Source organism: Salvelinus fontinalis, chromosome 5, assembly GCF_029448725.1.
Source record: "Salvelinus fontinalis isolate EN_2023a chromosome 5, ASM2944872v1, whole genome shotgun sequence".
Lineage (NCBI taxonomy): Eukaryota > Metazoa > Chordata > Actinopteri > Salmoniformes > Salmonidae > Salvelinus > Salvelinus fontinalis.
In genome coordinates, this window is record NC_074669.1 from 21,979,721 (window position 1) to 22,123,899 (window position 144,179).

General features: G+C 41.1%; 1 protein-coding gene across 2 annotated transcripts; it reads right to left on the reverse strand.

Annotated features, from left to right (window-relative positions):
* Positions 1 to 69,053: 69,053 nt before the first annotated feature.
* LOC129855302 (F-box-like/WD repeat-containing protein TBL1XR1) lies at positions 69,054 to 111,385 on the reverse strand. Of its 2 annotated transcripts, none has more exons than XM_055922825.1 (17): positions 111,081 to 111,385; positions 104,294 to 104,341; positions 102,044 to 102,109; positions 78,459 to 78,561; positions 78,056 to 78,201; positions 77,440 to 77,659; positions 77,143 to 77,317; positions 75,874 to 76,015; positions 75,542 to 75,605; positions 75,353 to 75,450; positions 75,121 to 75,181; positions 74,792 to 74,913; positions 74,587 to 74,661; positions 74,123 to 74,250; positions 73,668 to 73,833; positions 73,134 to 73,235; positions 69,054 to 72,989 (listed from the first exon to the last, which is right to left on the reverse strand). In XM_055922825.1, exons 4-17 carry the CDS (start codon positions 78,514 to 78,516, stop codon positions 72,963 to 72,965), a joined length of 1,584 nt encoding a protein of 527 aa, XP_055778800.1. In that variant the 5' UTR covers positions 78,517 to 78,561; positions 102,044 to 102,109; positions 104,294 to 104,341; positions 111,081 to 111,385; the 3' UTR covers positions 69,054 to 72,962. The 2 variants fall into 2 exon arrangements, with proteins under 2 accessions (XP_055778800.1, XP_055778801.1); XM_055922826.1 differs by having other exon boundaries at positions 77,143 to 77,275; positions 111,081 to 111,382.
* Positions 111,386 to 144,179: the final 32,794 nt, after the last annotated feature.

Consider the following 144,179-nt stretch of genomic DNA (forward strand, 5'->3'; position numbering starts at 1 on the left):
ATTCAAGCAAAGAATTATTAAGACATACAGTACACCATAATGTTTCAAAATGTACATAAAACATTGACTTTTTGGTATTTTATTTATATATTTATTAGATTTGGGCAGTAGGTCCACGTGACTATTGCTCCTCATGTTTCTGTAATTTTGTAAGACTGTTTATCTCTTTAATGTGTCCGTCTTTAGAAAGCTTTGCTTTGAACATGTTATTCCCTTTTATCATTACTCTTAATGTTTTACTTTAAACTCATATTTGATATTGCTCCACTAACTACTGGTGTATTTTAATATTTAATGGTAAGACCCTGTAGGGCCCAGCTAATAAATTTAACCCTGGCAGGCATGCTGACTTTGTCACAGAGTGGTAAAGTTTTAACTCTGCAGAGATGTTCCCCATCACACAGGCACACACATACATGCACAAGCACACACATGCACACACACGCTCGTTTCCTAACCCATAAAGGCAAAGCATCCTCCTGTGGATCCTCCTGTGTAAGGCCTTGAGTCAAATGGCACTCAGTTCACTTTACTGCTCATGTTTTTTTGACAATGTTTGGATCCACACAGAAAACAAGTTTTATATTCAACAGCCTCAGGTTTGAACATTTGTTATTTGAGTGTTGAAAGCATACAGTTCTTGTACATTCATGTTGAGATAATTGAAAGGATATATAAAGCCTACCAAAGATGTTACCTATATTATTTTAATTGTTGTATTCATCCTGATCAGACCTCTTTCACTACAGACGCCTTTCAGATCTCAACAAATAAGACCCATTCAGATCCATAGACAGATAATACATTGAACAATTTATTCTCAAGGTTTTTGCCAAGTTCTGGCTTACATGGTCTTCTTCTCTACCTAATTGCCAGTACAATTGACAGCCTTCAAACATATATCACTCAGCTTGAGTTGTGCTGTCATAGCACTAGACTATTTTGAGACCATCATAATGGCTGTCACAACATAAATTAATCACAACCCCTTAATACATCAACTGTTATACAGTACATGTAGCTGAAACCCTCAGGCAAATTGGAACACAATGTTTTTTAATAGAAAGTCTCAAGTTTTATATGAGATGTAAGGAAAGCATAATTAAGACAGACACCATAATGTTAAAACATTTACATAAAACATTGTGACTTTTTAGTATTTTATTTATATATTTATTAGATTCGGGCAGTAGGTCCACGTGACTATTGCTCTTCATGTTTCTGTAATTTTGTAAGACTGTTTATCTCTTTAATGTGTCCGTCTTTAGAAAGCTTTGCTTTGAACAACTCATTGACTTTTATCATGACCGTCAATGTTTTACTTTAAACTCATATTTGAGATTGCTCCACTAACTACTGGCATATCCGAAAGGATTATGGGCTCTGTCTGTACAAGATAAATGTATTTTTTCACAACTTGAAACACCACAACTCATTATATCTTGCCCATAGGCAGGGGGATCTGGTGACTCTCTTTTTCAAAGTACAAACATTGGTTTTACAAGAAGAACAAAACAGAAACAGTAGTTTATATGTATCTGAGAAATCTTTATGATATAGGGAAGACATTATTTTTGTTTTTCTCACTACACATATCAAGATATAGTCTTTTTTCAGGTCAGAGCTAAAATATTTTTTTCTTTAAAATATCTGTTTTCACAATGTCCTATATTAATGAAAAATCGAATGTTTTTTCTTTCATCTATTGATATGACACCATAAAAGAGGTGCTTATTTTTCTCCACCATCGTCGAAATCAAAGGTGCCCTTTCAGAAAGTAGACAAGTTCAAGGCATTATCTTTCAGGTTCAATGTTGAAGTGGCCATCAGTATTCAGCACAAGCCCCACATATAAACAGGAAAATTGAATAAACAGACTCTGGTAGCCTCTCCAAGAACAACATATGGTATCCTAATTCAATTTTTAAACAGCATCTTCATGCAACCTGGTGCTAGTTTTTGTAATTTAATTTGGGCCTATCCTAGAGATAGTTGCATATCTTCTATCTATCGCCAGTCTGGTGATTCTGTGGGGCCTCTGATGGGAAATGGTGATAATGTTTGAGCAACAGGATAGTTAGTTCTGTGCATAAACCTTCACACATTGCATGCCCAATTATGATGGGTTATTGTTTGGAGATTTATATTTTGTTTAGAAATTATTTTACCAAAGAGTTTGAGGTACAGTATCTCACCAAGGCTGATATCTAAAGTTAAAACATAATTGTACCTCCTAAACTTGCCTCCTACCTCCTTAAGTGTCTCTGATGTTCCTCGGTGAAGCTCTGACCACAGACCTTTTTCATTTGAATTAAAGCACTTCCTCCAGCTTTCCTCTAAAAACATACACTAGAGACAAATTCCACAACAAGAAATCATACTCTATTATCAGACTGAAAAGATACATGTATCTACCAGGCAACCGAACCAAGCAAGCACTTTAAAGTTCCTTGCATATGAATAATGAATCTGTTTATTTATCAGGGAAATGTATCCATAAACGCTTTGAGCGGTGGTTTTGCTTACTTCTTTCTCCCCTCCCCTCCCTCTTGGTCTATCCTGCTGTGTGTCCTGCTAGTGGATTTCATTTGAGAAGTGCTTTGTGGAGAGGAGCCCTGGATGGCAGGCCGATGAATCAACACAGACAGCTAACCTCACTTGATTACCATACTATTACTAACAGATATCCTCCTGCCTCTGAATTTGAATAGCCAAACTGCCCAAAAAGTAGTAAGTTAGTAAGTAATAACACTAATGGGCTGTATTACTGTTGTAGAAATACTTGTTAGTTCTCTGTAATGCAAAAATGTATAGTTTATGTGAATGGGGTGAGTTCATTATCTTCTTGTTTAGCTTCCTGCTTGAGTATAAAACTGATTATCTTGCTCATTAGTTTAATAAAAGTCAGTGAGCTTGTAGTGAGTGATTCAGTGATTCAGAGAACAGGCTTTGGAAGGAGCTTGTTTCCCTTAGGGATGTATGCCTTGTGACGCTACTCTGGTGTGGTGTCAGCTCCAGCGTGTGGGAAAAGGGATGTCATAGACCAATGCACACTGTCAATACTCCCATCTGGACTGTGGATGCTGTCATTTCACACTGTCACTCCCCACACGGCCTCTCCTGTCCCCAGCCTCCCTGCATGCGAGGCCCTCTGTACCCATATGCTTACAGCGCACATATGGGAAAACATGTACACAAATCATGAGCTTCAAAGCAAATTAATTTATATAGTTTCAAAAAGATGTGTGGGACTGTAGACGAGATTTATTGATTGTCTGTTTTAACGGTCAAAGTAATATTCTACAGCTCAGCAATTAACAGTGGAAAAAGCTCTTTATGATAATAGATTTGGAGAGGAAAATAATTCTGTAGGCAGGAAATCAAAAGGAGGTTTCAATAGGTTTTAGAATTCAAAGCATGAAATAGCCTCTTCATGTCTGGCTGCTGAAAGGTATACAGTACATTTATAGTACAGGTGTATCAGAAAAATATTTTATACCACGCATAGGCAAGCACAGCTCATGTAATCATCCCAAAATCTCAAGACCATTTATTTCATGATGACTGAATTTAGCCACTTGTTTGATCTCTCTGTTAATGCATCTGGACAACCTCAAAGCAAAGCTCACATCTGTCTTTGGCTGAAAAAACCCTCCATCAGTAACATCAGTCAGACTACAGTCCATCGACCTTGAAATCATACAGGGATGAGGGCAAAAGCTGCAATCAAACGCTTTTACAGTAGACACGCTTTACTATTCATGTTTTTTTTACCAGCATATATGTACAATAGGCTAAGTTTGGGTTAAATGGAAATTGCAGTGCAAGAATGCAGGGCCACTTGCCTGGCTAGATGCATTAGATGTTCTGTGGCGAGGTGGAGTCAAAGTGAGCTCCCTGTGTCTTTGTTTTTTTCTTCGTCTCCATAGGAATTAGGCTGTAATTACCTTTATCAGTTTGGAGAGGTAATTTATTTTGTTCCGCCCCAGTAAACACTTAACCAAATATTATTCACAGTATCTGTTTTCAGTTTGACTGGGTGCAGCCCATGTAAATGCTTGAGCGGTTCATTAAGAACATATTATTGGCTGGGGATATCTGCTGGATATAGGCTCAGATAGCAGGCTGGTTTATTGGACAGAGAAACCCCAGTGAATTTCAAGTGATCCCCTGGAGGCAAAAATCAATAAGGTAGTGGGATCCACCGTCCTCACAGTCCATTCTGGCCAAACCAAATGATTGGAGTGAGAAATGAGGCCATTGTACACTACAATGTATTCTAATTTTATTTATTCAGGGAATTAGTAAGATGTCTTTGACAACAGGCATAGGCCTATAGGGGGAAAACCAATTACTTTGTGTGCATATCAAAAGTGCTTGCCTTCCAAAATCTACAGCACCAGTCAAAAGTTTGCACACACCTACTCATTTATTTGTACTATTTTCTACATTGTAGGATAATAGTGAAAATATTAAAACTATTAAAAATAAAGGCATCAATGTAAGGGGTGGCTACTTTGAAGAATCTCAAATCTCAAATATATTTGGAGTTGTTTAACACTTTTTTGGTTACTACATGATTCCATGTGTGCTATTTAATAGTTTTTATATCTTCAAAACTATTAAGTAAAAAATAAAAATAAAGAAAACCCTGGAATGAGTAGGGGTGTCCAAACTTTAGACTGGTACTGTATGTGTCAGCTCTTTTTATGTGATGTCCCATGCTTTCTGCCGACTGGACAGGTCTTTGTTGATAAATGATGGTGGCTCTTTAGAAAAAGATGTCTCAGTTATTAGCCTAACACAAAACGCCTGTAATATCTGTGGAGCTGTTCTGATTGTGTGCCTTTAATGCTGTGGTTTGCATAACTCTTGTCTGTCCGGCTGTCTATCTGGCTGTCAGTACCTACAGCCATATCTATGTCATTCCTGCCTTTACCCGGATACTCTCTCTTGGAATCCTGCTGGCTCAGATTGTCATTCAGCCAATCACGTCACTGCTGACCCTCCTGAAAGGCATCATGTTTATCATCATAGTAAGTGTTCCATGTTCCATTTGATCAGTCATACTCTGAGGAATTCTGATCTGCAGCATAATGTTACTAATTATGCAAATCAGAGTTTGCATTCAAAGAGAAACTGGACAGTCAGGTCGAATATTATTGGCACCCTTGATTAAGATGAGAAAAAAAGACTATAAAATAAATTGTACAAATACTGAGTTATATTATATTGCATTTTTTAATGACATTATTTTATACTAATACAATTACTCAGACAAATAGTTTTTGTTTTACAAGTGATTGTTTTTTCTCCAAAATTTAGGCATCAAAAATTATTGGCACTCCAATACCTTTCAATACCTCACCTTGTGAGGATAATGGCACTGAGCCTTTTCCTTTAAATGTTTTATGAGGTTGGAGAACTTATTGGGAGTGGTCAGAAGACTATTCCTCCATACAGAATCTGTCCAGATCCTTGATATCCTTCCTCTGCGCTTATGGACAGCCCACTTCAATTCAAACCACATGTTTCAATGGGGTTCTAGTCCAGAGACTGAAATGGCCATTGCAAAATGTTGATTTTGTGGTCAATTATACATTTCTTTGTGGAATTTGAGAGCTGGGCTTGGGGTTATTGTCTTGCTGGAATGGGTGTATACTCTCATAAAACACTAACAATCAAGTAACTGTCAAAATAAAAGGAACATCAACATAACGTGGGAGTTGAACAGCTTCAAGGCATCTTGGCATAGATTCTACAAGTGTTTGGAACTCTGCTGGAGGGAAGCGACTGCTTATGTGTATGCCCCTCCTGTACTCCCTGTTCACTCATGACTGTACGGCCAGGCAGAACTCCAACACCATCATTAAGTTTGCCGATGACACAACAGTGGTAGGCCTGATCAACGACGAGACATCCTATAGGGAGGAGGCCAGAGACCTGGCCATGTGGTGCCAGGACAACAACCTCTCCCTCAACGTGATCAAGACAAAGGAGATGATTGTGGACTACAGGAAAAAGAGGACAGAGCACGCCCACATTCTCATCAACGGGGCTGTAGTGGAGCAGGTTGAAAGCTTCAAGTTCCTTGGTGTCCACATCACCAATAAACTTACATGGCCCAAGCATACCAAGACAGCCGTGACGAAGGCACGACAAAACCGATTCCCACTCAGGAGACTGAAAAGATTTGGCATGGGTCCTCAGATCCTCAAAAGGTTCTACAGCTGGACCATTGAGAGCATCCTGACTGGTTGCATCATTGCCTGGTATGGCAACCGCTCGGCCCCCGACAGCAAGGCACTACAGAGGGTAGTGTGTACGGCCCAGTACATCACTGGGGCCAAGCTTCCTGCCATCCAGGACCTCTGTACCAGGCGGTGTAAGAGGAAGGCCCTAAAAATTGTCAAAGACTCCAGCCACCCTAGTCAAAGACTGTTCTCTCTGCTACCACATGGAAAGCGGTACCGGAATGCCAAGTCTAGGTCCAAGAGGCTTCTAAACAGCTTCTACCCCCAAGCCATAAGACTCCTGAACATCTAATCAAATGGCCACCCAGACTATTTGCATTGCCCCCCCCCCCCCCCCCTACACCGCTTCTACTCTCTGTTGTTATCATCTGTTCATAGTCACTTTAATAACTCTACCTACATGTACATGTTACCTCAACTAACCGGTGCCCCGCATATTGACTCTGTACCGGTACCCTCCGTGTATAGTCTCGCTATTGTTATTTTGCTGCTGCTCTTTAATTACGTGTTACTTTTATTTCTTATTCATATTTTTTTAACTGCATTGTTGGTTAGGGGCTCGTAAGTAAGTATTTCCATGATATCAGAATGATAGTATTAACCCTGTTTTGAGGCTACACAGTGTTTGTTTACAAAAATGTGATTACAAGCTTATATTTTGGGTTCTTCAAATACACCTGTTGTATTTGGCACATGTGACTAATAACATTTGATTTGATTTTATTCTTTCAACCCCTGAGGTAAGAAAGGAGGGGTGCCTGTGAGTGAGGTCTCGTACCCTCAGTAGTTGAATGCAAATTCAGAAATGCAATAAAAAATCATATTAAAGTGCCACCTCTGAGAGATTGCGATGGATATTGTTGCAGAACATTAGAGGATTATATTACCTTCACAGGACCTTTGTTTAATATCGGCAAATTTAATATAATACCTGGAATATTTCACACCAATTAACAATATGTTTATTCCTTCTCAAATCTACCCAAGCAGTTAATTTTTGGTTACTCTCTCAAATGATACGATTTTTATATTATTATTTTAAATCCAATGTTCTGGTTTGGATATTTAAAACTGAATACTAGTACCAAGGGATTAGGCAATGAATTATTACTCTATTTTTCAGTTCAGATGTCACGATCGTGTGGCGGATTGACGGACCAAAATGCAGCTTTTGGAAAATAAGCCATCTTCTTTATTAAACACAACACGAAGATGAACACGACACAAAAACTCTATACAAAATAACAAAACAACAAAACGACCGTGAAGCTACAAACGTTGTGCACAAACAGACAGGCTACTAACGTTCTTACATAGACAATTACCCACAACCAATGAGAGCCTATGGCTACCCTAAATAAGGCTCCCAATCAGAGACAACCGAAATCAGCTGTCTCTAATTGGGAACTCATTCAGGTAACCATAGACTCTTCTAGATAACTCACCAACATAGACAACGCTAGACATCTACACTCAACACAAAACCATATATTACACCCCATAACCCCTTTACCAAATAAACACCCAAAACCAACAAAATATAAACATTCCCCATGTCACACCCTGACCTAACTAAAATAATCAAGAAAACAAAGAATACTAAGGCCAGGGCGTGACATAACCCCCCCCTTGAGGCGCGAACTCCGGGCGCACCATACACAGTCTAGGGGAAGGTCTGGGTGGGCTTCCCTCCACGGTGGCGGCTCCGGCTCTGGTCGTGGTCCCCACTTCACCACAGTCCCTAACCACCTCAGTTTCTTCAAAATAACCCCTCTCCACATTAATCCCATTGCATTAAGGGGGAGTTCCGGATTAAGGGCCAGTACCAGGGTAAGGGGCAGTACCAGGATCAGGGGCAGTACCAGGGTAAGGGGCAGCACCAGGGTAAGGGGCAGCACCAGGGTAAGGGGCAGCACCAGGGTAAGGGACAGCAACAGGGTAAGGGGCAGCAACAGGGTAAGGGGCAGCACCAGGGTAAGGGGCAGCTCCAGGGTAAGGGGCAGCTCCGGACTGAGGGACTGCAGCTCCGGACTGAGGGACTGCAGCTCCGGACTGAGGGACTGCAGCTCCGGACTGAGGGACGGCCCATGGCTGGCTGACAGATCTGGCTGCTCATGGCTGGCTAACTGATCTGGCTGCTCATGGCTGGCTGACGGATCTGGCTGCTCATGGCTGGCTGACGGATCTGGCTGCTCATGGCTGGCTGACGGATCTGGCTGCTCATGGCTAGCTGACGGATCTGGCTGCTCATGGCTAGCTGACGGATCTGGCTGCTCATGGCTAGCTGACGGATCTGGCTGCTCATGGCTAGCTGACGGATCTGGCTGCTCATGGCTAGCTGACGGATCTGGCTGCTCATGGCTAGCTGACGGATCTGGCTGCTCATGGCTAGCTGACGGATCTGGCTGCTCATGGCTGGCTGACGGATCTGGCTGCTCATGGCTGGCTGACGGATCTGGCTGCTCATGGCCGGCTGACGGATCTGGCTGCTCATGGCCAGCTGACGGATCTGGCTGCTCATGGCTAGCTGACGGATCTGGCTGCTCATGGCTAGCTGACTGATCTGGCTGATCCTGTCTGGTTGGCGGCTCTGGCAGATCCTGTCTGGTTGGCGGCTCTGGCAGATCCTGTCTGACGGACGGCTCAGTGGGCTCATGGCAGACGGGCGGCTTTGCAGGCTCATGGCAGACGGGCGGCTTTGCAGGCTCATTGCAGACGGATGGCTCAGATGGCGCTAGGGAGACGGATGGCTCAGATGGCGCTGGGGAGACGGGCAGTTCAGTCATTGCTGTGCAGACGGCAGACTCCTGCCGGCTGAGGCGCACTGTAGGCCTGGTGCGTGGTGCCGGGACTGGTGGCACCGGGCTGGGGACACGCATCTCAGGGCTAGTGCGGGGAGCAGCAACAGGACGCACAGGACTCTGGGGACACACAGGAGGCTTGGTGCGTGGTTTAGACACTGGTGGTAAAGGGCTGGAGACACGCACCATATAGCTAGTGCGTGGAGGAGGCACTGGTGGTACTGGATTGGGGCGGGGAGGTGGCGCCGGAAATACCGGACCGTGCAGGCGTACTGGCTCCCTTGAACGCCGAGCCTGCCCAACCTTACCTGGTTGTATGCTCCCCGTCGCCTGACCAGTGCGGGGAGGTGGAATAACCCGCACCGGCCTATGTAGGCGAACCGGGGACACCATGCGTAAGGCTGGTGCCATGTACGCCGGCCCGAGGAGACGCACTGGTGACCAGATGCGTTGGGCCGGCTTCATGACATTCGGCTCAACGCTCAGTCTAGCCCGGCCGATACGTGGAGCTGATATGTACCGAACCGGGCTATGCACGCGTACAGGAGACACCGTGCGCTCTACTGCGTAACACGGTGTCTGCCCGTACTCTCGCTCTCCACGGTAAGTACAAGGAGTAGGCGCAGGTTTCCTACCTGACTTCGCCACACTCCCTTTAAGGCCCCCCCCAAGAAATTTTTGGGTTGTACTCACGGGTTTCCAGCCTTGTCTCCGTGCTGCCTCCTCATATCGCCTCCTCTCGGCTTTCGCTGCCTCCAGCTCTTCACGAGGGAGGCGATATTCTCCAGGTTGATCCCACGGCCCCTTACCATCCAGTATCTCCTCCCATGTCCAGAAATCCTTTGTGGGTAGGTCCTGTTGCCGCCTTCCATGCCGCTTGGTCCTATGGTGGGTAATTCTGTCACGATCGTGTGGTGGATTGACGGACCAAAATGCAGCTTTTGGAAAATAAGCCATCTTCTTTTATTAAACAACACGAAGATGAACACGACACAAAAACACTTTAACAAAACAACAAAATAACAAAACGACCGTGAAGCTACAAACGTTGTGCACATACAAACAGGCTACAAACGTTCTTACATAGACAATTACCCACAACCAATGAGAGCCTATGGCTACCCTAAATAAGGCTCCCAATCAGAGACAACCGAAATCAGCTGTCTCTAATTGGGAACTCATTCAGGTAACCATAGACTCTTCTAGATAACTCACCAACATAGACAACGCTAGACATCTACACTCAACACAAAACCATATATTACACCCCATAACCCCTTTACCAAATAAACACCCAAAACCAACAAAATATAAACATTCCCCATGTCACACCCTGACCTAACTAAAATAATCAAGAAAACAAAGAATACTAAGGCCAGGGCGTGACATCAGAAGAGCGGTGATGTCCTCCTGCCAGTGCCAGTCGCTGTGTAGTTGATTCTAGAAACCTCATCTACTGTCCAGAGGAGTGTGAATATATCAGTGACACACTGTTCTGTGACGCTGCTCTGTATTGATACTGTGAATAACCATGCTCAGTCATTCATCAAACAGGGGAGTTGTCCTCTTGCCACCTGACACTTCGGTACTTGACAGTAATTTTCATCCACGTCTCAGCAGTGGACAAATCTGCATCATCACTCACCTTCATTGATGTATTATCCTTGTCCGTGGCGTCTGGGCTTATCTGTAATTTGGGCGGTTATCATTTGTGTGCCAGCTTTATGGGCCTCAGCAGGAGCAGCCCCAGCCCCCAGTTTGGTCACACTGTGAATCACAGCACATCTCAGCAACACCTGGATCAATCCAAAGACAGGCAGGCAGCCCTCTCTCAGGGTCAGGCCCCAAAATGTATAGGCTAGGATTAAATCCCATTACATACTGGGAGACAGATCTGATCTGACACTGTTGAACAAGGCACTACTGAAATGTGTTCCACACCTAAATGTATGCTTTAATTTAAATGTAATGGGGGGGGCTTGTATTTTATTTCCCTGCCAGTAATATAATTAAACAGTAAATGACCACACAATAATTATAGTGATTATAGTTGTTTTTTGTTCACAAATCCACCGATATGGACTCCCTCTCTGTGGTTCCAGTTCATGTAGCTGGTTCCAGTTCCTTGTGTAACACAGAGTTCACAGATGCTCCTAAATCCTTTCCAATTGAGCTCAGGGGAATTTGATTACAGTCCACCTGTGGTAAATTCAATTGATTGAACATGATTTGGAAAAGCACACACCTGTCTATATAAGGTCCCTCAGTTGGCAGTGCATGTCAGAGAAAAAACCAAGCCATGAGGTCGAAGGAATTGTTTATAGGAGAGCGCCGAGACAGAAATGTCGAGGCACAGATCTGGGGAAGGGTAACAAAACATTTCTGCAGTATTGAAGGTCCCCAAGAACACAAAGGCCTCCATCATTCTTAAATAGAAGAAGTTTGGAACCACCAAGACTCTTCCTAGGGCTGGCCACCCGGCCAAACTGAGCAATTGGGGGAGAAGGGCTTGGTCAGGGAGGTGACCAGGAACCCGATGGTAACTCTGACAGAGCTCTAGAGTTCCTCTGTGGAGATGGGAGAACCTTCCAGAAGGACAACCATCTCTGCAGCATTCCACCAATCAGGCCTTTATGGTAGAATGGCCAGATGGAAGCCACTCCTCAGTAAAAGGCACATGACCGCCCGCTTAGAGTTTGGCAAAAGGCACCTAAGGGACTCTTAGAACTTGAGAAACAAGATTCTCTGGTTTGATGAAACCAAGATTCAACTCTTTGGCCTGAATGCTGAGCATCACGTCTGGAGGAAACCTGGCACCATCCCTACTGTGATGCATGGTGGTGGCAGCATCATGCTGTGGGGGTGTTTTTTAGCGGCAGAGACTGGGAGACTAGCCAGTATTGAGGCAAAGATGAATGGGGCAAAGTACAGAGAGATCCTTGATGAAAACCTGCTCCAGCGCGCTCAGGACCTCAGACTGGGTTGAAGGTTCACCTTCCAAGAGGGCAATGACCCTAAGCACACAGCCAAGACAGCACAAGAGTGGCTTTGGGACAAGTCTCAGAATGTCCTTGAGTGGCCCAGCCAGAGTCCGGACTTGAACCCGATCGAACATCTCTGGAGAGACCTGAAAATAGCTGTGCAGCGACGCTCCCCATCCAACCTGACAGAGCTTGTGAGGATCTGCAGAGAGAAACTCCCCAAATACAGATGCACCAAGCTTGTAGCATCATACCCAAGAAGACTCAAGGCTGTAGTTGCTGCCAAAAGTGCTTCAACAAAGGGTCTGAATACTTATGTAAATGTGATATTTCTGTTTTTTATTTTTATGATATTAACAAACAATTCTGGGGTATTGTGTTTAGGTTGATTTTAAAATGTTTATGTTTTGTTTTAATCAATGTTAGAATAAGGCTGTAACGTAACAAAATGTGGAAAAAGTCAAGGGGTCTGAATACTTTCCAAAGGCACTGTACATATCCAAATTGGACTTTAGTAACCACATTGTGTGCCGGTTACAATACATCAATCATGACAGATTCAACAAATATCCACTTTGAATGTGTAAAATCCAGTGTCCTTCAATACCCATGTTATGTGTACCATTGACCTCTTTACCACATCTATCCCCATTACCTTTCTGATTTCTTTCCAGGAGTTTAAACACATTTCCGTGTCTTTGAAATCCTTACACAAGGTATCATAAAGATGGTTATATTAGCAAACATTTTCCAATAACCTTTCATCAAAATTCTCCATGTTTGTTGTGAAGGAAGTTGTCAAGGAAGTGAGTTTGTGTTTATACAGGATGTACCGCCCCCACTTACCGTCAACCAAGCATGTCAATGCGGAGCTATACAGAGCTATGTGGAGCCCGATTGTTACGGAATTTCAGAGGTGCACAGGATTGCCGTACGGAGCTGGATTTGGCCTCCGCAAGCCTCCGGTGGCTCCGCAATTGCATCACACTCTCCGTATGGAGCCTCCGCACCGCATTGCCGGATCAAGCATAAATCTCGTTTAAGGGTCAGTAGTAATGTTAAACAGTCTGAGGAGGTGATGTCTGGCTGCCAAGCCTCCAAATGAATATGCAGATGAGAAGAGCGTGACAGGAAGTATGTCAGCTGCTGGCCTGCTAATTACCACCAGTCAGGGATTTACAGTTAAGATTGACTTCTACTGAAAAGAAAATTAATAATCTGAAATATAGACTCATTAAAAATGCATATGGTTTCTTACTTGGATTTGGCTACTGTTTAAATGTATTAATAATGCATAGGAAATGTAAGACAATGGTCTGGCGTGTAAGTACAAACGCCTATACACTCTTAATTGAAGAAATCTGCTGTCTAAAATAATTGTAAAATAATTTCAGCCTTAGAGGATGAAAGAATAGTGGCTCCCTGGGGTGAAAAGCCACTCTGTCCCAGGTTTGCAGACCTAGATAAGGCTGCTGAAGGCTAGGGTTATGATAGGGTTATGAATGTTGAGGTCAATTACCCAGTCAGAATTCAAGGACAGCAATGAAGATGGTCATGTTTAATAAATTACTCTCCCTCTAATGTTATTATGACTGCTGTCTATGGTTGAGCTGGCATTACTGTACTTTTTACTTTGTGTCTCTGTAGTTGGTCTGACACATTACATGTTGGGAGTTACATGTAGGAAGCAAGTGGCATGGTAGATTTTTCACATCATGCAGATGGCACTGGATCCCACTGTGTGTGTAACACAGGCTCCCATTAGATTTTTTCCGATCAGTGATTCTCAATGTCATAAACGGTGTCAACAGCACTGCTGGAGATGTTCTAGTCTGTCACTACTGATGGCTAAGCTAGAACAAAAACATGCTACAAGGTTGTGGTCCCTCAGTTTAGTCTAACGATTGTTGAGTTATCTAACACGAAAATTACTCAAGGTATTAGGGAAATGTGTTAACTTCTTGCGACTATAGGGGGTGCTGTTTCAAATTAGCATAATTGTCTCTACAGATGAAATGGCTTCCTACTCAATTCTTGATCGTACAATATGCATATTATTACTATTATTGGATAGAAAACACTATCTAGTTTCTATAGCCGTTGGAATTTTGTCTCTGAGTGGAACAGAACTCATTCTACAGCAATTTCCCTGACATGGAGTCAGATTTCACACATTTTGGCCCCTGATATGGAGTCAGTTTAAAGGCCACTGTGAATGCTATGAGGATACGGACACTGCTTACGTCTTCCCCTGGATGCCTTTACGTGATGACGCTTTGAATGGTATCGATTGCGCAATCACAGCCACTATAAAACAAAAAAACGTGTAGGTAGGAACTCTTTTCCAGCTGCGCCGGACGCGCGGTGGACACCGCCCTGCTCTTTTTCCAAGCATTAGTGTAGCCAGTAATATTTCTCCGGTCATGTTTTTACCCGTTATAGGTGCTAGCGGCACTCCCCCCCCACCCCCACTGAAAAGGCAGAGCCGCGAAATTCAAAAAAATATTTTTTTTAAATATTTAACTTTCACACATTAAAGTCCAATACAGCTAATGAAAGACACAGATCTTGTGAATCCAGCCAACAATCCAGCCGATTTTTAAAATGTTTTACAGGGAAGACACAATATGTAAAGATGTAAATCTATTACCTAAAAACACATTAGCATAATCCACCATCTTTTATTTGTCCACCAACACCAGTAGCTATCACCAATTCGGCTAAACTAAGATATTTATAGCCCCTAACCAAGAAAAAAACTCATCAGATGACAGTCTGATAACATATTTATGGTATGGGATAGGTTTTGTTAGAAAAATGTGCATATTTCAGGTAGATGGCATAGGTTACAATTGCACCCACCGTCACAAATGGATTAGAATAACTACATAGAGCAACGTGTTTACCTACTTACTAATCATCAAACATTTCGTAAAAATACACAGCATACACTAATCGAAAGACACAGATCCTGTGAATACAGACAATATTTCAGATTTTCTAAGTGTCTTACAGCGAAAACACAATAAATCGTTATATTAGCATAGCACATGTGCAAACATTACTCCAGCATTAATTCTAGCCAAAGTGAGCGATAACGTAAACATCGCCAAAATATATTATTTTTTTCACTAACCTTCTCAGAATTCTTCAGATGACACCCCTGTAACATCACATTACAACATGCATATACAGTTTGTTCGAAAATGTGCATATTTAGCCACCAAAATCATGGTTAGACAATGGGGAAAGTAGCCCAGCTGGTGAGAAAATGTCCGTGCGCCATATTAGACAGTGATCTACTCGTATACATAAATACTCATAAACGTGACTAAAAAATATAGGGTGGACAGCGATTGATAGACAATTTAATTCTTAATACAATCGCGGAATTACATTTTTTAAATTATCCTTACTTTTCAACACAGTTTGCGCCAAGCGAAGCTACGTCAAAAAACATGGCGTCCTAAGCCACTAACATTTTTCGACAGAAACACGATTTATCATAATAAAAATTTCCTACTTTGAGCTGTTCTTCCATCAGTATCTTGGGCAAAGGATCCTTTCTTGGGTCTAATCGTCTTTTGGTGGAAAGCTGTCCTCTTGCCATGTGGAAATGCCAACTGCGTTCAGCATGAACTGGAAGCGTGCCCAGCGATTCACAGCGTTTCAGAAATAAATGTCCCAAAATCGCACTAAACGGATATAAATTGCTATAAATTGCTTTAAATTAACTACCTTATAATGTTTTTAACTCCTATAACGAGTCTTAACATGACCGGAGAAAGATTACTCCCAACACTAATGCTTGGAACAGGTGCGGGTCGGTGTCCTCCAGGCGCATGACGCAGCTCCAAAAGAGTGACTAGCTACAGGGTTTTTTAATTTATAGTGCCTGTGAACGCGCAATCGACCCCATTCAAATCGTCATCACGTAAAGGCATCCAGGGGAAGACGTAAGCAGTGTCCGTATACTCATAGGAATAACATTGGCTTTAAAACTGACTCCAGAACAGTGGCCAAAATTTCTGAAATCTGACTCCATGTCAGGGAAGTTGCTGTAGAATGGGTTCTGTTCCACTTAGAGACAAAATTTCAACTCCTATAGAAACTATAGACTGTTTCCTATCCAATAATAATAATAATATGCATATTGTACGATCAAGAATTTTGTAGGAAGCCGTTTCAAAAATTACACGATTACCATAAATAGTGACAACAGCGCCCCCAGCCTCAACAGGTTAACAGCATCATAAGGTAGTTAATTTGAACCGTTGTATAGCAATTTATATCCTTTTAGTGCGATTTTGAGGCATTGCTTTGTTGTGCACTTTGACGCGCTGGGCACATTTCGGTGTCCCGGTCGTACGTTAGTGGGCATTTCGACGGACAAGTGGACATCTTTCGATCAAAAGAAGATTAGACCCAAGAAAGGATTCTTTGCCCAAGACTCTGATGGAAGAACAGCTCACAGTAAGAACAATTTATGATGATAAATCGTGTTTCTGTCGAAAAATGTTAAAGCTTACGCCGCCATTTTGTTTTGTATAGCTTCGCTTGGCGCAACCTGTATTGAAAAGTAAGGATAATTTAAAAAATGTAAATCAGCGATTGCATTAAGAACTAATTTGTCTTTCGATTCCTGTCAACCCTGTATTTTTTAGTCAAGTATATGATTAGCTATTGATTAAACTAGATCACTCAAAGATGGCGACCGACATTTCCAGGCTTGTTTTGCTACTATTTTCATTGTATAACCACGTTTTTTTATGGCTAAATATACACATTTTCGAACAAATTGTATATGTATGTTGTAATATGATGTTACAGGAGTGTCATCTGAAGAATTCTGAGAAGGTTAGTGAAAAAATTAATATATTTTGGCGATGATATGATATCGCTCTCTTTGGCTAGAATCAGTGCTCGGGTAACGTTTGCGTATGTGGTATGCTAATATAACGATTTATTGTGTTTTCGCCGTAAAACACTTAGAAAATCTGAAATGTTGTCTGAATTCACAAGATCTGTGTCTGTCCATTGCTATGTGCTGTGTATTTTTAAGAAATGTTATATGATGAGTAAATTGGCAATACAAGTAGCTCTCTGTAGTAATTCTAGGAGCTTTGGTGAGATTTGTGATGCTGGCTGCAATGGCAAACTATGATTTATACCTGAAATATGCACATTTTTCTAACAAAACCTATCCTATACCATAAATATGTTATCAGACTGTCATCTGATGAGGTTTTTTCTTGGTTAGTGGCTATCAATATCTTAGTTTAGCCGAATTGGTGATAGCTACTGGTGTTGAGAGAAAATGGTGGACAAAGAAAAATGGTGATTTTTGCTAACGTGTTTAGCTAATAGATTTACATATTGTGTCTTCCCTGTAAAACATTTTAAAAATCTGAAATGGTGGCTTTATTCACAAGATCTGTATCTTTCATTAGGTGTCTTGGACTTGTGATTTAATGATATTTAGATGCTACTATTTAATTGTGACGCTATGCTAGCGATGCTAATCAGTGTGGGGGGGGGGGGGGGGGGGGGGGGGGGTCGCTCCCGGATCCGGGGTAGAGGCTCGTTAGAGGTTAACATAGTCCTTAGTGTTATTTTCGAGCCTGTGTACTGAACCATGTATTTGCCCTAGTGCTTCCTAATAGAATGCCTAGTGTATACTAGGAATTTGAAAATGGTTTGTCTCATTCTGGAACTGTTTTGATTACCTCAACATCAGCAATAACATTTGTACTTAACACAACACACACTAAATCTAGGTAGTGAGAGACGCTTAGTTTCAAGATATAGATATTGACTTATGTCTGGTTAATGTATTGCTTCCTTTTCAGTGGAGGAGTTAGAGTGCGTGTTTCACAGAATATTAGTAGAACAGAGCTATAATTGGACGGGGACGACAAATAACATCTCATTAACATCAATAACACTGTGTATTTGATACAATGGCATCTCTGAATGGCAACTCTAAAGAGGACTTTTTTATCTTGTCAGATGAGAAGATAGGGCTAAATTGAGATATCTATTGTCTGTGAATAAAAAAACATTTCTCTCCAATTAAAATCACACTGAAGGTAAACCTCTTAGCTGACCACAGAATGCTGTTTTGTTCTCTCCGTAGATAATGTGTTTTCTATTGTAATGCCCCATCATAATGATCATTTGAGTGAACATGAGCCAAAACATCTCATTTTTAAATAGGAGAGCAAAGAATGTGTCACTTTACAAACAAGTCTGTAAACATTTCATTAAAGCACCTAACTTTTTCGTCAGAATGTGTTTTAATGGAAAGCAAAAGTTTTATCAACTCTGCCACTGGAAGCAGTAAAAAGCACAGGAAGTTTTGTTGCTGCTGTTGTTGTTTTGTTGTGGAAATTGGTCTGCAGAAATCTGATGGTACTGCTATAGATGCTTTTGTTGAATAGCTAATTCATCATCTCTTGCACTCTTATGTCATTTGTGGATCCACAATGGTGCCCCCAAAAAATGTATGTATGTCCCTTTGTGATGTTTCATTCATTCCATCGGTTGCTTCACACCCACTCTAAGTCACTCCCAAACATACAGTGTTCATCTATAAGGTTGTAACCTCATCATAACAATTCACTGGCAGACTGGTAAATCATTTTTGCTTGACTGTCACTGCTTGCATGGCGACCTGAAATCTCTTGCTTGTGTGGATGACAGTATTCATCTAATCAGAGAGAGTTGTTCCCAGTGTGTCTCACAATAGCTGCTAAACTCTAATCAAATCGTGTATCTCATAAACAGGGAATCAAAGACGTTTTGCTAAGCATGTAAATGTCAACCCGCTCTCATCCAAGAAGAGTGCCTTCGGTTATGGCAATTAAGCACGCCTACTGTGAGTTCTAATCCTCACAATGCCTCCCATTTTTTAAGGTGAATAGCAGTGGGCAAATAACACGCTGCAAGGTTGTGGTCTCTCAGCTTAGTTTAATTATTGTTGAGTTATCTAACACAAAAATTACTCAAGGTATTAGGGAAATGTGTTAACATAGTCCTGAGTGTTATTTTCGAGCCTGTGTACTGAACCATGTATTTGCCCTAGTGCTTCCTAATAGAATGCCTAGTGTGTACAAGGAATTTGAAAATGGTTTGTGTCACGTTCCTGACCTGTTTTCTGTTAGTTTTTGTATGTGTTAGTTGGTCAGGACGTGAGTTTGGGTGGGCAGTCTATGTTTTGTGTTTCTATGTTGGTTTTTGGGTACCTGATATGGTTCTCAATTAGAGGCAGGTGGTTTTCATCTCCTCTGATTGAGAATCATATTAAGGTAGGGTTTTTCACTTTGTTTGTCGTGGGTGGTTGTCTCCTGTGTCTGTGTCCGTTGCGCCACACGGGACTGTTTCGGTTTGTTTGTTTGTTTGTTTGTTTGTTCGTTCGTTCGGTTTATGTAGTCTGTTCCTGTTTCATGCGTTCTTCGTTATATGTAAGTTCGTTAGTTCAGGTCTGTCTACATCGTTTATTATTTTGTAATTCATTCCAAGTGTTTTTCGTGTTCGTCTTCGTCTTGTTTAAATAAATATCATGTCATATCACAAAGCTGCATTTTGGTTCAATCCCTGCTCCTCCTCTTCGGATGAAGAGGAAGAGGAAAGCCGTTACAGTTTGTCTCAATCTGGATCTGTTTTTGATTACCTCAACATCAGCAATAACATTTGCACTTTACACAACACACACTAAATCTAAGTAGTGATAAGTGCTTTGTTTCAAGATATGGATATTGACTTACACTGAGTAAATCAAACATTAAGAACACCTACCTAATGTTGAGTTGCACCCCCCCCACACTTTTTCCCTCAGAACAACATCAATTTGTCGGGGATGCTGGCCCATATTGACCACAATGTTTCCCACAGTTGTGTCAAGTTGGCTGGATGTCCTTTGGATGGTGGACCATTCTTGATACACACAGGAAACTGTTGAATGTGAAAAACCCAGCAGTGTTACAGTTCTTGACACAAACCGGCGCACCTGGTACCTACTACCATCCAAAGTTCAAAGGCACTTAAATATTTTGTCATGCCCCTTTAACCTTCTCAATGGTACACATACACAATCCATGTCTCATTTGTCTCAAAGCTTAAAAATCGTTCTTTAACCTGTCTCCTCCCCTTCATCTACACTAATTGAAGTGGATTTGACAAGTGGCATCAATAAGGAATCATAGCTTTCAGCTGGATTGACCTGGTCAGTCTGTGTCATTGAAAGAGCAGGCGTTCTTAATGTTTTGTATATTCAGTGTATGTCTGGTTAATGTATTGCTTCCTTTTCAGTGGAGGAGTTAGAGTGCGTGTTTCACAGAATATTAGTAGAACAGAGCTATAATTGGACGGGGACGACAAATAACATCTCATTAAAACCAATAAAACAGTTTATTTGATACAATGCCATCTCTGAATGGCAACACTAAAGAGGACTTTTTTTATCTTGTCAGATGAGAAGATAGGGCTAAATTGAAATATCTATTGTCTGTGAATAAAAAACATTTCTCTCCAATTAAAATCACACTGAAGGCAAACTTCTTAGCTGACCACAGATTTGCTGTGTTGTTCTCTCCGTAGATAATGTGTTTTCTATTGTAATGCCCCATCATAATGATCATTTGAGTGAACATGAGCCAAAACATCTCATTTTTAAATAGGAGAGCAAAGGATGTGTCACTTTATAAGCAAGTTCTTAAACTTTTAATTAAAGGACCCAGTTTTTCATCAGCTACTGAACAAAAATGTAAATGCAAAATGTAAAGTGTTGGTCCCATGTTTCATGAGCTTAAATAATAGATCCCAGCAATTTTCCTTATGCGCAAAGAACTTATTTCTTTAAAATTTTGTGCACAAATGTGCTTATATCCATCTTAGTTTGCATTTCTCCTTTGCCAAGATAATCAGTCCACCTGACAGGTGTGGCATATCAAGAAACTGATTAAATAGCATGATCATTACACAGGTGCACCTTGTGCTTTAGACAATAAATGGCCACTCTAAAATGTGCAGTTTTGCCACACAACACAATGTCAGAAATGTCTAAAATTTTGAGGGAGTGTGCAATTGGCATGCTGACTGCAGGAATGTCCACCAGAGCTGTTACCAGATAATTTAATGTTAATTTCACTATCATAAGCCACCTCTAACGTTGTTTTAGAGAATTTGGCAGTACGTCCAACCGGCCTCACAACCACAGGCCACGTGTAACCACGCCAGCTCAGGAACTCCACATCCAGCTTCTTCATCTGAGATCAGCCACCCGGACAGCTGATGAAATTGAGGAGAATTTATGTCTGTAATAAAGCCCTTTAATGGGAAAGATTCATCCTGATTGGCTTGGCCAGCTCCCCAGTCATGTGAAATCCATCGATTAGGGCCTAATGAATTTATTTCAATTGACCGACTTCCTTATATGAACTGTAACTCAGTAAAATCTGTGAAATTGTTGCATGTTGCGTTTATATTTTTGTTCAGTGTATTTTAATGGAAAGAAAGATCAGCTCTACTCCTGGAAGCAGTAAAAGCACCGTATGTTTTGTTGCTGCTCTTGTTTTTATTTTGTTGAATAGCTAAGAGCTGAAATTCATCATCTCTGGCACTCTTTTAATGTCATCTCTGGCACTCTTTTAATGTCAGAACCACAATGGTCCCCAAAAAGGTAAATGTCCCGTTGTGATGTTTATTCATTCCATCTGGTGCTTCACACCCATACTAAGTCACTCACAAACATACAGTGTTCATCTATAAGGTTGTAACCTCATCATAACAATTCACTGGCAGGCTGGTAAATCATTTTTGCTTGACTGTCACTGCTCGCAGGGCAACCTGAAATCTCTTGGCCATGAGCATGGCAGTATTCCTCTAATCAGAGAGAGTTGTTCCCAGTGTGTCTCACAATAGCTGCTAAACTCTAATCAAATCGTGTATCTCATAAACAGGGAATCAAAGACGTTTTGCTAAGCATGTAAATGTTAACCCGCTCTCATCCAAAAAGAGTGCCTTCAGTTATGGCAATTAAGCACGTCAACTGTGAGTTCCAATCGTCACAATGCATCCCTTTTTTTAAGGTGAAGTTCAGTGGGCAAGCTGTCATTTCCTTTTTGTCCGTCGTGTTCCTGCGGAACCAGAATTAACCAGAATAAGCACTGTAGATGTTTTCTCTACAAAGAGGCAAGCTTGATTTGTTTTTGTTTGCCTCTGAATTGACATTTTTCTCTCTGTCTCACACTGAATTTCTAAATCTTAACCTCCACTAGAGTTGTAGCTCCAGGACAAACCAATCTAAAATCAATCTCTTCTATTGCTCTGTTGTTCCTCAAGGACAGAATATCCTTAGAGAGTCATAAAAAGTCAACTCCCGAGCATGGCTTTGTTATACATGCTCTGAAAATCCCCCATACATTCTGACAGTGCTTGATACATTTGCCTTATGCACCTCTCCAATGTACATGTATTGAATAAAGCATTTTGTCATATCTCTTGTGTATATATACTGAACTAAGCTATGTGTGGAATTTGAGGTAATTATCTTACTATATGAAATATGAAGATTTTTGCCGTTAACAGAAGAGTTGCATTGTAAATCGTATTGCTGTACTGTAGTTGCACTTGTTCTCCCTCTACACTCACACACAACACATAAGTGGGTGGCAGATAGCCTAGCTGTTAAGAGCATTGGGCCAGTAACCAAAAGATTGCTTGTTTGAATCCCAGAGCGGACTAGATGAAAATTCTGCTGATGTGGGTTGAGCAAGGCACTTAATAATTGAGCCTGTAAGATGCTCTGGATAAGAGCATCTACTAAAACGTAAGCTTGTGGTAGATACTGGATATGGTATGAGACTATGAGCGAAGTGTAATTATATAAATCTCATAATGCTCTTTTGTAATCTCTCTGTGGAGTGTCACAATAACTGAGTAGGCAGCAGAGTTTCACAAACATGCCATGGCTCTTAAGTGACTGTAAAAAGTGTTCTCTCTCTCGTCTGCTGACAAAGTGGTTATGAACAATTACTGGACGATGTGTCCACTGACAATGAGTAATGGCTAAAGGCTCAGCACTGACCTCCTTGTGAATTTGGCTGTAAATTGAATCTTTATGGGGTCCCTAAAAAGCAACTCTGAAAATAACTTGGCATTGCGTTGCTGTCGCCAGTAGTATTTCTCTTTAAGCTGCTCACAGTGAACTATGCTGAGTTGGGCTTTGCATCACTGATGAGCAGCTAAAAGGCCCTCCACCAATTTTGGATACATACATTGTATATCTATATTTTCACTGTTGTGGAACTAATTTGAAGTGTATGGTAAACTACAGTTTTTACTGAAAGACAATTGCCAATGTACCTCTAAAGGTAGGAGCTACCCTGGCCTAAACACAGAGCTGGGAATGGGAATGGGAGGGAGAGTGCATGGTGTAGGAATACCATGGAAGGGACGGATACAAACAGAAGGAAGTCAGACAACTGACATTAATCTCCTTTTAGCATAAATTAAATAGAGAATTGGCAACCTTGGTCATAACATTTTTATTTAAAAAAATCACATTTCCATGGCGATTTTTTAGTAATGAAAGTTTATTGGGAAACAATAATGTGGTTATGGAGGTAGAGCCTCTCTTGTGTCTTAAGAACATTATGCCTTTTCCTTCCTTAGGCCTAGGCATGTGTGTGTCTGCCGGCCTGTCTGTGTGTGCATGCATGTGTACTGAACAAGTCAGTGTGTGTGCGTGGTTGTGTGTGTTGGCTGTGTGTATATCTCAGTGGTATTTTATTAGTTTCTTATTGATTTCCGCTTTGTCTGAAGTTCGCATGAAGGCGTCTCATCTCCCCTGATACTGCCCCTGCTGAGAGCTGCTACAGGTATTTATTCCAAACAGGTCAATATCTGGAGACCAAGGCTTCCATTGTGGTTTTTACTGTCTTGCAGAGTCTATTTTATCTTAGGACTCTCATTGACAACCTTGATAAATTATTAACTCCAGAAATGAATTGTTTTGGAAATACTCCTCCATATGAACTTAGTTAGAGGAAAAAACTGTCAAGTTCCATCTGTGACCTCTGCAAGTTTGGGTTGAAACGCCTAACTGGGTTGATATTAGTAATCAAGTGTGTATTTTACTTATATTAATTGTGCCAATTATCCCTGACTAAACTGTGCTGACACTGTAGATTAATCAGAATGCTAACAATTTTCTCACGCTGAATAGACTGGTATTCATGCAGGCAGTAACATGCCACAAATCAATTAATAGCCATGAAAAGCAGTTTTCTACAAAAGGCCCAAAAGTGTGTGGCTAATGAATAACGCCACACCAGGAGAAAGTAAATTGTTAGACCTTAATAAGCTCTCAAAGTTAAGTCATTTGAAATGAAGCATGCTATTTACCAAATGTATCAGTTTCCGTTTAAATGGATCTTCCCGTCATATTTGCAGCAAAATGTGGTAGACAGAATTTTATTGGGGGCAAATTATGCATGGGAAATCAAGTACAATTTTATGGTTTCAAAGAATAATTAGTGTGACATTAAGACTGCATAATTGGTAAAGATTTCAACTCTCTTCTCTAGTCGCACTAATGTTGAACCTTTACAGATAATTGTAACTGCCACCATGACTGTAAGCGTGAAAATTGCTGTCAAACCTATGTTTGTAAAACTTAGATAGAGGACAGATGAATCCTTTACTAACACTTTAGCTCAGCACAGCTGCAAATTCTTGCATCACAGGGTGAAAAACAACAGTTATCTTCTGTGTATCTGTGTGTCGTACACTAATGATTAAAAGAAGTGCACAACCCCTTTTTTCATGTTCTCACTCCACTTACTATGAGGCACAACTGGTGGGGGCTGAGGTGGTCGGAGAAGAGTGCTCTGTAACATGCTTCTCTCCAGGACAGATATGGGTTGATGAGAGATGCTTTGCCTTGGCACATCAGCCCTCTCAGCTCTCCCATCAGTCTGCCTGGCCGTGACAGTGGCACCATCCTCTCTCCCCCCACCCTCCTCTCCCATCTCTTCTGTCTTATACACTGTGAAATGGATTCACTCAGTTGGTTCATCTCAGCATCCAGTGTGCTATCTGTTCATTTTGGTGGGATTTGCTTTACAGAGAAAGTGCTGAAGTGGTGTGTGTATGTGTGTGCGTTTTTTTGTTGTTGTTTGGTCTGAATCTTCTCCCATGCCTTGGATGAACAGCTGCAGTTGCGTGGTTTAAGTGCCAAATAGTTTACCCGTTGAGTGCTTCTATGCATTATTGAGAGAGAGAGAGAGAGAGAGAGAGAGAGAGAGAGAGAGAGAGAGAGAGAGAGGAGAGAGAGAGAGAGAGAGGAGGAGAGAGAGAGAGAGAGAGAGAGAGAGAGAGAGAGAGAGAGAGAGAGAGAGAGAGAGAGAGAGAGAGAGAGAGAGAGAGAGAGGAGAGAGAGAGAGGAGAGGAGAGAGGAGAGAGAGAGAGAGAGATGAGAGAGAGAGAGAGAGAGAGAGAGAGAGAGAGAGGAGAGAGAGAGAGGAGAGGAGAGAGAGAGAGAGAGGAGAGAGAGAGAGAGAGAGAGAGGAGAGAGAGAGAGAGAGAGAGAGAGAGAGAGAGAGAGAGAGAGAGAGAGAGAGAGAGAGAGAGAGATGTGTTATATGGATACACTCAAACAAAGAGCAGCGGCTGAGGGAACACTCTTTGTTTAGTAATGTGTGCTTTTATAGTTAATTTCTTCCCACACATCCTGCATTTCTGACAATGTCACATTGTGACCAGGCTTATCACAGCTCTTGCCTGATATTTCCTCTATCACACAGTCCACTGAGGCTTTTCAGTGGAGATGGGAAGGCATTTAAACCTATTTCCCTCGGAAGCTCAAAGAGACTTGAGCACCTAATGGAATCATCTTCTCTCTAACCCAGGGCATTCTTCACAGGTGCTTATAGGCAAAATATGTACAAAATATGTACAATTGTTATCCCAATTTAAGTGCCAGCTTTCTGTAAGCCCGTGAGGTTCACCTCTGTAAATATGCTTCACAGTCCAATGCCCTCTGTGAAGTAGTCTTTTTTTCTAGCGGTAGAAATTCTTTAAGACTCTTTACATCAGATGACTGCATATTGGTCTATTTAACATCCTCTAATTATTTTGATAGAATGGAATCAGCTTTGTTTTGCTTTCTTTGATTTGATCAATTCAATTGAATCTATGGAGATATTTCCTAGGTCTTATACGTAGCCTAACATGCCGCAGTTGCTGTGCCTTCAGATTCTGTGACTCTGAGGCCAAGGTAGAAGTCCTATGAACAGCATTTGTGCGTCTTAGTGCTGACACCAGTACACACCATTCCACTCTGTGGCCTTACCAGTGTCCTAATGCATCAAAGATAAACATCAGCCAGGGCCAAGTGGACTCTAATGCTCTCTTTATACACCGAAGATTTAGGGCCGAAGCAAAACGGGAATCATTCCTCCTCAAAAAAAGGCTGTATCTTTGTCAGGCTGTAACGATAATGTCCTCCTCATCACCTGATAGGAAATGAATATTTAAGTGAAAGATGTGTTGCTCTCTTCTTCCTGGTTGTTTATTATGGGATATATGGGATTTTTACTGCGACTTAGACATTCAACATGTCTTCGGCCTCTTTTCCATTTTAACAGTCCTCAATGAATATTTATGAATACATTCATTTAGATTCAGGACCGTCTGTTCCTCCACTGTAGCAGTTCTTCACAATTGTGCATTTCTATTTCATTCCATTATCCATCGCTTTATAAATATAATCATGACATGAAAATGTTTCGATTTGTGCAAGTAATCATGTAATCAGTAATGTTCTTGTTCCTTACAGACATGTCTAACCTGGCCACTGGGGTATCCATCACATTCCCCTTCCTACCATTGTAACATCCACCAGCAAAAATGTCCTTTACAGTGAAAATGTCACATGAAATGAGAATCTATATGTGGTCTGAGTTCTATCTGGGATGCTATTGTTTTGTGATTTGTGCTTCTTGAAACTCTCCTCATCATTTGTCTCCCCAAGGTGGCCGTGACATTTACTGTGGGGTCAAAGTTCAACAGGAGACCACAAATGACTTCCCAAATTGGGAAACCTTTCCTAATGGGCACAGTTGTACTGGCTAAGAACTAACACACACTACTGCTCCACCTCCAACTTCATCACATAGAACAAAAACACATAGTGAGGGAAAACAGAACACAGATGTCCATCCCCACTTAGACATGTAAAGAATGTCAAGTAAAGAGAGGAACATCCCTTTATGTTTCCATAGTTGTGTGGAGAGGAGAGAGTGCTCTACTGGCTGGAGGTTGGTTAGGCTCCCTTTCGGTGCTAATTGGAAGTAGAATTGTATGTTTTCTGGACAGTTAATAGAGGTGCTTGGATAACCATGGCTGTCGCTATGTCTGTCTGTAGCGCTCTCTCTCTCTCTGGTCTCGTTGTTGTCGCCCCCCCCCACCCCCCCCCCACCACTACCCCCCGAGTACATTAAGAGTGGCAAGGTCCTGGGGCATGTGATCCCTGAGCTGCTTGGGACTGGTGTCTGAAGAGCAAACAAGCTCTGTGAGTGGGAGTGGATGGAGTCTCATTTACAGCCAGCTCTGCTCTCTGCAGCTCTCCTCCAACACCTTCCTCAACAAAGCTGTTAGCTTACCATGGCTTTGTCAGTGTCCCAGGAGCCTTTGTTGTATGTCTACACTCCTAATGGGCTGTTGCTTTTAAAGAGTCAGAGGGCAGCCTTTTACTTACAGTGAGAGTATTCCACTACTCACAGCTACATTCACACACCTGATTTAGCAAGCGAAACAGAGAACACAGTAAATACACAGTAAATATAGTAATGGTGTACTATACAATATGTACAGTCAGCCCCAAAATAATTGACACCCTTAATAATAATGAGCAATAATGACAAAAACGATTCGTCATTATTCATGATTCATTTATGATTATCCGCAATCATGGTAGCATCCACGTTAGTGTTTAGAAACATATGCTATTCTTATTTCCAATAACAATGTATTCCAAATGACACTACATTATTTACCATTCATTTCGAAAATAATCACATAATAATATATTTTGGACTACTTTCTTTATAAGAATCTTTAGGGGTATCAATCATTTCAAACCCTACCTTTCTGAGAGAAATTTTACTAAACTTTACGTATCGAGTTCCTTATTTTTTCTCGTCTTATTCAACTGTTACCATGAACCTGCATAAAGATAGCTCCGATGTGCGAGTGCCTTTTGAATTTTAAAAACTTGATTAACAGAATCTCTTTCTCTTAGTAGTTGTATTAGTATAAAATAATATCATGTGCCAATTTCTTTGAGCACACAATATAGCTCAGTTTTTGAATTGTTTATTTTTATACAGTCATTATTGCATATCTTTAGCAAGGCTGTCAATCATTTCGGACCACACTGTATGTGTCTTTTATTAAACAAAAGTTTGGATAGTTCTATATTTCCATGGATAGGGGAGGTTGAGCAGTCCCTGTCGGGTTCTTGTGCTTTGTTTATCTGTCTAAAGCTAATGATAGGCCCGAGGGGAAAACAGTGCAAATTACAGAGCTCTTTCTCATTCTGCCATCTGCCGCAATATAGTGCTTTAATCCCCTGCCTCTATTTCACATTTTCTTATGATAGTTTTGTACTCCGTAAAGTGAAAACAGACCCTAGTCTACTGTGTCAGCACAATTCAAATTATAAACAGTATAACTACAATAAGCGCTTACATTGTTACTTATTGTAATATGAGTGAATTATCACACCACCAAACTTTTAGCAATGTACAAATCCCTTCAATTAATAAATGTTCAACATTCAACAGCAAGTGTTGAAAGGAAGTATGGTGTTGCTTACTGTCATTTGATTTCTTTGCAGGTAAGATTGTCAATGTGATGCTTCTCCTGTTCTCAGAAATATCCCACAACAACACACAGGTATTAAGGATGTGCATTCTTTTAGTGTGTGTGCACAGACACGCACATGCACACACATTTGATTTACAGTACTTTCTAGGTGAAATTCCACCTGACATAACTGGAGAGAGTTTAAACAATGAGATAATTGTGAACCTTGGCATAAACTGCACACCAATTGTGCAGCCATCAAAAATTAGAACAAGGACCCGGATGCCACTGCTGTGTAGGGCTGAAATGTCGCTCTTCCATTGAGCTCATTGTGTTGTGATAGGGAGCCAGCAGTCTCCATTAGAGCTGTTTCCCCCTGAACAGCAGGTAGCCCAGCTCAGAGACCCACAGAATAATACCCAGCTAGCAAATTTGGTTTCTTGGAAGATGCGGGAACGTACATTTTTGGTTTCATATAGGTTCTTAAGTTTCCTTAACGTTCTGAGAACAGAAGTGAACATTTTTGCTGTTCTGGGAACATACATTTTTAGGTTGCAGTGAGGTTCTGAAAACACTTTACTATGGTTCCCTGAAAGTTTTCCTGGGAGGTTTTATTAACGTTCTGGCACGGCCAACACACCTGAAAACAATTAACAAGATAGAGGATAGAGAGAGCTTTGTTGTTGCTGAGAAAGGAATGTATATGTTTTTAAATAACATTCTTAGAACTGTCTCTGAACATTACTAAATTATTCTTGTGGTTTTTATGGAAAGTTTTCTTAACGTTTTCTGAACAATGTGAGAACATGACTTTAACTTCTAGAAACATGTGGAAACCTGTAAGAAATGCTATGCTAAAGGACTGAAATTCTCACAGAAGAGTTGTTTCTTAATGTTCTCTGAACTATTTGATAACATTCCCAATGTCAATCCAGTTGGAGAACGTTCTTAGAACATTTTTTTATTTTTTTTATTAACTGTAACCATGTTGAACTTTTGGGAAATGTTCTGTTAAAGCAGGGGCACAACTTTCACTGGGGATCGGGGGGACATGTTCCTCCCCACATTCTGAAATTGCATTTTTGTCTCCTCAGTTGTATCATTGGAATGTGATACAAAACGGGGCAACGGTGTGCTTTAGGATCATGCGGACGCCACCGAGCGGTTGGGTAGGCGGTTTGGAGTGTTTATCCGACTGGATATAAAATAAAAATAAAAATAATAATTGTGTGTCCCCCACTTCTAAAACCAAAGTTGAGCCGTTGTGTTAAAGTAATGAAATTCCAAGAAAATAACGTTTTTTTTCAAGTTCCATAAATGTGCTGATAATTATCCTGCACCATTCCCAGAGAGTTGTTGGAAGGTTGTATACAAAATGACGTTATTTGCGAGCTGCATAGCCTATTATACTGGAGCTGGAGCAGGCAGCACTCTATCCACAGTGAGAGAAAACAAGTTGATTGCGTTGACTCACATGTGCTGACTGGCTCTTTCATTCATCTTTATTTATAGATCATGCAGTTCGGAAGAATCATTCGGAGAGGACCTGCCACATGCACAGTTCTGAATATATTATGGTAAATGTTTTTCCCCATACAGTCTAATAGCTTGATCAGTGTACTGGTCAATTACCTCCAATATAGGTGTGTATGACATTTACATTGGCATTTTAATCATTTCACAGACACTCTAATTCATAAATGCATTTTTCATAATGGTCCCCCGTGGGAATCAAACCCACAACCCTGGCGTTGCAAGTGCCATGCTCTACCAACTGAGCAACGCAGGGCCTATGAGGCACCTGGTACTACACATTCGCAGTGCCAATGTAGCACAATGTATTCAGGTGGATGATCGCATAACACCTCATGTCTTTGGTTGCCAAGGTGACATGGGATAGACTCTCACAACAAGTCAGTTGTCCCAGCCAGTGGTTGTGGTACTGTGTAAATCATATGGGCCTAGTTCCAGCCCACCTCATGTCCCTGCTGGGTTGATGTCTGCTCTCCATGACAGATTGTACGAGTACAACCCAGTAGGTCCCAAAATGATTTGCTCCAGTAAGACTGGCACCACATCGGACCACAGAGAGGCCAAGTAAACTGACAGTACTCTCCTGGTTTATCCACAATGCAAATGTCTCCAACAGCAATATCAGAACAGACTAAGCAGGAAGGAGTGGGCTTTCAGACGGGCACTGGAGTGTGCCACTGAAGGCTCCCTGCCTGTTGTTTGTCTTTGATGTCTCTCTCACTAAAGTACTGCCAAAGTTTTTCAAAAGGTCCTCTGTTGTATCTAATCATCTGTAAAGAACCTATTGAGTTTGCAATCAGTGTGTTGTTACTCGAGAGAGTGAAAGCAATTATGGTGAAGCAGATGAAATGAAAGGAGTTTGATCCAGGATTTCATCTCCCATCAGCCACTGGAGCTGGAGCTGGGCTGCTTATTCCCTCATCCTCCACCACCACAGCTCCTCTGTCTTCACCTCAGAAGACCACAGCTCATCCCAAACCACATTTAACATTCAACAACAATACTAGTTTCTGACAACTTACAGTACCTCATAGATTTTTCATTTCTTCTGATATACACAGAGCAGAGAGAAAAAGAAGGATAAAGACAGAAAGTTTAGAAACCATAATAAGCATAAGTAACAAGGGTGGCATCCATCCTTTAAAAAAAATAGGAAATCATAAAATAGCAAAAATAAGTACTACTATACTTTGTTCCAATTACTATTATTTGAAAGCCTCCTAAATCAATTTTTATTGTTAATAACTCATTTTACAGAACTGTATTTGTATTTGTTATATTTTAAAGTACACTGAAAAAGGAACTTCCGTTTCAGTGGTTGATTGCATTGGTTTTAATGAAGTTCGTTTTTTGTCCTGGCCCTCTTTTTGTTTTATGCCTGCACAGGCTATATATTTCACTTTGTATATTACTGTTTGGTTCAGCAATCTTATGCTCGGCAAGCAGTAGTTCTTGCCTACACAGAACTTTATTTGATTTGCTACATTTGTTCCATCCGTATTTGTTTATTTGGTGTTAGTGATGACCGTTTTATTTAACTGCGCTCTGCTTGGCCCATTCATTCTCCAGCGGCATCAGTCTCACACGGCACTCTGAGCAATCATTTCAGCCATGCCGTTTCCAATGGCTCCTTGTAACACAGCGCTGTTGCCACGGTGAAGTTAATCTCTCCTGTCGGCACCCATCACTTCTTTCAGCACGGTAACATGTTCTCTGTCTATTTAATTTGTATCCCGCGAATTGGCAGCATCTGGTCGTTTGGTGACAAAGGAAACGTAATCAGAATAGCTCGAGCCACACTCGGTTGAATCTCCTCCCCCACACAACAACAACACCACCACCAACAACAACAACCACAACATCAACCACAACATCAACCAACAACAACATATCTCATCAGCAGACCCATTAGTTACTCATTATGTGGAGGGAAATGGTCTTTCCAAAGCTGTGACTGTGGTATTGTGATGTGTCATATGGCAGGACTATCTTAAATTACTATTCTAGGTTGCCCTTTACTCCACCCTCACTATGTACCACTGCCACAGAGACTCGCATATATTTTAATTGTTAGAGACAAACATCCTGATGTTTTTTGGTAATCCATCAATAAGTGCAACAGGTGGTTAATGGCTTTGAGGGAGCTGAGTTTTTTGTGTCGCCAGGGGTTAATTTGTCTGTGTTTTTGGCAGAGGAGGATGATGTCTGTGACGTGAGTTTGTTGACTCTCTCCCAGCTAGTGTTGTAGCCTGGGCCTGGGATGTGCCATGCAGGCTGCAGGCCTTGTGTTGTGCTGGTTGTTTATGTCATCGCCCGGTTTGTATATCTGTCTGCAGTGGGAACCCATGTCCTCTGGCTTCCCAACACAGGCCAAGCTACCACAGCCTGGGCCCACTGCCAACCTTGCCCTGCACACTGTGTTGTGTTCCTCACTGCCACTGCTGCCCCTGTCCCTGTCCCTGCACACCGTCTAATTACTCTACTTACTGCATGTGAGAAACACCAGCCACACCTCCACCACTTCCCTGACCACCACTTCCCTGTTTCCTTTTCTATTTTACAAACACCATCCTACTAGCCAAGCCCCATTAGTCCATATCTAACTGTGAAAATATCAAGTAAACATTTGATGGTAAATTTGATGGTAATAGAGCAAATTGTTTTGAAGGGATTGATCAGCTGCACCACAACAATCAACTGTTTTAAATGATACTTTCTCTCATGTACCAATCTGTACCTTCCAGCTTACCCATCTTCGATTTACCTAGATCAGGTATTCCCAAATTGGGGTAGGCATACCCCCAGGGGTATGTGCAATGCCGTCGGGGGTATTCCAAAGCAATTTTTTATTCACATTTAAAAAATAAAACATTACAAAAATTCTTCACATTTTCAAACAGTCCATTTATATTTTCCAACAGGGCTATACATTTGGGTGAGGCTTTTTTTCTCGCCTGAGTAGCCTCGTTTCACTGCCAAAAATAAAATTAAACCATCTGGTGTTCAGCGAAATAACAACACAATGTCAAATACAGGTAGCCTAGTCAAATAAGTATCATCCAATCACATTAACCAATCACATCTTGCGGGAATTCCACTAACGGTCCATATGTAGCCAAACGTAGCTGCTGCTCATTCCGTTTGCTCGGAAATTGATAAATGGTTAAAAGAAGTAAGGCCCGCGTCCATAGAGACACATACCAGCTCTACTGGTAGTACTGCTACTACTAGCAAGTTAAGCAATTGTACAAATTCAACCACTACTGCTAGCAGTGCTACACCTGCACCTGTCGACGACACAATTTGTTCTGCTTCCACAAGCACATCCAATGCTAGCATCAGTAATTCTACATTTGTTGTTAGCCCAGCTAGCATGGACACTGACAGTTGTGAATCTGATGCAGCCGAAGAGCTGCTGCCCCCTTACCCGGGAAAGCACCGAACAACAGACAGGGACGTTGGACCATCGAAGAGGTGCAAATATGATGAGAACTACATTGATTTGGGGTTCACTTATATTGGGAGCAGTGCCTGTCCTCATCCACAGTGTGTTATATGTGCAAAAGTACTATCTCACAACTCAATGAAACCTTCACTCTTGCGCAGACATTTAGAAACAAAACATGCCAATTTGAAAAATAAGCCACAGGAGTTTTTTGAGCGAGAATTAAGACGACTTGTACTGCTTCGCATACAAGCTAGTGAATTCTATGCGTTACAGCTAGATGAGTCAACAGATGTGGTGGGTCTGGCATAGCTCCTGGTATAGGTCCATTATGTCTATGGGGGGTTAATTAAGGAAGGCTCTAATTAAGGCTCTTCTGGAAACCAGGACAACAGGAGAGGATATTTTTTAAGTACTAGACAGCTTTGTGGCATCAAATGGACTTTGGTGGTCAAGATGTGTTGGTATCTATACTAATGGCGCAAAAGCCATGACAGGGAGACATAGTGAAGTGGTAACGTGTGTGCAAGCAGTTGCTCCCAACGCCACTTGGGTACATTGCAGCATCCACCGAGAGGCTCTTTTTGCCAAGGGAATACCTGACAGCTTGAAAGACATTTTGGACACTACAGTGAAAATGGTTAACTTTGTTAAAGCAAGGCCCCTGAACTCTCGTGTATTTCTGCACTATGCAATGATATGTGCAGTGACCATGTAAAACTTTTACAGCATACAGAAGTGCATTGGTTATCAAGGGGCAAAATATTTACACGTTTTTTAAATTGAGAGACGAGCTTTAAGTTTTCTTTACTGAGCATAATTTTCACTTGTCTGACCGCTTGTATGATGACGAGTTTCTCACACGACTGGTTTATCTGGGTGAAGTTTTTTCTCGCCTGAATGATCTGAATTTAGGATTACAGGGACTCTCCACAATAATATTCAATGTGCGGGACAAAATTGAGGCTATGATTAAGAAGTTGGAACTCTTCTCTGTCTGCATTAACAAGGACAACACACAGGTCTTTCCATCATTGTATAATTTTTGGTGTGCAAATGAACTCAAGCTTACGGACAATGTGAAATGTGATATAGCGAAGCACCTGAGTGAGTTGGGTGTGCAATTACGCAGGTACTTTAATTGCCTCCAGTCCACTTACCGATATCTGAACAAGAGAGCCTCATCAAAATTGCAACAAGCGGTTCTGTGAAAATTGAATTTAATCAGAAGCCACTGCCAGATTTCTGGATTGGGCTGCGCTCAGAGTATCCTGCCTTCGCAAATCGCGCTGTTAAGACACTGATGCCCTTCGCAACCAGGTACCTATGTGAGAGTGGATTCTCGGCCCTCACTAGCATAACAACTAAATACAGGCACAGAGAGTGTGTGGAAAATGACTTCAGACTGAGACGCTCTCCAATACAACCCAACATTGCAGTTATGTGCATCCTTTCAAGCACACCCTTCTCATTAACCTGTGGTGAGTTAATCACAATTTTCAATGACAAATAAGGTTTTATATGTAAGATGGTTAAATAAAGAGCAAAATTATTGATTCTTATTTGTGTCCTGGTCCTTTAAGAGCTCTTTGTCACTTCCCACGAGCCGGGTTGTGACAAAAAGTCACACTCATTCTTATGTTTAATAAATGTATCGTATAGAGTGTGTGTGGCAGGCTTACAATGATGGCAAAAACAACATTTCAGAGTGCGCTGACCCTGGTGCAAAGAGGGGGTACGCAGCTGGAGGTTGAATGTTTGAAGGGGTACGGGACTATAAAAAGTTTGGGAACCACTGACCTAGATCAATGAGCAGTAAGATCTGTGTCCTGAGTCACCTTGTAGAACACACTATCATCGCCTAACGTTGTGCTCCTTTGTCATGTCATAGGCAAAAATGTTTTATTTCAAACAAATGACGCAGTTAATGCTCCCTGATTTTGATTCAGTTTGCTTAAAGTAGACGTTGTCCTACGTGGTATATAATTGATTCATCAGCGCGCCAGCCGCAGTGTGAGCCGATGCTGGCGGCACTTCATTAATGAACACGGAAGCGAGTTTGGACTAAGCATTGATCAACCGGAGAACTCCTACTGCGACGACTGCCGCTGATAAGCTATTGAAGTCCACTCGCGTGATCTTTGAAATGTGTCACCTAAGTGAGACCCCCAGTCCCCTTTGTCACCTACAGTACATATAGAGAGCATGGCTCCCACAGCCAAGCAGTGAACCTCTGATAAACAGTCCCTAAGCATCAAAGAACAGATAATATCTATTGAACAAGTCTATAAATCTGGGGATGTTTGAAAAGTGGCACACTGATACATGTAAGAGGTCGTTTCAATGTCTATTCCACATTTGTTCAACGTAATTTCATTGAAATGATGTGGAAACAACGTTGATTCAACCAGTGTGTGCCCAGTGGGACGGTACCACGACAATGCACTCCACAGTTAATAATACACCTGTGAGTCAATCTAATTAACATAATAAAAACATCTCCATCAAAATCCGTCAGTTTAAGCTAGAGATATCTGTTTTTTTGTTGCATGAGCTGCGTCTCAATCCACTGCATCCGCCTATTTGACATTTACGTCATTTAGCAGACGCTCTTATCCAGAGCGACTTACAAATTGGAAAGTTCATACATATTCATCCTGGTCCCCCCGTGGGTATTGAACCCTGGTCCCCCCGTGGGAATTGAACCCACAACCCTGGCGTTGCAAGCGCCATGCTCTACCAACTGAGCCACACGGGGCCTATGGTGGCCTTCCGCATCTGTGGTGGAAGGTGTCCAAGCTACAGCGGTGTTTGTCAGACCATGAGACATCCTGAAAATGTGTCTTCTCACAGAAATGTCTGTAGCACCCACAAGCCCCACGAGACTCGTCTGACGTCAGGACCACTTCTGTCTGTACCGTCCGAACCAGTTGGGCTACAAACTAATATGAACACTCTATGGAAAGATGGTGTTCTCCGTTTTGCTCTACGACCCCTACAAGTGTCACGGGACTCGTCTGAATGTAACCCTCCACCGGTAAAAAAGAAATGTGGAAGTATGTAGGTAGTTTTGTGCCCTCCAAAAAAGGGGGTTAAATCTGTGTCCAAAAAACTGAGTTTTCTTATATCTCATATATATATATAGGACAGACACATCAAAACCTTATTCCTTGTGATTTATTTTTTGACTGTCTGTTTTGCCATTTATAAATGTGTTGTTCAATGCGTTTCTATGGGCTCTAGTAAGCCATATTCAACATTTTATCTATAATTTTTTTTTATACCTACAGGGGTCCTAAAATTCAAAATCAAATAGCTAAATGATCCATGGTATGACCATCTTAAAACAATTCCATATGTTAGCTTTGTAGAACCGCCCCCCCCCCCCCCCCCCCCCTCCCCCAGGGCTTAGACTTTTAGAGGTTTTTAAAGGGCCTATTAGGAGGGAGGACTTGAGTCATTAGAATTGGACATGTAATAATTTCTGACCATGGAAAGGTTAGCACTACGATATTTCCCCTTGTAGTTCAGATGGCATTGATCTGCAGTGTGTGTCAGGGAGCTCACTTGACAGGGTTTAAAGACTCAAACAGATACCTAAAGGCTACTTACACCATTTTGAAAGAGGAAGTGAAGCGGGGTTGTATGCATGTTTAGGGGAGCTGCGCTGTCACAAACCCAGATTTTAAACATGATTTCTTGTATTTAAAATGGTGTTTCCTTCTTCCCTTACTGACATCATTGAATTCAGTAAAATGTCTGTAATTTCTTTCCAGAATTATGGCTACTCCAATCTCCTGTATAACGATTACCATCCATCCCCATCATAAGGGTTATCGTTTCTGTCATTGTTCAATCTACTGCCTTATTGATCTGGAGATCATTCTTTGTACAGTATATAGGCCTATTGTAAAGTATGTACTGTTATTTGCATACCTTGCTTAGATTTTTTTCTCCAAAGTAGTCCTCTCCATTTATGCTCCAATTCAAATCAGGGAATATACTTTATACAGTACTTCTGTGTCACTGTATTGATTCCTGTGCTGACCCTGTCCTTGAAACCTCCTCACTCACCCCTAGTTCAATAAACATGTTGGGATAATAGCTCCACAAAAGCATGTTGGCCTCCTCAACAGATACTATACGGGCTTGTCAACAGGGCTTGATATGCCCTCAATTTGGACTGACAATGCTACAACATTTGTCACTGAAGCTTTAGAGAGAGAGAGAGAGACTACTTTCGTACTTCAACTGTTTGCACGTTGTTACAAGACATAGCCAATAATATCACTTTTGAAAAGTCTCTATTCTTTTGAATTTTTTGTGAGAGTAATGTTTACTGTTTATTTCTGATATAGTTTATTTCAATTTGGTTTAATATCTATTCCACTTGCTTTGGCAATGTAAACATATGTTTGATGCCAATAAACCCATTTGAATTAGAGAGAGAGCGAGAGAGCGAAGGACACACACTCAAGGTATAGATGCTGTTTTTACAGGAAATGTCGATTAGCTGTTCAGTTGCTTCTTGTCAGTAGTGGAAGCAACGTTCTGTGAAAACTGTGGTGATAGTTTAATACTGCATACTCTTGATGCTCATTCTCCTCGGGTTACTTGTGTGGCCTTGCCTGCTGTGGACCTGCCACCACTTCCAATAGAAGGAACAGATGAAGCACCAGAACAGGGTTTGTGGCAGTCCACACCCAGACATGAATTAGGCAATGAAAACAACTTAGGCAAAGACAGTGTGCAACATTTTTTCCTCTTCCTCTCTTCATGGTTGAAGGCATAAGATGTGATGTGCCCAGTAGACGTCTTCTAATTCCTCAGGCTCGATGATTCAGGCAGCTCTCTGACACTCAAGCCTTTTTACAATTCATACAGGGTTGTATTTATTTATATTCATATGTCCTGGTTTCATCTATAAATGAGAGCATGTAGGCGGTTGGTTCGATGTATTATATATCAGGCGAGATTTTAAGCTTAATTATTTAGTGTTGTTTGTGTAAAGCCGGGGAATAGCAGACCCCTGGGGTTGTTTGGGGACCAAGTGTCAGGGTTTGCCTTGGAGATAAAAGACAATGAGGAAATGTATTCCCCTCCAGTCCACTGACTTTGACTGCTTGCTCTTTGTCAATGCTCTGGTGCAAAGTCCCCTAACAACATGCCATTCAAAGTAGGGGAATTCTCCAGTCCATTGGTAATGAGAAGGGATTGAAATGTAGAACACTGCTCATTTTGTCAAGTTAATGTAAAGCAAAGTGGCTCAAGTGTATTGTTTGACGTCAAACATATCATGATATCGCTACTGTCAGTTTATGCATAGGTCTAACAACAAAGACATAGGGCCATTTATACCTAAACAATATCAAATCAGTTGTATTACTGATTTGGAACCCCCATCTGTCGAATATTCTGCCATTTGGATCATGTTGACTTGCAAAGCAGTTCATGATAACTTCACATTCATTTAATTGATTTATCTCTCAAATGTGTTGCTTATCATTCATCCATATAAAAAGTTTTGTTCAAATTTGTATTCAAAATGGCTCAAAATGCCAGTGACAGGTGTCTTATGCACTGTTGCTGTGCTTCCAAAGACCAACAGTGCCCCCTGAAGGCCAGTGTTTGAACCAGGAGAGTTATTGAGCTCCATGATTACAGTAGGTTCAGCTCTTTTTACACCATGCAAAAAGTCTGCCAGCACATGGAGAATATATAATTACACCACTGGAGTCATTTCTGTATATATTTACCAAACAGTTGCCCTTTCCCTTTCTGTCTATGTGAGGATGGAGGCAGCAGGGATCCTCCTTTTGTTTTGATTGTCCTTGAAATTTCAGTGGCAATGTTAAAGATCCAGCTGCTCGTCACAAATGAACAGCAAATCACTTTATGGTGGGGGGTGGATGTGTGTTTATGAGTGGCTGTAAAGCACAAGTACAGTAGTAGTTAAAAGCCAGGTCTGTTTGTTGTATTCGTGTTGTGTGTTTGCCCCTGACTGCTTGGCCAGTGTTTTGACAAGATTCCAACCCTTAGCCCTAAATCTGTCGTCCCCTCTCTGCTTACATTTCACCCCCTTCCTTTAGCCTCACAGCATCTTGCCTTTGGGATGGTAATAGAGGGAAAGTCATCCCCGATGGGAGAGAATGTTTAGCAGGATTTACTTACCTTTGCAGAGGGATTTGAAAGGATTACATCCCCACATCTACACCCAAATTGTTTTTTTACTCCAAGGTCATGGAGTGATTATTGTACTCAGCCCCCTAAGTGCAGAACTGCAGTAGCTCATGAGGTTCGGGCTCAGCAGACACACATGGCTTTATGATAGTGTAGGCAGAACTAAAGATACACTGTTGTCATACCCAGCCTGCTTATTCACAGGCCCGAACACTGATTGTTTCTGTCAGCAGAAGTATGCCTACATTTGGTTTAGCTTATACCACAAAAACCTTTACAAAGACTTGGGGGACAAAACCACGAGGGTATCGGGGCCAGATTGAAAATGTGGGGCATTCAATTTCTCAGCAAAGCTGTGGAACATTTTGGAAATTGGAGGTCAGGCACAGAACGTTTCACACAATCCGGGATGAGCGAGACAGAGACTCTAGAGACGTCATGAGAAAAAAATAATTAAAGCCGGAGAAATTAATTTGCAACGGAGTCAGGGAAAGTCATAGAGGATTTCATATTCTAAATATTACCTGTCTCGCTCACAATATCCCTAGTAACATATTTTAAACATCTCACTGAGAACAATTTAGAATGTTCTCTTCAATTCAATCTAAAAGAGATACATGCTTTAGCTGACAGTGCTACTAAATGGGTGAAGGGATTATTTGTGTGACCGAGGTCTATTCAGAATGTATCTTTCAGTAGAAATTTCTAGTTCTCAAAAACTAACGCTGGCCACATTCATTTCCTTTGGCACAGCAGCTAAGAAATGAGCTCAGGAGCAGAGGAAGACAAATGGGCTAAAATTACAATGAAATAAAAGCACAGTAATTCCTTGTTTTACAACATATTGTGTTTAATTTTATATTTAGACCAATGTTTATTTTTTTTCTGTACATAATCTCCCCAATGATTTAAATGGCCTGCAACCAACTGTTAGAACTCTTTCTGCATACTGTAACTGCTCCAAATAAAGATACATCCTTGAGAGATGTCTTACTGGCTACCAAGAAAATCTATTAGAATTTTAAAGACACAAAGGGGATAGCCAGAAGCGAAGCCTTCATGAAACTTAACATTGTGTGAAAAAGTAAATGAGGAATCCCTCCACACAATCTCTATGGGCAGCTTGACACTTCCTGTGTCTGTGTGCAAAACTAGAAGTGAGATGTTGACCAGTTGTAACTACTACTCCATAAAAGGAGACACATTAGCCTGTATTCAATTGATGTTAAATTGTTGTAAAAATCTGGCCTGCCACAAGCCATACAAACACTTTAATTAGATACTTCTAATGATGTTGGAGGGAATTAGTTCCCAGTTATTATCCTAATAAATGTAGCCCAGCCTGAAGTGTCTGTTTTTGTTTGTAACTAATTGAGATCCACAAAAATCACCAAAGCAATATGACGAAAGTATATCTAGGACATAACCTTCAGATGAGCTTTTGATCTTTTTAATCAACCAACTCGTTAGAAAGACGAATGCTTTGTGCCCATTTCTCCCAAAGGTGAACAACTAATCATTAGCTCTGCCACCTCAGATGCCTGGGAGTTTGTTTCAAGGGATGCAAATGTGTGCAGCAAACTGGGAGGAGGTATCAGCCTCCTCATCCTGGGAGAGCAATTATGCAGGCACAATACTGGTTACTGGTTACAATGCACAAATGACTTGTTTGCAGAGGAAGAGGGAGTAGAGCAGCACTGGTTACTGCTGTTTTACACCACACTCTTTAATGTCTTATTCTCCCGTGCCAGCAATATGAAGGCGGTAATACATCAACACCAACGCCATGCTTTCCTACAATTCTATTTATTGGGGATTTTTAAGAATTCTATTTCCTATCACGGCAGTCAATACACAGAAGGAAAAATAGGGATTAGTGCACTACTATACCAATGGCACTTCCTCAGGGGTTTATATCATTGGAGTGGACATACTGTGTTATTCATTACAGATGTCAATTGTTTTTTCTTTTTCTTACAGGTCATAGAAAGCAGGAAAGATTGCAACTGACAAAGGCAGGAGAGTTTACTCTGTCAGATTTACTGCATCTTCCCTGACAGAGCCGAGTGTAAGGTCATGGACTGAAACATTCAGCCTGCCATACATCATTATGTGGTCTCCATAGATAGAGGTACAATATCTGAAGACCATACAAACATCCAGGTACTTCCCGCAGGTGCTGGAGTTGTAGGCAAACTCATGGAAAACAGACAGGAAAATGCTGCACACTGCTGCTCATGCTCCCATGTTATATTTATTTACAACAACGTTTCGACCCTTAGGTCTTCATCAGGCATCCGTATCCCAGATGGGGCTGGAAGGTTCTATATATATGGGCAGTACTCAGTGACATCACTGCCTGAAACAGGAGGTAAAAAATATTATAACATAGTTTCACAATATTAACATTCAACGTATCAAAATATATGATCATACACAAGAAATGTGATCAATATTTACAGTAATATACATACACATACTATATTCAATTAGGATTGATAGAGGCACATTTTAAAGACTATGGTCTCTATCACATGTTTCTGGTCAAAACAAGATCTGTGTCAAACTAGTACGGTTTCACTAAAACTGGTTATTGGTCGAATAATAATACAGGTACAGTGCATTCGGAAAGTATTCGAACCCGGTCACTTTTTCCACCTCCTTATTCTGAAATTGATTCAATCGTTTTTTTCCTTCATCAATCTACACACAATACCCCATAATGACAAAGCAAAAATAGGGTTTAGTTCTTTTTTGCAAATTTATAAGAACAGAAATATTACATTTACATAAGTATTCAGACATTTTACTCAGCACCTTTGGCAGTGATTGCAGCATTGAGTCTTCTTGGGTATGACACTACAAGCTTGGCACACCTGTATTTGGAGAGTTTCTCCCATTCTTCTCTGCAGATCCTCTCAAGCTCTGACAGGTTAGATGGGGAGCGGCGCTGCACAGCTATTTTCTGTTCTCTCCAGAGAAGTTAGATCGGTTTCAAGTCCGGTCTCTGGCTGGGCCACTCAAGGGCATTCAGAGACTTGTTTCAAAGCCACTCCTGTGTTGTCTTGGTTGTGTGCTTAGGGTCTTTGTCTTGTTGGAAGGTGAACCTTATCCCCAGTGTGAGGTCCTGAGCACTCTGGAGTAGGTTTTCATCAAGGATGCACTTTGCTCTGTTCATCTTTCCCTTGATCCTGACAAGTCTCCCAGTCCCTGCCGCTGAAAAACATCCCCACAGCATGATGCTGCACCGTAGGGATTTCCTCCAGGCGTGATGCTTGGCATTCAGGCCAAGGTTCTTACCTGACTTGCCTAGTTAAATAAAGGTTACATTTAAAAAATATAAAAAATTAACAGGCGTGTGCCTTTCCAAATCTTGTTCAATCAATTGAATTTACCACACGTGGACTCCAATCTAGTTGTAGAAACATCTCAAGGATGATCAATGGAAACAGGATGCACCTGAGCTCAATTTCGAGTCTCATAGCAAAAGGTCTGAATACTTGTGTAAATAAGGTAAATAAGGTATTTCATTTATTTATTTATTTTACACGTTTGCAAACCCTTTTTTGCCTTTGTCATTATGGGGTTTTGTGTGTAGACTGATGAGGGAAAAAAAATATTTAATCCATTTTAGAATAAGGCTGTAACATAACAAAATGTGGGAAAAGGGAAGGGGTCTGAATACTTTCCAAATGCTCTGTATATGTAGTTGTTTCGATACTGTATATGAATGTGCAATCATGAAGGACTGCTGTGCTCTATAGCTTGAAGTGGACCCCCCTCAAGTTGTGTTTTTATGGCTGCCATTATCTCAAAGCAAAGAAAATATATATTTGTTGCACCTCAGGTAACCACTCTGTTTTTCTCCAAAAACATCATTATCTATAATGAGGATACCCCGGGGGTATAAGTGTGCCAAATCACATTGTAAACTGTGTGGGGGTAAAGAAGTTGAATTGAAGGTACACTCATCAATCTTTCAGGGGTCTATAGAAAGTGAAAAAGAAAAGTCTAATTATGGCAAGAGGCAAGCGGAGAAAAGCACCTGTAATTATCCCCCCTTACACTGGGTCTCTTGACAAAAAAACGACAACTTTTCCCCCTGTTTTGTACCTGGAAGAAATACAATCTGTTTGACTGGATATATAGATGAACAGGCAGTAGAAACGGTAGTAAACTGTTAGTACATAGTGCTCTTGTTACAAACGTGTGTCAGTGCACAAATAGAATGGCAACCATGCAAAATGGCTTTCGGAGAAATACACAATAGTATTGTAGCCCCAATTGTAATATATAAATGGCTTCATAGGTGTAATATCACAGTGCACCTGCAACATTTCAAGGGCAATATATTGTTAAAAATGAGGAAGGAGGAGGGTGGGAGAGAAACAGAATGATTGTCTGTTAGCGCTTGGAATGAGATGAGTGCACAAATAGCATGGTAGTCTTCCACAGAGAACACATACACATGAGAGAGAGGTATAAACAGTTTTTTAGTCTTTGCTGTGGCAGTTCAAGCGTGAAAAACATTTATTTTTCTATATCATCCCCGTGGCCTGTTTTCGAAACATCCTCATAGAGGGAGGAGAGATGTGAATCACACATGAATAATGTATGCATCTTTCCAAATGTTGTCAAGCATACTGGAACCCTTTAATTTGCTTGAGCTTTAAGCACCACTGAAATGGACCCTACTATCTCCTATACAGCCAGTGAAAAGCTCTATGGGCTGTAGCATGTATTCCCTATAGGCCCTATTTGACGTAGCATTTATATCATTTATTCAGCTTGTGACTCAGGAGAAATGGTTAGTAAAGCCGGTTACTTTGACTTTGAAGGTTATCATTGAAAAGCTCCCATCTCGCATACAAACATCGCCATGATCAATTGTCTCTTTGTGTGTCATTTTGTGTTTTATGATCATGTCAAATGTAAACCCAGCCATCATCCACATTATTATCTCCCCACGTCTGCAAACAACAACAACACAAGAAGGAAAGTCAGAGAGACAACTTGTCTCCCAGATCTGGGCTTTGGGATAAAATCTGATTTATTCATCATAGTTGTACAGTCAAAGATTCTGTCGCATAATACTTAACATTCCTTTCCTGTATGTTGAGAGAAACTTCCCTGTGCTGGTAAACAGACGTTTTGATACAGTCACATTGGGTTCATCAGTGTGAGGACCCTTTCCACTAGCTGTGTTGCTCTGTCATCTGACTCCACCTCTCATGGCCAGACTGCAGCCAGCAGCCAAATGATGATGTATTACACGGTGCCCCAGAGATGGGAGTCTCCTTTCACTCTCATAGACGAACCAGTCAAGCACTCCACAGCCTAATTTCATAACCTTCAACTATACAGAAGTTTAAATACCATCTGACTAGAGACTAATAGAATAGATTCTACTCAGGTTACCAATTGACACTGTAATGTCAGGAGACTTGTCTGAACCCTGAACATGGTTGTGTTGGTGGGGCAATACTGTATGATGACTTCATCATTAGCCTTCTCCTATCCCTTCCCAGTGGTCCTTTATCAGTCTAAACTCTCTTGAAGGGATACTTCGGGATTTTGGCAATGAGGTCCCTTTATCTACTTCCCCAGAGTCCGATGAACTCGTGGATACCATTTTTATGTCTCTGCGGGCAGTTTGAAGGAAGTTGCTAACTAGCACTAGCACATTTGCTAACCAGCATTAGCATAATGGCTGGATATCTATGGTATCTGCAAGCATGCTAGCAGATACACATAGACTTCCAGTCATTGCGCTAATGCTAGTTAGCATTGGATCGCAAAACTTCCTCTAACTTATTTCATACTAGACACAGAGACAAAAAAATTGTATCCACAAATTCATCTGACTGGGAAGGGCTTCATTGCCAAAATCCCAAAGTATCCCTTTAAGGTATGGACGGACCAGAAAGATTGCCAAGCGTATGCTGGCCGAGAGTACTTAGCACCTCTGAACAGAGTGCCGGTCGCAATTACCAACCGATTATACATGTAGAAACGGGTGAAAATGACGTCTGTCAGTCGCCCACCGGCAGTGGTCCATATAAAACACCGCACCGTCAGCAAACAAACGAACGGCCCCCTACTGTACAGACCGACAATCAGTCTGGTGAGTTTTCTCCTTTAGATTCTCCCTGTACCCTTCTGGATAATACAGCAGATCAATTGATATGCGTGAGTGTGTGTGTTACGGATGTCACATTGCTTGCTTGGACGTCACGTTGCTTGCTTAGTAAGTACCCCTTCCCCCTGATTCAGCTCAGACCTGACTCGAACTCGGGACCTCTGCTTTGCTTGCTAACACACGTGTCTGCCATCTTTGGCAACATTCCAACGGTTTGAGCCATCCAAAAGGCACCAATTGGATGGCTTCATCCGCAACATTTCAAACTAGCAGTGGAGTGAGCTTACGGTACAGTCTTAACTCTGTTACACATGTGTGCGTACTGGTGTGTTTGTGCAATACATGTCAATGTTTGTATGTAAAACAGGGTTGGGGTCAATTCAGAATTCAACCCATTAATTGAAATTTGAATTTGAATTGGCCACAGCCCACAGGAAGCAGACTTTGAATTGGCCACAGCCCACAGGAAGCAGACTTTGAATTGGCCACAGCCCACAGGAAGCAGACTTTGAATTGGCCACAGCCCACAGGAAGCAGACTTTGAATTGAATTTGAATGAAAGGAAGTAGAATGTAATTCAAACCAATTAAATAAAATTCGACTGAGACTTGAAAGTCTATATGTCTCAATTCTTTGACAAATCTAGGCGGCTGGTAGCCGGCAAGGAGGAAAAATCAGCCCGGTATGCCCTTGAGGAAGACAGTTAACACCTGCTCCCCAGGCGCTGATGGACGTCGATTTAGGCAGCCCCCCCCACCTCTCTATTTCAGAGGGTTAAATGCGAAAGACACATTTCAGTTGAAGGCATTCAGTTGTGCAACTGACTAGGTATCCCCCTTTCCCTATTTTTTCAAAAGCATCTGCAACCTCTTACTGAAGAATACAGATACCATTTCAAATTAGTTTGATTATTAGTTTGATGTTAAACATTATTTTGTTTGTATTTGTGCCATGATATGTTAGTTGTTCCCTTCCAATCTGAAATGTTTGATATAATGCATTCTAGGAAATGTATTTTCCCCTAATATTTAATAACATGTAAGGGAGTTATGAATGGTTACAAACAACGTACAAAATTATCTTACAGTTTTTGCAGACCACTGTAAATATTTAACAGTTTTAAAAAAATGAAATGTTTCAATAACATTTTAAACATAGTATTGGTATATAACCATGTTCATAATGATTTATGGTAGAAATTATCAATTTGAAATTCATTGAATTAAATTATACTTTAATTCCAATTCATTTCAAATTCTGCTTCCTGTGGGCTGTGGCCAATTCAAATTCAATTCAAATTCATGAATTGAGTTGGAATTAAAGACCAACACGCAACTCAATTCAGAATTGACCCCAACCCTGGTATGAACAGTGTCTGTGTGTGTTTCTTTGTGAGTGCATGTGTGGGTTACATTGCCAGCATATTCAACCCGCTACTGTACCCATGGGGATTATTAAGTGGCAACTCACAATAGCAGAGAGCTGCATGAGTGACAACTGTATCTCAACCTCTCTGGAGAGACAGCAGTACCGGGATCCAGCTCCCCAGAGCACTGGTACTCGCATCACAGTCTCGTTCCCTCGGCAGCACACAGGGCTTAGTGTTGCCTCACATTATTCACTGATACAGTAATCCTCATGCATTCCTCCTTAAGTGGATATCAGGCTTTATTGAAATGATGGATAGTTTGTTTCAAAGTGTTGCTACTGTGCATATAGCTGTGTGAGTGAGAGTAGATCCACTGTACTGCGTGTTTTCATACAGCCACCTCTTGTTGACCCTGTCATCACAGAGTGGGGTAGGGCAAATTTGTACAATATGACATGCTATTATCCACTTTAACAAATAGGCTGGGCTTGCTCCATCTGCAAAACAATTAGGGCAATTTAACTTCAGCAGTGTGTACGAGAATGGGACCTCATTAAGAGATTGTCTCTGGACCAGTGCAGTCCCTGTGCATGTTGTTTCCACTGATTCCCTTTCCTCTCCCCCGTCAATGTCTCTGTAAGTGCAGTGAATCAGAACAGGGTGCGATAATAGGTTATGATGGCGATGTGCTGGTTTGATGTGATCAGGATAAGTTTTGAATCAATTACAGTGGAACTGCTCAGATATCCAGTAATGACTTCCTGGGGCTCTAATGGAAACATGCTGCAATTACTTCACCTAGGGTTTGGCTAATGTGCTAATTGGTACAGTTGATGGATACTAAGTGTATAGCACACTGACCTGGTTTACATAAACGGAGACAGTTAGCACCTTCCACTGTGACTGTTTTGTAGATGATTTGTCAACAGCTGGTGATTACTAACCCATTGCAGCAACCACTCTTGTCTAATTATTGAGGATGGGCTTGCTCCATCTTCATGTGATGGATCATGATGAAGCAAGTTCAGTGTTAGTTTGATTCATCTCCGACATGTTATGAATATTGATTGGTGTGAAAAAATGTATATGATGCCAAAGAAAATGTGAAACACCAGTGGCTCGAGCAGACGGCTGACCCTATAAGGTCTCTTTAGAGGTTACTTGTAAAAACTTTCACAGTGGGATTCTGTCAATGAACAAGTGTCTGGCTTCCTGCTTAGATTATACGTTTTGTGGAGGATTGTAGCAGACTACCAGAAAGATGTTCTTTCCCCAAAGTTTTCTGTCCACTTCCTTGATCCTTGTAGAGCATGTTCCAGTTTTGTCATAGTAATTTGTTTCATTTTTTGGATTAAAACTGAACCATATTTGTATCAACTTGAGAGTTCAAGTTGTCAGTCAACTGTGCATAGCTTTTCCTAAGAACATGAGCAGTTTAGTAGTGGAACGAGGGCCCTGTCTGTCTTCATCAAGGCATTTTCCCCAAGCAGTCTATCAGAAAACATTTGCAATGAAGTCCTCACATTATCGAGTCCATGACCGTTTCAGTGTATTCTATCCCTCATCAGGACTGATTCTAAAGCAGAACATCTACATTGGTAATCAAATCGTGTTCTCTTCCCTTTCAAACTTGAAAGGGGGTGAGGGAGAACTTTGACGTGCTCTCATGGGCCTGAGATAAGTTTCCATGAACTTTGGTTCTCCCCCACTCACATAGATCAGTCATACATCAACTCCCCACCAGCCCCCCACAGTGCCTCTGCTGTTATCCACTGATCAGGCCAGGTTGACGCCAGCTCAGAGGTCATCTGCTCCCAGATCCAGCACCTGGACCCTCTCTGTTTAGGGGACAACCAGCCACCCCACCTGCCAAATAAATCAAAGCCTAGTTCAACAAAGCTTTTGATTTAGGGGAGAGTGAGGTCAGTTTAACCAAAGGGGTAAGTTGAGCCAACCTTGTTTCTGGGAAACCATAAACAACAATCATTTGACCAAATATTTAGGAAGAGGTCATTATTTCATGGAGTCTGTGAAGCCAGAAACAACATGTAAAAAGTGGTAAGCAAATTAGGTCACTTTTTTTTTCTTGTATTAGAGGTTTCATGAAGCTTGTATATAAACCAAAGTAGATCATTTTAAGATTGTTCTATAAATCAGTTGGGGTCTTTATAAGCTTCAATATGAAGTCCTAAACCTAACATGAAAGTGCATCCTTGTAGCTGTGTGGGTTAATATAGTCATAATGTTTGCCTTGGGGTAAGTTGAGCCATTGGCCATTGGGTAAGTTCAGCCAATGAGCAAATTGAAGTGTTTTCTTTCCAGGCATAATGCAAGGCATTATCGCTGGGATATGAGGTAACGACAGGGCCTTGCCTATGTTTAAAGTGTTTGTTAGATGTTAAACCTGTGTTGATGCTTAAAATGATTAAAATGATTAAAAGACAAAAATGCGATTGTGATTGCGTTGAATTGTGTTTGGGAAATAAAGATAGACGATGTTTTAAGAGGTAGTATTTAATTCAGTATAGAAGTTTGTAGGTGGTTTAACTGAACCTGTCCCGTGGCTCAACTTACCCCAATTTGGACAAGCTATGTTTTCAAAACTGTAGTGTTTACATGAATTCTGATTATGTTCAGGGATATACAACCTCCGTAAATACACTGCTCAAAAAAATAAAGGGAACACTTAACCTGTCTAGGATCAGCGTGGCGCTAGGGGCACCCCCCCCCCCCCCCCCCCACTGAAAAACCAGTGCCGCGAAATTCAAAAAAAATATTTTTTTTAAATATTTAACTTTCACACATTAAAGTCCAATACAGCTAATGAAAGACACAGATCTTATGAATCCAGTCAACATTTCCGATTTTTAAAATGTTTTACAGGGAAGACACAATATGTAAAGATGTACATCTATTACCTAAAAACACATTAGCATAATCCACCATCTTTTATTTGTCCACCAACACCAGTAGCCATCACCAATTCGGCTAAACTAAGATATTTATAGCCCCTAACCAACAAAAAAACTCATTAGATGACAGTCTGATAACATATTTATGGTATGGGATAGGTTTTGTTAGAAAAAAGTGCATATTTCAGGTATATGGCATAGTTTACAATTGCACCCACCATCACAAATGGACTAGAATAATTACAATGAGCAACGTGTTTACCTAACTACTAATCATCAAACATTTCGTAAAAATACACAGCATACACGAATCGAAAGACACAGATCCTGTGAATACAGACAATATTTCAGATTTTCTAAGTGTCTTACAGCGAAAACACAATAAATCGTTATATTAGCTTAGCACATAGCAATTAGCAGCCCAGCATTGATTCTAGCCAAAGTGAGCGATAAAAGTCAACATCGCCAAAAGATATTAATTTTTTCACTAACCTTCTCAGAATTCTTCCGATGACACTCCTGTAACATCACATTACAACATGCATATACAGTTTGATCGAAAATGTTTATATTTAGCCACCAAAATCATGGTTAGACAATGTGAAATGTAGACAAGCTGGTAAAGAAAACGTCCTTGCGCCACTTAGACAGTGATCTACTCTTATACATAAATACTCATAAACGTGACTAAAAAATATAGGGTGGACAGGGATTGATAGACAATTTAATTCTTAATACAATTGCGTTATTACATTTTTTAATTTATCCTTACTTTTCAATACAGTTTGCGCCAAGCGAAGCTACGTCAAAAAACATGGCGTCCTAAGCCACTAAAATGTTTCGACAGAAACACGATTTATCATAATAAAAATGTCCTACCTTGAGCTGTTCTTCCATCAGTATCTTGGGCAAAGGATCCTTTCTTGGGAGAAATCGTCTTTTGGTGGAAAGCTGTCCTCTTGCCATGTGGAAATGTCAACTACGTTCGGGATGAACTGAAAAGCGTGCTCAACTTTTCACATCGTTGCAAAAATAAATGTCCCAAAATCGCACTAAACGGATATAAATTGCTATAAAACGCTTTAAATTAACTACTTTGTGATGTTTGTAACTCCTATAACGAGTGAAAAGATGACCGGAGAAATATAACAGGCTAAACTAACGCTTGGAACAGGAGAGGGTCGGTGTCTTCCACGCGCGTTACGCAGCAAGAAAAGACTTGCTAGCTAAAGGTTTTTTTCATTTGTAGGGCCTGTGAACGAGCAATCGAGCCCGTTGGAATCGTCATCACGTAAAGGCATCCAGGGGAAGACGTAAGAAGTGTCCGTATAGTCATAGCAACGACAGAGCCCTTTTAAATGACTTCAGAAAAGTGGCCAACGTTTCTCAAATCTGACTCCATGTCAGGGAAATTGCTGTAGAATGGGCTCTGTTCCACTTAGAGACAAAATTTCAACTCCTATAGAAACTATAGACTGTTTTCTATCCAATAATAATAATAATATGCATATTGTACGATCAAGGATTTTGTGGGAAGCCGTTTAAAAAATTAGCCACATTAGCATAAATAGTCTAAACAGCGCCCCCATCCCCAACAGGTTAAACAACACAATGTAACTCCAAGTCAATCACACTTCTGTGAAATCAAACTGTCCACTTAGGAAGCAACACTGATTGACAATAAATTTCACATGCTGTTGTGCAAATGGAATAGACAACAGGTGGAAATTATAGGCAATTAGCAAGACACCCCCAATAAAGGAGTGGTTCTGCAGGTGGTGACCACAGACCACTTCTCAGTTCCTATGCTTCCTGGCTGATGTTTTGGTCACTTTTGAATGCTGGCGGTGCTTTCACTCTAGTGGTAGCATGAGACGGAGTCTACAACCCACACAAGTGGCTCAGGTAGTGCAGCTCATCCAGGATCAATGCGAGCTGTGGCAAGAAGGTTTGCTGTGTCTGTCAGCGTAGTGTCCAGAGCATGGAGGCGCTACCAGAAGACAGGCCAGTACACCAGGAGACGTGGAGGAGGCCGTAGGAGGGCAACAACCCAGCAGCAGGACCGCTACCTCCGCCTTTGTGCAAGGAGGAGGAGGAGGAGCACTGCCAGAGCCCTGCAAAATGACCTCCAGCAGGCCACAAATGTGCATGTGTCTGCTCAAACGGTCAGAAACAGACTCCATGAGGGTGGTATGAGGGCCCGACGTCCACAGGTGGGGGTTGTGCTTACAGCCCAACACCGTGCAGGACGTTTGGCATTTGCCAGAGAACACCAAGATTGGCAAATTCGCCACTGGCGCCCTGTGCTCTTCACAGATGAAAGCAGGTTCACAATGAGCACATGTGACAGACGTGACAGAGTCTGGAGACGCCGTGGAGAACGTTCTGCTGCTTGCAACATCCTCCAGCATGACCGGTTTGGCGGTGGGTCAGTCATGGTGTGGGGTGGCATTTCTTTGGGGGGCCGCACAGCCCTCCATGTGCTCGCCAGAGGTAGCCTGACTGCTGTTAAGTACCGAGATGAGATCCTCAGACCCCTTGTCAGACCATATGCTGGTGCGGTTGGCCCTGGGTTCCTCCTAATGCAAGACAATGCTAGACCTCATGTGGCTGGAGTGTGTCAGCAGTTCCTGCAAGAGGAAGGCATTGATGCTATGGACTGGCCCGCCCGTTCCCCAGACCTGAATCCAATTGAGCACATCTGGGACATCATGTCTCGCACCACCCACCAACTCCACGTTGCACCACAGACTGTCCAGGAGTTGGCGGATGCTTTAGTCCAGGTCTGGGAGGAGATCCCTCAGAAGACCATCCGCCACCTCATCAGGAGCATGCCCAGGCGTGGTAGGGAGGTCATACAGGCACGTGGAGGCCACACACACTACTGAGCCTCATTTTGACTTGTTTTAAGGACATTACATCAAAGTTGCATCAGCCTGTAGTGTGGTTTTCCACTTTAATTTTGAGTGTGACTCCAAATCCAGACCTCCATGGGTTGATAAATTTGATTTTAATTGATAATTTTCGTGTGATTTTGTTGTCAGCACATTCAACTATGTAAAGAAAAAAGTATTTAATAAGAATATTTCATTCATTCAGATCTAGGATGTGTTATTTTAGTGTTCCCTTTATTTTTTTGAGCAGTGTATATGTAAATATCTGTGTTAGAAGGAATACAATATTTCCCTTGATGGAGTTAGGCAGAATGTAAAAAAATGGCTCAACTTACCTTACTCTTCTCTACTGAAAGCACACAGTGGTGTTCAGCAACAATTCAAACAGGGGGGTAAAGAGCGGTGAAATATCCTACTCAAGTAAAAAGCTGTTACTTTAATGAAAATGTACTCAAGTAGAAGTACAATTACTGCTTTAAGAAAAGTAAAAAGTGAGTTACTTTTAAAAGAATAACATTGACCTTGATAACTAGCTAATTTCGCTAAGGTTACCTGACACCATCTTTTTCCAATGCATTACATTTAAAAAGGAAGAGAGGAAATTAATGTACAGTAGGAACTAAGTTCATTTATTTTATGAGTTGCAACAAGGCACATCTGTATATAATAAACTAAGGATCTATCAAAAATATACTATCAACATTTAAAAATAAATTAAACATTCAACGTTCTGCCCCTGAACAAGGCAGTTAGCCCACTGTTCCTAGGCCGTCATTGAAAATAAGAATCTGTGACTGACTTGCCTAGTTAAATAATAAGAAAAAATATATTTAAAAAAAAAGAAGCAATTAAAGGTATTGATAAATAAAAAAGCAAGGGCATAAACAATAGTTACCACACTTCAATATAGCAGACTCCAGAAATAAACATTTAAAATTCTTTCAAATATTCAATTGCTCATTCACCCCTCTGTCCATGGAACGGGCTAACATTCACCTATTCACTCTTTCCCTCATCACTCACTCCCTCTTTTAGTCACTCACCAGGGGAGGAAAGAGTACTGAAATATCCTACTCAAGTGGAAGTACTGTTACTTTAATGACATTTTCCTCAAGTAGAAGTAAAATTACTGACTTTGAAAAATACAAAAAAGTACAAGTACTCGGAAAAGCTACTCAATTGCAGTAACGAGAGAAGTTGTAATTAGTTACTTTAAATCTCTGAAAACAAGCCGTTGATTCAAGTACCTGTGGTGTCAACCTTGATGTTTATGTAATTACGGATGATTGAGTGTCTGAAGACGTAAATATGGGAAGGGATTATGCAAATGAGTGCATTGAATGTGTGTAAGAGAAGCCTAGCGAGATTTGCCAAAGTTGAAGGCAACAGCAGGAGGTATGATGGGATGACAGTTTTAGAGAGCTGGGACATCGGAAAGTCTGGGATGCAGATCTGTCATTATCTGTTAGGACGTGGCCACAGAAAATGTTCTTGCTCAGGTTCAAGCAGGATGTTACCACCATCGTCTGAGAGTGTAAATCAATAACTCATGAGAATAGAAAGACCATGTTTGAGCTTGAAACACCAGTGACGTATGTGGTTAGGACAGGGGTGCAACTTTGGTTTTAGAAGTCAGGGGGCCATATACAGTTGAAGTCGGAAGTTTACATAGACTTAGGTAGGAGTCATTAAAACTCGTTTTTCAACCACTCCACACATTTCTTGTTAATAACAAACTTTAGTTTTGGCAAGTTGGTTAGGACATCTACCTTGTGCATGACAGATCATTTTCCAACAATTGTTTACAGACAGATTATTTCACTTATAATTCACTGTATCACAATTCCAGTGGGTAAGAAGTTTACATACACTAAGTTGACTGTGCCTTTAAACAGCTTGGGAAATTCCAGAAAATTATGTCATTGCTTTAGAAGCTTCTGATAGGCTAATTGAAATATTTTTTTGTCAATTGGAGGTGTACCTGTGGATGTATTTCAATGCTTACCTTCAAACTCAGTGCCTCTTTGCTTGACATCATGGCAAAATCAAAAGAAATCAGCCAAGACCTCAGAAAAAAAATTGTAGACCTGCACAGGTCTGGTTCATCCTTGGGAGCAATTTTCAAACGCCTGAAGGTACCACGTTCATCTGTACAAACAATAGTCCGCAAGTATAAACACCATGGGACCACGCAGCCGTCATACTGCTCAGGAAGGAGACGCATTCTGTCTCCTAGAGATGAACGTACTTTGGTGCGAAAAGTGCAAATCAATCCCAGAACAACAGCAAAGGACCTTGTGAAGATGCTGCAGGAAACGGGTACAAAAATATCTATATCCACAGTAAAACGAGTCCTATATCGACATAACCTAAAAGGCCTCTCAGCAAGGAAGAAGCCACTGCTCCAAAACCGCCATAAAAAATCCAGACTTACGGTTTGCAACTGCACACGGGGACAAAGATCGTACTTTTGGATAAATGTCCTCTGGTCTGATGGAACAAAAAAAGAGCTGTTTGGCCATAATGACCATAGTTATGTTTGGAGGAAAAAGGCGGAGGCTTGCAAGCCGAAGAACACCTTTCCAATCGTGAAGCACGGCGGTGGCAGCATCATGTTGTGGGGGTGCTTTAATTAAACTTGGTTAAAACTACTCTAGTGTCCGTGAGTTATTTACTCTGAAAAATAAGAACCTAGCAAAATGTATTTGGCTAAGATGTATGTAAACTTCCGACTTCAACTGTATATATATATATTTTTTAATCCAGTCGGATAAACACTCCAAACAGCTTATCCGACTGCTCGGAGGTGTCCGCATGGTCCTAAAGCACACCGATAGCTTGTTTTGGATCACATTCCAATGATATAACTGGGGAGAACAAAAATGCAATTTCTGAATCTGGGGGGGGACATGTCCCTTCTGTCCCCAGTGAAAGTTGCGCCCCTGGGTTAGGATATGATATACAACTGTAGGATTTTAGCTATTCAACTGCAATATGGTAGATATACAAATTGACAGCTGTCGCTGGCCCCTTTCCCCAAAATGCTTCTGTTCATGATATATTTAAGCCCTAAACTGTAGCCTATTCATCAATACAGTATGTTAAAGAATGAGCAAAAAAAACATATTTGACAGCTAAGAAAGTAAATTTGTCAATTGACAAGACAGCCAAAGTAAATCCCAATGAATATTCACTGTGTATAAAGATTTTTTGTGGTCTTGACAATCCCTGAGCATCTATTATTTACAGCACCATGGTCCCTGGCTCTCGTCTATCTTTGTGTTGATGCATCATAGTTTTCCCGTAGCTTTTACCTTTCTTATTTATCTCACCTTAAAAGTGATCCGGTGTGCTGCTGATTGAAAACAGCTAGAGAGCCCAGCAAGTTGGTCCTTTGAGGCATTTCTTCTATCTCATGCTGATCTTTTTTCAGTTCCCATGGAAACTATGCCATATTAAATACTGTAGCACAATGTGCTTGATTTCTTGAAGCCCTGAGTCAGAAAATGTAAATGCTTTTGATTGATGTCTTTATGAAATTACTTGTCATGAGTGTATATTGTGTATTTGGATTTAGGTTAGAACTGTTCAGCCCTTATTTGAAATATACAGGTAACTGCCAAAATAAAGGAAACACCAACGTAAATTGTTTTAATAGGGTGTTGGGCCACCATGAACAGCTTCAATGCACCCTGGCATAGACTCTATAAGTGTCTGGAACTCTTTTGGAGGGATGCGACACCATTCTCCATGAGAAATTCCATAATTTGGTGTTTTGTTGATGGTGGTAGAAAACACTGTTTCAGGAGCTGCTCCAGAATCTCCTATAAGTGTTCAATTGGGTTGAGATCTGGTGACTGAAATGGCCATGGCATATGGTTTACATCATTTCATGCTCATCAAATCCTTCAGTGACCACTCATGCCCTGTTGGAGGGGGCATTGTCATCCTGGAAGAGACCACTCCCATCGCTATAGAAATTATTCACCATAGGTTGAAGGTGATCACTTGGCTGTGTATTTATTGATGTTTGCCCTGCACTCTAAGGGGATGAGAGGACCTAAACCATGCCAGAAAAATGCACCCCACCACACCATAACAGAGCCGCCAAAACACTAATGTATTCAAGTGTTTCCTTTATTTTGGCAGTTACTTGTAGATTACCTGAGTAATGGAGCAAAGTCCTCACAAAGTATTGCAGACGGAGCTCTTGAGCTCTTGACAAATTCTGGTACAACACATATTTTCTCAAGTGTACTAAGACGTATGTTTTGTTTTACATTGTCCCTGTGATATATGAAAGTAGCTTTTGATGTCGACAGCTAAATTGAAAGAAGATTCTCATCAGCAAGGCACACAGTGTGTTATTTCTCATAAGGTCATTTAGTCTTGGTTAGGGAAATATATCTGATCTACACAGTCTTCAGGGCTTGTCTGAGGCAGGGAGAAGCAGAGCCACTGTCTTACCAAGCCAACTGGCTGGCATTTACACAGAGTTATGAAGAGGCCTGAGTGGAGGTACAACTTTGTCTTTATCTCTGACACTGGAGGCACTGCAGAAGTGGGTTATGTGATATTTATGGTTTCAAGACCCTGAATTTCATCTACATTGTCACCTCTGCCATATTCTGGCAACACCTCATGGGCTTTCAATCTTTAGAATTTGTCCTCAAGCTAAAATCTCACTGATTAATCCTTGGGGTAACCATTCAACTTTTCGCCTCCCCGAGATCTATGTTATTTCGGGCCATTTTACTCTAGAACTATAGCCTACACATAGCAGAGCTATTCCTTATCTCCCTCTGAGCCGGGGTGCTCAACACTTTGACTTATATCACAGAGGAGTTATAGTAATGTAGACCACAAAGGTTGTCTGAGGCGTTTAGATGTGTAGTCCAAGAACAAATGTATGATTTGAGCTGGAAGCCACCCAGACACTGAGACACAGAGTCACCAGGAGAAATGGAAAATTCCTTGCCCAGAGTAGCCTACCCCAAATTCGTGGTCACGTGAGGAACTAAAGGGCATGGTTTACTCACTTCTAATCAAGTGAAGACATCATTTTATGTTCAGTCTTTGGCTACAGTCACATTTTGTAAATGTCACTTCATCACAAAGAATCTTTAGAAAAGAAAATTCAAGTGTTCTATTTCCCACTCATTCAAGTTGTTTTAATGCTCTGGTGTCTATGTACAGTATACTATGTATACTTTAGTGGACACTTTACACGCTTAGTCTGAGACAATGCATGTTAAAATGACATTTCCAAATGTGATGCTTCTCAGATATAAATATAATTTACTCCTCTCGAGAGATCAGCAGTTATAAAGCGCCTGCGGAATCATTTTTGGAAACATCCCAAGCATTTTATGTAGTTCAGAACTCTCAGTAAGTTGACATAAATGATGCATCCACAGTAAATCTGGTGTAATAGGCAATCCTGTTGGTCTTTTCAGTGCCAGTGTGGCCTCGACACTAAAAGTTAAAAGTCACACTTCCCAGTTTAAAGTCGCCACCCCGACATTTACAGTCCTTGATTGTCCTCAAACTTCTGGAAAGTCTACTTATGCCCTTATCTTAACAATACCCTACATCATTGTGATTTATTTGACCATATGAATGCTACTGCAATGCATGCTCAATTAAATTGAGCACTAAAATTATCTTACATACCTGGTTAGGGTCAGTTTTTGACGTAAAGTGTTTCGTCCTGATTATTTAGCTTCTTTGGGTGCAAGGAAGGGTTTGCGGTCTGGGCAAAAGAAAGCCTGGCCATTGAACAATAATCTGTCCAGCAGTGTACCTCGGGGGCATGCAGTGAGACACTGCCATGAGCAAGAAAATGTGTGTTCTAATTTAGGTTCGGTGAGGCGTTCAGTCTTCTCTCTGTGGACTGTTGGCACTCCACTCTATTCAGTTCACCTTTGTTTTGGAGAAAGCTGTTTTCACTGCTGTTCAAAATGCATTCTGTCCATGCCACCAGGGTCAAACCCAGCAGGAGATGCCATGCAAAAGTTTATTCTGCTTCTCTCAAAGTCCCTGTCCCTGATGGTTTTAATCCATGTTTGTAAGGCTGAGATCTTGTGAACTCATGCATCACTACATTGAAGAAAAGGCAAAGAGCAGGCCATGTTGTTCATGGTCTTCTTTGAACTTCTTGAGATGATGCACTTTATTGTTCAGATGTCCTTGTATGGTGTTACGATAGGACATAAACCTACTACCTTGAGACATTTTGTATTCAACCCTCCGCAATGTCAGGAAATTACCTAAAATATGGACAAGGCTTTATACCATGTCTTTATTACTCTATCTGGGAGGATACTTTTGGATTGAATGGCAGGAATAAGTAGTGAATGTATGGGCACTGATGCTCTAAACGATTGAGGCTATATTGCCTTGCAGATCAACTAATCAAACATACTGACACTTTTACTGTACGCCTCAAAGCATACATCCTGTATACAAATGTACAGTGTGCACCATGGTGGGAGAGAGGAAGGAAGAAAACCTGCAGTTCTATTAGTGGTTTAGATTTTTGGGGAAAAACCCAGAACCCTCCCACTGGGCACAAACTGGTTGAATTTGTTTCAACATGTCACGCCCTGACCTTAGATATCCTTTTTAGGTCTCTATTTTGGTTTGGTCAGGGCGTGAGTTGGGGTGGGCGTTCTATGTCTGGTGTTCTATGTTTTCTGTTTTGTGTCTGCACCAGACAGGACTGTTCCGTTTTGTTCACTCTCTTTGTTGTTTTTTGTTGTTTCAGTGTTCAGATTATATTTAATTTAAAATAAACACTTACCACGCTGCGTTTTGGTCTCCTCCCTTAGACGATCGTTACACAACATAAATTGTCTAAGTACTGTGACGTGGTATCTATGTGGAAAATACATTGGATTTCCAAAAAGTCAACAATGTAAACTTTTGTTTTGAGGGTGAAATTTCAACCACAGAATTATGTCATCATATTAGCAATTTTCAACATAGACAAATCTTGTATAAAATATGTTGAATATGTACCTTTGAAACAATGTCAAATCGTCAACGTTATTTCCACTATCAGAAAAGGCTGGGCAGCACCTCCTATTGGAGAGTTGATCTATCTACAACTATCCATTTGGTCTCGCATCCAGGGTTTTAAGAGATCTCTAAATAACTAAATAGATTCACTGTTGCTACCAAAGTCATTCCAAAGGGTAGGCCTAACAGAGCAAATGAAATGTAATAAAATGTAAGTCATATATCATCATTGATACTATTTTGGCCTATTTAGAATTTGTGAAGTCATCAACATCTATTGTTTCAATTCAACCCAGGGCTCAAGTAAAATTACACAGTACATATACAGTAGGCCTAGGGTTTCAAGCTTTGGTTGATGTCAAATTGAATCTTCAAGTTATTAATGAATATGTTGGATTCACCTCTCCATTTCAACCAAAAATCTAAGTTAAAGAATAGGACTAAATCAAATCCAACTTTATTTAAAGTGCATTTGAATGGAGAGGTGAATCCAACATATGAATTATACATTTGTAGACAAACTTGAATTAAAGTCAGACTAAGGTGTTAACCAGTGATAGCAGACACCCTCATAGCGCATGTTTTGGCGGTGTCTGAGGTGGAACTGTGTTGGAGGCCTCAAATCGGGGAGCAGCTGCTCTTGCAATCATTGTCACAAAGCGACACCCATCGCACTCACCTTAGCATTTCAAAGCGAAGTAATTACGCTCAAATTGACAAATCATTCAATAAAATAATGAGGATTTCTATCAGCCTAATCGAGGTGTAGATGACATATCACCTTCCAGTGTTCCAACTTGTAAACAAGGCTGCATGGGATTTCTGTTAATGTGACTCCTTGCAGTCAACGGCAATGTCCCCTTTAGGTATAATGCCGGGAGCCTCTTGTAGTTTTGATAGCTCTAATGAGGTTCCACCTCTGACACTGTCAAAACAACCCCTGTGCGGATTCCGGCTAAAGCGGATCTGATTGAATGGAGCCCTAAGTCAGTGGCATTTCAAATGTTCTCCTTCAAATGTTGATATTTGGTTGCGTTGATAGCCAAACACAATTCTATATAACGTTTGCTATACAGTAAATAGCCTATTAACTTGTTGACAAATCATAAACCAAAATAAAAGTTAAAGAGTAGGATTAAAGAGTAGGATTAAGCCAGAGGCTTCTTCTCTCTAAGCTGAGACCTTGAAACTAAGATATCTTCCGTTCTCAAAACAAGATCTGGGCGTACTGACAAATTGCGTTGGCAGTTAAATTCGTTAAATTGAACTGATTCGTTAAATCAGTCACTTGCACGAACACAGAAATTGGTTATTAGAAAAGCACAAACATTAATATTCCCATTACACTAATGTAACAGTTTTTATTCAACCTTAAAACTCATCCATGGCCACATTTTGAGGATACCGTAACTATGCAAGTCGTATTATGTAATCATAGAAAGAGTGCATGTTCATGATAGCTTGCAAAGGTTGCAGGTCTGTGGATATCTTCACAATACAAATATCTGTGCAGAATCTCAAACAGCATTGATCACCTGCACCATGTACTTTTAATGTAATCTCAACTGTGATCAAGGTAATTTGGTTGTGCTATTAGATGAAGCACAGTGATAACACCTTAAATACAAAATATCTGACATTGTATTCCCATTTGAACTTTGTTGAGCTTTTAAACTGTGCTTTTAAATGGTTGAAAGTGCAGTGATAACTAAACCAAAAATCAGACATTGTTTTTCTATTGGAATCTGGTTGTTCTTTTAAAGATGGTTGAAAGCATAGTGATAACACTTTGGGAATTCAACAAACTTCTGGCTGTCTTTTTGAGTGAGTGAATAAATGTTGAAATCTCATTGATCAACGTCTCAACCAAAAATTACCCACATTTCCACATTGAAATGACGTGGTATGCCCAGTGGGCTGTCTTTGAACTCAGTCTGCTCAGTGTCTGGAGGGCTGCTTCTAAAGATCAGTGCTGTTCCTCATTGCCCAAATACGCTTTGTGTTTAAGCATGTAATGGCATAACACAGTGTATCCCTGGAGCGAAGAGTGGCCTTTCAAATGCCACCTTCAAGTAGATGTGACCCATGAGGAAGAGTAGCTCATCGTGGCCTGCAGCCCTCTGCTCTGGCCAGGAAGCATACTACCCTGCATCCCACTGCTGGCTTGCCTCTGAAGCTATGCAGGGTCAGTCCCTGGGAGACCAGATGCTGCTGGAAGTGGTGTTGGAGGGCCAGTAGGGCGAACACTTCCTTCTAGTCTTAAGATTGAATCCCAGTGCCCCAGAGCAGTGAAGGGGATATTTTCCTGCGTATTGTGCCATCTTTTGAAAGGGACGTTAAATGGGTGTCCTGACTCTCTGTGGCCAATAAAAATCCCATGGCACTTGTCGCAAGATTCTCAACCTGGCCCCTATTCCGTCGTGGCCACCTAATCACCCCCCTCATTGCTAATTGGCTTATATCTCTCCACCCTGATAGCTGATGATGTAAAGCTGTGATGTGATGTAAAGCACTTTTGGGGGTTTTTACATTACAGGACAAGTGTGTCGACAGTGATTATGTTAATGTGAGCTCTAGTGTTATTTTAGAGAACTGTGTTTCCATAATAGCTAGACCTGACACTGAGAACTTGTGAAGAGCACAACAACAACCTCTGCATCATCAAGATAGGTTTTTGTGAGGTGTTAACCGTAGGTGTTAACTCATGTTCACAGTTAGTTCACAGTTAGTTATCTAAATTCCAGCTGAAAAGTACAAGTGGCCAGGGCCTTGGCTCCAAGTCAGAGCAGTTCAATTGAGGCCATGGCCCAAAAAGACACTGGGGCCAGACCGTGGAGGTGACAACACAAAAGTCTGACGCTTTTGAGTAAAAAACTGGGGTAAGTCCTTAGTGGAAATACACCAAAAAGGCACTATATAAATCGAATTAATTATTTGTATTATTGGCTCTGCATTACCCAGGGCAGGGTGAAGGAAGAGCAGACTGACTTCAAATATTAACCTGATTCTTAGTCCAGTCCATGTGCCTATTGCCATGTTAAAGATAGCAGTAAGAGCTGGGAGATGTGGAGACCATCAAGCCAGATCAGAGTGTAGGACAGGTAGAGGTTGAGGCCTGCACTGTAAGGTTCTTATCATAGCTCCACTTTTCAGGGTTTTGGATTAGGGGAGTATTGTCTGTGGAATCAACCTGTGATTTTGGCAATAGTGAACATACAATTTATTATTTTCAGATGTCATTTACATATCTACTCATACAGTGTGCACAGTATAATAGATTTCTTCATGAAGATCTTTAGTGTCATCTAGTGGCGTTTGGTTCAAATTGCATGTTGTTTCTTTCAAGTATCTTCCACGTCACAAGACTATATGCATGAGAACAAATTATAATAGTAATATATAAAGTTTAATAAACAAGGTTGAGTAAACAGAATCCTCGCCTCATCCATCTCCCCCTATTAACTGTGCATAATGTTTAGCTTAATTTATGCAATATGGAAAACAAATGGATTTGCAAGGATTGGATTTCAGGAGGTAGAATTATACTCCAGTACCCTCTTGGTGTTAACAACATTTTGTGGATCATGGAATAGTGCTTGCTGAACAACGAATGTGTACATCACTTGTCAGGTCTAAAAATGGAAATGTGTTATGTTTCTAGTCTTCCAAGTACATAATTCAAAGTCTGAACTAGACTCCATTCCAGACGACAAACTCCTATGATGTTGATACATTGTGTAATAATGACAGATCATAGTTTAATTTCCTTTTTATTCTCTTTGTGTCAATATCCATCATCCGGTAAATCTGTCTTTTAGAATGGGTGATTTACTGTAGATAGATGCCCATAGGTTACAGAACACAAACCACATGTCATGTTTTCACTCTACAGATAATCAGTTTGATGCACCATCACTTCTTGTGGGTTGCAAAGCTGATCCAAATGATTGCTGCCCGTATAACAGTGTCCTTTCTGGTGACGGGACCTGCTATGAAGCACACAAGTACAGTATGTTCCCTCTCAATAACTCCTGTTCTCTATGCATGGCAACATTCTCGGAAGAGGGGGGAATGTATTTTTGAAAGTATGGGTTAGAGACGTTGATAATCTACATGCAAACCTCTGGCCTAAGTCAATGGCTAACCTCATAAGATGTACTAATGTGACCAAACTCTGTTAGTCGGTTTTATCTGTTTAAAGAGGGTCATGCGTCCTGGTTAAAAACTACATTTATGCATATTCATGTTAATATATATGTATCTGTTTGATGTTTGGAGGCCTGAAAATAACCTGACAATTTAATCTTCAGAGAGGGGGAGTAGATAGAAGAGATAAAAATATAATTTTCCTAAATGTTAAGTTGCCTCAGGCAGAGAAACTCATTGAAATGCTTCAGCCTAACATTTATATATATATATATATGCAATAAATCATTTTTCACAGTAGCACAATTTTGCCTTTCATTGATGTGGCATCATTATCTCTCCTTTCTACAGTTAAGAGTTATCAAAATACCAGAATGATATGAATCAGGAAAAATACCAACGGCGTGTATTTACATTTACAAAAAAACAGGGCTTTCGTAAACTGTAGATTTGGTGCATTGTAGATACTGTATATTGACTGTGTTTGTTGTTTTGTTTCAGTTGATAGCCTTGTGAGCTCACACTGGCACACCAAGTTGGAATGGATGTCGAAGGTCTGGGAGAAGACATTGCCACAGAGCTTCCACAGATGCAGTTCAAGAAGGGTATAAAGGCCAACTTCTCCATCTGGTTTTGAATTCCTCCCATCACAAGATGATTTCACAGGCCATTTGCTTTCTCACTCTCTGACCATTACCACAACCATAAAAATAGAATATTTCTCTGCCCCTGTAATAGAAAAGGTTCTGATGCATTCAGGATGCCTACATTGACTAATTAAGTTGATTTCATGGTATTAACCAAACAATCCATTTTGTCTTTCCTCTTTGACAGCTTTGCCAATGGGCTCATGTCTCTGCTTGCATTTGGAATCATTTGTATTGTCTCGTCCTGTGATCCAAGGGTAAGTGCCTCATTACTCATCCAGCTACAGCAAAAATAAAATGAGTCACCCGGTCCTATCACTTAATTTCTAACTGTATATTGGCTATGAATTTGAGCTTGATTGCAATTTCAAACTATTCGCATGAGCTATGTTAATCAAGGGCTCTATTCAATCCGTATCGCGGATGTTCAGCGTTACAGTGGGATTGAAATTTAAAGGCAATGTTCCCGCATTAAAGGAGACTGCTTTCAGGATAAACACTGCAAATGTCGGCTCAATCGGAAATTACCTTTACATTTCTATCGCACAATCCATAACGCTTCAGCGATACAGGTTGAATAGAGCCCTAAGTATACAAACTAAATACTATGGTAAGTAGAAACAATGATAATACAGAAAGCTATATTTATGTGTACCCTTTACCTATGGATTTGTGGTGATGTTGGACAAAGTGGTGTCTTTCTCCTTGAACACTGAAGTTGGGTTGTTGTTCATCTTTGTAATGCTGCGAGCCTCCGGATCAGAGGGTTTTCAGTAGCCTACTGTTTTATCAGTGATACAGATAACTAGTTCCTACAGGGTCTCATCTCTTCCTCTCCTCCCAGACACCTCACTGTGCCCCTGCCCATGGGCCAGCGGGTCTTCCAACTCCACTGGATCCTGCCTATTTACTTCCTGTTTGCTGTGGCCTTCGAAGTCATCCAGAGTATCGTGGAGATAGCTGAGAACAATTTACAACACTCCTCCCAACCTCATGATAATACCTCATGATAAGCTGTAGACCATACTATTAACCAAGAGTTTACATCTATATTTTGCTGGCATTAAGAGCGCTCTCAACAAGCAGTATAGGGCCATAACAAACAAGAAAATGCTCATCCAGAGGCAGCACTCCTAGTGTTCAGTGATTTTAATGCAGGGAAACTGAAATCCTTCTTACCTAATTTATACCTGAATGTCACCAGTGCAACTAATTTCTTTTTACCTTTATTTAACTAGACAAGTCAGTTAAGAACAAATGTTTACTTTCAATGACAGCCTAGAAACAGTTAACTGCCTTGTTCAGGTGCAGAACGAGAGATTTTACTTTATCAGCTCGGGGATTTGAACTTGCAATCTTTCGGTTACAAGTCCAACACTAACCACTAGGCCACCTGCCGCCCCGTAACTACTAAAGGCGAAAGAACTCCAGATCACCTTTACTCCACACAGAAACACATACAAAACTCTCCCTCACCCTCCATTTGGCAAATCTGACCATAATCCTCCTGATTCCTGCTTACAAGCAAAAACTCAAACAGGAAGTACCAGTGATGCGCCCAATACGGAAGTGGTCCGATGAAGCGGATACTAACCTACAGGACTGTTTCGCTAGCACAGAATGGAATATGTTCTGGGATTCATCCGCAGTGTGGTGCCAAGACAACAACCTCTCCCTAAATGTCAACAAGACAAAGGAGTTGATTGTGGATTATAGGAAACGGAGGAACGAGCAGAGGAACAATGATTCACATCTATGGGGCTGTAGTGGAGCGGGTCGAGAGCTTCAAGTTCCTCGGTGTCCATATCACTAAGGATCTATCATTGTCCACACACACCAATACAGTCATTCCCGCTCAGGGGGCAAAAAAAATATTTGAGCGGGTGGCAGGTAGCTTAGCGGTGAAGAGCGTTAGGCCAGAAACTGAAAGGTTGCTGCTTTGAATCCCCGAGCAGACTAGGTGAAAAATCTGTCAATGTGGCCTTGAGCAAGACACTTAACCCTAATTGCTCCATTGAGAACACCTTGACTGGTTGCATCACCGCTTGGTATGGTATCTGACTGCAAGGCGCTACAGAGGTTAGTGCATACAACCCAGTACATCATTGTGGCCAAGCTCCCTGCCATCCAGGACCTCTATACCAGGCAGTGTCAGAGGAAGGTCCTACAAATTGTCAAAGACTCCATCCACCCAAGTCATAGACTGTTCTCTCTGCTATTGCATGGAAATTGGCACCGATGCAAGTCTGGAACCAACAGGAACCTGAACAGCTTCTACCCCCAAGCCATAAGACTGCTAACTAGTTAGTTAAAGATTTAACCAAACAGCTAGCCGGTCTGTATGCATTGATTAACTTTTTTTGTTTCATCACATACGCTGCTACTACTGTTTATCTATCCTTTTGCCTAGTCACTTTAATCCTTGTTATATGTACACATCTACCTCAATTACCCCTTAACCCTGCACATTGCCTCTGTACTGGTACCCTGTGTATACTGAACAAAAATATAAATGCAAGATTTTACTGAGTTACAGTTCACATAAGGAAATCAGTCAATTGATATAAATTCATTAGTCTCTAATCTATGGATTTCACATGACTGGGCAGCGGCGCAGACATGGGTGGGCCTGGGAGGGCATAGGCCTACCCACTTGGGAGCCAGGCCCAGCCAATCAAAATGAGTTTTACCCCCCCAAAAAGGCTTTATTACAGACAGAAATACTCCTCAGCTTCATCAGCTCTCCAGGTGGCTGGTCTCAAATGATCCCACAGGTGAAGAAGCCGGATGTGGAGGTCCTGGGCTGGCACGTTTACACGTGGTCTGCGGTCTCCGGTTGGATATACTGCCAAATTCTCTAAAACAACGTTGCAGAGGGCTTATGTTACAGAAATTAACATTCAATTCTCTGGCAACAGCTCTAATGGACATTCCTGCAGTCAGAATGCCAATTGCACGCTCCCTCAAAACTTGAAACAACTGTTTCATTGTGTTGTGTGATAAAACTGCACATTTTAGTGGCCTTTCATTGTCCCCAGCACAAGGTTCACCAGTGTAATGATCATGCTGTTTAATCAGCTTCTTGATATGCCACATCTGTCAGGTGGATGGATTATCGTGGCAAAGGAGAAATGCTCACTGACAGGGATGTAAACAAAAATTGGAGAAATAAGCATATATATCTTTTTTTGGGGGGGTCTTTTATTTCAGTTCATGAAACATGGGACCAACCCTTTACATGTTGCATTTTTATTTTTGTTCAGTATATATAGCAAAGTTACGATTAGTCATTTTGTATTTATTACTACTTTGATTATAAAGTGTTATTACTTTTCCATTATTTCTCTAGTTCCTTTCTCTCTGCATTGTTGGGAAGGGCCCGTAAGTAATAATTTCACTGTTGGTCTACACCTGTCGTTTACAAAGCATGTGACAAATGAAATTTGCATCAGGGTTATTTCCTACGGCCAACCATTTCATGTACTGTTTGGTTTTCATTTAATTGTTTTCCAAGGGCTTTATTGAATTAACAGTAGTCCTGCTGTTAGGGAGTCTTTACAACTATATATTTACAGCTCAATATATGCATTGTTTAACAGCATAACCAGAGCAGATACAATTATTTTAGTCTATACATCAAATGTGCAGACTGGTGCATCACCAAAACTGAAAATAACTGGTATGATGCCACAGCATGTCTGGGATCTCACTATGGACAAGTTGCCTACGCCTTCTTTCCCTACTAAGAATGATTTCATATTTATGCATCTCACTAGCTTACACATTTGACTTTGGGTTTATAAAGAACATTTAGAATAAACAGATAAACAACCACGGGAAAATGCAATAAAAAATAATATATATAAATATCAAAATATATTTTATTCTGGACTTTTTTCAGATCTGGTTAAAATTACAACAGATCAATGCAATGCAGGGAGAATCTGCAAAAACAAAACTTAACTTGAGAAACCAAGGGTGGGGTGTGGGCACTCATGATGCAATGTGGAACCAAAAAAATCATTAAACTGGAACACACAGTACTTGAGTATCCCCAATAATCATACATTTTACTCCTTTAGGCTACAAAGAAATATGAATTACAAAAGTTTTAAAAGAGTACAAAATGTCCAGGGGACATACACATCATAAAAATATGATTGGAATTCAGGTAGTGAAAATGAAGGGCAAAGCAGACACTAAGACAGCAGATTTATCATAAAAGAAAACCTCAAATACCTTTCCACTGTCCTGGACTGTATAATAAATAGTGTCCAGATGGTGCAATCTACTTAGAGTAGACGGTTTATACAGATTTAAAAGGTCTACACTTTGTATAAAATGTTAATTTATGGGACAATTGCAGACCCTGATTAAACCTACTCGAAGACTAAAACATCCTCAATGTTTCCATTGAAAGGCTTTATGAGACCAGGAGTAGGCTTCATATGGGCCCATGCATCCGGCCCTATGTCTAGCAATATCCTTAAAAAATAAACCGATAAGATATAAGGCTTAAACAAGGGGGACAAGGAATCCTGGCCATCGCAGTTGCTTCTGGATCCTCACAGTTCCATCAAAGAAAAACCTCACTCTGCAATCGTTAAAATTAGAATGGCTTGCTTTGTTTTAAAAACACTACATTTAACCGGATATCTAGAAATTGGTGAATATTCTGATTTGTCCCACTTCAAATGAAATTGTTAAAAGGTCAATCCAAAATGACTTAAGAGTGCCTTGCAAAAGTATTCATCCACCTTGGCATTTTTCTTATTTGTTGCAATACAACCTGTAATTTAAATAGATATTTATTTGGATTTCATGTAATGGACATACACAAATAGTCCAAATTGGTGAAGTGAAAAAATATATATATATAAAAAAAAACAGAAAAGTGGTGCATGCATATGCATTCACCCTCTTTGCTATGAAGCCCATAAATAAGATCTGGTGCAACTAATTACCTTCAGAATTAGTGAAATAAAGTCCACCTGTGTGCAATCTAAGTGTCACATGATCTGTCACAATCTCAGTATATATACACATGTTCTGAAAGGCCAAAGAGTCTGCAACACCACTAAGCAAGCGGCACTATGAAGACCAAGGAGCTCTTCAAACAGGTCAGGGACAAAGGTGTGGAGAAGTACAAATCAGGGTTGGGTTATAAAAAAATATCACAAACTTTGAACATCCCACAGAGCACCATTAAATCCAATATTAAAAACTGGAAAGAATATGGCACCACAACAAACCTTCCAAGAGAGGGCCGCCCACCAAAACTCACAGACCAGGCAAGGAGGGCATTAATCAGAGGCAACAAAGAGACCAAAGAAAACCCTGAAGGAGCTGCAACAGCGGCGATTGAAGTATCTGTCCATAGGCCCACTTTAAGCCGTACACTCCACAGAGCTAGGCTTTACAGAAGAGTGGCCATTGCTTAAAAAAAAAAAAAAAAAAGTGTTCGCCAAAAGGCATGTGCGAGACTCCCCAAACATATGGAAGAAGGTACTCTAGTCAGATGAGACTAAAATTGAGCTTTTTGCCCATCAAGGAAAACGCTATGTCTGGCACAAACCCAACACCTCTCATCACCCCGAGAACACCATCCCCACAGTGAAGCATGGGATCATGCTGTGTTTTACCATCGGCAGAGACTGGGAAACTGGTCAGAATTGAAGGAATGATGGTGGGTGCCAAATACAGGGAAATTCTTGAGGGAAACCTGTTTCAGTCTTCAAAAGATTTGAGACTGGGACAGAGGTTCACCTTCCAGCAGGACAATGACCCTAAGCATACTGCTAAAGCAACACTCGAGTGGTTTAAGGGGAAACATTTAAATGTCTTGGAATGGCCTAGTCAAAGCCCAGACCTCAATCCAATTGAGTATATGTGGTATGACTTAAAGATTGCTGTACACCAGCGGAACCCATCCAACTTGAAGGAGGTGGAGCAGTTTTGCCTTGAAGAATAGGCAAAAATCCCCATGGCTAGATGTGCCAAGCTTATAGAGACATACCCTAAAATACTTGCAGCTGTAATTGCTGCAAAAGGTGGCACTACAAAGTATTGACTTTTGGGGGGGTTAATAGTTATGAACGCTCAAGTTTAGTTTTTTGTCTTCTTGTTTGTTTCACAATAAAAAATATTTTGCATCTTCAAAGTGGTAGGCATGTTGTGTAAATCAAATTATACAAACCCCCCCCCAAAAAATATATTTTAATTCCAGGTTGTAAGGCAACAAAATAGGAAAAATGCCAAGAGGTGTGATTACTTTCACAAGCCACTGTAACTGTCGATTGCTTACTGACCAGTAGGGGACTTCTCTGCTCACAATGATTTGAAAAGATACATTTACACGAATGTACAATTATACCACACAGTGTTGCATGACTGCTTCAAATTCAGTTCACTTTTTAACTACTTTAAAAAAAATGCAGCACAAAAATAATGTATTATGTTACTCCACGTGATTTCTGATTCCTGGCCCAACACCCAGACTTGCTTTAAGATTACATTTTTTCCACTGAAAACAGCATTGCTTATTTGTGATTCCAATAACCACTGTCAATATCTAGCTTGGGAAATAATCTAGAGGAATAAAAAAAAACTTTGCCTTGTAAAAATGTAAACCATTTTTAGTAAAACCCTAATGGAAGTTTTGTTGTGACACAAATATGATAAATCAGCAATATGAAATGTACTTCAAAATAATCAGTGAGAGAAACACATTATCAGCTAAGTAGTCATTAGAAGAATACAAAACTTAAAGCAAGTCTTCCCTTTTTGCTATATGTTGTAAAAGGGGCCTCCGTGTTTCCCCAGTGGTAACACTGTTGTGAAAGGTCCAGTGTACATCACAGTTCCAATCCTTCACACTAGAGGAGGGGGGGGGAGTCATTAGGTACTGATGTCTGCTTCTCTTCTTTAACCGATCCAATACCTGATGTGTTTCCACATGATAGCTACAGCAGTACAGCTTTGTCCAGGAGGGAATCATGGAATGTTTCTCTAGCGAAATCGATGGTGCACAAACCAACCATAAACATGGTTTTAAAGCATCTAGATGTATAATGCCTCTTCTTTCATGTGCGCCCATGTTAATTTGTACTCATATTATGGTCAGGAAGGAGAAACAATGTATTCTTTAGAAAAAATAAATAAAAAAACTACTGCATTTAGATGTCAACAGTAAAAACTACAATTGAAAAAATGACATTTTTCTTCAAGTCCCGATATTGTTTTGAACCACAAAGCGTACACTACCAAATATGATTTTTTTCAAATAACAGTTTTGTGAGTGTGTATAAAAAGATGACTCCTCCACTTGTGACCCCAAAAAATATAAACTTAAACATTGAAATAATATAAATGATTTTGTTAAAAACCTAACTGCCGGCCGCAGGATTGGAAAGCCGATATGTCAGCACACAGAGACTGAACTACCAATAAAGTTAAAACATATTTTTTTGTCTTGATGAGCATGGTTTAAAGATCAAAAAGCAAAATAGCTTCCAAATGTTGGTACATATACAGATCTGCTTTTTTCTTTTCTTAATTTACATTTTTTTGTCTGTGTCCCTTTAATGTCTCTGGTTCTAACGACTTGCTGCACAGAGCGTGTCCTTGCTCCTGAATCTGCTGTGTCGGGGTGCTTGTTTCTGGTCTGTAGTGGCCAGCCATGGTTTAAGCGGGACTAGCAGTGCATGGGGCAGGGACAGTCATTTTGGCTATGTACACATTCATTGTCGGTCCATGGCTTCCAACAAGCAGTGTTATTTCCGCAGATCTAATACACAAACCTGAAAAACAAGAAATTGTAGTTTTAGTATATTATTATTTGAGATATACATCTCAGAGTGCTACATTTTTATTTTGGCAACAACACAATAGAAAACATTTTAAAAAACAAAGTATATGAAAATGCTCAAAACATTAGTACGCACAGATCCATCTGATGCACTTGCTCCAACTTTGTCACCTGCTGCATTCCAGCAAACTTCAAAGATCCCCCCTGTCCCCCTGTAACTATGGACTAAAGCGCCAGTCTGTGGAAAGGGAAGAGAAGACGTTAGATCAACAACCACAACGACAGGCACAAGCCAAAGGTTAAACAAGCACTACAGTTTTCAGCTGTGCTAACATAATTACAAAAGTGTTTTCTAATGATCAATTAGCCTTTTAAATTATAAACTTCGATTAGCTAACACAACGTGCCATTGGAACACAGGAGTGATGGTTGCTGATAATGGGCCTCTGTACGCCTATGTAGATATTCCATAAAAAATTAGCCATAGCTTGCTTAGATTTAAATCCATTCGAAAGCCTAATTAAAGTCTCCAAAATAAGCACTACCACCGACCTAGGTAACAAAATAGCTAATAGGTAATATCACTAACAGTTCCCCGCTACATGCAAGCTGGACAGCGGGACAGTGTCAAGGGACGGATAGCCAGGGGATTGATGGTGTCAGACTGTACCTGCGTGTTCCAGATGTGAACACACTTGTCGAAGGAGCCGCTGGCCAGATGCCTGCCGTCTGGGCTGAAGGCCACACTGTAGACAGGCTCCTGGTGTTTGGTTAACGTGTGGATGCAGATGCCTCGGTCCACATCCCACAGCCGCACCGTCGAATCAAACGACGCGCTGCAAGGAACACAGGAAAAACTGTCATCTATCTGCCTCCCCAGAAGCAAGTACTTGGTTCATAGTCATAGCTCACTTCAAACAAAGCCCCAATACAGCAAGACACAAACTCTTGCAATTCAGAGTTTCTGTTCAGGGCACAAAGACTGTGACTGGCCCAGAAACAGTGTGGTCATCAGTCCATTACCCTCGAACAGGGCCACACCGCTGTTATGTCAGTAATGCTGCTCGCACATCCCAAAAAATGAATGCCGACACAGAGGGCACAGCAGTGCTTCTGTTTCAGTACCTGGCAAGCATCAGATTGGCATTGGGGTTGTTGGTTCCAGGACCGGTGGGGCTCCATTTGATAGTGTAGATCTCTTTGCTGTGAGCTTGCAGATCATGAACGCACGTGTCCTGTTTCATACTCCAGATCTAGCATGGTAAAATGACAAAATAATGTTTTACATGTGATGATCATGCAAAAAAGCTGAATGTTCAGAAAGATAAGAATGTTTGGTTGGTTTTATACTTGGTTTATTTTTCAGGTCGACAATTTGTCGAGTGGTATTCATCACAATTGAAACTAAGAAAAATGATAGAGTGATATAAACAACACATAAATTATTTGAATTTCTGGTACATAATCCAGAGCACAACATTACACAGTGCACGTGTATTTATTTATATAATTTATTTAACAGGGACAGTAATCAAAAACTCTGACAATACAAGATGTAGCTAGACAGCTGGTTTTCATTCCAATCTTACCTTCAGCGTCATGTCATCTGAGCAAGAGGCTAGCAGGTTACCGGTTGGATCCCATTTGATTGCATTCACTTCATTCTGGAACGGAGGGGAACAGAGTTATCAGCGCAGACAGAGAAAGGGCAAAGTCTCTGACACATAGAAAATGGCACTTCCATAATGTCTGCAGGAGCAGTGCTACACTGTGGGGTGATGGGGGCTGACTCACTGTGTGTCCTTGGAATGTCTTGATAGGCCTGTCTTGGCCAAGCTTACACACGTGGATGCACATGTCTGTACTGCAGGAGGCAAACGTGTTGTTGCTCTGCCAGTCCACATCCAGAGCAGGTGCTGTTGAGTCACAACAAGAGGAAGAGCGGAAGAAAACGCAATGAATAAACAACATAGAACTCTACGTCTTTTGTCTGTGCTTGACAGAAACTAGGAATGATTCGGCACAAAAATACCCTTACTGTTTATAGTCACGTAAGTATGTACTGATACATGTCTAATAAGGGTTAATTAAGAGGAAAGAAGCCAATGGATAATTCAGTGCACCTGAATGGAACGGGAACTGCTGCTTTGCTTCTCCTGTGTGAGCATCCCATATGATTGTAGTCTACAGGGAGAAACACACACACACATACACACAAAGAAAAACATTAAATTAGAACACGTCTAAGAATAACAAGGTTCTTTTAGTCCTGACTACCAGAAGAGGTTAATGAGTCATGATAGTATTTCAAGTCTTGAGCTCATAACAAAAATAAAAGCCTGTTTGGGTTCTTACCTTATCTACTCCGGCACTAAGAATAAAGTTTCCTTTCTTGTTCCATTTTAATGCAAAAATGGGACCTTTGTGTTGACCCAGGGTACTTGCAAGATTACCTAGGGTTCAAATCATTTATATTAGAGAGGCGAGTGTTTCGGAAAGTGACAATATGGTGAGTTGAAAAAGCAGTAAAAAGTGGCAACTCACCATCCTTTGTCCATATCCTGGCAAATCCATCATATGAGCCGGTTGCTAGTAACGTACCCTCACTCTGTCAGGTGGAAAGAGATAAATTGTATAAATAAAAAGGTTTTAAAGCAAATACATATTGTTCAGCATAGGAACATAATCCTGCTCATTGAAACTTTCCCTTGCAAGGATAAATAACATACAGAGCAAAACAGTAGCAAGGTCAAAGCTTTGAAACATTAAAGCAGTTTCAAGTGACTCCTAACATTCAGAAAAGGAGAAGTAGAAATAAAGTTATGGAATTTGAGGGGTTGTGTTAAGTTATGAGTGAGTGTGGACCCTTGACTCACGTTCCAGTCTAATGATGTGACGTCTTTGTTGCTGGGGACGTCCTGACCTCCCTCGCGTATGCAGTGCCTCAGTACAAGCTGTGTGGAGCTGCTGGTGCTGTTCTCACTCAGGTTCCAGATCCGTGCCGTCGAGTCCCCAGACCTGCACCGTGGAGGGACAGTCAGCACAGTACAATGCAATACAGCAGCACAGAAAGCCCGAGCGAGCGAGAGCGCCTATTGCTCTTTATGGTTGTGAGGTCTGGGGTCTGCTCACCAATCAAGAATTCACAAAATGGGACAAACACCAAATTCAGAGACTGCATGCGGAATTCTGCAAAAATATCCTCTGTGTACAACGTAAAACACCAAATAATGCATGCAGAGCAGAATTAGGCCGATACCCGCTAATTATCAAAATCCAGAAAATAGCCGTTAAATTCTACAACCACCTAAAAGGAAGCGATTCCCAAACCTTCCATAACAAAGCCATCACCTACAGAGAGATGAACCTGGAGAAGAGTCCCCTAAGCTAGCTGGTCCTGGGGCTCTGTTCACAAACACAAACAGACCCCCAGGACAGCAACACAATTAGAACGAACTAAATAATGAGAAAACAAAATGACAATTACTTGACACATTGGAAATAAATAAAACATTTAAACAGAGCAAACTAGAATGCTATTTGGCCCTAAACAGAGTACACAGTGGCAGAATACCTGACCAATGTGACTGACCAAAAATTAAGGAAATATTTGACTATGTACAGACTCAGTGAGCATAGCCTTGCTATTGAGAAAGGCTGACAAAAGCAGACCTGGATTTCAAGAAAAGACAGGCTAATGTGCACACTGACCACAAAATGAGGTGTAAACTGAGCTGCACCTCCTAACCTCCTGCCAAATGTATGACAATAGAGACACATATTTCCCTCAAATTACACAGACCCACAAAGAATTCTAAAACAAATCCAGTTTTGATAAACTCCCATATCTATTGGGTGAAATACCAGTGCGCAATCACAGCAACAATATTTGTGCCCCGTTGCCACAAGAAAAGGGCAACCAGTGAATAACAAACACCATTGTAAATACAACCTATATTTATGTTTATTTAATTTTAACTATTTGCACATCATTACAACAATATATATATATATATATATATATATATATATATATATATATATATATATATATATATATATATATATATGCTTTGGCAATGTAACATCTGTTTCCCATGCCAATAAAGCCCCTTAAATTGAGAGAGTGAGAGATAGACACTGACCCGGAGGCAAGCAGGTCGGAGACAGGGTTCCAGGCGCAGATGAACACCTCTGACTCGTGACCTCGGAGCACCATGGCTTTGTTCTGGGGAATCTCCACATCCCCATCCACCTCCATCATGTCGACATGGTTGTCTGTATGGCACACAGAGAGCACCTCATCAGCATGTGCAAGATCTGAATAACAAAACATCCAGCATTGGCATTGACTCAACAATGTTACAAATATTTGTTTCCCTCCTTTCTCTTTGTGTTATAGTTAATAAACACTAAAGCCAGGGCCGGGGACTCAGACTCACTAGCTAAGGTGTGAGCTCCGTTCTCCTCGCCGTTGGCCGTGTTCTCTCCGTTCTTGGCATTGGCCGTCAAGTTGGTGGTGGTGCCCGGGGGGGCTTGGGCCGCCTGCTGCTGGGCCAGCTTGTCTCGGTAGGCCTGCTGCCGTGTCTGCACCACATCCGGCATTACCGCGTCGATGAGCGACAGGGACTCGATCGGCCGTCCGTCGAACAGCGTGCCGTCCTGGGGACACCAGACAAGCTGGTTATACTCAAATGCAAACTGCTAAAGAACTACTGTAGCTATACGCAATGGTAGGCTAAAATCATCAGTTATAACTCAAATTAAAGAATAATAAATACACTCTCAAAAATAATCACTAGAGAACCATCTATTATATAATATAATAATGCAATGCATTGTAAAGCTACATTGGTTAATAACTGCATAATAACTGAAGAGCAGAAACCTAGCACCGCATACATATTCTTTCTGATTTGTGATCAAACCATTGCTGATTTCTGCATTTGATCACACTATACTAGGCTTGCGGTAATAAAGTCCACAGATTCCCTGATAGTCGGCTGAGATGAGATGCTGTGATAATGAGTTGTGTGAATGAGGAGGAGATGAGATCACCTCATTAATGCTGACTTCGGCCTCCACGTACTGCAGGCCCTTCTGTATGATGGAGATGAGGGCAGCAGGGGGCACCAGGGCTCCATTGATGTTGGACTGGCTGATGTGGCTCTCTATGCCAAACGTGAAGGCTGAGTGGGAAAATCCTGTCGGGGGCGAGCATGAGCAGCATGTCAGTAGACAGCACATTATACTGAGCAGATCCCTCCCTTTGGTGACTCTGGAAATAGCACATTTCAAATAGCTCTGTGGTTGTTATTGTAGTGCACATTTTCTAGGCACCCTTTAATAGCACTAGAACATTACATGAGTAGGAGAATATACAGAACATTGTTTCAACAGCTGTCTGTTACCAGTGTTTACAGAATGTGAATGGACATGTGGTTTGAGCGTTGGAGCCTACCTGACTCCTGTAGGTATCTGTACACAAGAAAGTTGACCTCATCACTGCTTATGCTCATCTTTACACCTGGTTACACCATGAGGTCAGCAAACAGGACATAGGCCTGCAAGGAAAGGGAGGAGGTAAGACAGTTGTTTTATCAGAACCCAGCACAGAACATTTTTACATTAGACAAATCACACAACAAAGTGCTGCTAAGTAAAAACTGAAGCCAGGGCTAGAGTGGAGACTTCCTCCCAGGAGATGCACTAACACATTTTGTCTGTGTGCAAAAACCATTCCACCCTGCTGCACACACAAGTTCGCACCAGGGCAGGGTTCTCAGTCAGGGGTCAGGGTGTGCACAGAAACCTGCTGCTGGGGGCTAACTGTGGACAGGAGCAGCAGCACTGCTAGTGTGTCTCTCCAGTATGGCTAATAACAAGGTGCAGTGCCCATTCTCGCCATCCCACTGCAGTGGTGCTGTTGCGTTAAACAGAATCGCAGCCGTTCTACTACTGACTGAATGTGTGTAATTGGGGATAGGAAGGGGATTCTCTTTCCAGAGCGGAGCTGAGCTGTTGCTCTGGGCTGTGCTGTGCTCCATCAATTACAGCAGCAGTGTTTTCCGTAAGTGCATGGAGTAGCCAGCCAGATATAAATAATTGCCAGCCAGGGAGTTCTGGGCTGGGGGGCACCGGGAGGGCATGCCCCCGAGAAAATAAATTGCAGAACGAGCTCTATTTTGGTGGCTACTGGTACATTCTAATGCCCCTAGAAATCAGCCAAATCGCCCTCTATTGGCGAAAGTGCACAGTCAAAGAGGAGAATAATTATACCGTCAAGGAAAATTATTATATTATATTTTTTTAGGCATACAAAGACATAAGAAATGTGACAGTGTTTAAATGATAACACAGTGTAGGAAATTAAGAAAATTATTAAAATACTGGAAGTGAATGCTGGAATTAAACAATTAACTATGAAAATGAGCAAAAGCTGTGTGCATAAGGAAAGACACGCCTGGCTCAAATATAAGCCAGTCTGTAATACGGGCCTGTTGTGTTCAGTGATTTAAGCAAATAAACACCCAGGCTAGTAATTGAAGCTTTACGGTAGTAAACTAGTCTTTCAATTTAGTTTGTGACAAAAATGTTAGAAAAAAGGTGGTGTTCTGTCAAGTAAACATGGATTCCCTGCTGAGAAACTGAGAACTGCAGGAAAATGGTTTTAATAAAGCAAAAATGTTCAGGAGGTGAATCCTCAGACCCCCGCCAGATTGTATAAAAGTGGGGGTGCGCAAAGTCTGGTGCCCATAGATAGACCTACAGGTAGGGCTGGGCGATATGGCCAAAATACCACAATGGTATTTTTCAAATTTTTGACAGAATGACGGTATTTTATGTTTTTTATTAAGAAAGGTTCTACATTTGCTTTATGAGTAGTGCGTGACCCTAGGGTGGCAACACATATTCTAAATTATTTCAATGGGTCTTTTGCCATTCGGATTGTTTTATACTGTTAAATTCAACTTCAACCTAAAATAATTTCCTGCATTTCCATCAATTTCTGCTTTTCCTGCACTCATTTAAGATCATTTCCACACTGCCACGATATGGGCAAAAATACTAGGCCTTATTTTAACCAAATGTTGCAATTGCGATTTAGATCAAAACACTTGGGTGAACTTGTGGAATCATGAAAATAGAATGTTTATTATAATTCTATAGTTAGAATATAAATAATAGTGGGCACTTTGAATACAGTGTTTGACATAACAACGAATGAAAATGCCATGAACGAGTTATTGTGACAGGGTAGGAAAGAAAAAGTGATGTTCAGTGTTTCCTCGGGGACCCTATAAGCTTTGGCTACATTAAATCTTTATTCATATAGCCAACATATTCATGCTTCGTCTATTCCTCTTTGATTTAGAAGATACTGTTGCACAAACAACATGCTGATTTAAGCCTCCACCAGTACTGGTATAAGGCTGTATTAGCTAGCTACGTTTGCTCTGAATCAGTACATTTATTAGCTAGTTAGCTAGCCCGCTAACTCGCTATTAACATTAGTGGCTAACACGATTTAGCTTAACTTGTTAAGAAAATACAAACTAGCTGTTTGCAGATGTAAGAAACACAAACTAATATTGTAATTATAGAACGCTTGTGGATTTATATTAAGATCAAAGTGGAAACAACATCGTTGTCATCAACATTGTTGCATGTGCTCCATTGACCATGCAGACTGAACGAAAGTGTCTTGTGGTCAAGCAACAACAAATACACTCCTTGAGTGACAATCGGTGGGACTAGGTCTGTGTGTTATGCGGCATGGAGAGAGTGGCGAGGGATGAATCAAGTAGCGGAATAAACTATAAAAATGGACGTTACACACACAGTATCACATTTAACAACCCAAACATTCAAATACCGTTATAGAAGGTAAAGTAAAAACCCAAACTAGTCCGTGCAAAAATCACATCAAACTTTATTTGCCACATGCGCCGAATACAAGTGTAGACTTTACCGTGAAATGCTTACTTACAAGCCCTTAACCAACAGTGCAGTTCAAGAATAAGATAATATTTACCAAGTAGGCTAAAATAAAAAGTCAAAATAAAAAGTAACACAATAAAAATAACAATAACGAGGCTATATACAGGGGGCACCGGTACCGAGTCAGTGTGCAGGGGTACAGGTTAGTTAAGGTAATCTGTACATGTAGGTGGGGGCGAAGTGACTATGCATAGGTAACAAACAAACAGCGAGTAGCAGCAATGTACAAGATGGGGGGGTGGGGGGGTCAATGTAAATTGTCCGGTAGCAATTTTTATGAATTGTTCAGCATTCTAATGGCTTGGGGGTAGAAGCTGTTGAGGAGCCTTTTGGTCCCGGTACCGCTTGTCGTGCGGTAGCAGAGGAAACAGTCTATAACTTGGATGACTGGAGTCTAACAATTTAATGGGCTTTCCTTTGACACCACCTATTATATAGGTTCTGCACACAGAAGATGGCTGACGTTTTACATTCTCCCAACCAATTGTGCAATTTTGTAATTTTTTTTAGCGTTTTGTGTAACTTATTTTTTTACTTATTTTGTACATAATGTTGCTGATACCGTCTCTTACGACCGAAAATAACTTCTGGACATCAGAAAAGCGATTACTGACCGCGGACTGGGAAAAACGTTTTCCTTTAACAAGTCCGACGAGAAGGATATCCTGCTTTCACTGGAACAGGCCCAGATCCACGCCTTTTGCGTGAAGAAAAGACAAAAGGGGGATGCAGATCGGGGATACTTCTGAGAAGCCGGAGGCGAGCGAGTAAAATTCCTTCCTAACAGACAATCGTTAGAAAATAACATTGATGACCTACTATTAAGATTATCCTACCAACTGTAACATCTTATGTTTCACCGAGACATGGCTGAACGAAGAAATGGAAAATATAGAGCTGGCGGGATTTTCCATGCACCTGCAGAACAGAGACGCTACCTCTGGTAAGACGAGGGGTGGAAGTGTGTGTCTTTATGTCAGTAACAGCTAGTGCGCAATGTCTAATATTAAAGAAGTCTTGAGGTATTGCTCGCCTGAGGTGGAGAACCTTATGATAAGCTGTTGACCACACTATCTACAAAGAGAGTTCTCATCTGTATTATTCGTAACCGTCTATTTACCACCACAAAGCAAAGCTGGCACTAAGACCGCTCTCAACGAACTCTATAAGGCCATAAGCAAAGAAGAAAATGCTCACCCAGAAGTGGCGCTCCTAGTGGCCGGGGACTTTAATGCAGCCAAACTTAAATCAATTTTACTAAATTTTTACCAGTATGTCACATGTGCAACCAGGGGGGAAAAATCCTAGATCACCTGACGCAGATGCTACGCGACAGGACTGTTTTGCACAGACTGGAATATGTTCCGTGATTTATCCAATGGCATTGAGGAATACACCACTTCAGTCATCGGCTTCATCAATAAATGTATCGATGACGTCATCCCTACAGTGACTGTACGTACATATCCCAAACGGAAGCCATGGATTACAGGCAACATCCGCATCGAGCTATAAGGCTAGAGCTGCCGCTTTCAAGGAGCGAGACTCTAACCCCGACCGACTGACAGGCACCTGTCATATCAATAGAAGATGCATGTAGTTCATTCTAGCAGGAGAAGGCTATATTAACTTTTCTGACTAGTGAATTTAAACTTTTAAACTTTTAAATTAAAAGAAGCCTAGGTTGAATGAATAAAGTGGAAAAAGTAGCCGTCTGACAATGAGTCCTATTTAGCCGACGACACTGCAGCAGTGGTGTTTATCTCAGCCAAGTCTGAATCGGAGCAGAAGAGGTCTAGTCAGGGACCTTGTAGAATAAAGGAAGTGACAACCAAGCAAGCATAACCACAGCATGGACAGTCTGTCTGCTACTCTCAACTGGGTTCATTCATTCAACAGAAAGATATAGAATAGGATCACAAACATCCCTCTCTGGAAAAACTACTGCAGGACCGGTGCTACTGGTGTTTCACAGAAGTATTTTATATACACACCTGAAATAACGCATCAATGCATAGCCAAAATGCATTTCTAGATCGAGCACAAAACACAAACCTTAAGGTTCCATGTGATTATAATATGGGCCCCTTTCTGTAACTAGGCTATGTTATGTGCTGAGCAATCCCAATTAAGGAGCAATCTCTGCCAGCCAGACATGCAGAATTGTACATTCACCCAAAGATACATCAGATCTGAAGAGGCATATTGCCGTTAGATTACTGGAGCACATTCTCATTTCCATGTCAAAACATTGCATAACCATAACAGAACTCTACAGGGGAGGTGCAATCTTAGTAGTCCCAGCTACTGAAGATAGTATTATTGAAGTTTTACTACCTTGTCGACCATCATTAATTCTCTTCAGAGAAGTGTAGGCCTATTGGACAGATGCACATAATAATTGACAAAAACTGTCATAGGATGTGGTTTGTTTGCAATTTTGTCAGCTGCTTTTATACTTGAACAGAGACGTAGTTCATTCCCTTTTCATCGCCATATCTAAGTGATGAGGTTTTGGTCTATTTTGAGAGAGCGAGAGCGCACCGCTGTAGAGATGGAGCACTTCACATCTTTGCTCTCAGGAGTCACATTGTTTACAACTCACACACACAACCCAAAGTGATTGTAATAGGCATTTCATATGGTAGGTGTCCGTGGTCTTCTATAATTTTAACCATTGATATGAATATTGCTCAACACTGTTTCACAGCCTCTCTTCCTGCATAATGTTCGATTATGCCACCTTTACAGCCATTGGTCTAGAATAGAACACAACATGCACATTGCCTATGGAGCCGAGCTGACTCGCTTTGTAGACACAACTAGGCCTTTTGTTCTAGCCAAGGTAGAACAAAACACAAAAATGTTTTTTTTTCACATCCATAATATCTCCCATATAAGAAATGGATAGTTGTTGAAAAATATTTTACTGCAAAAGTTGTTAAATTGATATATATTGTGGCAAACACACTAAACTACAAAAGTGAAACATAATACCTGGCTGGAGGGTGGATGGGCCTCAAACTCATGTAACACAATATTGCAAGCTCTAATATTGCTACAATTTGGAATACAAGTAGTCAGCTGTCTGCCCTACATACACAGACAAACAGCCTTAGGATATCGTAATGCATCTTGGGAATATAGACCTGTAAACACACAGATACAATAGGCAGAAATGTCAACTATGAATATTTATGATGAATGTATGCTTTAATTTTAGATTAATGATTAATAGAGAACTTTCCAAGTCAAATTTGCTCTCATTCAGTGTGGCTAGTGTAATCTGCTCTATGGAAAACAAATGAGCTCCGACATTGGAATTAGATTTTTTTGAGTCCCAGGTTCCTTGAAGGATTTTGTTTCTTTAGCCCTTACTCTTGGAATTAAGTCAGAGGTCACCACAGAGCCAACATGGACTTTGCTTCAAATCCAATATGGTGTTGAAAATCAAATATGCCTGCCATAATTCCATTTGATGTTTAGATCACATGTAAATGTGCATTTTGTAGATTGGCATTTTTTCAGAATTGTGTACAACACTCATACCCTTAAAGAATGTTTTAGTGTAAATACATTTAAATCTGAATCCAACATGGCCAACATGATTTCACTCACACTTTTGCCTGCATATAAGTTGCCATTGTTTATTATGTATTGAATGTGCTATTATGTTTTCAAAAGTGCTTCATAAGGCTCTAGGTATATCTAGAAAGATGAGTGGCACAGCCATGCCTATTGCGTTTGAATACTTGAAGACAAATAGCTTTACAATGAGTGTTCGCTTTTCATGTTTAAATCTCATTCACACACTTACAGCATATCAACAATGGGCAATTCCGCAAAATATAATAACAAGCCTTTTGACACAAGCACACATTACACTGGCATAACGCAGTTTCTCTGGTCCAGGTTGCGGGCCCGACTATTTTCCATACTGAGTATTGCCAACCCAGACAGTCTTTCCTAAGACCTACACTACATATACAAAAGTATTTGGACACCCTTCAAATTTGTGGATTCAGTTACTTCAGACACACCTGTTGCGGACAGGTGTAAAAAATAAATTAAAAATGAATAAATATAATTTAAAAAAATCGAGCACACAGCAATGCAATTTCCATAGACAAACATTGGCTGTAGAATGACCTTACTGAAGAGCTGTGACTTTCGTGGCACCGTCATAAGATGCCACCTTTCCAACAAGTCAGTTCATAAAATGTCTGCCCTGCTAGAGCTGCCCTGGTCAACTGTAAGTGCTGTTATTGTGAAGTGGAAACGTCTAGGAGCAACAACTGCTCAGCCGCGAAGTGGTAGGCCACACAAGCTCAAAGAACGGGACTTCCGAGTGCTTAAGCGCGAAAAAATTGTCTGTCAGCGGTTGCAACACTCATTACCGAAAAACTGCCCCTGGAAGCAACGTCAGCACAAGAACTGTTCATCGGGAGCTTCTTGAAATGGGTTTCCATGGCCGGGCAGTCGCACACAAGCCTAAGATCACCATGCGCAATGCCAAGCGTCGTCTGGAGTGGTGTAAAGTTCCCACCATTGGACTCAATGGAGCAGTGGAAACGCATTCTCTGGAGTGATGAATCATGCTTCAACATCAGGCAATCCGACGGAAGAATCTGGGTTTGGCGGATGCCAGGAGAGCACTACTTGCCCCAATGCATAGTGCCAACTATAAAGTTTTATGGAGGAGGAATAATGGTCTGGGGCTGTTTTTCATGGTTCGGGCTAGGCCCCTTAGTTCCAGTGAAGGGAAATGTTAATGCTGCAGCATAAAATGACATTCTAGACAATGTTGTGCTTCCAACTTTGTGGCAAAAGTTTGGGGAAGGCCCTTTCCTATTTCAGCATGACAATGCCCCTGTGTACAAAGCGAGGTCCATACAGAATTGGTTTGTTGAGATCGGTGTGGAAGAACTTGACTGGCCTGCACAAAGCCCTGACCTCAACCCCATCTTACACATTTGGGATGAATTGGAACACCAACTGCAAGCCAGGCCTAATCGCCCAACATCAGTGCCCAACCTCACTAATGCCCGTGGCTGAATGAAAGCAAGTCCCCGCAGCAATGTTCCAAAATCTAGTGGAAGGCTGTTATAGCAGCAAAGGGGAGACTCCACATTAATGCCCATGATTTTGGAATGAGATGTTCGACGGCAGGTGTCCACATACTTTTGGTCATGTAGCGTACCAGCGATAAGGGACTGTTGATAATGCAATCACACAACTCAAATGCCAGTTCACCAGTATGAAAGAAATCGCAAACAGCTTTTTTTTTGTTAAGTACTGTTGTCTGCTAAAGATGATAATCTGTTTATATCTGCCAATTTATTGGCTGTCCAGTACCCAGATGACCTGTCCCCAGAGCTTCCTATACAGTTAATCTCTTTCCGTAACGTGTTAAGGCCGGCAATTAGAATGAGAGGCTCAATTAAAGATGTTGCAGAATGTATTTGAAACAACTCCCTTCTTCCCAGTTTCCCTGATGTTGCTACGGCAATCAAGCTGTTTTTACCATCCCTGTAACTGTCGCTTCTGCCAAGACATAGTTTCTTAACTAAAACTCAAAGAACTACATAAGAAGCATTAGGCTCTCGGTCTGATATGAGCTTTTGAACACCTGAGTAAAATCTACTCATTGCACTGCCACTGCCGTAGCCTTGACAATGGCATTTATTCACTGATATCCCCTCGTACTTTCAATCAGTTTCTTTTTTCTTTTTCAGTCACGTTTCTGAAGCCCAAGAAACAAACACTTAGCTTCCTAGAACATATGGAAAATAAAAAGGTTTATGAATGGCTTATTGGAGGATTAATGTCAAAATGATTTATAAAAATGAATACAAATTGACATCGATGACAGGCGCATGGACCCCCAGAGCTCGTGGGCACACCCGACTTGCGGGGGCTGCGGGAATGTCCGGTACGCCAGTGACATAGTAGCATAACCAAGTTACAGGAAAGCAATCTGTCAGCTCTAACCACTTACCTATTTTTCCCACTGAAACAAAGTGTACAAGGTTGATTCAAAGTCTTTGAGGTGACCAGGACATGAGTGTGTCCTAACAGGGTGGGGAGAGAAAGTAGCCAGTGGTGGATGTAGTTATGGAGCCTGACCAGATTGTACAGCTTAAGGGTTATCCTGTATGACTGGCGGGGTATTGGAGCTGTGTGTTGATCCATTTCCAATTCTACAACAGTTGGGTTTGGTATTTGTTAAGGTGCAGGCACTCAGGAGATACAGCTTGCATGCCAGCAAGACCCATTGACTCATTTGAATGTTATCTTAACCTGAATGATGCTAGGGATACTTCAGTAGTGTATTGGTTAGGCCTAGTTGTCTGGTTGTGAAGAAGAGTGTGAAAAGGCTGTCATAAACACCCCTGCCCTTAGATCTTTCCAACGCCTAATTGACCTGTGGGTAGAGTTTATGTTGAATGTGGCAAAAATCCTGCAGGTCACGTCCTATATATTCCTTCACATTACTTTGGAAGTCAGCTAGGATGATTATTTGGCTGATATTAACTGTGGGGGGGTTGGCTGTGATTATGGTCTGGTGCAGGCCCAGCTGGAGATGAGGAGAGTGACAGAACCGGTGAGGGCAACTAGAGGTTACTTACGAGTGTAGGTCATAGACGACTAAGAAGCATTACGAGGGACGTAGCACTGCGCCACACACATATATATTTGAAGATGATCCCTGGGCTTTGATGGACAGTAAATGGGTTGCAGAGGAGGTGGAGTTGGTCAAGCATGGTGCACAAAGGCCATTATCAAACAGTCAATCCCCAGCCACCATACACAATGACATACAGCATCTTTGTTGTTTAAGTTTGACCATCCTCAGGGTGCTTTTGTCTGCCATAGATGTGTTTGTGCCCACCCTTTTCCCTAAGGGCAGATTGGATTACAATAGTCACAGCATAAACATTTTAACTATGTATTTTGGGCAGGCTGGACCATACAGCACTGAATTTGTCTTGGAAAGTTGTCTATTTATCAGCTACCAGAAACATTAAAATGTATCATAAATATTCATAGTTGATATTCCCACCTATTGTAGCTCTGTGTTTACAGGTCTATATTTCCAAGTTGCTTTGAGATATCCCAATGCTGTTAGTTTGTGTATGTAGGTGCAGACATCTGCCTACTTGTACTCCACATTTTTGCAATATCAGAGCTTGCAATATTGGGTTACATGAGCTTATGTGGCCCATCCCCCCCACCAGCCAGGCATATTCTGCACATTTGGAGTTTAGGGGGGGGGGGGGGGGGGGGGTCACAATATTAATTTACCGTAAAACTTTAATAGCCTGGGCGTTTATTTGTTAAATCACACCAGGCGCTTATTAGAGAAAGGCTTCTATTTGAGACAGGTGTCTATTTCCTTAATGCACACAGCTTTTGCTAATTTGCATAATTATTTGTTTAACTCATGCATTCACTTCCAGCATTTTAATACATTTCATTTCCTCCACTGTGTTATCATTAACACACTGTGTCATGTTTCTTTGTCTAAGTATCCCTCTATTTCAGAATTGTTTTACTTTTCCTTGACTGAATAACTATTCTTCTCTGACTGTGCATTTTCGGCAGCTCTTACTTTTGCCACTAGAGGGCGATCAGACGATTTCTGGGGGTCTGTACTCCTTAAGTTGTTGACTGTTTTTTGCTTCCCAGTTAGCTAGCAGTTCTCAACTGTTAGAAACTGCTATAAAATCGGATGATTTTCAAGTCATTACTGAATTATTTAACGCAACAAATCAATCAAACCTTGTAAACAATTCATGGTAACATCATAAACAATTTATTTAGACCCTGTGTTTATTTGAAACAGGTGTTTATTTGCTGAAATTTGTGCCGTTGCCCTGCTATTAAAAGGGACAGGCGGCTATTTGAGACTGTGTTTAATTAAAGTTTTATGGTAACCACTTTTGCAGTAAAATATTTTTACACAACCATCCATTTCAGAAATGGGAGACATAAGAGATGTGAAAAAACATGTTTGTTTTTTGTTCTACCTCGGATAGGGGTATCTCAAAAAATGAAAGACCTTTTTGAGGGTTGGCCACTAGCCTATATTGTTTCCCCCACTGAGACAGACAGGCTTATCTCAGAATGCTTTACAAGGAGCTAAAAAGTACACATACAGCCACAAAGACAGACGCAGACACCCACAGACACACACAAACATGCACTTGGCTGGGAAAACAGATTAACTCTCGTCCTCTTGAGATGGCTGATAAGTCATGTCAAAGACTTGTTTGGCAACATTACTAAGGCAAGGGCTTTTCAGGAACCTCCCTAATTAACCATGAACTTCTCTCTGAAGTGAGCCATTCAGTCCTATTCACACCAGCAGGGCTCTAAATTAAAATGTTCCGTTGGGAGCACTGGTGATCCCAACTTAAAGTTAGGAATATTTTTCAATTGATTTGGGATACAGACTTTATTGGGCATGTATGAATTCTAGCTACTCTTACAACACCCAGCTCTTGCATACGTGTGCCTCAAAAGATCTGCCTCTTTCCTTTCTCTCAAGGCAATACAAGTTTTGCAACAAAGACAGTAAGAGCATTTAGGGCTGATCGGTATACCGTATTTTACTTTATACCGGTATTGATGCGCAGTCCTGTTTGGGTTTTTACTTTACCTTCTATAATGGTATTTCAATGTTTGGTTTGTTAAATGTAATACGCCAGTCCGCAGTGTGTAACGTCCGCTACTTGAGTCGTTGCTATCCCTCTCTCACCAAGTCCTGCCCCTCGTCACTCAAGGAGAGCAGTTGTTGTTGCTCGACCACGAAATCACTTGCCGTTCACTCTTCAGTTTGCAAGGTCAATACAGCAGATGCAACAAGATGTTGATGACAATGCTGCTTTCCATTTTGCTTCTTAATATAAATCCACAAGTATTCTATAATTACACCATTTGTTTAGTTTTTATTTTCCAACAAGTTGTGGCTAAAATAAATAATGTTAGCCGCTAATGCTAATCGCTAGCTAGCTAGCTAATAAAAGTACTGAGTCAGACATAGCTAGCTAATACAGCTAAGCTACATGAAGAGAAGATATTTAATGTAGCCAAAGATTACAGAGTCCCCTTGGAAACACTGGCTATCACTTTGTTTCCTACTCTGACACAATAACTCCTCCATGGCTTTTTAATTTGTCGTCGTGTCAAACACTGTATTCAAAGAGCCCACTATAATATTCTAACAACAGAATTTGAATTACATTTACATTTTCATGATTCAAACAGTTCACCCAAGTGTTTATCTAAATTCCAAGTATTCGGTTAAAAATAAGACCTACATTTTTTGTCCATATTATGCAGCCCTATGTGGCAGTGGAAGTGATATCAAATCAGTGCAGGAAATGCATAAATTGATGAAAAATGCTGAAAATTATTCCTGTTTGATTGAACAGTATAAAACAATCAAAATGGAGATAGCCGATTGAAATCCCTCAGAATGTATTTGTTGCCACCATAGGGTAATGCACTACTAAATGTATAACTTTTATTATAAAAAAAACTAAATACGATCCATACCATGAAATATATTGTGATACGATAATCTGGCCATATCATCCAGCCCAAAGGGCACTATACGGTTAACATCCCCTAGATCAGGGAAACTGGAGGCCCGCGCAACCCATTTGTAGGCCCGTGGAATCAAGAAATGACATAACAGAAAAATTGCTGATGAACAACCAAATGTTTGTTCATCAGCAATTTTTCTGTTATGTCAATTCTGTTAAGTCACTCAATTACCCCATGTCAGCTAACATTTTTTAGATTGGTAAATTAGTCAAGCAAGCCATTTAAACTTGTAGTTATCATGGTTGAATTATTGACCGGGGGGCCCTATTGATTTTGTGAGTCAATCACTAAAAACAGCAAAAATGTCTCTCCACACGCAACGTGTAGAATTGCAGAAAATTTGCTGTAAAACCGTACATTTTTCTCTCTGCCCCATGGAAAAATAAGTAGAATTACGTGAAATTTGTTATAAAATGTCAAAATCTTCACTCCACAGCAAAATGTGTCGAATTTAGCGATGGGGGGGATCGATAGTTACATATTTGGGATAATATTTGACGTTATATCGTATCGTTTTGACAATATCGCAATATTATTTTTGCGCTAGATGGCTGTACCTGCACCAAAACGCCAGTATGTTTCCTTCATAGCTTATTCTCCATCTTTTTAAATAGAGAGGCAATTTGTTTTCAGCACTTTTATTTCCATGACTGATCAAAACATAATTTTCTCATGGCTCTCTCTTGTCCCTCTGCAGCAGAGACACTATGGTAAGCAATATGTTTGGACCATGGAATGGTCGTGAGAATCGCAAAACATATCGTATCGGCACCTATAATATCAACTTGTGATAATATCATCGTGCAATCTCGTGAGGTCTCTGGCAATTCCCAGCCCTAGTAGAATTGCAACAAACTTTCTTAAAACTGCAACATTTTCTCTATGCCCAATGGCAAAATGTGTAGAATTGAAGGAAATTATAACTCCTCTCCGCTGTCAAGAGGAGGGCCGCTAAACTGTTTTGCTCGCAAGGTGGGGTTGGGGGGTGAATGGATGTGGGTACGCAGACCCGTGAGCCACTGCAGACCCGTGAGCCACTGCGGGCCCTCATGATGAGTTCGGATTTTTGTGGCCCCCACCCCCATCAAGGTTGCCCATCCCTGCCCTAGATATTACTGTATGGCGATCTGACAATTCTAACAGACTTCTGACTGAAGGAACTTCTGCCTGATCATTCCAGGAGGGCTACCAATGAGTTGTGATTATTAGGCATACATGCCACATGCTAGCAGACAGTGTCACAGAAGATTAACCTTGGTTGACCTACTTTTACAGTTTAGTACACATCCCTCACAATGTTGTGAATAAGGGGAATATGTTAGTATGGGGGAGTACAAATGGGTTTAAATGAACTTCCTCTGTTATTGATACATTATAAGAGTCCTCTAGCTATGTGTTGTCAATGGCTAGGCTATAAAGTATATTGGCAGAGCACACATCTGCTCGCACAGTAGGACCTGCATCATTTCCATTTTCCCCTAGACTCACTAAGTCAGAACCAAAGTCGCAGGCAACTTATCTTTCAGGGTGTAAAAAAGTGATAATCCGATTAGTTAGACCTATTAAATATGTATTTTACATAATAAAAACAGAAAATATTTGCTGCACTGCATTTTGTGTCACATGAACGTGTCACTCAGCTAAACCTCCTCCAATGTACAGACATCACAGGAAGCTGCTGAGGGGTGCATGGCTCATAATAGTGGCCGGAACGGAGTGAATGGAATCAAATGCATAGAAACCGTGCGCTTGATGTATTTGATACCATTCCACTCACTCTGCTCCAGCCATTACCACGAGCCCATCCTCCCCAATTAAGGTGCCACCAACCTCCTGTGGCAGACATGCTATAAACAACCTTCACTAACTGCAACCTGATCTAAAAGCTGAACCAAGGAAGTCCTGGCTGGACAATATTTTCAAGGAAATGTATGAACACAGCTTGAACCTGTATTGAAAATGACCTTGCAAGTGCAATATTAAGAGATAAATAGGGCCTACTACAGCAGGGTTGTATCAAAAAGTATTGAGGTAATGCCAACTTGTGGTATTACTGTAGGTTCAAGATCCCATCCCCAATCAATTTGGAGGGCATTCTAGTGCTCGTAAGTGACAGATGGTAGTGACATGCCTGTCTGCTGCGTTTGTGGTTAACTTGGACATGGGTAAACGAGCAAAAGCAACATGAGCTGCTACAATCCCACTCTCTGGGTAGCTACTCATACTCATAACCTCAGTGTGCACTCATTTTTTACATGAACACTGCTGGAGCTCCTTTGTCCATATTTTTCACACACACACTCATGAACACACACACTCACACACACTCACACTGCTGGAGCTCCTTTGTCCATATTTTTCACACACACACTCATCACTGCTGCAGTGATTTATCATATAGTCTGTATAAATGCACGGCTAAACAGACAAATACAATAATGTTGCTTAAATCAGCAAACAAATAAGGCTAAGTCAAACAAAGGCAGAAGTGTTGCCATGCTGACCTAATAATAGACTGTGGTATAGCCTAGGACTTGCAAATAGCAATGGCTTCAATGTAAAACCTAGTTGACACAACTCAACTGAAAGCGAGTGGGAAATGGAAGCGCTATCGCATGTCTTGGCAAGGGCATTTCTCTGTCAGTGAGTACCTACTACCGTGGTGCGAGCACTGACTCAGACGCTGGCCTATTTTAATCTCTGCCACACAGATAGCATTGGGATCAAAGAAAATGCCGTCACAAGGCTTCTCCACAGAGGTTTGCTCTAAGGTCACAAAAATAGGGTCATCCTGGGACGTCCTCCTATGTGGAGGTGTGAAATGTCTGCATTCCTTGAGGGCCGAGTGGAGCGAACGCACATTGGAGTTTGACCTAGTTTTCTCAGACACATTCAGTATTGTGCAGCCTACCTCTGACATTCTATGCAAGCTCACGCAGCAATGATGTGCATTCCACACCAATAACCTAGCCTAAATAAGGTTTGATTCTATCAACAACATAACTTAGCATGCAGTCCACATGCTGTAGTTTCACAGAAAGGAAATGGTAGCACTCGTGTTCACAAAAGAACACATCCTCCCTAAGAAATTACACATTTTAGAAAATGAAGGTGATTTGTTAAATGATTCAAAAGCGGAGAGAGTGTTGCGCCTCACCTCAACCGCAGCAACCATTAAAACTGCAAGATAATCATTGTTAAGGCACTAAACCTCGCCAAATGAGCTAAAAACCTATGCAAGTGGATTCTGGACCTGTATAGACTTGGTCAAAGACTGGTCAGTATTATGTTGTTTTTCCATCTTACAGGTCCCATCTCTCCACCAGACTATTTTCCTGGATCAGTGGTCATGCCAACATTCATCTGATACTGCTGGACTCACCAGACCATAGGTAGCCTAGTTTTCACACAACGCAACCTCTGGAAATATGATCAAAATACGATTCCCAATTTTTAACTTCTAAACAGCCAAATACAAATCCCCATGTTGAACCCAATACGACATGTAAACACGTTCTGTCAGCCGCCCGTCAACTGTGTAACGACGGTGCTGTATCCTGAATAGGTACGCAAAGGTAGAAAAATGTAATGTCCTCTTTTGAATGTTTGGGTATTATTCTACACACTGGTTTGTCCAGACCAGACCAAATCTGTACCAATCACAGACGTCTATGCTTTACAAGTTTGGACATCACAGTACAGCACAGTAGAGCATAGTCTAGTAGAGTACAGCACAGCAAAGTAGAGTTCAGTACAGTACAGCATAGTACAGAAAAGTAAAGTATAGTTCCTTACAATAAATAAAAGTAGAGTTCAGTACAGCACAGCAGAGTAAGTACAGGTCAGTAAAGTAAAGAAAAGTACAGTATAGTTCACTACAGTACAGGACAGTAAAGTAAAGTACATTACATTATACTGTACTCTACTGGACTGTACTGTAGTGTTGTTACAATATCAGAATTTTTACTTCAATACCGATACCAGGTTAAGTTTCACGATACTTGATACCATCACGATTCTCAATACAAAAAAGATACCATGGCAAAAAAAAGAAGGCATATTAGCCAAAGCCACAGAATGGCTCCTGCTCTGTTCAATCATTGGGCAACTTTTGAGTTCAATGACTTTACATTTGAAATGTTTTATGTATATATTAATGTATGCATTAATGAATCAATTATACAATCATACAATCAATTTGACTCTAACTACATGGCAAAATAACGGTAAGCATTTATTTGAATGGTAAATCTCTATTGACAAACTGGGTAAATCAAGAAGTAGCCTAGGCCTCTTCATAATAAAGGTTAATGCATATTCAATAGGAGTGTGTGCATTCATTGAGTTATTGAACTTGCTTTGGATGATTTGATGGGGCTACAGATGTCAAACAATCTGCTTCCCTTTCATTTGGGACTTATTTGATTGTACTGATTAACTTTTTAGGGATAGGGGGCAGCATTTTCACTTTGGATGAATAGCGTTTCCAGAGTGAACTGCCTCCTACTCTGTCCCAGATGCTAATATATGCATATTATTATTACTATTGGATATAAAACACTCTGAAGTTTCTAAAACTGTTTGAATGATGTATGTGAGTATAACAGAACTCATATGGCAGGCAAAAACCCGAGAACAAATCCAAACAGGAAGTGAGAATTCTGAGGCTGGTCGATTTTCAATCACGTGACGGGCATTGGCTACATCTGAGAGAGCCATGTGAGTGAGAGGTGCTTCGGAGCACTGCAGCCGGGAGAAGGGAATTTTAATTATTATATTCAGCCCAAGGGCACACCGGCCACTTACTTTGGCCGCAAAAGGCATTATTTTTTTAGGGGGCATTACGGCCACACAAGGGGGATGCCACCGGGAAACTCGAGGCCTGGTGAGAATATTATCAAGCGCTTGTCAAATTTTGAATGAGAGACTGATGGTGTGTGCAGCTTGCAACTTTTTTCAAATCATCAATAGAGTCCCATCATGCAGTCTTAGAATGTATTAAAAATCAAAACATATAGCCCAATGTTTGTATCACTACTGAAGTTGCATAAATAACTCTAAATTAAGCATACCGAAGAACAGTTTCTTTGTTAACGGCTCAACACAGAATAGCCGCATGTGCACACTTTGTAATCGTTTTGAGAAAATATCCTTTCTATTTTATTAAGGTATGTTCAATTGTATTCTTCATAATATAAAATAATAAAAAATAATAGCCATATCAGGGCCTAACATAAGGACAACTCAGAGTATGCTATTCTGTTCTTCTGAAATAGACTACATTTTCTTCATATCATGTTTCTTTAGACCTGTCTAAAACAAATAATGGATTTATTGTGATAGTGTAGGTTATATTAAGATAGGTTTATTAGACTTTTTAAAACGTAGATGTTCCAAAAGGTCTGCATCAGTGGCTTTCAGGCTATGCGTGGAAGCCACGAGATGCAAAACGTGTTAAATGTTAATTAGCAGTCAAGTACCGTGAGACCGGCAGTTATTTGTTTGACAATCACCGGCTGACAAAATGTAATGACCGCCACAGCCCTAGTACCGAACCCTTTTTCATACCGAAGTATTGGTATACCGTGCAACACTACTGTACTGAACTATACTCTACTTTTCTTTACTGTACTAAGGTTGGGCGGTACCAAGATTTTCATACCTTCATACAGTTACTGTACCATATGGTATTACCAACAGTGCACACAAGGAGCACTATTTCTTTCCAAATGCTATTTATTTTTTGCACAAAACAAATGTAGGCAGCAGGGACCTTGTTCCAGGAGGGGATTGATTGCCTTTGCTGTAACCAAGAAGCTTTATCTTGCAAGCTAGCTAGCTAAGTGGCAAGTGAGCAAACCAAATGCATAGCTAGACCCTTGATATGGAGATCATTTATTTTGGCACATCTTAGATAGTAAACTTATAGTTAGTTACAAGCAGTCACATCCTCAGACCCCCTCCCCAAATGTGTATTTTATTATAATGTTTCACAGTTTTGAAAACCAAACCATCCATATTTCAAAATACCCCAGTATATGGTATAAATGGAACACCGCCAAAGACAATTCTGTACTCTAATGTGCTCTACTGATTTTTCACTCATTGTTACCGATTTGATAACAAAGTGCCAAGTTTTAATCACTTAATAATTCAAACAAAATTGTAATCAGTAAAAAAACTAACTAATTGGTAGGTCTACCTTTATTTTTTACTTCTTTGAACTTTCCTAATCCTCCCTCCTCATGAGGGAGAGAAATTACAAAATATCTTTAAGCTATGTGAGTTTGTGGTAAGAGAATCACAAGACACTAGGCAATATTTCTTAAACTTGCAGAAGGCAAATTCCTGCTAAACTAAATATAAATGTTGATATTAGATGGCAGGTGCCTTTAATTCAACATTGCGTTTTGATGTATTTCTAATACCTTAAGACTTTTTGTATTAGATGTTTTTTAAAGACCCTTTTTCCATCTGTGTGACCAGAAATAAAAGCATTTGCTTATTCCTTAATTTTTGTATTTTAGTATGGAAATTGGTTGAACAATGTATCTATGCCTTAATATGCCAAAAATATTGAGACTCTTACCTTTCATTTGTAGCCATATTTGATATGTTCCTATAAACTTCACATGTTGCTCATGGGTCATTTTCCATGGAAATTACGTTATTCACTCCAATGTGCCATGCAAATGTTATTTTCATCTTCTCCTCACTAATCACTTTATCTTAGCGCTCTGCAAAGTTTAATGAATACACACTTCATGTTACATCAGGAAACAGCGGTTATTATCCATACAAATGTTCATACATGTGTAGCCTGCAGGCTACTTCCTCATAAATGCATACTGATAAATGGAGCCTGTAGCACTTCGTTCACAGCAGATATAGCCTTTTTGTTGGAGTGAATCAACAGGCCTAACAAACTATAATAAACCCAATCACATAATTCTCCACCTTTTGATCCAGAGTTTATTCATCAACTACAGCGATTCATCTTGCTTCCAATTGTAAAGTCAACAATTGTAGACCAACAATATACTGCACTACCAATCAAAAAGGCAGTAAGTGCTCATTTGGTCGAAAATGAGTTCATGCCATACATTTTTGCTACATTAAATACATGCTTAATCATGTGGATGTATCCTGCCTCTATTGCATTGTGTTTTGGAGAAAATGGGGGTCATGTTAGCAGTAACTGCATAAAGTTACTGTGAAACCAAGGTAAATAAAAGCCACTTTTCTCAGTTCCATGCTATGAGCAGTTACTGCCTTTTTGCTTGGTAGGGCAGTATACTAGTATAAATCCCAATGTCAGGAGCACATTCAAGGTCCATTTAGTAAAGGCAAAGAAGTCGTCACTACCACAACATACAAATAGCCAGTGTAGACCTGTGAGATTTTTTATTCAATCTATAATGTTCTCAAAATAGAGAATATTTTTCATTCAATGCTACCAAGCCATTAGGCTTATCACAAGACAGTGTTCTGCAGAGGATCCCTGCCACTTCAGTGCAGAGAGGTCTGAGGTCTGAAACCTGATCTGCCTGAGTGAGTTATGCAAGAGTCACCAAGGCTCTACGCTGACCTTTTTTGTGCACCCTTGTTGAAAAATGTATAGTGCCTTCAAAAAGAGCTTTCCACACCTGGAATGTGAAAGATTTGCCCATTATTATTGAAAAAATTATTCAAGCTCTGTCAAATTGGTTGTTGATCATTCCTAGACAACCATTTTCAGCTCTTGCCATAAGATTTTCCAGTAGATTTAAGTCAAAACTGTAAGTCGGCCACTCAGGAACATTCACTGTCTTCTTGGTAAGCAACTCCAGTGTAGATTTAGCCTTGTGTTTCAGGTTATTGTCCTGCTGAAAGGTGAATTAATCTCCCAGTGTCTGGTGAAAAGCAGACAACCAGCATTTCCTCTAGGATTCTGCCTGTGCTTAGCTCCATTCCATTTATTTTATACTGAAAAACTCCCCAGTCCTAAACAATGACAAGCATACCCATAACATGATGCAGTCACCACTATCAGGGCTTGACATTCACTTTTTTAGTAGGTCAGATTTGTACTTGTCCAAAATCTCCGGTCACTTGTCCCAACAACAACAACAAAAAAAGGTATGTAACTCCATGGGCCAAAAAGGTCACTGAAAATCGTGCTGTATGATGGTCAGGAACCACTTCACAAGGCTGCTGGTCTCTGATCCCATGTATTATATCTCCTGCCGTTGTGGCCTTGAGCAAGGCACTTAACCCCCTACAAAGTAAAATACTGCACTGATAGGCTACTGTACAAAATATTTGGAGAGCTACTGGGTATGCAGGCTTTTTATCCAACCCCGCTCAAACACACCAGAGTCAGCTTATCAAAGTCCTGTTGAGCAGCTGATTTTTTTTCTTCTACAATGCGCTTGTGTTCAAGCAGGGCTGGAGCAAAAGCCTGCACACCCAGTAGCTATCCTAATCTATTTCTCATGACTAGGCAAAGGCACAGCCATGGTTGGGCCTGGGAGGGGCATAGGCACACCCTCTTGGAAGCCAGGCCCACCCACTGGGGAGCTAGGCCCAACCAATCAGAATGAGTTTTCTCCCCACAAAAAGGTTTATTAAAGACAGAAATACACCTCAGCACTCCCTCAGACTATTTTGCAGGTGAAGAAGCCGGATGTGGAGATCCTGGGCTTGTGTGATTATAATTAGTCTGCGGTTGTTTGGCCGGTTGGATGTACTGCCAAATTCTAAAACAACGTTTGAGGCGGCTTATGAACAATTCTCTGGCAACAGCTCTGGTGGACATTCATGCAGTCAGCATGCCAATAGCAATCTCCCTCAAAACACAATACCACATATGTCTCAAGTTATGTGACAAAATGTGGTATGTGTGCACATTTTAAAGTGGCCTTTTATTGTTCCCAGCACAAAGTGCACCCGTGTAACGATCATGCTGTTTAATCAGCTTCTTGATATTCTACACCTGTCAAGTGGATGGATTATCTTGGCAAAGATGATATGCTTACTAACAGGGATATAAACAAATTTGTGCCAAGAAGTTGAGAGAAATTCCTTTTTTTTGTGTGTCTGGAACATTTCTGTGATCTTTTACTTCAAACATGGGACCAACACTTTACACATTGTGTTTAAACTTTTGTTCACTATGTATGTAAATGTTAAGATATATTCAGTGTTCAGGGGAGATCTTGACTGCATAGGAGTTACTTGTCAATTAGGCTATACAATTTTTGTTTTATTTATTTTGTCAGAATTACATGGACAGTAAAGAATAAAGGAGAACTTAGCCAATTTTGAGCGCTTGAGAGACGGTTTTACAACCGGAGTATGCAGCATTGGTTTCATCAACTGCGCACCCTGGTTATACACAAGTGCCTGTGGAAAGTTATTTTAGGCCATCGGACATGACAATGACTTTAATCCATGCTAATAGCTAAATAGTTAACTAGGGAGATAGCCAATTCAAAACATATTGTGTAGATTGGCTGGTTATCTTGTTAGTCTGTATATCATTATTTAACCTGCTGCGCAAGTCTCTCTCGCCCTGTCTCCTCTGGCAACAGCCCACACGTAGCTGATGCACACACCATGACGTTTCCAGGATTTTCATTGCTGACCAAAAAATTGCTATAACTGGGCAAATAACTCATTAGCAATTATTATCAACAAATGTGCAAACTCGGCTAGACTCGCTTTGATTGCAAAAACGCATCTCGCGACTGCATGATTGAAAGACCACTCATGCCTGTCAATGCAGGCCTACAATAATTACACTCCGATAGACTCTGCAGAGATTGGGAGGACAGTGAGCAAAACATCGCATCCAGATGACACTTCAATCCAATTATGATCCAATTATGATCGGAGTAGCCTAATTGTTTGATATTGTGATTTTTGCTAGAATTTTTATTACTTGTCCATTCGGACAACTTAAATCTATAATGGGCTCCCGAGTGGCAGAGCGGTCTAAGGCACAGCATCTCAGTGCTAGAGGCGTCACTACAGAACCTGGTAAACAATCTGCTTGTTCACCCTGTTTTTTTTTTTTTTTTTTACTTGCCTTGGGTAAGTGGACAAGCGTTAATGTTGAGACCTGACTATGCTTGAAAATATGGAGAATGGTACACAGTAATGTGTTATGTTTGAGGCAAATCCAATACAATACCTTGTATTCAGGACAAAAAGTGAATTGCTTTGCACATTTTTTGTTGTTGCAATATTACTTCAGTGCCTTGTTGCAAACAGGATACATGTTTTGGAATATTTTTATTCTGTACAGACTTCATTCTTTTCTCTCTGTCCGCTAGGTTAGTATTGTGGAGTAACTACAATGTTGTTGATCCATCCTCAGTGTTCTTCTATCACAGACAATATAACTGTTTTGAAGTCACCATTGGCCTCGTGGTGAAATCCCTGAGCGGTTTCCTAACTCTTTGGCGACAGAGTTAGGAAGGATGCCTGTATCTTTGTAGTGACTGGGTGTATTGATACACTACCCAAAGTGTAATTAATAACTTCACCATGATCAAAGGGATATTCACTGTCTGCTTTTTATATTTCTACCCTTTTACCAACAGGTGCCCTTCTTTGCGAGGCATTGGAAAACTTCCCTGGTCCTTGTGGTTGAATATGTGTTTGAAATTCACTGCTCAACTGAGGGACCTTACAGATAATTGTATGTGTTGTGTACAGAGATGAGGTTGTCATTGAAAAATCATGTTAAACATCATTATTGCACACAGAGTGAGTCCATGCACCTTATTTGACTTCTTATTTTTATGCCTGAACTTATTTAGGCTTGCCATAACAAAGGGGTTGAATACTTATTGACTCAAGACATTTCAGTTTTTCATTTTTAATTAATCTATAAAAATGTAGAAAAACATAATTCCACTTTCAAATTATGGGGTATTGTGTGTAGGCCAGTGACAAAAAATCTAAATGTAATACATTTTAAAATCAGGCTGTAACACAACAAAATGTGGGAAAAGTCAAGGGTTGTGAATACTTTCTGAAGGTACACACAAAGAAATGTAGGTATTATTTGAGCTAAAGCTAAAATGCTTCATTTCTATAGATGCACTGGTGCTCCTAAATAAAAATGTCAGGTCGCACAGCAGAATACTTAGGCGCATATGCAAGTAAAATGGTTCCACTCTACCCTGGTGACCTTACAGCACTCTCTATCTTCACTGTGCCTACTATCCACTCACTACAGTAAATCAGAGCCATAGCGGAGCTGCACTGCCTGCTGTCGTGAGAGCTTTTCCTCCCCCAGTAACTAGGCTATACTACAATAACGATTGTCACATTATGCTCTCAGAGCTGAGAATTAAAGAGACATCTAATAAAAAATAGCAAATCAATTACACAGCATTTAGCCAAAAACACAATAGAGAAACTAATATGTAGGACCCTACTTACCACAGTAGTAAGTCTGTTTTCACAACAAATATGTTTTGAAATGGTACAGTCCACCAGTCTCAGCACCTGCAAGACAAGCAGGAGGGTTAAAACTAAGCAGTCTTTAGGAAACTGATACTGCAGCACTACAAAATGCCTCTTTTGTATGTGAAAGGGTTATGAGACATGCTCCATGGTCTGTCTGGCGTACACTTGCCGATCTTCACTATATTTACAGTAGAGTATCGTTAGACCTGTTTAGCAAGCAGCATGCTTGATGCATTCATTCCAGGCCCAAGATTGTAAGTAAACAATGTTAACAACGCAATAACATAGATGGTAATGAGTTCCCCTTTAATCAAAGCTTTAAAAAGATCATCCCAACATAACATTCAGCCCATCCCTTTGTAATTTAGCCCATGTTCAATCCACCTCTCATTGATGCCCCTAAAGTAAGAGACAATGGCAGCAGTCAAACTTGGTCGATAGTAATCTACACATAAGCCTAGCAGCAACATTGTCATAAAAAAAATCATTATTTTTGGTATAAACTCACACACACACTTCCCCTTGACTGTACTTATATCAACGTACATCTGACTTCAGGTTGACATTTAGAAACCACTGAAGAGTAGTAGACAATCCTTTTCCCCTGTAGTGTGAAAGCATGAGAGGTATGTAGCCTAAAGCTTTCTGTTGAATGCTACATAATAAAACCTTCTGTAGTTCAAAGACAATGTTCGAAAAAGCACTTCTGATATTGTAAGACCAGAGTTTTTTCTGGATAAAAATGGGGCTTAGGTGGTGGGTGTGGCAGGGGCTTTGAAAATGGGCGCGGCTGGCCCGTTGGCGCAGCTGAATTTCTGAGAAAAAATTAGAGCCCCCACATCTTGCCGGTTTTGAGAAATTGTTACATTTTAAGCTCATTTGCTGCAATTCTAGAAATTTCTCCATGTTGCAGTTTTAAACCTAATTCTATGCATTTTGCCATGAATGATGCAATGTCATTTTTCTCAAACATAATGAGAATTAATACTGCTAGAATAATTTTTTTATTATTATTATTCTCCCTGCCTCCCTTTATTTTGGTGAATGATAGTTTTCAAAGATTATAAAAAAAGATATATAGGTCCATTATCTATTATTCATACCATATTCTGATTTTAGTTTATATGTTTTTGTCCCATCCAGAAAATGAATTTTTTTTTTTTATTGAAAAAGTCCCTGAAAAATCCCTGAAGACCTTAACAAACCGATGTTACACTAATCACCTTGTTTCAACGGTAGCAAAACAACAGTAACAAGGCCTAAACAAAAGTTTTTTTGCACATTGTGTCATGGCATTACAGATACTTTGATAGTAGGGCTGGGTATTGCCAGGCACCTCACAATACGATATTATCACGATACTTTGATCAGTCACAGAGAAATAAAAGTGCTGAAAACATGTTGGCTCACTATTTAAAAAGAAATGGAGAACAGACTATAGGATAAAAAAAATATCTGAGTTTTGGCGCAGGTACAGCAGACTAGCGCTATCTAATGCTATCCACAGTAGCAAAAAAATAATAATTCTATACTTGGAGTCAAATATCGATATATTATTGTCCCAAAATAATATTGCGATATGTAACTTTTGATTTTTCCCCCATCACTACTTGATGGCTATGGCAAAATGCCAATACTAGGATACTAGCCTATCACTTACTAAACTAAACTCCTGATAGTGTGGTTTCAATCTAGTAGATTATATATTTTACAAGCAGCACTGCTTTAAAGGGAAAATCCACAAAAAATATATATTGGGTATTTTTTTCATTAGTTGCGTCATCATGATGATGTGACCGGTGACACGTTGCTTCTTAAAAGTTCAATATCTTGAAAACTTGACTGCTGGCATGCAAAACATTTTAGGACTGTATCAACAGTGGACTAATGGAAAAAATACCAAAAGATAGTGTTTGAGTGGAGTTTCCCTTTAATCTATAGCATTTAGAGGCAGGTTTTTCAAGCAACACATTTAGCCCACTAATGACCTAAAGTTACAGTGATCATTGTGTGGGTGCAACAAGTCTGCCTTTTGCTATGAGGCACGCAGTTCATCACCAATAGCCTATAGCCCCGTTCATTACTCACTCACATTAAAACAACCTGCAACAGCTTTGATAGTACAAGCAGGCATTTATGAAAATGTTTGTTAACGCAAAGACTCAACATTAGAGATTTACCTCAGACATCAGCTAGTTTATAGAGGGAGGTTAGTGTGCTTACCATGTGCCCGAGTGTCATTCAGATATCTGACAGTAATCCCTCTTCAGTCTGAGGACAAAGAAGAAAAGAGATGCTGATTAAAATCAATGAATACGCGTTAGAAAACAAAGGCGATGGATCATTGGCACAGTGGTGGAAAAAGTACCCAATTCATACTTGAGTAAAAGTACAGATACCTTAATAGAAAGTTACTCAAGTAAAAGTGAAAGTCACCCAGTAAAATACTACTTGAGTAAAAGTATTTGGTTTCTAAATATACGTAAGTATCAAAAGTAAATGGAATTGGTTAAATATACTTAAGTACCAAAAGGAAAAGTATGAATCATTTCAAATTCCTTATATTAAGCAAAGTGGACGGCACCATTTTCTTGTTTTTAAAATGTACATATAGCCAGGGGTACACGCCAACACTCAGACATCATTTACATTTGTGTTTAGTAAGTCTGCCAGATCAGAGGCAGTAGGGATGACCATGGCTGAATTCTAAACACTTTAAATACACACCCTGTCCCCTCAGCCCTCAAATTAAGTGGACACTTCTGATGACGTCTGACGAGTATACACTTGCAGGGCATGGGGCGAGGGATTGCATGTCTACTTATATTAACTATATAATTATTAATATACGCCTACTGTATGATAGCTAGCAAATTAATTAGCTAACTGAAGTTAGCCTGCCTAGCTACTTCTGAAGAAGGAAAATGTTTTATTTCTACAATTTCCAAAAGCTAACCAAACAAAAACATAATTACTTTTATAAGACGTGTTTGTGCATTAGTAGCACAATTTCTAACTTATTTACATTCGTTTTTACTTACACTTGTATGTTGACTCCATATTGACATTGAGGTTTTAAGTTTTGGCGGACATTTCTTAGCGGATGTACAATCTTCGCAAATTGAATTATGGGGTGTTTCAGGCCCCGAAGTGAACATAATTGTACACTCGCAAACTCCATTAAAAAACGAGGGCTGAGGGGCTTACGTTGCAAACTTCCCTTGCTATGCTAATCACTTGAACCGACGACAAATATGGCCGTGGGGATTCCCCCAAGGGCATAAGACTGAGGGTTTAGGGCCGAGGGCTGTCTACTTTAAGTATGAAACGCAGCCCATGTGTTCTCTTGATAAGTACGTGAATTGGACCATTTTCCTGTCCTGCTAAGCACTCAACATGTAACGACTACTTTTGGGTGTCAGGGAAAATGTACGGAGTAAAAAGTACATTCTTTTGTTTAGGAATGTAGTGAGGTAAAAGTTGTCACAAATATAAATAGTAAAGTACAGATACCACAAAAAACTACTTAAGTAAAAATACCGTAAAGTATTACTTAAGTACTTTACACCCCTGCATTGGCATCATACGCAACCTTTAGTGTAAGGCTGGTTTGGACAATCAATTATAATCTTCAAGTCTGCTTCTCCATACTAATTCTGCAGACAACATCATAGCGAAACATTTGTTTGGCTAAATTACAGCCGTCAGATTTGTCTTTAACTATTAAGCCGTAGCAGGATGGTCCTTGATACCCAAATCAGCAAATAGCCTAGCCAGATTGAAAGGTGCTAAGAGAGGAGAGCCTCTTGCCCATTTGATGAGAGTCAACACAGTAGCCTATACACCAGGGATCACTTTTCATTAAAGATTTAAGAGACGTCGTAAGTCAGCGGTTGTCAAACTTTTTGACCCGCGACCCCCAAAAAACAGTGGTTCGAAGCTTGCGACCCCCGCGCACGTACATGCACGTACAATCGTTGTGCAAATGTAGTCTGTCATTACAGCCAAAAACGCAATGCATTTTCAAAACGCAAGGTACAGAACTAAACTGCATTTTACACCTGCATTTTTAGCTGAAAGTCATTCATGTTAGTAGCCAACATAAACTAGGGATATCATGTCACTTCTCTGGAGTCCAGAGCAAGCAGAATCATATGGCCTACCTGTATACAGCGGTGGTTGCAGGATCGGAGGGAATGCATGGTCTGTCTGCACTGCACGCTATCACTTTGAAGGGCTGCCTGCCCATATAATGCTTGTTGCCAACTGGGTAGCCCTTTTCTTCCTCACAAATACAATAATTAATTTGCCAGAATGTTACATCTTCATCCCATAATATTGAAGGCAGCGATGTTGCAGCTATCTTTAGACGTACAACCAGCAGGCACCCAAAGTAGGCCTAGCTGACATATGAACATGATCAATGAAATTGGGACTTAGCTTTTTACTGTTCTGGCAAATATGCCTCCGTATTAGATTTTTTTAAAGTATTTTATATGGATAATATAAATGTAGACCCACTCTGTTTTTGTGAGGCAAAACCACAGAATCTTAAGCGAGTCCTTTCTGGTCACTAATCTGATATATGTGCCCACCATTGAGCGCCTATGCTGATAACTGGTAATTAGTCAACAGTTTTTGTTTTTTTTACAATTTTGTGCAATACTCTAGGGCAGGGGTAGGCAACTAGATTTAGCCGCTGTACTTGGGGACAGATTTCCTAAATTATCCCCAAAAACGTTTTTGCTGAATTCCTGTTGATTAAAAAATATACACTGTATAATCACTCAATAGGCAAAGGTATATAATGTGCAAACGGCAGGCTACATGTAGACTATTAAAATATGGATGAAAATTATATACTTTTCCTATTCAGTTTCACACTCGTGACGCCCCAAAACCTTGACCCCCACTTTGACAACCACTGTTGTAAGCGATGGCCTATATGAGAAAGACCTAACAGCAAAGGAACTCCTCCTCCTTTCCTTCCCCCACTGTTATTGCAGCACATATCACATTCCATAGTAGAGTTTCTAAGATGGGGAAAGATAGGCTAGGATTACACTGGGAGTACAGATCCTGGAAATGCTTAGCCAGGCTACTTGGCTCAGCGCTGGAAGAACGAGATCCCACAGACCCAGCATGTCATTAAATGGCAGTTTAACATGTTTGCTAGCTTGCTGTATTTTCAAATGTTTTATTGTAGCCTACATTCTGCAATGAAGGCAATGTACAATGTGGGAATTATTGTATTGACCTTGGCCTATAGCCTAATTCCCTCATTCTAGAATCTAGACCTTTGCTCATCATTCACCTTGTGACCAAGAGTGAGACAGAGCTGTTTTCACAGCCCCAGCGAAACCTGCAGTGAACAGTTTAATTAGGCCATCCAAGACCAGAGAATGGTCCATGCCAAATCCCTGATAACTTTAGTTAGATTTAATAGATAGCCGTGCATGGAAAGCGACTCATTGTGCTCAGGTTTAGGCCGAAATCAAACAAATAAAGGTTATAAGGAACTTCCTTATTCCATTCCACTAGCACTTCATTAGCCAACCTTATTTTAATATTGTGAAAAAGAAAACCCAGTTAATATAGGCCTACTCCTAATTTATAACAGTCCTAAACTCAGTAACACACAAATCGGTTTCACATGTTTTCTCATATTAGATCAGACTTCTCATGAAGTTATGTACACCATCTAAAAGACCAGACAATGTAAACACAGCCTTTATCCCCAAGCAGGTCACTCTTAGCTTACTGCTACTTAAAAAAAGTAAATCTGCGTTTATCCTATTTGGCTGCAAACAAATGTTTTGAACATTGGCCTACATTTTATGTGCACACAAAAAAAGCTGCCTCCTCCTCCATTGATCGCTCTGCTTGACCAACACAATCATTCTTCCCAGCGTGTTTAACTATTCCAGTGAAAATCTTTAGAACCCATTAAGGGAAATGTGAGTGGAGTATTCACGTGACAGATGTATTTGGAATGTTACTCTTCCCTTAGCCAACACCCTAGTAATAGGCTTAGCCATTTGCACTGTTCAAACCTGTCTCAGTGATTCACGTATTGGCTAAATCCCTGCTTTGTGTGACTCTTCAAATGTAGTGCACTGTAATGTAGGCCTAGTCATGAATCTCAAATGTATGTTATACAAATAGTTTAGGCTACAGTTTGGGCAAACGGAGTGAAATATCAGTTGTGTCCAATATTTTCTGATACAACCAATGAATAAATTAACTTTCACAAATATCTAGACCACTTATGGCACCAGGCCAATTGATAACAAATCAAGTTTGGGCGTTTCTTAGTGTAAAAATCATACTTAACATCTGGATGTAAAAATATATATTTTTCACAAAATTGTTTAATTAAAACCTGTAAATAATTTGCCTAGATTAATTTCAGCAAATGTATTCTGCATGTGTAGATTGTAAACTGTGTCACAAAACTTCTTACTTACAGCACAGGAAAGATATGCCTTGGGATAAAAGGCATCCGCATGCTTCTCAGCCAAAACAGTTCGTAAGACTTTGTGCATATATTATGACAAGAATTTTATGAAGTTTTTGTCCATTTTGGACTTCAGTGAGGGTTTTTTCGGCTGTTCGGACACACAAACATTTTTCTACGGGCAAACTGATGTCCGGAGCCGAAGTCTACACCCCTTCGCCAGTGATTGGTCAACAGCAGGGATTCTTCAATAAAGTCTGTTGTCATTCAACGAGAGACGACTCATTTTCATGCACATTTTTCATTGCGAAATACTCCACCAAACATCTTAGTTAGATATAAAATTAATAACAGATTTCTTGAGTTATGTTAGATAAATTCGGACTATTTTGAGGAAGTGTTAACTGGCTACGGCTTCTCAAAACTTTTTACAAACGGCACTATTGCCACTTTTTCCTAATTTTTCAAGCAAATGTCTTTTAGGGAGTATGTGAGCACACTCGTTCGGTTCGTCTTGCCGACTTTGGCAAGCCACCAGCCGAACTGAAGCATGCTGATGCCTTTAGAGGCACTACTATAAAAGTGGTTGGGTGCTCTAGGCTCCGGGGCATTCAGAATGTTGAACTTGACTCTGGGGTCACAATACACACCATGTGACTAATGTCAACAGGGAGAGGAGAGGGGCTGCTGTTTGTATCCTTGGGCTCCCCAGAGGAAAAACAAACTGTAGAGCATTGGAAAAGTCCATAACACAGAGCCTGGCAGTGATTTATATTAGCCAGGGAAGAGTTAACTTCACATCTCTCTGTGTGTACACATTAGACCTTTTTGATTTATCCTAACCCCCAACCAGGCTTCATCATTCCTTCCAAGCTGAATCCCCTTCAGATTAGTGTGGAGAGGTCAGCATTATTACTATTAGGCCTAGACTAAGCCTCACTCCCTCAGATATGTCACTTGATTTCCCTCAATGGCTCAATACATTATTTTGGCTAAATAAGGCCAACCAACTGTCAGATAGCCTATTGGTGTAATCTTATGTTCAAGAAGACACTTAGAAAACGGTCACGCCTAACTGTAAAACGCAGGGCACAACTATCCAGGTTTCCCACAAGTTTGTCCAACTTGGAAGCTCACATGAATTGTTATGGACATTGTAAATGCGTAGTTATGATGATTCCAGGAGCTTGGCGTATCAGGGAGTTTCATCAGTAGTCCCAAGTTTCCAATAGCACACAATAAGACCAAGCCTGAAGATCATAATTCTGACTGTATTTCAATTTGTAAATGACTATCTCTGACAATATGTGCCATTTAAATTAAATATGGGTTGGTATGGGAACTAATAACATATTATTTAATATTGATGTCTTGTTCTGTCATTATCCTGGCAATCTAGCTATGAAACAAAGAACTGCTGCTGTAGAACTGAAATTCACTCATCCTTCCCATCCCCCACATGTTCCTTCAGTCTACTGTCAAGCACCAGTTACATAACTGTGCTACTCCACCACTAGCTACATAAGAGGGGGGTGAGACATTGATTAAGCGAAACGTTTCCATAGCAAATACAATAAACTTCATGTCTATATGAAATATGAATATATACATATTGTGTGTAAATCAGCTAACTAACTTGGCTAGTATTGGGTTATAACCTTTGTTCTATTGTTATTATCATAGATCATTTCACTTATTGAATATTCCCATAATATAATACAGCAGTGGTCAGACTGCACTATTCAGGTCAATATATTTTTAAACAGGAGCTAGGCTTAACCTACAAAATGTCAATTAAAGACAAATTCTTAGGTTAAGCAATACAGCAGGAAAATCATATGTGTAGCCTATGTAGCTGGCTAGATAACTACATAACCTCACTAATGATTTCCTGGATTTCAACTAGGCTATACTGTAAGGAAGTTGAGCTAGAGTAGTCTGGCTTTGACTCTGGGTTCCCCTCCCCCACACTCATGGGTTACATTACTGAATTGTCAATAAGCTCTGATTTTGTTCCTTTATTACATAGAAGTTAACATATGGCTAAATACATCCTTCCACATCCCTTTATGTAGTTAGCAACAGTTAATGGTTGTTAACGTTAGCATGTTTATATGTGTCTAGCTATGTATCACAACAAACCTTGCACATCACACCTAGATTTGTGGCCACAAATCTGCGTTTTCAACCGCTCAGATGGTCAAAGTGTTCTAATGGTTTATCTAAAATACTTGGCAGTGATTATCATACATGTAAAAACTGGCTAGTAAACAAGCAACCTTACAAACTGTGAAGTTGTAGGTAGGAACAGGAAACAAGCTGCTAGTCACCACACGCGCGCACACACACACATACATACACACACACACATTCTTTCGCGCGCACACAGGCTGACGCTGCCCATCCCCCACCTTGTTGAAATTACCAAAATAAACATTGGTGACAGTGAAATAATTGACGATAACGACCAACAAACAATAGTGTACAATGAATACGTCTCGTAGTATATTTTGTATTACATATACTCACGAGAAAAGCCAAGAAAACACTTACTTAAACTGTCCAGATCACACAACGGGTGCCTTTTCTGCTGTGCTCCTTATATGGAATCTCTTCCTCCACCGCTATTTTCTAAAATATAGTCACAATAAATCGTTATAAATCTACTCCGAGATTGCGGCTTGGTAGTTAAAATCCCAAATGAGCGATGTGTTTTGATTACATAAGTGTAGCATTTGATAAATCCTTAAAAAAATTAGATTGAAAAGCAATTGGGGTACATTGTAAGGTTGCTTGCTTGTGGAGAAAGAGCCAAACGGTTCAGAACCAGCCAACGGCTTCAGATACAGAAACACTGAGGAGGTGACTCTCCAGGCAAAAATGAGGCAGGCCTAGGCAATTCTCTGCAGTTATGTAGAAACTGTATGAAGGACACAAAAATATTGAAATGGGTGTCGCAGTATAAAATAGTGTTTCATGTACCTATATAACTTAGCTAGTGTTGTTGAAATAGTATTTGTATAAAATACACATGTAGAGCAGTACACACATTTTTATTTTGGAGAAGTCTCAAGATGCAGAAATCTAAATAAAAAAGTAAATCTAAATCTAAATCATAACTTATCACATAATAATACTAGCCTGAAGTGGCTGATGTTGCACATATGGAATGTTCAAACTTCTGCCGTGAGTTCAGTTTGATTCAACGTTTGGTACGTTGCGTGACGTACCAAAACAGTGTGCGCTGTTCTTCAACAGCCTTTGGGGTACTTTTTCTCACGTTTGGTGGGTGTGGAGAGGTGTGGCCTGACCAATATGGGTGTGACATTTGAAATCGCAAAACTTGTGCGGCACACCATATGGCAATCTCCCACCTGGGCCACCATAATCACAATGTTTTTCAACTGGTCATTCAGCACTGTACCGTTTTCGTTGAATTCAACGTTACACCGTTCTGTTGTACTGAACAGAACCCAACTGTTTTGTCAGGCTAAACAGCTAGCTAGTTAAGCTAGCTACTAAGTCTAGTTGTTTTCACATGTCAAAATAAACATGTGGATCGTCTTGTTCACTGGTGGCATGGTTCCTACGACTGGGAGCAAACCTATTTTTAGAAATTAAAGTTGACAGATTTCCCAAAGAAGCAGCCCAGCGGAAGGCATTGCCTGCATGGATAGGCCTAAACTGCAGTAAAATGAGGTGGCATGTGACTGCCAGGATGATGTAGCACACTGGTATGTTGTTTAGTTAGCTAGCTATCACGTTAACCATCTATTCTAGGCAGCTAGATGGCTGTCTATCATATTCCCATCTATCTAAAATGTTTGTTTTTTATGAGTTTGACCTGTTACAAACAAGATGTTCCAGCCCTAGCCCCACAGAGAAAACACAATAGGAATGAAATATCCAATGTTGAGAATAATGAAGCCTGTCCTTGTCTAATTAATCTGGTTGTAATAACGTATAAATAACAATCAATAGTCCTAACCATTGGTCATAGTAATGCTGTGAGAACAGGATTTCTGTTAGATTGTGACATTGGTGGGCCCATACTTGCTACAGGACTACATGGTGTTGCAGAGTTTACTGTTGTTTGTACTGTAAAGCCGGAAGCAGCGAATGCTGTCACCAACTAAAACATGACAGGTTAAGGAAAAATGGCAGACCAATAAAAACATCAATTGTTTCTCTAACAAATGACAGGCAACACCATGACACTGTTCAATTTGCCCAGAACTTTAGGTTTCAGGGCAGGTGATGTCACTTGCACGATCCCCACTACTAGTGCACACACAGCTAACTAGCTAACGATTCCACATTGGCTACACTCAACCCCAGCAGTAGCCTGACCGAATAGATTCCATCCCTAGCTTGAGCCCAGGATCCCATCCCTAGTTTGAGCCCAGGTCGGGATAGTGAAAGGATACTTGTAAAAAAAAAAAAAAAAGAAGAATACTTTATAAAAAAATAAAAGGATACTCTGTTAAACCTGTACAAACAACAGAGTCTTCCTGTTTCACAATCGGCTCACATAACTCTCATTGGTTGAAAAAATGAATAATATTACAATACTTCATATCCCCGCCACCAATGCTTTTGTTTTGTATTATAATACTGCAAGGTAAGAGAGTAGGCCTAATACTAAGCATGAGGAAAATCAACATCTTTAAATGATTAGCCCAATTAAGCTAAATTGTAATTATTTCGCCACTATGGCTTATTTATTGCCTTACCTCCCTAATCTTACTACATTTGCACACACTGTATATAGATTTTTCTATTGTGTTATTGACTGTATGTTTGTTTATCCCATGTGTAACTCTGTGTTGTTTGTGTCACACTGCTTTGCTTTATCTTGGCCAGGTCACAGTTGAAAATGAGAACTTGTTCTCAACTAGCCTACCTGGTTAAATAAAGGTGAAATAAAAATAAAAAAATAAAATAAATAAAGCTTTCATGTCACACATGAAACCCTACAGGTTTAGGTAAGGGGGATATTCAAATGTATTTTTTGCTTTGTAGGTTGGAATTACAAAGACACATTTTATTATTGGGTGAATAGGCCAGTGAGGAGAGGATAACTGAGGGTAGAGAGTAGAGACAGGATAAGAGAGTCTCTGGAAACAAGGCGGGGGAGTGATGAGAGGCAGAGTAGAGTCCAAAGCTCCTCTGGGCAGAGGGCTGCCAGTGTAATGGCCATTACCGAACACACCAGGGAAAGACAAGTGAACAGTGGAGGGGGGAAGAGGGGCAGGAGGAGGGCTGTTATTTTCAGGTATCTTACCCCTCGCTGTGATCTCAGGAGAAGACTATAGCAATAGTCTTCAGGAATCCATGGCCATATCGTGATGTGTGAAATACTGTATGATAGTACCTGTTATGTTGCATAAAGTATAATAAACAAAGACACAATTTATAGTCCAATACTTACACCTGCTTGGGGAAGGGGGGATTGGTGGGCAAGTGTTTAAATTGTGCAGTATTTAGCAATCATACTAAGAGTCTGGTAGCTGCCGTTGTTGTGATCTGTGTGCTGCATGAACGGATTTGCATGTGTGTGTGTGTGTGTGTGTGTGTGTGTGTGTGTGTGTGTGTGTGTGTGTGTGTGTGTGTGTGTGTGTGTGTGTGTGTGTGTGTGTGTGTGTGTGTGTGTGTGTGTGTGTGTGTGTGTGTGTGTGTGTGTGTGAGAGACAGAGAGAGCGAGACCAACGTATAGTGTCAGTGAGAGGGAGAGAGAGAAAGACTTCAACTTTTCTCTTTCTACTAATGAGGTTTCAGTGACCAGCTCAATAGATGTAGCCCCTAGGAGGTCTCCACACCGTTGCATGACACTGGCCATCTGAACAGCATAGCTAGTAGAGATACCCATTGCCGTTAAACCCTGACAATGCCAGCCATTGATGACATCGCAACCTCAAGCCTCCTCCCCCACTGCCAGGGAGACATTGCTTCCTTTTCAAATTAGGTTATCTCTGCCTATCAATTCTGTGTGATGGTACAGAATTTGAATTTGAAATGTCCGTGGTGTCTAAATCTGTCTGTACATAACGGAAGGAAATGATCTTTATTGGGCAAGTACATTTCATTTTCTGCATCAGAAATAGGGATGTGAGCATTACCGGGTTCTAGCAAATAATTATTTTTTGTAATATTTCTTTATAAAGGCTCAGTAATGCAGATACTGCAATATGGTATAATTTGAGTGTAAGCTAAATCATTAAAGATTGAAACTCCTGCTGTAGGTAAATGAATAAATTATTCAGGAGCACAACCAAGTACTGCTTGAGATGGTATACTTTGCTTCCAGTCAATATGTGTGGAGCCTGGGCCGTTCTGGTTCTGAATCGATCCAAACCTCTGCTCATTAACATTTACAAATGAGAAATCTAACTCAAACAATTAACTGTCCTCCAGAGAGAAGACACAATAAACAAAATGTTAGTGTAGAAGGGAGAAGCTGCCCTTTATTTGAAACCAAAATATTACAAGTTGGTAATCATTTATACAATTTGCATGTAAACCGTCCTGTGAGATCCATATTTATCTATAGTCATTTATGTTCATTATACATGAACAAATGGGTTGTCTTTTTAAAGATAAACCAGTTTTATTTGTTTGCAGGTTATTAAATACAGTTTTAACATACAACTCACCATCAGTGTAAGGGAGTTAGAAATATCCCAATATTTAAACATTGTGTATATGTACATCTCATTTAGACTATGAATACAATCCCAAATCAGATAAAGTATTTATAAAGACACCACAACAATGTAAATCAAATATTGTACACAGAATATTTTTTCCTGTGTGCTGAGGGGTGGTGGGAGAGAGAAGTGTGTGTGATCGTCCAACTCCTCCCTCGCTCTTACTCCCCCATGCAGTCTGTCTCAGGAATCAGGACTGTGGTTTTGGCAGCAATGGAGAGGCATTTATTTTAGAACATGTTACATAATGTGTAATTGAGTATTTTCCCCATTTTAATACATCTGCACCTTTGCATTCAGCACCATTTTTGTGAATTCTACCCTCTGTTCTACCAGAGGTTGTATTGTGGTATCCATTTCAGCATTACTCTCAATTATCTTTGTCATGATGTTCCACTTTGTCCATAATGGCAGACTCTGCTCCTAGCTATTCTCATTTAGTTCTCATCAGAATACAGGGAAGAGATTATTGTAAACTATTGAAAAGCTGTGCAGTTACTGGGAGATTATGTCTGCGGAAAGGAGACTGCAGGATCCCACCCATCCCCCACATTCGCTTGTAAACCCACTTTTGCCTGGCTGGTCACTGACTGCAATAGATAGATTCCACTCCACCCCCTATCCTTTGCTCAGTCATTCAGACTTGGAGAGTCAATAACAAGCTGACATCATCATTGGTTTGTACATTACACTGCTACTTTCATTCTACCCACAATATCCTAAGATAGGAGCATTAAGGTTTGAGATTCATGCCAAATAAGAGGATGTTATGGAAAATGGTGGAACTAGATCAGAAAGGCACTGTTGGGGGTAGGGTAATGTTCCATTGGGCCTCAGCCTTCTGTGACATTGAGCTAACTATATGTGGAAATATTACATAGTAGCGTACAGAGAGTGTCTCTAGGATGGATGCTATTTCTGGGGCAAGAGTGTTTCACACATGAAGGCAAGCCTTGGCAATCAATACTGATATCTAGAAAAATAAGAATATGCTTGGAACATAATTGGACACAGTGAATAGCGCCAGTCCTCGAGGCAGAACAGTTTATCATACAAAAAAGGCTGTTCTTGACTTGAGCAGGAGCTCACTGGAGCTGAGTACCGGCACTAAAATGTTCTACTGCTTGAGCTCCTGTTTCTCTTATAGAATAATTAGCATGAAACTATTATGGAGCTCCTGCTCCAATATAAACAGTACCGGCACCCAAAATGAGTACCGGTACCTATTTCAGTCCAAGTCAAGCACTGCAAAAAGGTGACTATGCCACACAGAAACACCGCTACATTTTAGTTTGAAGATGCTCTATTTTAATTATTTCAATCCACTGTCACTTAACAAGGCTGAGAGCCATCCACTCTCATAGAGTGTGGTCCATGTTAAACCCCCAATGCAGTACAAGGTAGAGGAGACACATGGTCAACAGAATTCAAATCAATTAGCCACAGTGGGGCTCTGCATTCCATCCCTCCCCATTGTTTGTTTTTTTATCCAACTGCACACGGAGGAATTTCATCCCTTCGACTCTAGTGGAGCTGGGAAAAGCTATATAAAGTGGCCCCAGCAAAGACTCTCCAGAACACCTGTTTAAGGGTATGCTTAATCCCTGTCTATTGGAGGCAGTAGAGGGATTATTATTCTCTCAAAATGTAACTATTAAATTGGAGATACTGTGGTCTTCCACATCTCTTTGATCTCTCTTTATAAATGCTCTTTGGCAAGTATTGTGCATAAATACAGTTGAAGTCGGAAGTTTACATACACCTTAGCCAAATATATATAAACTCAGTTTTTCACAATTCCTGACATTTAATCGTAGTAAAAATTCCCTGCCTTAGGCCAGTTTGGATCACCACTTTATTTTAAGAATGTGAAATGTCAGAATAATAGTAGAGTGAATTATTAATTTCAGCTTTTATTTCTTTCATCACATTCCCAGTGAGTCAGACGTTTACATATACTCAATTAGTATTTGGTAGCATGGCCATTAAATTGTTTAACTTGGGTCAAATGTTTTGGGTAGCCTTCCACAAGCTTCCCACAATAAGTTGGGTGAATTTTGGCCCATTCCTCCTGACAGAGCTGGTGTAACTGAGTCTGGTTTGTATGCCTCCTTGCTCGCACACGCTTTTTCAGTTCTGCCCACTCATTTTCTATAGGATTGAGGTCAGGTTTGTGATGGCCACTCCAATACCTTGACTTTAAGCTATTTTGCCACAACTTTGGAAGTATGCTTGGGGTCATTGTCCATTTGGAAGACCCATTTGTGACCAAGCTTTAACTTCCTGACTGATGTCTTGAGATGTTGCTTCAATATCTCCACATCATTTTCCTCCCTCATCATGCTATCTATTTTGTGAAGTGCACCAGTCCTTCCTGCAGCAAAGCACCCCCACAACATGATGCTGCCACCCCCGTGCTTCACGGTTGGGATGGTGATCTTCGGCTTGCAAGCCTCCCCCTTTTTCCTCCAAACATAACGATGGTCATTATGGCCAAACAGTTTTTGTTTCATCAGACCAGAGGACATTTCTCTAAAAGTACAATCTTTGTCCCAATATGCAGTTGCAAACCGTAGTCTGGCTTTTTATGATAGTTTTGGAGCTGTGGCTTCTTCCTTGCTGAGTGGCCTTTCAGGTTATGTCGATATAGGACTCGTTTTATTGTGTATATAGGTACTATTGTACCTGTCTCCTCCAGCATCTTCACAAGGTCCTTTGCTGTTGTTCTGGGATTGATTTGCACTTTTCGCACCAAAGTACATTCATCTCTAGGAGACAGAATGTGTCTCCTTCCTGAGCAGTATGACGGCTGCATGGTCCCATGGTGTTTATACTTGCGTTGTTTGTACAGATGAACGTGGTGCCTTCAGGCATTTGGAAATTGCTCCCAAGGATGAACCAGACTTGTGGAGGTCTACAATTCTTTTTCTGAGGTCTTGGCTGATTTCTTTTGATTTTCCCATGATGTTAAGCAAAGAGGCACTGAATTTGAAGGTAGGCCTTGAAATACATCCACAGGTACACCTCTAATTGACTCAAATGATGTAAATTAGCCTATCAGAACTTCTAAAGCCATGGCATCATTTTCTGGAATTTCCCAAGCTGTTTAAAGGCACAGTCGACTTCGTGTATGTAAACTTCTGACCCACTGGAATTGTGATACAGTGAATTATAAGTGAAATAATCTGTCTGTAAACAATTGTTGTAAAAATTACTTGTGTCATGCAGAAAGTAGATGTCCTAACCGACTTGCCAAAACTATTGTTTGTTAACTAGAAATGTGTGGAGCGGTAGAAAAACGAGTTTTTCCAACCTAAGTGTATGTAAACTTCCGACTTCAACTGTGTATATGTGATAAGGGTGAGAGGTTGATAATGGCCATGACTGGGAAGAGGGAGGTTTTTACAGGTTTTTGTCCAGGAGTAATGTAATCAGGTAGTCTGCTTAGAAAATAACAGTCCTCCTGGAAATTTGGACAGCATTATTAAACTGCCTCCACCTGTGTCACGTTCCTGACCTGTTTTCCATTGTTTTTGTATGTGTTTAGTTGGTCAGGGCGTGAGTTGGGGTGGGCATTCTATGTTATGTTTCTATGTTGGGTTTAATGTGTTGCCTGATATGGTTCTCAATTAGAGGCAGGTGTTTGACGTTTCCTCTGATTGAGAACCATATTTAGGTAGGCTGTTCTCCCTGTTTGTTTGTGGGTGATTGTCTTCTGTGTCTGTGTATGTCGCACCACACGGGACTGTTTTGTTTTTTTCGTGTATGTAGTCTGTTCCTGTTCGTGCGTTCTTCGTGTTATTATGTAAGTTCGTTTGTTCAGGTCTGTTGACTTCGTTTATTGTTTTGTTGTTTGCTCAAGTATATTTTCGTTTTCGTTATTATTATTAAAATCATCATGTATTCCACCTACGCTGCATTTTGGTCCAATCCTTCTCGCCTCTCCTCATCCGAGGAGGAGGAAAAATATGACAATCGTAACAACCTGAGCATTATCGTATAACCTTGTCTTGATATAATCTGAAACTGTGTGCCATGGCTTTTTCACAGCACTGCCAGGCTCCCTACATCGAGCATTATTGTTTTAATCTGCAACAGTGAGCAAATTAATTTCAGATGGCTATTATTTTGTTCTTAACAATACGTTTCAATTTTCTTGACCAAACATCATGTCCCACCTGCTCCCGCTCTTCCCCCCTGGCGCTCGAGGATGTCAGGCTCCCTAGCATTACGCACTCCTGCCACCATCATTACGCACACCTGCTTCCCTCGTCATGCGCATCAGTGATCATTTGTACTCACCTGGACTCAATCACCTGTTATTTCCTTCCCTATATCTGTCTGTCCCTCAGCTCTGTTCCCCGCTTCCGCATTAACGTTTGTATGTTGTTTTGTTCCCGTGTGCTAACGCTGTTTCTGTCTTGTTCCTTGTCTGTTCCTCATTAAATGTTTGACTCCCCGTACCTGCTTCTCGACTCCAGCATCGGTTCTTACACATGAGGGCATTGTCCCTTGTAACGAGGGGAACTGTATGGTGGAAAATTATCCTACTGAATACATCTTGATTCATACAGTAAAAAGCAAAACACTAAGATTGTGCTCATGGAAGGCTGATTCCAGGAAAACAATACACATGTGAGTGTGTATAGAAATGCTACTTCTCCTGGGATCAATGTAGTGCCTATGTTTACACTTTAGTACCACCGGCTTCAGTAACATCATAATTGCCTTGACAAAGACGTAAGATGCAGTCTTCGGGTAGGTACAGTAAATCATGCCATATATGACAATCAAATAATAAGCATTCCGTGTATAGTTTGTTGCTGTGAAGGCAAAGAATTTAGTTTTCTGACAGTAGCCTAATCAGTGCCACTATTAGAATGAACCATATATAAATATGTTACCCCAGATTATGCATCACAGGCTGTATCAAGACCATCTCAGGCTGTGTCTAACACTGACATTACTAAAGGGTTTCCCAAACTCGGTCCTCGGGACTCCAAGGTGTGCACGTTTAGTTTTTTGCCCTAGCACTACACAGCTAATTCAAATAATCAACTCATCATTGAGCTTTGATAATTTGAATCAGCTGTGTAGTGTTAGGGCAAAAACCAAAATGTGCGCCCCTTTGGGAAACGCTTCACTACTATAATGCATGAACAAGAACTGTCATTGTGTGCCAAGTAAGTCATTTAAGGGGGTGTCTTGTAATAAGACAAGGGGAAGATAAACAACAAAACAAGCATCAAGGACATTCAGTATAAGGGTTTCCATAAGCCGGTAATAGCTGTCTTTTGGCCGATATTTTTTAAAAAGCCGATAAATAAAATTGCGAAATAATGATTTTTAGCCTATTCATTGATGGAAGTACCAGTTGATTTAAATGTATTTGACCGGTCATGCTTATCGGTCTGTAGGTTAATTTCCCATAATTTATTGGAATTAAATTGGCACGTGTATATTCGTTATGTATCTTATTTATCACACGCCACAGCATACAAATACAAAGCCTTTGAGCGGAAAATCAGCTCTTTGAACAGCTCTTTCGTTGCTGCTTGAGTGAAACGGGCTTTTATAAGCCCAATCATTGTGCAACAATTTTAAATGCAATCGCGTGTTGAAAACAGTTTTGACGGTCACAATTAAGTACAAAATAAACTATTTTTATTTCTCATTGAAGCACCATTCCCATTTGCAATTCAATTGCATAGGCAACGCCATTGAAACCAGGAGCCTATTTCTCGCATGTTCTATTCGTTTTCAAATCAACTTAATATCATTGTAAAGTAGCCAAAGGCACAATCATAGGCATATTAGCAACCCATGCTAGTTGTTGCATCTTTATATGTTTCCTCTCTTAAAATTTCTAACAGATATTTTCGTCTCTGTCACATGAAACCGCTTGAATGTGTGGTGCGCTTTTGACAATAGTGTTTTCCCGCTAATTACATGTAGCCTACTGACTTGTGCTCATTGCTGCAATTATAATGTGAGGAAATAGTAATTGATCAATATATTGAGCTAAATGTTTTGATCTATTGCATCAGCCTCATTGCTTTATTTTTTTTAATGTAGCGTAGTGTTTGTATGAATTTGGCATCTATGATGCCACAACTGTCCCAGAGCCTGTTTGGAATAAGCTATTTCTTTCTTGACAAGCTGACCATTAGAACAGGTCAACTTTTCTACTCTGGGGTATAGTAGATTGACATAAGCTAGTGATTTTGCTGTTCATTACTCATCTTGTTGGCTGAAGAAAAGTAAATGTGGACAGTTATTCTAACATCTTCAAAGTGTGCATCAGAATTTGTTAAGAAGGACGCAAGTCATTGCATCCAGGACTTGCATGTTCTGTTAAGATGAATTGCCATAATCTAAAAGTGATTTCTGTAATTCTCAGCACAATCGGTGGACGCCCTAATCAGGTCATGCACCCAATGCATATGGGTCTGGTAAATTTCTGAAATGTACAGTGAATCAAATGTCCACCGCCAAATTTCCTAACAGAAACCCTGATATGCATGTATGTATGTATGTATGTATGTATGTATGTATGTATGTGTGTGTGTGTGTGTGTGTGTGTGTGTGTGTGTGTGTGTGTGTGTGTGTGTGTGTGTGTGTGTGTGTGTGTGTGTGTGTGTGTGTGTGTGTGTGTGTGTGTGTGTGTGTGTGTGTGTGTGTGTGTGTGTGTGTGTGTGTGTGTGTGTATCTGAGTGTGAGAGTATTGACTGGGATGGTACAGGTCAGGGATTTCTCACATCACCTTCGTTTTTCCATGCAAAACATTAGTCCCATGTAGGTCAGAGGGTCATTTCCCCGCCGTGGCTCTGGATTGGGATTGGATAATGATGACTGAAAGAGTGTGTGGTTGGCTGGGGATAGATAATGAGAATTCAGAGGAAGAGAGTGGTTGGCTCAACATTCTGCCAGACAAGTGAGTAATGAGGTGAACCAGCCTCTAGACTGGAGAAAAACTTACACACAAACACAAGTAAACACTCAAACAATACACAAGTGGGATAAACACGATTATCTAATACACAGCAGCAGAGTAATAAACCCTACAGAAAAAAAACACTGCCAAACTCATAGAAACACACACGTAACACAAACACAGAATTTAGAAAATTACAAATTCAACCCTGAGTTCTTTATTTGACAGCCATTTATATGGTGTTGAGCGTGCTGAGTGAGCAATATTAAGGTCATTTCATGGTTGGCCAATCGTGTCACGCCCTGGCCTTAGTATTCTTTGTTTTCTTTATTATTTTTAGTTAGGTCAGGGTGTGACATGGGTAATGTTTGTGTTTTGTCGGTTTTGGGTGATTATATGGTAAAGGGGGTGTTGGGTGTAGTGTATGGGTTTGTGTTGAGTGTATGTGTCTAGCTGTGTCTATGTTGGATGTAGTTGTCTAGGGAAGTCTATGGTTGCCTGAATGGGTTCCCAATTAGAGACAGCTGATTTCTGTTGTCTCTGATTGGGAGCCATATTTAAGGTAACCATAGGCTTTCGTTTGATGTGGGTAATTGTCTATGTTATACGTTTGTAGCATGTATGTGCACTACGTTCATAGCTTCACGGTCGTTTGTTTGTTTTGTAATAGTGTTTTTGTTTTCGGTTCTCCTTCTTCATAATAAAAAGGAAGATGGCTTATTTTCCTAATGCTGCGTTTTGGTCCGTCAATCCTCCACACGATCGTGACAAATCGAGACAAATTGCTGTATGCATTCTTTAGTGTGGTGGCAGGAGAAACACCCTTTGATAAATAGAAGCTACTATGTGTTCAAGAGAAATTAAGCAGAGAGAGTAGAAATTATATTCACACTGTAGAGCAAAAACTTTGGCGACTGAGAAAAACACCAACTAAAAGGATCCGGTCAACACACTTTAGCATCAACACGTTACATCAAATACCCTGTGAGACCGATGATAGCTCAGTTACATGAAGATTGTTCTAGACATCAGTCCTTGAGTGCAATCAGCGGTGGCTCAGTTTATCAAACTAAGTCTACCCAGATGGTATATTGCATTGGCCTAGTTTAACATTGCTGAAAGCATTTAAGCTCCCATTTGGCGTCACAATTTAATATTGTGATGTGGATGTTTTTATTCCTAGAATAAAGAGATGACTGTCATGTGCCTGTGACTAAGAAACATGGCAACTAGAGGAGAAGGGCTAGAGAGAGAGAGAGAGAGAGGGTGGAAGAGAGAAAAATACTTATTACTCACAAATGACTTATGAAAGGCCCAGTTCAGTCAAAGTGATTTTCCAGTGTTATATAGAAATTATTTCCACACTATGAGGTTGGAATAATACTGAGAAATTGTGAAAATTATGATAATGCCCTTTTAATTTAAGAGCTGTTTGAATGGAGTGCCTGAAATTTCTGTCTGTTTTGGTGTGTTGGAGTTTTGGCATCACCAGGCGGTAAATTAATGGATCAAAAAGAAAGAGTTCCAAACTTTTCTGCCAATAACAGATCGTTTTCCACTCCCCACTCTGAAACAGCCCTAGCAACATTTTTGCTTGAGAAATTGCTTTTTGCTAAGAAGCTATATATTTTTCTTGTTGACCATTTTAATTTAAAACAATCACAGTAAGGTAATTCATTGTTACCCAAAGTATTTTATATTGAGATAAAAACAGCTGTATTGGACCTTTAAACTGTCACGTGTGCTCCCTCTCCGGCCTCTAGGGTCACCAGGCTGCTCGTTATGGCGCACCACTGTCACCATCGTTACGCGCACCTGCGCATCATCAGACTCACCTGGACTCCATCACCTCCCTGATTACCTTCCCTATATATGTCACTCCCTTTGGATCCTTCCCTAGGTGTTATTGTTTCTGTTCCTAGGTCATGTCTGTGTGTTGTTTGTCACGTGTTGGTTGTTTGTCACGTGTGTCACGTGTTGGTTTCATTTATTTATTAAAACACTCCCTCCCTGCACTTGCTTCCCGACTCTCAGCACACATCGTTACATAAACATGCATTTGTGGTCTAAGGACTGGGATTCCCATCAATAACACTGTCTCATAGCATAAGGGATAGCTGAAAACAATTCCAAAAGATAAACATGCATACAGGCTGAGGAAGAACTGTAGCTCTAAACCACTTGGAACATTTGTCAGAGAGCAACACTTCATAAACATCTTCAAGGAAGGCAACACCCGACTCTTAAATTCTTTATTTACTGATGTTCTTTCATTAGTAAGCATTACTGTATGTTGAAACAAAGAAGCATGGACTTTCTGCTTTATATCAAGCAGAGATAAAACTGGCAGGATGGTCTGTGTTGAGGAGGCAGACACCATCATTTGGGCTGTGGCATTTACATGTCTCTTCCACTGCACGTGTCCCACTATGACACATCACCCACTGCAATGATCACCATTGTCATGACATGGCCCTTTCTGGGTATAGATCGTGGCATCCCTCTCGCTCTCTCTCCTACACCCAAGTTCTGTTATCTCAGGTCGTAAATTCCTGGAGGAGACCCTCTCCTCCTGGCCATGCAGTTTAGAGAGAGATAGTTTCACAGTAGAACAAAGGAACTTCTTCTACATCACAGAACTTGAGAACTGAACAATATCCATGTTTTGGAGAATGTGTAAACGGTCGTTGGAGAATCCAGCTACGACCCGGTCCGTTTTGTTTCATGTTTGTGACCTCATGAAAAACAATACAGCCACACTACCATAACTCTGTTTGTACAGGTGCCTCCATTATGAGGTTTGCGTCTAATTATTGTATAAAATGAATGAGTAAAGATGAAACTATTTGTGAAATGATGTAATGCTATGTTATGCCTGTTCCCACCTATGTTTGTGGGTGGTTGTTTTCTGTTTTGTGGGTTCACCTTACAGGACTGTTCGTTTATCGTTTTTGTTGTTTTGTCAAGTGTTTCATATTTTAATTAAAATAATGAACACTTACCACGCTGCACCTTGGTCCTCCTCTCCTTCTCCAGACGACGATCATGACAAAGACGAATTGATCAGATATTAAAATATCTGAAGAGTTATATTAGGAAAATTATAACTTTGTAATCTGAAGATTTTCCTTGGTGCCCCAACTTCCTAGTTAATTACATTTACATGATTAGTTTAATCACGTAATAATAATATTTACAGAGAATTGATTTGATAAAATAACAGTCTTCAATTTAATGATGCCAAAGACACGACACCATTTTGGATCCTCTGTTGGCAGAAACAGTACATTGTGAAATGATGGCTTTTCACTCTGTATTCAAGGTGGATAAATATTCCACCAACATGTCAATATAGCCCCCCCCAGTCCCCTCCCCCCTCCTGATCTAAGCAAAGTGCCTGCCACATCAAGCTCCCTCAGAGGATTGCCTTCTGTTGATATGCTGGTCTGAAAAGAAACTGGGCGTTGCTTATCTTCATGGTGCGGTAGAGATGAAAGTGTTACGATAGAAAAATCCCTTGCAGAGGTGTAAGACTGGAGCATCAAACAGGAAGTGACAGTATCTCACATGTCAACAGTCTCTTCCAGGCTGCAACACAGGCACAAGGCAACAGAGCAGTAGACACAGACAAACAATTCATGCAGCAAACATGAAATAAAAAATGTTGGAGGCTGACTGGGGAAACAATGGTAAGGGCACATTTTTAACAACATATATGGTATTATTGGGTATGGGAGGGAATACCTCTGCTTTGTATAATAGTGCATGCTTATTTTAAACAAAGGTAGATTAGGTAATTTATGACATGGCATTGTCTTTTATTCCACCATTGCATCAATTATGGATGTGGTATTAGTATGGTTGCATCCAAGGTAAGACACAATGAGCTAAAAATAGACTATGTGTCGTGTTTCATGAGAGGACTAAAGCTTATGGCAACACTCATAGGAATGTCTGCTTCTCAATTTGTCATACAACTAAGCCGACAGTGTTTTAAGCCAGCTCTCCCCAACTGCAACACTCAATGTTGGATTTGAAGAGCTATGGAGAGACAACGATTTCATGAGCTAGGGAGAGAGACAAATGCTATAGCTGCAGACATAAAATCATAAGCAAAGGAGAGAGAAATATTCAGCAAGGGCTTCAATGTGGGCCTGTGAATTGCGTTATCCCTCCATTTCTTTGGATCGATGCACTTCCACAGAGCTAGAGGGAGAGTGAGAGAGAGAGTATTGAATATTGATATACAGTACCAAAAGGTAACCAGTAACCGAAAGGTTGCTGATTCGAATTCCAGAGCCAACTAGATGAAAAATCTATCGATGTGCCCTTGAGCAAAGCACTTAACCCTAATTGCTCCTGTAAATCACTCTGGATAAGAGAGTCTGCTAAATGACTCAAATGTAAAATGAGCATTGGTGTAAAATACTTTACTTTACTATTTTTATTTTTGACTACTTTTGTTTTTACTTCACTACATTCCTGAAGAACATTATGTATTTTTTACTCCGTACATTTTCCTGACACCTAAAAGTACTCGTTACATTTTAAACGCTTAGTAGGACAGGAAATGGTCCAATTCACACACTTATCAAGAGAACATCCCTGGTCATCCTCTGCCTCTGATCTGGCAGACTCAATAAACACTAATGCTTCATTTGTAAGTTATGTGTTGGAGTGTGCCCCTGGCTATCCGTAAATTTTTAAAACAAGAAAATGGTGACGTCTGGTTTGCTTAATAAAAGGAATTAAAAATGATTTATACTTTTACTTTTACTTTTGTTACTTAAGTACATTTTATCAATTACATTTACTTTTGATACTTATTAAGTATATTTAAAACCAAATACTTTTAGACTTTTACTCAAGTAGTATTTTACTGGGTGACTTTCACTTTTACTTGAGTCATTTTCTATTAGCATATCTGTACTTTTACACAAGTACACAAGGTACTTTTTCCACCACTGAAAATTATAATTATACCCCATTGCCACATGAAGCTGTGCACATTATTACAATGTCCACCTTTTCCCAACACCAAGGACTGAACAGTGTGAAAAAGCTGCACTATTCCTTGTAAAGTGGACAGGTATTTTGTATATGAAACCACAAAGTGAAATGTGCAAGAGAAACACCTGAAGTGTTATTTTCAACCACTGAGTACACTAACTTGGTTCTCCTGCCTTTGTTTTTCCAGATGGAATTGAATTATGTGTTACGTGTAGTATTCACACAATGCAAAGGTTTATGTTAGTCATTGCACAGCACAACCGGAGATCTCTTCTGTGAGAAAGTCCAGTAATGTTATTTTTATATATTTTTTTTACATCAGCTCAATATTTGTGTTCATTATGGGGAATGGGTGTAATTGATTGAGATGTACCAAGCTTCCTGTGGCCTGACTGTCACGATCGTCTAAGGGAGGAGACCAAAATGCAGCGTGGTAAGTGTTCATTTTAATTTGATAAATAAACTGAACACTGAAACAACAAAAAACAACAAAGAGAATGAACAAAACGAAACAGTCCTGTCTGGTGCAGACACAAAACAGAAAACAAATATAACTAAAGTCAGGGCTTTCTATTCCGCAACAAAGCCTCCTTCACTCACGCCGCCAAACTTACCCTAGTAAAACTGACTATCCTACCGATCCTCGACTTCGGCGATGTCATCTACAAAATAGCTTCCAATACTCTACTCAGCAAACTGGATGCAGTTTATCACAGTGCCATCCGTTTTGTTACTAAAGCACCTTATACGACCCACCACTGCGACCTGTATGCCCTAGTCGGCTGGCCCTCGCTACATGTTCGTCGTCAGACCCACTGGCTCCAGGTCATCTACAAGGCTATGCTAGGTAAAGTGCCGCCTTATCTCAGTTCACTGGTCACGATGGCTACACCCACCCGTAGCACGCGCTCCAGCAGGTGTATCTCACTGATCATCCCTAAAGCCAAAACCTCATTTGGACGCCTTTCCTTCCAGTTCTCTGCTGCCTGCGACTGGAACGAATTGCAAAAATCTCTGAAGTTGGAGACTTTTATCTCCCTCAACAACTTTAAAAATCTGCTATCCGAGCAGCTAACCGATCGCTGCAGCTGTACATAGTCCATCTGTAAACTACCCACCCAATTTACCTACCTCACCCCCATACTGCTTTTATTTATTTACTTTTCTGCTCTTTTGCACACCAGTATCTCTTCTTGCACATGATCATCTGATGATTTATCACTCCAGTGTTAATCTGCTAAATTGTAATTATTCGATTTATTGCCTACCTCATGCCTTTTGCACACATTGTATATAGATTCTCTTTTTTCTACCATGTTATTGACTTGTTTATTGTTTACTCCATGTGTAACTCTGTGTTGTTGTCTGTTCACACTACTATGCTTTATCTTGGCCAGGTCGCAGTTGCAAATGAGAACTTGTTCTCAACTAGCCTACCTGGTTAAATAAAGGTGAAATAAAAAAATAAAAAAAAAAGGGCGTGACACTGACGCAAAATGTAACAAGAAAACATATTTCTTCAGGCCACATTTTCCCAGAGAGCACTCGAGCCAATCTAAGAGATAAAGCCTTCAGAAATGTGTGGTTTGTTTAATGTGGGACTGATAATCCATACACATTTGACAGAACACTACAGCACCCTTTTTATAGTATTGACATTTGTTTAGGTTTGGGTTGATTCTACTGCCAGTTATACACAAGACACCCTGCTACTAACCCTTACTTATTATTCTCAATAATAATATCTTTCTAAAGTATGCTCTTATCCGTATCCTTAAATTGTCTTCCAGTTCTGTCTTGAATATTGATATACTGTACATGACTCCTGACAAGATGAGTCTTGGATGGGATTCTGTCTGTTTGGAAACAAGGACATCACAATCACATCAATCTTCCCTTGAGTTTATCACAGGATGTAAATCGGCGTAGTAGCGTCCATGTAGATCTAGGTAAAGACACAGAATCAAAGAGAATAGGTCATCTGTGAGTTTACTGTCGTCGTTCAGTCCTTTAAGTCAGCAAGTCTGTCTTGACAAAGGTTTCATAATCCCACTGCATATTGCAGAGTTTGTCTCCTGTGGTGTACCTCACAGAATGGGTCCTTATTGCCTCACTCCCTCATCCAGTTTCAAAGCTTTCTCACAGTCACACTGTACAGTACAGTGAGAGTGCCAGAAATTGGTTTACAACACTGTATTAAATTACTGCAGTATGGGCAGAGAGAGAGAGGGAGAGAGAGAGAGAGAGAGGGAGAGAGGAACAATATTTACTACAATCACAATATGTGTGTCACGTTCCTGACCTGTTTTCTGTTAGTTTGTGTATGTGTTAGCTGGTCAGGACGTGAGTTTGGGTGGGCAGTCTATGTTTTCTGTTTCTATGTTGGTTTAAGGGTGACCTGATATGGCTCTCAATTAGAGGCAGGTGGTTTTCATTTCCTCTGATTGAGAGCCATATTAAGGTAGGTGTTTTCACACTGTTTGTTTGTGGGTGGTTGTCTCCTGTGTCTGTGTGATGTTACGCCACATGGGACTGTTTCGGTTTTGTTTGTTCGGTTTATGTAGTCTGTTCCTGTTTTCATGCGTTCTTCGTTATACGTAAGTTCTTATGTTCAGGTGCGTCTACGTCGTTTGTTGTTTTGTAGTTATTCAAGTATAGTTCGTTTTCTGTCTATGTCGTGTCTTGTTTAAATCAATAAATCATGTCATCATACCTCGCTGCATATTGGTCTTCAGATCCCTCTCTCCTCTCCTCGTCTGAGGAGGAGGAGGATTTAGAGTATCGTTACAGAACCACCCACCAAATTACCAGAACCAAGCAGCGGGGAAAAGGGCAGCGAAAGCAACCGCAGAAATCCCAGGATTCATGGACATGGGAGGAGATCTTGAATGGAGAAGGACCCTGGGCACAGGCTGGGGAGTATCGTCGCCCCAAAGCTGAGCTGGAGGAAGCGAGTGCTGAGCGGCGGCGATATGAGGAGGCAGCACGGCAGCGGGACAGGTACGAGAGGCAACCCCAGAAATTTTTTGGGGGGGGGCTAGAGAGGAGTGTGGCTAAGCCAGGTAGCAGACCTGAGCGCACTCCTCGTGCTTATTATAAGCAACGCGTCACTGGTCAGGCACCGTGTTATGCGGTTAAGCGCACGGTGTCGCCAGTGCGTGCCCATAGCCTGGTGCGCTATAGGGCAGCCCCCCGAAAGTGTCAAGTGAGTGTGGGCATCCAGCCGGGGCGTATTGTGCCTGCTCAGCGCGTCTGGTCTCCGGTACGCAGTTTCGGTCCAGGGTATCCTGCGCCGGCTCTGCGTGCTGTGTCTCCGGGGCGCTGGGAGGGTGCAGTGCGTCCTATGCCTACGCTCCGCTCGTACCGGGCAAATGTGGGAGTGGAGCCTAAGGGAGAAGTGCGCGTAGTAGGCACTAGATCTCCAGTGCTCATCCACAGCCCGGTTCAACCTGTGCCTGCACTCTGGAGGGTACGGGCTGAAGTAGTATGCCAGCCTGGGGGAGTGGTGCCAAGGCTGCGCACCAGAGCTCCAGTGCTCCCCCACAGCCCGGTCCTTCAGGTGCCTTTTAACATCAAGCCTCCTGTGGGTCTCTCCAGTCTGGTGGGTCCTGTGGCAGCCCCACGCACCAGGCTGTCTCTCCGTCTCCTCCCTACAGGTGTGCCCGTCTGCCCAGCGGCGCCTGAACTGCCCGTCTGCCCAGCGGCGCCTGAACTGCCCGTCTGCCCAGCGGCGCCTGAACTGCCCGTCTGCCCAGCGGCGCCTGAACTGCCCGTCTGCCCAGCGGCGCCTGAACTGCCCGTCTGCCCAGCGGCGCCTGAACTGCCCGTCTGCCCAGCGGCGCCTGAACTGCCCGTCTGCCATGAGCCTGCAAAGCTGCCCATCTGCCATGAGCCTGCAAAGCCGCCCGTCTGCCAAGAGCCTACAGAGCCGCCCGTCTGCCAAGAGCCTACAGAGCCGTCAGCCAGACAGGAGCCGCCAGAGCCTTCCGCCAGACCGGAGCCGCCAGAGCCTTCCGCCAGACCGGATCAGCCAGAGCCTTCCGCCAGACTGGATCAGCCAGAGCCTTCCGCCAGACCGGATCAGCCAGAGCCTTCCGCCAGACCGGATCAGCCAGAGCCTTCCGCCAGACCGGATCAGCCAGAGCCTTCCGCCAGACCGGATCAGCCAGAGCCTTCCGCCAGACCGGATCAGCCAGAGCCTTCCGCCAGACCGGATCAGCCAGAGCCTTCCGCCAGACCGGATCAGCCAGAGCCTTCCGTCAGACCGGATCAGCCTTCAGAGCCGTCCAGCCAGGACCAGCCTTCAGAGCCGTCCAGCCAGGATCCGCCAGAGCCAGCCAGCCAGGATCTGCCAGAGTTTATCAGCCGGGACCTGCCCCTTGTCCCGGTGTTGCCCCTTGTCCCGGTGTTGTCCCTCAGTCCGGAGCTGCCGTCCCTCAGTCCGGGGCGGCCCCTAAATCCAGCGGGACCCATGTCTAGGGTTCCCAGTCCAAGGTCGGTGGCGAGGGTCGCCACCTTGAGGAAGACACAGAAGCGGGGATTTATTATGGTGGGATTGGGACAGCGTCCGGAGCCGGAGCCACCACCGTGGTCAGATGCCCACCCAGACCCTCCCCTAGACTTTTGGTGGTGCGTTCGGAGTACGCACCTTGAGGGGGGGGTTATGTCACGTTCCTGACCTGTTTTCTGTTAGTTTGTGTATGTGTTAGCTGGTCAGGACGTGAGTTTGGGTGGGCAGTCTATGTTTTCTGTTTCTATGTTGGTTTAAGGGTGACCTGATATGGCTCTCAATTAGAGGCAGGTGGTTTTCATTTCCTCTGATTGAGAGCCATATTAAGGTAGGTGTTTTCACACTGTTTGTTTGTGGGTGGTTGTCTCCTGTGTCTGTGTGATGTTACGCCACATGGGACTGTTTCGGTTTTGTTTGTTCGGTTTATGTAGTCTGTTCCTGTTTTCATGCGTTCTTCGTTATACGTAAGTTCTTATGTTCAGGTGCGTCTACGTCGTTTGTTGTTTTGTAGTTATTCAAGTATAGTTCGTTTTCTGTCTATGTCGTGTCTTGTTTAAATCAATAAATCATGTCATCATACCTCGCTGCATATTGGTCTTCAGATCCCTCTCTCCTCTCCTCGTCTGAGGAGGAGGAGGATTTAGAGTATCGTTACAATGTGGAGTAATGTGTTTCGTTCTTGCTGTTATCCGAAATGAAAAATTATTTATTATGGTTTTTAGACACTGTATCTTACACATTGTTACACCAACTCACTTTAAGTTTCATTTTTGCGCAGACGGCACAGTGGTTATATCAGTCAAATCAATGTTACAGTCATGTCTCTTCCTGCTTGGTGAATGGCACTATGGCAATACAGTGTTGTGCCGATAATATCACTGTAAATAGCTAGTCATATTACAGTATACGTTTTATATAATGTGTGGATAACACACTTTTGTAAGACCCTCGTCAAATGAGGGCCCTGATACAGTATAATAGCAGCCACTGGCAAGACTACACAGCACATTCGCCTTAGCTGACCCTACCTCCTGTCACCATGTCAGGGCCATGGTGACTTACACCTGCTCAAACCAGTTTGCATCCTGTTTGTGGCTCTGTAGGAAAGCAAATAAATTCACATTGGCTGGTTAATTCCAAAAGGCTTATAACAATTTCCATATATCTGATTCTGCCACTCACATAACAGTCACCTGCCTCTCTGCCTTGTACAGGGTCCTGTGGGATAATTTCTGGATCAGTTTCTATTGTGACATTTGTGTTTTACATCAGAAAATAGATAATCCTGGCATTATACTAAACTGCTTTTGTTCTTTCTGTCTGCCTTCTTCTAAGAGAACTTGAGGTCATGGTGATGATGATGGTTTATTGCTAATGAAATGGACCATAGACCTTTGCAATTCCTGAGGCCAGCTCCCCCTTAATACTGTTTGACATGTTTGACATCATAAACCGCTAAAGTAATGGGGAGTAAGAGGAATAGCGGAATAGCTGAGTAGCTGTGTGCGTCTGCCTGAGACAAAGAGCTTAGAAGCAGGAAGAGATAGAGAGAGAGAGAGAAAATAGTGTAGGTTTAACAGGGACAATCATTAAGCGCATATTCCCAAATGACATCAGCTTTGTCAGGCTTTTAAAATTAAACATTAGTGTCTGCAGAGAACTGATTTGAAAAAGGTTGAGAATACTAAATGGCCGTCTCAAATAGATCAAGTTCAATTAACCACATATGTCCTAGAATAAAAAACAAACTATCTTTAGGACACCGTGTGTTATTGATAATGATCAAGGAATTATGATTTTCTTGAAATGTGACAATGCTTTCTCTTGAATAACCAATGCAGGTCTTTAGAGAGTGTTTTGTTGCTTGTTATGTAAATCCTAGTTTTGTTCTCAATTGCTGTCCATTAGCCCACACAGCCAAAAGCAAATGTAGGTCACAGCTAGGAATTTACATCAAACACTGAACAAAAATATAAACACAACATGTAGTGTTGGACCCATGTTTCATGAGCTGAAATAAAAGATTCCAGAAAAATTCAATTTGCACAAAAAGCTTATTTCTCAAAAATGTTGTGCACAAATTTGTTGACATCCCTGTTAGTGAGAATTTCTCCTTTGCCAAGATAATCCGTCCACCTGACAGGTGTGGCATGTCAAGAAGCTGATTAAACAGCATGATCATTTCACAGGTGCACCTTGTGCTGGGGACAATAAAAGGCCAATCCAAAATGTGCAGTTTTGTCTCACAACACAATGCCACAGAAGTTTTGAGGGAGCGTGCAATTGGCATGCTGACTGCAGGAATGTCCACCAGAGCTGTTGCCAGATAAAATAATGTTAATTTCTCTACCATAAGCCACCTCCAACATTGATTTAGAGAATTTGGTAGTGTGTTCAACCGGCCTAACAACCGCAGACCACATGTATTGCGTCGGAATGGGTGAGCGTTCTTCTGATGTCAACGTTGTAAACAGAATGCCTCATGGGGGCGGTGGCGTTATGTTATGGGCAGACATAAGCTATGGACAACAAACACAATTGCATTTTATCGATGGCAATTTGAATGCACAGCGTACCGTGACGAGATCCTGAGGCCCATTGTCGTCCGTTCATCCTCCGCGTTCGCCTCATGTTTCAGCATGATAATGCACAGCTCCATGTCACAGGGATCTGTACACATTTCCTGGAAGCTGAAAATGTCCCAGTTCTTCCATGGCCTACTTACTCACCAGACATGTCACCTATTGAGCATGTTAAGGATGCTCTGGATTGACGTGTATGACAGCATGTTCCAGTTCCTGCCAATATCCAGAAACTTTGCACTGCCATTGAAGAGGAGTGAGAACATTTCACAGGCCACAATCAGCAGAATGATCAACTCTATGCGAAGGAGATGTGTCACGCAAATGGTGGTCACACCAGAGACTGACTGGTAACTCAGTAAAATCTTTGAAATTATTGCATGTTGCGTTTAAATTTGTGTTCAGTATAGTTGCTGCCATAGATCAACTGTAACGGTGGTCCTCCTCCTCTTCAAACAAAGAGGAGGAGTAGTGATGGAACCAAGGCGCAGCGGGTTGTGAACACATAATTTATTTAAAGAAAAGACGAAAAAACACGAACTTCACTATAACTAACAAAACAACAAACGGAGTAGACAGACCTGGACGACGAACTTACATTAAACACGAAGAACGCACGAACAGGGAAAATAGACTACACAAAATGACGATGTACAAAAACAAACCGAACAGTCCCGTATGGTGCAACATACACTGACACAGGAGACAACCACCCACAACGAACACTGTGAAACAACCTACCTAAATATGACTCTCAATTAGAGGAAAACGCCAAACACCTGCCTCTAATTAAGAGCCATACCAGGCAACCCTTAAACCAACATAGAAACAGAAAACATAGAATGCCCACCCAAACTCACGTCCTGACCAACTAACACATACAACAAACTAACAGAAATAGGTCAGGAACGTGACATCAACATAATGTAGGTACCTGTTACAATACTTTATTAAGTAACAATATTGCACATGTAGCCTATTTGATGGGAAATATTTGCCATCATATACAGTATATCACAAAAGTGAGTACACCCCTCACATTTTTGTAAATATTTGAGTATATCTTTTCATGTGACAACACTGAAGAAATTACACTTTGCTACAATGTAAAGTAGTGAGTGTACAGCTTGTATAACAGTGTAAATTTGCTGTCCCCTCAAAATAACTCAACACACAGCCATTAATGTCTAAACCGCTGGCAACAAAAGTGAGTACACAAGTGAAAATGTCCACACTGTTACACTGTTATACAAGCTGTACACTCACTACTTTACACTGTAGCAAAGTGTCATTTCTTCAGTGTTGTCACATGAAAAAATATACTCAAATATTTACATAAATATGAGGGGTGTACTCACTTTTGTGATATACTGTATATGGGGATTAGTCTAGAATAAGTAAGCCTTGTTCCTTTTCTGAACCTTTCGATAAATAAATTACATTTTAAAAGTGAAGGGTCAAAGGAATCAGGTCATCCAACCAACCCTGTTTTAATATACATACCATAGTCATAAACTCAGAAAAAAAAGAAACGTCCTCTCACTGTCAACTGCGTTTTTTTTTCAGCAAACGTGTAAATATTTATATGAACATAACAAGATTCAACAACTGAGACATAAACTGAACAAGTTCCACAGACATGTGACTAACAGAAATTGAATAATGTATCCCTGAACAAAGGTGGGGTCAAAATCAAACGTAACAGTCAGTAACTGATGTGACCATGAGCTGCATTAAGTACTGCAGTGCATCTCCTCCTCATGGACTGCACCAGATTTGCCAGCTCTTGCTGTGAGATATTACCCCACTCTTCCACCAAGGCACCTGCAAGTTCCTGGACATTTCTGGGGGGAATGGCCCTAGCCTTCACCCTCCGATCCAACAGGTGCCAGACGTGCTCAATGGGATTGAGATCCGGGCTCTTCGCTGGCCATGGAAGAAAACTGAAATTCCTGTCTTGCAGGAAATCACGCAGAAAACGAGCAGTATGGCTGGTGGCATTGTCATGCTGGAGGGTCATGTCAGGATGAGCCTGCAGGAAGGGTACCACATGAGGGATGAGGATGTCTTCCCTGTAACGCAAAGTGTTGAGATTGCCTCCACCTCCAATCGATACCGCTCCAGAGTACAGGCCTCGATGTAACGCTCATTCCTTCAATGATAAACGCAAATCCGACCATCACCCCTGGTGAGACAAAACTGTGACTCGTCAGTGAAGAGCACTTCTTGCCAGTCCTGTCTGGTCCAGCGATGGTGGGTTTGTTCCCATAGGCGACGTTGTTCCCGGTGATGTCTGGTGAGGATCTGCCTTACAACAGGCCTGCAAGCCCTCAGTCCAGCCTTTCTCAGCCTATTGCGAACAGTCTGAGCACTGATGGAGAGATTGTGTGTTCCTGGTGTAAGCCGGGCAGTTGTTGTTGCCATCCTGTACCTGTCCTGCAGGTGTGATGTTCGGATGTACCGACCCTGTGCAGGTGTTGTTACACGTCGTCTGCCACTGCGAGGATGATCAGCTGTCTGTCCTGTCCCCCTGTAGCGCTGTCTTAGGCGTCTCACAGTACGGGAATTGCAATTTACTGCCCTGGCCACACCTGCAGTCCTCATGCCTCCTTGCAGCATGCCTAAGGCACGTTCACACAGATGAGCAGGGACCCTGGGCATCTTTCTTTTGGTGTTTTCAGTCAGTAGAAAGGCCTCTTTAGTGTCTTAAGTTGTCATAACTGTGACCTTAATTGCCTACCGTCTGTCAGCTGTTAGTGTCTTAACGACCATTCCACAGGTGCATGTTCATTAATTGTTTATGGTTCATTGAACAAGCATGGGAAACAGTGTTTGAACCCTTTACAATGAAGATCTGTGCAGTTATTTTGATGTTTACGAATTATCTTTGAAAGACAGGGTCCTGAAAAAGGGATGTTTCTTTTGTGGCTGAATTTAGTTTGTGTAGTGATTTTGATTTGTTTGAATGTAGACAGGGTTTTGAAAAACATATTTGTATCTGTGCTCACATCTACAGCACTCTACTTGGACACTGTACAATGCAAACCAACGGTACACTTCATATAAGCACTTGGACTTGGATGTACTAATGTACAAAATAGTTACGTTTTACCTTGCTATTAGAATATCAAATACGGCCAGGTCTAAAATAAAATAAACATTGACTTAAACCCAGGAACTTGTTCAAATTAATGAAGTACTTTTACTCCCCAAAGCTTCAAACAAGAGATTCACCCCCTGGTAACTATCCTTGGCACTGCCATTTATAGCCCAGATCCACACGCTTGAGTGTGCTTTAACGCCATGCCATTTCTGAGATAAATCCAGTGAGAGGCTTTGAGCTTCTCAAGCTGCCATGAACCCTTTGATCTTCCCTCTCAATTATCTGTGCCTTCATCTGGGGCTCTCGCTCAAGCCTAATGAACAAATCCATTTGACTTTCCATTTAGATTTCAGATGAGCAGGACGCCTTTTTTCCCTTCAACTCGCTGCGTGTGAACATGGTACTATACGGGTAGAAGCTAATGGACAGCCTCCATCAAATGCACCTCACAAAGCTGCTCAATCCCTTTGAACATGAAGGTGTGTTGTTTTCCAAAATAATCTTTACCTTATTTAAGGGAGGTCACAGAGGAAAAATTGTATTCTGAGAAAAAGCAATTTTCGCTGCCCAAAACACTGAAAACAACAACATGACTTATACATCATGGAGCCCCAAACACCCATAGACATGTTCCATACAAACAACATCTTACAAACGGAAAAGTTGGTGAAATCTTTCCAATTGTGCCAATACATTAGAATTTGTGTGTTTTTGTTTTGGTGAAAATGACTGCAGATCTGCTTTAATAAAAGCCATTTGTAGTGTTTAATTTCATATGGCATAGCTGATTAAAATACAGCTCTAGCTATCTTGATATCATCAAAGACCATGTTTGATGGGAGTCTTCCTTCAGCAGAGCTTGGTCCCCACGGAGCCTCTGGTGAAATGACTGCACTGCCAAAGTAAACACACTGCTTAGTAGGCGTGAGGGGAAAGGGAGAAGAGAGAGTCTAACAAAGGATTGTGAGCTTCTCTCTCTTTCCCTCTTTCTCTCTTTGTCAGCAATCATGCAGAGCTTCAGAAGTGTCAATCTTTGCATTTGTTTGCTATTTTATTATTTAGATACAGAAATATCAGTTTAATAAATCTTCCATCCACACATAGTCAAATATATGAAATGGCAGTGCAGGATTGAAAATCGGAATCTTTTACATAGAGGACCAGTCAATCTAGTCCATGTGCAACCACACACACAAACAAAACAATCCTAAACCTACAAATGAACACTTCTATCTTGTCAAAAGAGGATAAACATTTGCTTTGCTTTCATCCACAATCTCACTATGAGCCTGTTCTCCTACATTTTGTAATTTTTTCAAGCTGCTGTCAACCCTATTTCACACCCTGGTGTAGGAGTGTGTCACAGGCTAATGATCACAAACGTAAGTAAGTATAGAACGTTATAGTACATGGTTAGGTCTCACAGCTGTCAGCTAAGGCTAAGCTATCTCTTAGCGAGCCTATCTGTCTCAGTCCTGTTAACGTTACTTCCGTTAATGAACATTGGAAATTGTAGTCCTATTACTCCACTATGTAGTCAGTCAGGTCCTACCTTCCCCCTTCTTTGACTAAGACCCAAAGTCAAGATAAAGTCATGGGGTCTAGTAGTAACGGCTCCCAAGTGGCACAGCGTTCTAAGGCACTGCATCACAGTGCTAGAGGTGTCACCACAGACCCAGGTTAGATTCCGGGCTGTATCACAACTGGCCGTGATCGGGAGTCCCATAGGGCGGTGAACAAATTGGCAGAGCGTCGTCCTGGTTAGGGTTTTGCCAGTGTAGGCCATCATTGTAAATAATAATTTGTTCTTAACTGACTTGCCTGGTTTAAAAAAAGTTGTGTTCTTCATTCACGAGCTGGTTGTGGATCTGCTTGAGGTTCTTCTTGTGCTCTTTCTTCTTGTCCTCTTTCTTCTTGTCTTTGTCCTAACCATAACCCTAACCCTATCCCATAACCCTAACCCTATCCACCATACAGGCCATTTCCCATGAGTCTAAAGGGTTAAAACTTCTTCGGGATCGGAGTCCCTTCCACAGGATGGTTGAGCTAACGTAGGCCAATGCGATTTACATGAGGTTGTAAGTAACAAGAACATTTCCCAGGACATAGATATCTGATATTGGAAGAAAGCTTAAATTCTTGTTAATCTAACTGCACTGTCCAATTTACAGTAGCTATTACAGTAAAAGAATACCATGCTATTGTTTGAGGATAGTGCATCATTTTTAACATGAAAAGTTATTAATAAACATATTAGGCACATTTGGGCAGTCTTGATACAACATTTTGAACAGAAATGCAATGATTCATTGGATCAGTATAAACTTGGCACATACACTGCTACCATCTAGTGGACAAAATCTAAATTTCATCTGGGCTGGAATAATACATTATGGCCTTTCTTTTGCATTTCAAAGACGATGGTATTATCTTTGTATAATCTTTTACCAGATCTATTGTGTTATATTCTCCTACATTCCTTTCACATTTCCACAAAGTTCAAACTGTTTCCTTTAAAATGGTACCAAGAATATGCATATCCTTGCTTCAGGGCCTGAGCTACAGGCAGTTAGATTTGGGTATGTCATTTTAGATGAAAATGGAAAAAAGGGGGCATATCCTTATTAAGCAGCCTTCTCAAGTGTGAACACTCAGGGTAACATGAGGGGTGGAAAACAACCCCAACTGAAAGCAAAAAAACAAACTGTGCCAACAACACACAAACACGCATACAAGTATCTGGACACACCCACATCCAACCGCTCATGCACATGCAGCCACAGGGGTTATGATGGTGAATTGGTCATACCTTTCATTTATGTCAAACGAGATGCATGAAGGCATTAGCCACCTCTAAACCAACAGCAAACCAGATGGGAAAATAAGTCATTCTTGTGCTTTCAGACCTACAGTACCAAAGAAAACCAGACCGGTTCATATTGATATTTTGTATTTTGTATTTTTATTACGGATCCCCATTAGCTGCTGCCAAGTCATCAGCTACTCTTCCTGAGGTCCAAAGAAGTGTGTTTGGAGATAGAATTGAATTTTACTGCATTAATCACACAATATTATTATTAGTATTATTTTATTTATTTCACCTTTATTTAACCAGGTAGGCCAGTTGAAACAAGTTCTCATTTACAACTGCGACCTGGCCAAGATAAAGCAAAACAGTGTGACAAAAACAACAACACAGTTACACATGGGATAAACAAACGTACAGTCAATAACAATAAAAAAAATCGGTATACAGTGTGTGCAAATGAAGTAAGGAGGCAAGGCAATAAATAGGCCAATAGTGGCGAAGTAATTTAATTTGATCAATTAACACTGGAGTGATATATGTGCAGATGAGGATGTGCAAGTAGAAATACTGGTGTGCAAAAGAGCAGAAAAACAAAAACAAATATGGGGATGTGGTAGGTAGTTGTTTGGATGGACTATTTACAGATGGGCTGTGTACAGCTGCAGCGTTCGGTAAGCTGCTCTGACAGCTGACGCTTAAAATTAGTGAGGGAGATATAAGTCTCTAACTTCAGTGATTTCACGGAACAATGTATAGGGAGTCTACAGTAGATATACACTATACAGAAGTATGTGAACATCCCTTCAAATTAGTGGATTCAGCTATTTCAGTCACTCCCGTTGCTGACAGGTGTATAAAATCGAGCATACAACCATGCAACCTCCATAGACAAACATTGGCCGTAGAATGGCCTCACTGAAGAGCTCAGTAACTTTCAATGTGGCACCGTCATAGGATGCCACCTTTCCAACAAGACAGTTCGTCATATGTCTGTGCTAGAGCTGCTATTGTGAAGTGGAAACATCTAGGAGCAACAAGGGCTCAGCTGTGAACTGATAGGCCGGCCACACAAGCTCGCAGAACAGGACCACCGAGTGTTGAAGCGCATAGTACATGAAAATTGTCTGTCCTCGGGTTGCAACTCTCAGTAACGAGTTCGTAACTTCCTCTGGAAGCAACGGCAGCACAAGAACTGCTCGTCGGGAGCTTAATGAAATGGGTTTCCATGGCCGAGCAGCCACACACAAGCCTAAGATCACTATGCGCAACGCCAAGCATCAGCTGGAGTAGTGTAAAGCTCACCACCATTGGGCTCTGGAGCAGTGGAAACACATTCTTTGGAGAGATGAATCATGCTTCACCATCTGGCAGTCTGATGGACGAATCTGGGTTTGGTGGATGCCAGTAGAACTAGATGCCAGCTACTTACCCCAATGCCTAGTGCCAACTCAAACGTGTGGTAGAGGAGGAATAATGGTCTGGGGCTGTTTTACCATGGTTCGTGCTAGGCCCCTTAGTTCCAGTGAAGGGAAATCTTAGCACTACAGCATACAATGGCATTCTAGATGATTTTGTGCTTACAACTTTCTGGCAACAGTTTGGAGGAAGGCCCTTTCCTGTTTCAGCATGACAGCGCACAAAGCAAGGTCCCGTGCACAAAGCAAGGTCCATATGAAAATGGTTTGTCGATATCGGTGTGGAAGAACTTGACTGGCCTGTACACAACCCTGACCTCAACCCCAACGAACATCTTTGGAAGGAATTGGAACCCCGACTGCGAGCCAGGCCTAAACGCCCAACATCAATAGTGGTTAGAGCGTTAGGCCAGTAACCGAAAGGTTGCTGGATCGAATCCCCGAGCTGACAAGGAAAAAATATGTTGTTCTGCCCCTGAGCAAGGCAGTTAACCCACTGTTCCCCAGGCGCTGAAGATGAGGATGTCGATTATGGCAGCCTCCCGCACCTTTCTGATTCAGAGGGTTTGGGTTAAATGCGGAAGACACATTTCAGTTGAATGCATTCAATTGTACAACTGACTAGGTATCCCCCTTTCCTTTTCCAGTGCTCGACCTCACTAATGCTCTTGTCCCCGCAGCAATATTCCAGCAACTAGTGGGAAGCCTTCCCAGAATAGTGGATGCTGTTATAGCAGCAAAGGGGGACCAACTCCATATTAATGCCCATGATTTTGGAATGAGATGTTTGACGGGTAAGTGTTACATACTTTTGTTCATGTAGTGTAGTTTGCAGTTGGCAGGAGCCCCAGAAAACAGTAGCAGTATACTTGTCTTCCCTCTCTGTTCTACTCTGTAACACTACCTTTCACACTTTCTCCAGGCTGTACTCTCTCTAGTCTTTGAAGCCCCATACAACTATAGTGTGGCTTCAGTGTGAGTGAGTGCAGAGAGGTCTAGAGAGGGAGAGGGGAGAGGATTCTTCACTTCCCTCACTCCACCTCTCACTCATCCTGGCCCCTCCCTACTCCTCCTCACTCACTGGCACTACCGCCCTCTCTCTCACTCACTCACTGGCAGCTGGAGGGAGCGAGCAGCAGTAATACATCATCTATATTTGAAACCTGCTCGTTGAGCGGGGAGAGAGGAGGAAGAGGCGGAATCTCAATCTTAAAGATATAGCTGTCTCTGTGACCCAATTTATTTTGATAGTTAAGAGAAAAAATACGTGGCTATTCTGTCTGTTGTGAGAACACATATGATCAGAGAGTTTTGCAGCCTCATGGTGTTGGTCCACGTAGGAATAGCCTTTGCCTTTACCATATCTACCCCCTTGCCTATACCAGTATTTTGGCTTTTGTTCTAAAATCTATGGAATGATGAACGAAGGATGAGCTATATGCCTGGGCTATGTAATCTCCCAGTTGTGCTTTTCCTTCAGCAATACAAACACTGCAGGCTGGGCTGTCGGTTTACCCCGTTAACCTTTCTGACACAATGCTTTTAGCGTTACAGTTTTATATTCCTCTCTCTCTCTCTCTCTCTCTCTCGCTCGCTCGCTCTCGCTCTCTCTTTCTCTCTCGCTCTCGCTCGCTCGCTCTCTCTCGCTCTCTCTCTCTCTCATAGGTAAATTCCACTGCCTGCCTGTGGTACGAAACATAAACACAACATATTCTGCACCATCTTTGTGTTTAATCCAATCAAACCACATCCGAGCCAGCTCTCTCCAACTGTCACCATAATTCATCTCATTTTTCAAAGGACTGTAGGGGCTTGGTTTTCAATAGTTCCATATCCTCTGCCAAATCTACCTTCTGGCATTCTAAACGTTGGCTCGCATATACAGCTGTGTCTAATTGAAATGCTGGATTAAAATATTATTGTGCCCTTTTCCCAACATAGATTAGTTTCCCATGCAGGTTGTTGAGATGGAATACTCCAGGTAATTAACTCCCAAATATGGCCCTGGTGGAAACAGTGAGGGACAAAGAACAGAAGCATCTACTGTGAGAGCAGAGGGAGATTACAGTACATGCCCTGGTGCTGGAGGTCAGGGTTGAGCTACTGGCCAACGTGGAATGTCCTAGCTATCCCCACATCCCAACATCCTCCTTCCTTCTGGTGGAGTCATTGAGTGGCAGGGAGGCCCAGTCCTGAGCAGAGCAGACAAGCCAGGGATCTTCCTCCCTGTGGACTGTCTACTCTACTGCATGACCTCATTACAGTTATGAGAAATCCTTTCATATCTCTAGAGTTCTCTACACACTAAACACGGGCCAGGGTCACTAAACTAGGGCTCACGAGGGAGGCACAAGTCTTACGGGTCTAACTGGGATGCAGATCTCTTAGATTTTTTTTTACACACACTGAAGGCTATAGCGTTGTAAGAGGATTTCTAGCATTTCTCAATGGGTGGTATGTGCTGCTTTTCCAAGTATCTGTTCATATTCAAGCAACGTATCCACCTGTTGAGCATGCTTCTCATGTGGGGTGTGATTATTTTGCTCCCCTCTATATGGATGCCAAAAGCAATATGTTCAGTC

Excerpts from the sequence above, each read along its gene's own strand:
- LOC129855302 (XM_055922825.1), bottom strand. The coding sequence starts at position 78,516 with ATGAGCATAAGCAGTGATGAGGTCAACTTTCTTGTGTACAGATACCTA. Across the intron at positions 77,660-78,055 it reads CCGAAGTCAGCATTAATGAG|GACGGCACGCTGTTCGACGG; the intron begins GTGATCTCATCT and ends TGGTGTCCCCAG. Across the intron at positions 75,606-75,873 it reads TCACATCATTAGACTGGAAC|AGTGAGGGTACGTTACTAGC; the intron begins GTGAGTCAAGGG and ends TCCACCTGACAG.